General features: G+C 34.2%; 14 protein-coding genes, 1 long non-coding RNA gene and 1 pseudogene across 26 annotated transcripts; 7 read left to right on the forward strand and 9 right to left on the reverse strand.

Moving 5' to 3' along the window:
* Nucleotides 1-7,645: 7,645 nt before the first annotated feature.
* LOC147399150 (transcription factor MYB16-like) lies at nt 7,646-10,452 on the reverse strand. Of its 2 annotated transcripts, XM_086448598.1 has the most exons (3): nt 10,220-10,444; nt 9,964-10,093; nt 7,646-8,722 (listed from the first exon to the last, which is right to left on the reverse strand). In XM_086448598.1, the coding sequence occupies exons 1-3, from the start codon at nt 10,350-10,352 to the stop codon at nt 7,897-7,899; spliced, it is 1,089 nt and encodes a 362-aa protein (XP_086304724.1). In that variant the 5' UTR covers nt 10,353-10,444; the 3' UTR covers nt 7,646-7,896. The 2 variants fall into 2 exon arrangements, with proteins under 2 accessions (XP_086304724.1, XP_086304723.1); XM_086448597.1 differs by having other exon boundaries at nt 9,964-10,452.
* LOC147399151 (uncharacterized) lies at nt 10,363-10,627 on the forward strand. The gene is made up of 2 exons (XR_015180100.1): nt 10,363-10,427; nt 10,536-10,627. It is a non-coding gene; the product is annotated as an uncharacterized LOC147399151 (long non-coding RNA).
* A 13,602-nt stretch (nt 10,628-24,229) lies between these two features.
* Nucleotides 24,230-30,230, forward strand: LOC147399152 (NADH:ubiquinone oxidoreductase intermediate-associated protein 30). Its single transcript, XM_086448599.1, has 7 exons — nt 24,230-24,429; nt 25,760-25,873; nt 26,637-26,687; nt 27,483-27,574; nt 28,810-28,890; nt 29,058-29,156; nt 29,660-30,230. Exons 1-7 carry the CDS (start codon nt 24,378-24,380, stop codon nt 29,849-29,851), a joined length of 681 nt encoding a protein of 226 aa, XP_086304725.1. The 5' UTR covers nt 24,230-24,377; the 3' UTR covers nt 29,852-30,230.
* Nucleotides 30,231-31,817: 1,587 nt separating this feature from the next.
* LOC147399153 (12S seed storage protein CRD-like) lies at nt 31,818-32,695 on the reverse strand. The gene is made up of 2 exons (XM_086446790.1): nt 32,494-32,695; nt 31,818-32,380 (listed from the first exon to the last, which is right to left on the reverse strand). Exons 1-2 carry the CDS (start codon nt 32,690-32,692, stop codon nt 31,818-31,820), a joined length of 762 nt encoding a protein of 253 aa, XP_086302916.1. The 5' UTR covers nt 32,693-32,695.
* Nucleotides 32,696-36,691: 3,996 nt separating this feature from the next.
* LOC147399154 (11S globulin seed storage protein 2-like) lies at nt 36,692-38,514 on the reverse strand. Its single transcript, XM_086448600.1, has 3 exons — nt 38,264-38,514; nt 37,374-38,088; nt 36,692-36,964 (listed from the first exon to the last, which is right to left on the reverse strand). Exons 1-3 carry the CDS (start codon nt 38,457-38,459, stop codon nt 36,850-36,852), a joined length of 1,026 nt encoding a protein of 341 aa, XP_086304726.1. The 5' UTR covers nt 38,460-38,514; the 3' UTR covers nt 36,692-36,849.
* Nucleotides 38,515-53,651: 15,137 nt separating this feature from the next.
* LOC147399155 (Saccharopine dehydrogenase) lies at nt 53,652-56,466 on the forward strand. Its single transcript, XM_086448601.1, is given in 3 exon segments — nt 53,652-54,401; nt 55,655-55,835; nt 55,838-56,466. Coding segments are annotated over 3 exon segments (1,374 nt in total). The 5' UTR covers nt 53,652-53,717; the 3' UTR covers nt 56,347-56,466.
* Nucleotides 55,997-60,943, reverse strand: EDL2 (EID1-like 2). Of its 5 annotated transcripts, none has more exons than XM_086448605.1 (4): nt 60,791-60,943; nt 60,648-60,698; nt 58,887-59,732; nt 55,997-57,294 (listed from the first exon to the last, which is right to left on the reverse strand). In XM_086448605.1, the coding sequence occupies exon 3, from the start codon at nt 59,671-59,673 to the stop codon at nt 58,924-58,926; it is 750 nt and encodes a 249-aa protein (XP_086304731.1). In that variant the 5' UTR covers nt 59,674-59,732; nt 60,648-60,698; nt 60,791-60,943; the 3' UTR covers nt 55,997-57,294; nt 58,887-58,923. The 5 variants fall into 5 exon arrangements, with proteins under 5 accessions (XP_086304731.1, XP_086304732.1, XP_086304728.1 ...); XM_086448606.1 differs by lacking the exon at nt 55,997-57,294 and adding an exon at nt 57,425-57,705 and having other exon boundaries at nt 58,887-59,679; XM_086448602.1 differs by lacking the exon at nt 55,997-57,294 and adding an exon at nt 57,425-57,705 and having other exon boundaries at nt 60,791-60,942.
* A 1,957-nt stretch (nt 60,944-62,900) lies between these two features.
* On the reverse strand, nt 62,901-66,549 carry LOC147399157 (uncharacterized). Of its 4 annotated transcripts, none has more exons than XM_086448608.1 (3): nt 66,368-66,549; nt 65,063-65,130; nt 62,901-64,716 (listed from the first exon to the last, which is right to left on the reverse strand). In XM_086448608.1, exon 3 carries the CDS (start codon nt 64,668-64,670, stop codon nt 63,255-63,257), a length of 1,416 nt encoding a protein of 471 aa, XP_086304734.1. In that variant the 5' UTR covers nt 64,671-64,716; nt 65,063-65,130; nt 66,368-66,549; the 3' UTR covers nt 62,901-63,254. The 4 variants fall into 4 exon arrangements, with proteins under 4 accessions (XP_086304734.1, XP_086304737.1, XP_086304736.1 ...); XM_086448611.1 differs by lacking the exon at nt 66,368-66,549 and adding an exon at nt 66,152-66,344; XM_086448610.1 differs by lacking the exon at nt 66,368-66,549 and adding an exon at nt 66,134-66,344.
* A 1,815-nt stretch (nt 66,550-68,364) lies between these two features.
* Nucleotides 68,365-73,217, reverse strand: LOC147399158 (lysine-tRNA ligase). Its single transcript, XM_086448612.1, has 6 exons — nt 72,815-73,217; nt 71,845-71,994; nt 70,853-71,111; nt 70,558-70,776; nt 70,223-70,365; nt 68,365-68,794 (listed from the first exon to the last, which is right to left on the reverse strand). The coding sequence occupies exons 1-6, from the start codon at nt 73,106-73,108 to the stop codon at nt 68,495-68,497; spliced, it is 1,365 nt and encodes a 454-aa protein (XP_086304738.1). The 5' UTR covers nt 73,109-73,217; the 3' UTR covers nt 68,365-68,494.
* Nucleotides 73,218-74,128: 911 nt separating this feature from the next.
* On the reverse strand, nt 74,129-78,248 carry LOC147399159 (uncharacterized). Its single transcript, XM_086448614.1, has 2 exons — nt 78,075-78,248; nt 74,129-75,520 (listed from the first exon to the last, which is right to left on the reverse strand). Exon 2 carries the CDS (start codon nt 75,364-75,366, stop codon nt 74,557-74,559), a length of 810 nt encoding a protein of 269 aa, XP_086304740.1. The 5' UTR covers nt 75,367-75,520; nt 78,075-78,248; the 3' UTR covers nt 74,129-74,556.
* A 10,114-nt stretch (nt 78,249-88,362) lies between these two features.
* On the forward strand, nt 88,363-90,062 carry LOC147399160 (UDP-glycosyltransferase 708G1-like). The gene has a single exon (XM_086448615.1). It carries the CDS (start codon nt 88,475-88,477, stop codon nt 89,867-89,869), a length of 1,395 nt encoding a protein of 464 aa, XP_086304741.1. The 5' UTR covers nt 88,363-88,474; the 3' UTR covers nt 89,870-90,062.
* Nucleotides 90,063-92,856: 2,794 nt separating this feature from the next.
* Nucleotides 92,857-98,563, forward strand: LOC147399161 (uncharacterized). 3 transcript variants are annotated; one of them, XM_086448618.1, is made up of 15 exons: nt 92,857-93,023; nt 93,224-93,728; nt 94,204-94,281; nt 94,588-94,643; nt 95,092-95,211; nt 95,311-95,381; nt 95,631-95,724; nt 95,915-96,127; nt 96,285-96,536; nt 96,841-96,949; nt 97,335-97,402; nt 97,635-97,704; nt 97,813-97,887; nt 98,052-98,109; nt 98,231-98,563. In XM_086448618.1, exons 2-15 carry the CDS (start codon nt 93,411-93,413, stop codon nt 98,245-98,247), a joined length of 1,599 nt encoding a protein of 532 aa, XP_086304744.1. In that variant the 5' UTR covers nt 92,857-93,023; nt 93,224-93,410; the 3' UTR covers nt 98,248-98,563. The 3 variants fall into 3 exon arrangements, with proteins under 3 accessions (XP_086304744.1, XP_086304743.1, XP_086304742.1); XM_086448617.1 differs by having other exon boundaries at nt 92,858-93,023; nt 93,210-93,728; nt 98,052-98,143; XM_086448616.1 differs by having other exon boundaries at nt 92,858-93,023; nt 98,052-98,143.
* An 883-nt stretch (nt 98,564-99,446) lies between these two features.
* LOC147399162 (putative galacturonosyltransferase 13) lies at nt 99,447-104,982 on the reverse strand (annotated as a pseudogene). The gene is made up of 6 exons (XR_015180101.1): nt 104,434-104,982; nt 103,423-103,478; nt 103,131-103,286; nt 101,481-102,071; nt 100,481-100,784; nt 99,447-100,328 (listed from the first exon to the last, which is right to left on the reverse strand). The product of XR_015180101.1 is annotated as a putative galacturonosyltransferase 13 (transcript).
* Nucleotides 104,983-114,669: 9,687 nt separating this feature from the next.
* LOC147399163 (protein FAR1-RELATED SEQUENCE 5-like) lies at nt 114,670-121,935 on the forward strand. The gene is given in 7 exon segments (XM_086448619.1): nt 114,670-114,819; nt 117,516-117,569; nt 117,762-119,068; nt 119,071-120,104; nt 120,191-120,255; nt 120,900-120,958; nt 121,604-121,935. Coding segments are annotated over 3 exon segments (2,388 nt in total). The 5' UTR covers nt 114,670-114,819; nt 117,516-117,569; nt 117,762-117,777; the 3' UTR covers nt 120,254-120,255; nt 120,900-120,958; nt 121,604-121,935.
* A 1,462-nt stretch (nt 121,936-123,397) lies between these two features.
* Nucleotides 123,398-126,835, reverse strand: LOC147399164 (SNAP25 homologous protein SNAP33-like). Its single transcript, XM_086448620.1, has 6 exons — nt 126,620-126,835; nt 124,614-125,214; nt 124,276-124,369; nt 124,068-124,201; nt 123,875-123,972; nt 123,398-123,655 (listed from the first exon to the last, which is right to left on the reverse strand). Exons 2-6 carry the CDS (start codon nt 125,112-125,114, stop codon nt 123,556-123,558), a joined length of 927 nt encoding a protein of 308 aa, XP_086304746.1. The 5' UTR covers nt 125,115-125,214; nt 126,620-126,835; the 3' UTR covers nt 123,398-123,555.
* A 7,584-nt stretch (nt 126,836-134,419) lies between these two features.
* Nucleotides 134,420-142,811, forward strand: LOC147399165 (Glycosyl transferase, family 35). The gene is made up of 15 exons (XM_086448621.1): nt 134,420-134,815; nt 135,001-135,239; nt 135,344-135,445; nt 136,818-136,994; nt 137,163-137,438; nt 137,851-138,122; nt 138,331-138,448; nt 138,537-139,106; nt 139,265-139,417; nt 139,986-140,114; nt 140,359-140,595; nt 141,119-141,195; nt 141,652-141,838; nt 141,989-142,189; nt 142,469-142,811. The coding sequence occupies exons 1-15, from the start codon at nt 134,599-134,601 to the stop codon at nt 142,583-142,585; spliced, it is 3,072 nt and encodes a 1,023-aa protein (XP_086304747.1). The 5' UTR covers nt 134,420-134,598; the 3' UTR covers nt 142,586-142,811.
* The last annotated feature ends 97 nt before the right edge of the window (nt 142,812-142,908 follow it).

A 142,908-nucleotide genomic window follows, 5' to 3' on the forward strand; every position in this document is an offset into this window, starting at 1 on the left:
AAATATATTCTGTGCTAAAAATATAATTATATCATCCAACAATGCTAAAAGTATATAAACCCCAAAAGATTAGTGAGATGGCCATGATCACATCTTAGAAAGTATTTTGAGTTTGAATCACTCCTCAATAGCCACCCTCAATAATGTATTCTAGAAAATATTCGAGTCCAACTTTGAAGTGGGCAGCCTATTTCAAAATTTCAATAGAGTCCTCTTCACAAGATGACACATGTCATTTCATATTTATTTTACATCCCTACTTTACATCACTACTTGAAATACCTCGTTAAATATGCCACACATAATCCAAATAAGAGGGTTCTACAAATAATTTTAAGCACATCGCTTACTACAAAGTTTTTCCCAAATTATCCGATCCATGTCGGAGAAGGGGATTGCCCCTGCCCGAGGGTTGGGTTCTCTTCAAAATAAAAAATAAAAAATAAATAAAATATGAATATCGGTGACCACAGCGATGATGGCCGTGTTTAATGAAAAAAGTTGGGCACTTTTCATTTTCTGTCAAATCAAGTTAATAATTCAATGGATTTGTTAGTACCACCGGATAAGATTTTTTTGGGCATTTCTTGTCAAACAGGTAAAATTAAAAACCACCTTTCGGTGCTTAAATGAAATGAGATATTATCCAATGTGCCCAAAAACTTCGTTGCAAACACCTACTATCCAAATTGATATTAAGTGCTTTAAAATATCTCCACCTCAGTCTCAAACAATGATTGATGCTTCAAACACGGGATGAGATTGGAGGAATATCATAGGTTTCTCTAAAATATTTTAGATTCTATGAGAAATCTTATGTAACTAAATCGTTTATTTCTCTTCTATTTGAAGTTTTATTTTTTGTATCATAATTTTTGACATAATCCTTACGAGGACTGTTTCAACTTATGGTAACTAGTCATTTGGGATTGTGGTTTCAAAACTCAATTTTTATATCTAATCCCGTTCATGAACGAAATTGAATTGTTTGGTATGAAATAAATCCTTTAACTCGTTCTACAATTATTTATTCATATAAAAATAATTATAATTATTTATTATAAAGTAAATTAGATAGATTAGAAATGTTTAATCATTAAATTATATTTTATTTATATAATAAATATTTAAAATCTAATGCATTAATTATTTTAATCAAAATATACAAAATTCTAGTTGACTCAGCCTAGAATATCCATCTCGTTGCTCAACGATACCAAGATGACTTGGTCTCAGACAAGATTTAAAATCATGTTTGAGATCAATTAATATTTTTTTATTTATTAGCAAATGATTTGATCTGACCATGATGAATAATACTAAAGTGACCGTCGGCTGGAACCTCATTTCACACTTCTTTGACGTGAAATAGTATATGAGAACCTCATAAATGAGGTAAGAGGTTCTCATACACTTTCACGTCAAATAAGTGTTCCAACTTGACGTCACTCTTAACCAATTTAACTAGTTGGTTAAAGTGGACTAAACTAAGAGATTGGTATTGTGGTGATTAAAGTTGCTTTGCAATTACATCTGTGTACAGTGGTGGGGTGAAGACTTGTAGGCCCTGTGTCTCTAGTAGGTCAGGCCAAACCTTTAGCTCGACCAAGATGGATTCAGGCTTTATAGAATTAATTAATTATTATTAGTTATTTAGATTTGATCAGTGGATCTCTTAATCAATTTATTGTAAGATTTATGATGTGTGCAAATATTTCAATATATAGATATTTCTTTTACTCTTTCATAAATATTCTAATAGAGATTTATGAACTATAATTCTTAATTCCATTTATCATTAATCAAGATATAGTTTTATGTTCGCTCACAATCTTGATCGTGTAAATGTACAAAATCCAATGATTGGGATTATCTTTAGATATCCATAATGTATTTTCAGGATACATCTTTTGTTTATTTATTTATTTTTTTGATCCTAGAGTTTTGCATTTACACCGCTACCTGATGCTAAGGTCCATTGAATTTAACCCCGTTTGAGATTGTGTGTGAACATACGAGTTCTTTTTTCCATGAGCCTACTGAACCTGACCCATATATTAATTATGATTGTTCTTCCACTATATATATATAAAAGGTCAGGTTCCGTAGACACATAAAGCTACAACGTTTTTGTTTTATATGACTAAAAAGGTTCGAAATGGGCTGATTTTTTGTGAGAATGATCTCTATGGTGAGGGGATCATTTTTACAAAAAATCATCCCATTCCAAAACTTCTAACCCTATCAAAAATAGTTTACAAAAATTGGACGGTCTAAAATTTTTCAACTTGTAAACATCGGGTTAGAAGTTTCATAATGGGCTGATTTTTGGCAAGGATGATCTCCTCACCATAGAGATCATCCTCCCAAAAAACAGCCCATTCCAAATATTTTTACCCATATAAGACAAAACACGTTGTAGCTTTATGAGTAACTATATATATATATATATATATATATATATATATATATATATATATATATATTATTTTTTTATTTTATTTATTTATTTTTGGGACCACTTAACCAATCTTGACAATCCTATTCAAAAAAAGGAATCAAGCATTCTACAATACGTAGAAGTGCAAACCATGAATCCAACGTTGGCAACTTTTATTTTCGTCCTTTTTGATAAGTAAAGATTCATTAATAAAAATGAGGTTGGCCCGTGAAGATGATCAATCAAGCAAGAACTAATATAAAAGAGACTACTCAATAACAATACAAGGTTTCATGATTATTCATATGGGTTTGGCACATAGGACCACCACATGTGTCCCATTAATTAACACTCTTGTCACTATAGATCAATGAATAATAATTTCTTGTATACATTATTAATGCCATACTCGTTCTCACTAAGTTAGTGATCAAGGCTTGGCCTTGAAAGTCCAATCCCCACATTATAGGATGGGGACACTCTACTAATGTTAATAACAATGCGATTTCATGGCCTTTGGTTAGAATTATACATGAAAAATATAAAACGGATGATGGGATAAGGAGCAAAGTATAGAAGATCAACTTATCGCTTCTTATATTCATAAGCCAAGTATGTGTAGGATTGCCTGTAATAGTGATCGTTACATAATGATAAACAATCCAAATACAATGGATGCCATTATAAAACTTTCACATGGAATGCATTTCTTTTCAAAGTCTATGTAAATGGTAGGGGTGTCAATGGGTTGGGTTCGGGTCGCTTCCATGTATCTCCAGATCCAGATCCAAACTTGAACATCGATTTCGAATCTGATCGATTTAGATTTCAGATTGTAACATTCAATTTGACAAGAAAAAAAAAGGAAGGAAAAAAATATGAATCAAAGTATGGAATCAAATAAGTTCAAGTTGAATTAAGATTAAAACAAAATGGAGTTAGAGATACAAGAAACATCTTTTATCGATAAGGAAAACTTTGGCCTGACTATGATTATTAGATCTGGGTGTGTAGGGGCGTAACTAGTAAGGAGTTGGTGGGGGCAATTGCCCCCAAAGAACTTTGAAATACCCCTAAATTTTCAACTAATTACATGCCCCATTTGTCCCTACTCCCTCACCTCTCTCCCCATTTACCCCCACACTCTCACCTCCTTCCATTCCCTCTTCCAAGTTTTGGTTGATGACATTGTCTCTTGATTGGGTCTTCTCATATATTAATTGGAAATGACGTAAATAACATTTTCTTCAACTTTTAATAAAAAACCTACAAATTTCTCCCTAACATCATTTATTTTCAAATTCTTCAACTTTACAACTAACCATAATTTGCTCCTACTACAAGAAAATCATTGCTTTTAAATACAAAAGCATTAGAAAAGTTAGGAGCCTGAGTACGTTAATTAGTCGTACTAGTGTTACTTAAAAAATGTTGACCCTTTTCAGATTTTCATGCAAGTGAATTCTAGATATCTTTTCAATTTAAGGACAACCCAAATAATGGAGGGTCAAATCAACAAATCACATGATTGCAATACGTGTCACTCCGAGATCCATTTAAAATGGTGAAAGAAAAGTTTTATTTTCGTCCTTTTTGATAAGTAAAGATTCATTAATAAAAATGAGGTTGGCCCGTGAAGATGATCAATCAAGCAAGAACTAATATAAAAGAGACTACTCAATAACAATACAAGGTTTCATGATTATTCATATGGGTTTGGCACATAGGACCACCACATGTGTCCCATTAATTAACGCTCTTGTCACTATAGATCAATGAATAATAATTTCTTGTATACATTATTAATGCCATACTCGTTCCCACTAAGTTAGTGATCAAGGCTTGGCCTTGAAAGTCCAATCCCCACATTATAGGATGGGGACACTCTACTAATGTTAATAACAATGCGATGTCATGGCCTTTGGTTAGAATTATACATGAAAAATATAAAACGTATGATGGGATAAGGAGCAAAGTATAGAAGATCAACTTATCGCTTCTTATATTCATAAGCCAAGTATGTGTAGGATTGCCTGTAATAGTGATCGTTACATAATGATAAACAATCCAAATACAATGGATGCCATTATAAAACTTTCACATGGAATGCATTTCTTTTCATAGTCTATGTAAATGGTAGGGGTGTCAATGGGTTGGGTTCGGGTCGCTTCCATGTATCTCCAGATCCAGACCCAAACTTGAACATCGATTTCGAATCTGATCAATTTAGATTTCAGATTGTAACATCCAATTTGACAAGAAAAAAAAAAAGAAAGGAAAAAAATATGAATCAAAGTATGGAATCAAATAAGTTCAAGTTGAATTAAGATTAAAACAAAATGGAGTTAGAGATACAAGAAACATCCTTTATCGATAAGGAAAACTCTGGCCTGACTATGATTATTAGATCTGGGTGTGCAGGGGCGTAGCTAGTAAAGAGTTGGTGGGGGCAATTGCCCCCAAAGAACTTTGAAATACCCCTAAATTTTCAACTAATTACATGCCCCATTTGTCCCTACTCCCTCACTTCTCTCCCCATTTGCCCCTACACTCTCACCTCCCTTCAATTCTCCCTTTTTTATTTTTTGTTGATGACATTGACTCTTGACGGGGTCTTCTCATATATTAATTGGAAATGACGTAAATAACATTTTCTTTAACTTTTAATAAAAAAAACCTATAAATTTCTCTTTAAAATCATTCATCTTCAAGTTCTTCAATTATACAACTAACCATAATTTGCTCTCACTACGATAAAATCCTACCTCCGCTGTTGTGGGTGTGCCACGTGGAGGGAAAACTCTAGCCTGGTGTATACAAAAGCATTAGAAAAGTTAGGAGCCTGAGTATATTAATTAGTCGTACTAGTGTTACTTAAAAAATGTAGACCTTTTTCAGATTTTCATGTAAGTGAATTCTAGATATCTTTTCAATTTAAGGACAACCCAAATAATGGAGGGTCAAATCAACCAGTCACACGATTGCAATACGTGTCACTCCGAGATCCATTTAAAATGGTGAAAGAAAAGTTGTGTCAAACTCATAGGTCAAGCAAAGATAGCTTTAATTCGATGAGTTGGGAACGGAGAAAAAGGGTACAAGTTTGGGTGAATTCGATGTACCATCATAGATCATAGTAAATCCTTGAATTCTAACGATTTGGGTTTGTATTTAAAAGAAATTCGTCAAATGAAAATTTTAAGTAAAAATGATTTTTTTTTAAAGGGATAAAATTTGATTAAAAGAGATTATTTAAAAAGGAAATATCCTAATTAAAAAAAATTATTTAATTATAAAAATTCTGTTAAAATTATTTTACAAATTAACTTGAGTGTTGGAAGTTCTATGGTATAAACACATCAAGAATGATTCATAGGAGCAGGAGAACAACAACAAAGAGATTATAGATCTCGAGGTAGTGCATGGGATATATGCATCTACACAACTCATTTCTTAAATTTTCCAAATTTACAAAATTGTCATGCCATCTCTTTTAAAACAACTAACTTAATGCATGTAAAAATGATAAAATTATTATTTTATCTGTCCATATAATTTCTAATCACAATTTTATTATCGAATGGCTGTTATATTACCGATCCAATATAAGGAGAATGCTAATCTCAACCCACGTAGCTAGGTTTAGCCTGACTAATATTGTTAGGTTTGCAACCTTACAAAGGCATCTAACCTGATCTATTAACATGGTTAAACTAGAATATTTCTTCTTAAATAACAAAATAATTATATTTAATTTTGCAATTATACTTTCTCATTTATTATCTAATGTTAAAAATGATTGATTCATGATGTGCGATGGTTACCATTCTCATATATTTTAAAAAAATGACTGACTCATAATGTGCTATAACCATACATCTTTTTGTCTTGGGATACACAACTGCACATATTTATGGGATGTGTATCCTGAGACAAAAATCTATGGCTCTAGCACATACCACATCAGGTGGGAGAGTCTGATTGTCATGACTCTTCAAAATATGCTACCACCTTCGTAGATAGGATAGTTTAGTGTCGAACCATGTTGGGCATGATAAACATCCAAAGATCGACATGGATTCGATTCTTGTAGCATAGATCACACTTTAATAACAGGCTTCTTGAATGAAAAGGAAAAATGGAAAATGGAAAAAAAGTGTCTCCTATTATTTATTTAGAATAAATTTATATTTGTTTTCACTATCTCCATTCAAATTACTTTGAGTTTTTCTTTTACTCTTTTGAGTCATTGAACTTGAATATTTATTTTTGTGGAGATTGTAATCAGTCTTTATAGAACATCCCCAAACCAACTCAATTAATTAACTTTCTCTATATTCATCACTTATTGAAATTATTCCTACATTCTTTTTTAAATATGTATTCGTTTCTATTTATCTTTTTTATTTATCATTCACGTGCCTCTTACATATATTCTAATTGTAAATTATCATATTTTTTTTTCAATTTTCCTTTTTTGGAGGATAAATTACCGTTTCGTGAATTGAATATAATGAAATGTCAATTCTAACTAACTATTCATTTTAATTCTCAAACCATGAAGAGCGAGATCACAAGATTTTTAAAGTGACTATCTCACTCACAGTTATAAAGTAACAAGATCGCTGGTCTCTTTATTTTTTATTCTTGAAGTGATAGTCTCGTTAATTTATATAGTGACGATCTCACTAAAAAATAATGAATTTGTACAATCGTCAATTTATAACCAACAAGATTGTTACTTTGAAAAAGAAAAAAATCAATGATCTAACTACTTTATAATTGCAACTTAATCATTTGAAAAGCCTGTAACATCGTTATTCTTATTTTGAGAATTAAAATGAATAGTGAGCCAGATTGAGAATTTTGTCAAAAGTTGATCATGTTTGGTGAAATTTCTCTCTCTCTCTTTTTTTCTTTTTTTAATGTGATTCAAATCTCATTTATGGGTTACCTACATTGATTGACCCGGAATTCTGAAAAGACACGTTAGATCGGGTTCGGGTTTGAGTTCCCTGATCCATATCTCCGTGGGTTGCGGCGTAGGTTAGCAATAAACCCTACTGAATGTCGTACGTTAGGAGTTGAATTTCAATTGAAACGGAGAAATAAATTGGAGTGAAGAATTCAGAAAGAACAGAATGCGACTTGAAACTAACAGCACTAAAGTCTGGTTCATAAATGCACCTCTTTTGGACAAAGTCATATATAAAACCCAAGTAATAACTATTTCTTGTTTTATACATTTATTACAAAGTTAGTTTTCCAAATCAAAGACACACCCTTAAAAAACCACACTATTCATTTCTTACTCCTTACTTACAATTAGGTTTCTCTTGTTCTACTTAATTACCCCACATTAAAAGCCTTAGTATAGACTTGAAAATAAAATAAAAGAGAAACATGGGACTTCACTGAGTTGACTCGGACGAGTTGGTTGATAATTTTGGAGCACATCAAGGGTGGAGGGGAGAGTCCAATGGAGAAGTGTTCATCAAGTTAAGTATGCTGTTCCAGTAATTTTTGTTCTCAAAGTCGTCACAATCAGCATTTTCGGAGGGCCCACTGCCTTTGGATGAATTTCGATCATCAGAATTATCTAGGAGAAGATCAGTGAAGCCATCGATGAAATTCGTTACGGGTATGGGTACGGGTACGGGTACGGGCTCGTTCGGGCCTTGCCCCACATATACCATGTCATGATGGGCTGTAGTCCATGACATTGAATTATCAGTCCTCTCTTTGTTTTCTGGAAATTGGTTCAATTTTCCATAGTATTTTAAATCTTCTTCACCTCCTTTAAATACTCCTTCACAAGTAGTCGAACTTGCGATGAATTCGATCGAAGAAGTCGGATTCTTGCCGAATCCAATGGTTGGGATTGGAATTGAATTCTCTGAAAAGCTCAAAGTAGAAGTTGGAGACTCAAGATCATTGCCTTTTGTTGACTTTGACGAGATTTCTTGCCAACCATTTGGCAGATTCTGACCCGAATCCGAACCTGACATGTTGAGTTGTTGTTGGAATGAATTGGAGCGTAGCTTGGACTCTCTGACCAATCTGGCTTCGGCTTCAAGTCTGGCACTCTCCCATTGAGCCATGTGACTCAGGTTGGCGTCGGTCTTGGATTGGCCGTTGATCAAGCTTAGGGCCTCACTTTTGGGCTTGTGGGTCACCGGGTCGATACCCATTTTGGCTAACCGTTTCTTGAGATGAGTGTTCCAATAGTTTTTTATCTCATTATCAGTTCTCTTGGGCAAGTGTGTGGCTATAGCCGACCACCTAAAGAAAAGACACCAAGAGAGATAAAAGACAATCAAGAAAGCTTAGAAAACAAGAAATTCCTAGAAACCATCAACTATAGCAGTGTTTTCAGGGCAGATAAAAATAAATAAATTAATTAAAAAAATAATAATAATGAGGGAGACCCAATTTTGAACTTTAGCTAAAATTGAAGTTTGTGTTAAAGGGTTATATTGAGTAGTTGAAAGCTACTAAGAGAAAAGCCATTACTTCCGACCTCAAATTACATTTAAGAGGTTGAGTCATGGTTTTAAAACTCATTTTGACATCTCGTCTGGTCCATGAACTAGATCGAGTCGTCTCGGAAGACATCTCGTTCAACAATGAGAAAAATGAACGCGGGTGGTTTTAAATCTCGTTCGATACAAGATTTAAAACCATGGGTTGAGTTGTAGTGTTAAAGCTATAATAGTAGTGAAAACAATTGCTATAGAGCCCATTAATTAAAGACAATGGATGTTGCATTTTGGTTCTCCATCACTTTATGAAGCAACATGCATGTTAATTAATTAGTGATTATGCCAGCAAAATACTACGTAGATTGTCACAATTAAGACTAATAGGATGAATTCATATATCACAGGCATTGCCATGTGATCGGTTTCTCCACCGACAATGGTGCCCAACGGGTCGGTCATGAAGAAAGATTTGGTGATGGTTTTATCATATTCGTTAGTGTCATCAAGTCTCAAACCAATGAGGCTAATTATAACAATTTGAGTACACCATCATACTTTCATGTCCCATACAATACAACTTTAATTTAAATCATCTTCCTCGAGATGGGAGTGAATAACCATTGACTTAGTATAAGTAGAAACTTACCTCACAAGACTCAATACTTGACCATTGCATGCGTCCACGTAAGCTTATTCTAATCCACACATACTCACACAAAAAGTTCATGAAAAATAAAGGATCTTAAATGAATTCCTTTTTATTGAAACCACTTGAAGTTGAAAATTTATTTAGAATTAAAGAAACTAGTAATTATGTGAAATTTTTTTTAAAAGAATACTAGTTAGTAATTCTGAATGATTTAAAAGACAACCCATAAACAAATTCTAGTGAAAGAAGAAGATAGATAACTTTCAGAGAAGAAAGAAAAATGGAAGGAAAAACCTATTTATAAGGATGATGATCATTATTGCTAATTTAAAGCGAAATCGAGAACCCATTAAGTTTCTTTAACTAAAATTATGTTAATGAAAAACAATCACCTGTTTCCTAGGAGAGCATGAAGTTGAATGATGATCTGCTCTTCCTCTACACTGAATTTTCCTCTCTTTATATCAGGTCTCAGGTAGTTAGTCCACCTCAGTCTACAACTCTTCCCACATCTTTGAAGTCCTTTAAACAACAACAAAATTCCATGAAGTCTATGACACACACACACACACAGATACACACACCAAAATAGAGAAAAAAAATAAACTGAGAGAAGTTCACTAATGTTTGAAGGGTGGTGGAAGTCACCAGCTTTGGCAGGCAAGACTCGCCAGCTTCCATGACCATGTTCTTCAATGTAAGCTAAGAGCTTCTGATCTTCTTCTGGTGTCCATGGGCCTTTCTTCAAGCCTAACTTCTCACAGCATGGAGATCGGCCCATATCAGCATGAAGAGAGAGAGAGAGAGAGAGAGAGAGAGAAGAAGAAGAAGAAGAAGAAGAAGAAGAGAGAGTGAGGTAGTAGAGGAGAGAGAGAGAGAGAGAGAGAGAGAGAGAGAGAGAGAGAGAGAGAGAGAGAGAGAGAAGAAGAAGAAGAAGAAGAGAAGAAGAAGAAGAGAGAGTGAGGTAGTAGAGGAGGGAGGGAGAGAGAGAGAGAGAAGTAATGAAGGAGAGAAAAAGAGAGAGTGAGGTAGCAGAGGAGGAAGAGAGAGAGAGACTGATAAATATAGAGATGGGCAGCCAGGCAGGGGAAGAAAGGTCAGCGACATAAATGGGATGAAAACTTAATTTTTTTATTGTTTTTAGAAAGGAACTCATGTTCATAGTTCATACCAAGCGTGCTTATTTAATGAGACCTACTACTACTACTACATACTACTTTTGCAGTGACCATTTAAACACGGACACGTAATGACTGTTAGCTTCACTTCTTCCTCTTTTTCTTAATAAAGTATTTTTATTGTAAAAATTCTCTTGGGACTCAAAAATATATACTTACCTTAATATCTATTTTATTTGTACTGTTTAATTAAATTACAAAGTAAAAAACATATAATAATTAATGGAAAATTTTTAATTCAATTAAAAAATTAGAGATAATGAATCCAAATCACATTCCTTATCGATTTATCTGAACCGTTGCATCAGTAAATAGTTTTAAATTTTCGATGAGATCTTTAATGCAATCTTATAGGCATTCATGATTTATTTGATTAAAGAAAAATTCAAACATAAATATGATGAATCTAGATCATGACCTCATTTCCTTATTCTAACCCATGATTTTACATTTCGTCCGAGACCAAGATGACACAGGGTAAAAAAAACTCATATTCAACAGTTCATGGCCATCAAATTTCATAAATTTGGATGGATCAATGTGTCAAATTTCTTTTTTCGATGGGAGATTTCAATAGGTTGAAATCGTCAAATTCAACAAGAAAACTCAATGGGTCAAAATTGTTGAAAATTTCAATTTTCATGTAATGTGACTCACTCAAATCCATATCGATATCATTGAACAATAAGATAGATATACACGGTGTCTCAGCCTTCACTTCATCTTGTGAGATGAACGAGATGATGCAAACGATATTTTGAAAATCGCAGTCGAGTCAATTGAGATTTTTTAGATTTTGATCAAATTATTATTATTTTTAAAATTTAAACATGTACTACACAAATAAAATATAGTTTTATGACTAAATGTCTTGTAACCAATCTTATTTTATTAACCATTTATAATTATCTTCACTTAAATATATAAATAAATTTATTATAAATCAAGTTAAATGATTTACCTTATATTCCATGGACTATAAAAGAGACGTAAACCCGAGTTTGAAACCATATTCTGAACTTCAACTTCTTGGGTTTGAGTTTGATGTTCTCCTACTTTTCCTTAGTTCGATGCATGGGATTTAGATGCTTCGGTGTGAGGAAGTACACGCCTCATATTTGGAGTCACCCCCAGCTTGGTAGTTTTCACCGCCTGTGCAGGATTGAGCCAGTTTACCATTACCCTAAACTATGGTTAATTTTCAGTAACCATGATTTGATTAGAGTAAATTTGTTGATTCAGACTAGCTAGTTTTTTTTTTATATATTTATTTTAAGGTCAACCATGAAAGGACCTAAGGTCCCGGATTGTACTGTTAAAGAGGACACTAGGGTCACCCTTCTTAACTCCTTTAATCCCTTATAGCACCTAATCAATGAAACACTGTTACACTTGTCAAAATCCTAACGGTCCACGTGGATATTTTTTCAAACTCCAAAACTTGATATGATATATATATTACTATTAACACAGTTGAAGATTAGAACTGATAATGAGGTCTTAACAGATTCATTAATATTCCTGTTTTAATCCATCTTACTAAAAAATTGATTAAGGATCTATAGTCTTACCTATTGGTTAGATTCCAAGATTAATGAAGTTGATCATTGATGATTATGTTATGATCACATGAATAGTTCATAGATTGTCAATGGCAGAATATTTGAATTTTTCATTGAGTATTCGATAACAAAATTAGTAATAATAAAGAAGTGGTAATCAAATCTTGTTTTTCCATTCCATTCTTTTAAACACAAGATTATAAAAAATTAAAAAATTAAGAAAATGAGAGTTTGGAAAAAATAGTGAAGATTATGAATTATTTGGATTAAAAGATTATGTAAATAATTTGTGAATTGAAACAAGTATAAAAATGGGCCATGTATGTTTTCAAAATTATTGTTCTGCAAACGTTTTAAAATACGAGAATCAATTGATGCATAAATGTTGAATGTAAGATTTCTCATTGATCAATGAAAATCCTAGAAACAAGGGAAAGAAAGAAAAAGTTGGGGAAGAGATAATTATTTTTAATTGGATAAGAAGACCTTTTTTTAAAAAAAAAAAGTAGGAGGGGAAACCCCTAGTAGTAGGAGAGTAGACGTTTCGTTTGCCTTTGCCTTTGATTGTGATAGTGGGGTTTCTCCATAAAAGAGCAATAAAATCATGAAAATGCAACCCACGTCGAGAAGGAATTCATGAGATGAACATTTAAAATGTACAAGGATATAAAAATAAAATCATGAAAGTGGTCAAACTACAAATATGAATAAACATATACAAATATGAGTATATGCACCTTTTGAAAAAAGAGTCGTGTTGGAGCGATCTCAAGATTGTACCTCATCTCACACATCCTGATGTGAAAGTGTGTTGGAATCATAAATGCTTTTTAACTTGTATTTCAGAGAAAATCATCTATGATTCCTACGCATTTTCACGACAAGATGTGTGATGTGAAGTACAATCTTGAGGTCACTTCAGCATTGTTTTTTTGATAAATACTCTTTATTTTAGTAAAATATCCTTTTAAATAACTTGTATATAAGACATGTATAATTTATATATAATACGGAATTTCCACAAATGCGTGTGTTTGTTTCAAAATAAATTATATGTTAATCTACTATTTTACTCATTTTTCAGGACATGGATGTTGAAATAAGTACTTTTTTCGGAAGGAAAATCAATCAAACACTACTGGAAGTCAGTAAATATATATATATGAGTGATCTACATGACTTCCAATTTAAAGCAATCGAGAAGTACAAAGTAAAGTCAGATCTAAAACTAGAACAATTAGACAGATCAACCACTTAGGAGATGAATGGGCGAGATAAGATTCCACCTTTTCATGGTGGATGTCTAGACACATATAGTTTCCCTAATATAGGTATCACTCATAATAACATTTATTTTCACAAATAAAGTGATGAGGCCTTTTGTTGGGTTTATAGTTCACAATAATTCCAGCTCAGACACCAATTTGATTTTGATTAGGGCATTAGATCCAAAATAAGTGGGTTTCCATTTATCTGATCGTGCAAAAGGTGTTATGGGTTTGATTACACAAATGATAATGATAATGATTTCTAAGTGTAAAAAAGTGATCATTCATACATCACATTAGGCCCTAATCATATCTTTATTGTTGAGTTTAGTCCCACATCGGACACTCCTTGTCTCTCTCCTTATAAGTTTCTGGTCTCTCTACTCATTGCCAATTGATTTTGAGTTAGACCCCCAAATTTATCACTTATTGAATAAAAAAATCGCATTGCTATCTTCATCCAAAGGTGATTGTAATAAACAAAGCTTTTGAAATCTCAATTAGGGTTAGGAAAAATCAGTAAGGGTGTGGTGGAATTTTGATGTGAATGTCAAATTTGCATCAAATTTAATCTCGATAAACCCAGTTTTGCCCCTTAAATATATATTTTCTCCAAAAGTCAATTGAACAATTCAGGTAATAATAATTTATGAGTGCTTTTTGCTTTGTATCTTGTAATGGTAGTACTATTTAATTTGTGAAAAAACATGTCGTAGAAGAAACAATTTTCTAATTTAATACTTTAATTTTCTTTTTAATATTTGAAAGTGACCATACATAATCATAATAATAGCATATGAAGTCATCTTCAGAGAAAATGTGTCTTTAGAAAAAATGAGAGATTAATTTCTTAGTGTTGACGAAGACCCCCTTCATTGTAACTTTCTCTTTCACAAACATTGATCTTTCACAAGAGTGAGTAAACCAAAAAGATACACTTGTGAGATGGTCTTTTCTACAGCTCCCAAAGCTCACTCAATGCTGTTCTGAGCCAAGGCGTATCCAAGTTGACATCGAACAAGCACAGGCTCTTCTTGTAAGTAAACTTGACAAGGAAAAAAGGATTGATGACAATATCTTATGTTGTGTAAGTCATGAAAATGGATATGAACAAGTTCAATGGATGCTTTCTTAGTTGAGGTTTGAGTACTTTCCATGAGAAAAAGTTGGTTATTTTTATGAGCCTTAAAGTAAGAGCAAGTGGACTTGAAACATGGAGGAATTACAAAGTGGTCCACAATATAAAAATTCCAATATTATTACTTGGCCAAGGTCTCCATGAAGTGTTTTATTATTTTTCATTATTGTTATTATTATTATTATTATTTTTTTTGAAAAATGAGTTTTATTGGTTTGAATTTCTACGTAAATTTTTTGAGTGACATGCAGAATCTTTTTTTTTTCTTCCTGAGTTATGGGGAGGATCAAGAGATATATCATAAACTTGATTTCTTGACATGTTGGTTTTAATGATCATGTTTTCCACGACTGGTTTTTTCTTTTTCTTTTTTGTTCTTTAAAAAATAAAAGAAAAATAATTGATTTCTTTAAATGCAATTCATAGTGTCCTATTATCATTCTTCACTGTAAATTGTATTTTAAGGGTTTTTTTTTTCAAAAAAAAAAAAAAGCAAATTCTTGGCGTAAAAATGGCCCTTAGATATATTTTCTAGGAAAATTTCCTCACCATGGAGATCAAAAATCATTTCATTTAGATATTTCTAGCCATATCAAAAGAGGATTGCAATTTATCTACAAAAGAGAGGATTATATACGGGTAACGGTTGCTCAGCTTTTTCCAAAAACCCACCATTATATTTGCAATTTGTTCGATGCAAATTACAGATTTAATAATGAACAAGTAATAATAAATTTTGGTAAGCAAATGTCGATTCACAGGGACAACGACCGATTCGAAACTTCTTTCAACTTAAAACCAATACAGATTTGAGTAACCAAATTAAAATAGATTTAGGAGAGATTATAGTTAAGAAAGAGTGAAATTAAAACAAAAAATGAAATGCAAATTAAATATTAGAGGGGCCAAATCCACCCTTGCAAGTTATCTCAATATCTTGACAGTTCTATATTTATCTCAATCCACACAACAAAGCCATTGTTCATCGATCAGAAAGTAAATCGATTAACTCTTTATGTGAATCAAATGTATACGAATCTTCAAATAAGATGAGATTATCAGATTTTTATCCTATGTTTGTCGCAGAGTATAATTAAGTTTGATCTCATTTAAACATGAATCATCAAAGTTAAAACATTATATATATGGTTTGATAATCCCAATCTTAAGAGTCTTCACAAAAGCACAATAAAGCAAAAGCAAAAGCAATAGAATTGATTAAACAAGATTAAGATAAACTCGCTCTGGCTACATTGACCTATCTATGGAGAGTCTAGCCGATCATCACAAGGAATAAATTACAATAAGATAAAATAGAGAAAGTAGAGTGGAGAAGATAATGAAAGTTTCTTTATTGCTTTTTGATTCCGAATGTCAACTTGAATTCCTTTAATTACACAACTTTGAAAATATGATGAAACTAAACTTATATTACAAGAAGAAAGAAAGAAGAAAAGGGAAGAGGGGGTTCTTCAGCTCTCACTTTACAAGAACTCTCTTTTTCATAAAATAAAAAATAATAGAGTAAAATTAGGAAGAAGGGGGAGAACCTTTTTCCTTTAAGACAACCCTTTTAATTTATAGAATTTTCTTTCAGGTTTTCAGATCATATCTGCTCTAGTTGCTACGAGACAACTCTATTAATGTGAAGGAAAAATAATCGAAAAGTTCTAATGCGGATCCCAAGGTTGTCTCCCTTGGGACCACTATGGCGCACTAATCCCTCACTATGACATGGTGATATGGAGGAATTGTGTCCTGTATTTTGGTTGTTTGATCCTACTTGGCTCAAGCATTGCAGTATTGGCTTTGTTTTTTTTTTCATTTGTCTCAGAATATTTGTCTTTTTACCTGCAATCAATAAAAATTCTTTAGTTTTGAAATTTTAAGATAATTTTTTTTTATTTCGAAAAATAACAATCAAGAATAGATAAACTCTCTGTAATTATGATCCCGAGACCTGATCACAAACCAAATGAGCTATAGGTCTAAGGCCAATCTAAACCAAGTTATTAATAAGAATAAGACGAAAACAAGTTTCTTAAGTTAACAAAAGTCTAAGTCTTGGTACCACGACCTGGGTTTTCAAAACCTGTCTTCACCTACTATTTATTGATCACTAATCTTGCTTATCTAGAGAAAAGAAAATGTTTAGAAAAAGAGGATTTATTGGAATGAGTTATGTAAGTTTGAAAGAAAATGGTTTTGTTACATTTCCTTTTCTATGGTCAGGTTGACCATCACTTTCCATTATTAGTACATAATAGATCTTATAACTTTCAAAAAGAAAAAAGAAGAGAAAAATGATTCATCTTACCAACTGCAACTTCTGAGATAAGATGTAATAGCCAATGTAGTAAATATAGAAGACAAAGACTCCTTTTTGACTTATAAAAACAATTGACTAATGAAGATCACCACTTAAATTGGGGCAATAAATCATGATAGAACAAAAAAACCATTTTGTATGATCTTTTAGTGTTGCACATGTTAGGTATATCATCTTCTAAAGCTTGTAATACAATGAAATAAAAATTATCGACTTTATTGTGAATCTGAAACAAAAAATTGATTGTTGTTGAAATATCAACCTAATACACAGGCCCTTGATGTGGAAATATTAAGTGTTTCACCTAAAGTTTCTCTCGAAGAGATGTTTAACACCATTAGATCACACCCATTTGAGGGGAGATTTTTTTTTTTGGAGGTATATAATCTATCACCTTGGCATTTGTTCTCGTTGTCTTATTGTACATCATGTAAGAAAAAAAAAAAAAAAGATTGAGAGAGAGATTCAACTACATACACCCAAAAATGTTCTTGGATCAAATCACTACTTCAACACTTGTGAAATCTATGTAGTTTTATTATTAGGGTGCCATAAGAAAATGTGGGAGTGGCAATACAAGTTATTGATTAAAATTATAAGGATATTTTATCACAAAAAGAAGTTATTGATTAAAATTATAAGATTTTTTTCTCACCACAAGGGATCTAACTGATCTTCCTGCCATATAAGTAGTCCAAACTCTTTGTAGTCCAAACTCTTTGTACTATGAAGGTTTGCATGATTGTAAGCAATTTATTTTCAGGAAAAATGAATTTGCTGTTTTGTTGCCCCGAAGAGGGAAATGTCAATAAGAGTGTTGGATATTAGCTTTGGGGCTTGGAACCGAGAGAGAATAACATTAGGTAGAAAAATCATTTTCCTAGGAGTGATGTTGGGAAATATCTTCCTATGAAGAGTAAGAAAGTCACTTTGGAGGAGCAGGCGAACGAATTTCAAAAAAATGCAGAAACCTACACTTAAAAGATAATATATTTTCCATGGAAAATATTTCTCCGTCTATTTTCCATTGGCAATCAAATAAGGCCATGATGGGTACTCAACCATCATAGGCATGTTGCCTCAGTGGTCCAATAATCTACAATTATAGGTCGTGATCTTAATGATGTTTGATTTAATGTACTATGATGTAAGAGAGAGAGAGAAAGTTCAATATTTTGAACCCAAGTAGGTGGAAGATCTAGAAAGAGGTAGTTAGGGTTTGAAATTAACAAGTAGAGGTTTCATATTTTCATTCATGTTTATTCCATTTTTTCCACAAGAGGCCATGTTTGAGTAGCAATTGTGGATGATACAGTGCCACCCATAGAAGCTAAGTGCCTAATAAATACCCTAATTTGTGAAAGGACAAAATTAATCACAGTAGAGGACTTTCCTAGAATCTAGAGCTGTGGTTACCATTCTGTCCTAATTGTAGTAGTTGAATCCCCTTCAATTGCTTATGACCTCGACTGATTTTTTGGGTTTGTTTGGAAACATTAAAACTTTAAGTCCAAACTTTGGCTTGATCCAAGTCAAGGTTAGTGGTTTGATCGTATTGATTTCAACTTTGAATTAGTAATGTGGTAGAGGAAATATGAGGTTCAAAGATTTAAACCTCGTCTACTTGAATTTAGGAGTTGTCATCATTTAAAGATTTTAAGGTGTAAATAAACATCATAAGACGAGTTTTAAAAATCTATTTTTTAAAGGCATGAATTGGCCAAAAGTGAAGAATTAAACTATTTTTTAAAGGATTTTTTAGTTATAAAGTATGCAACGTGTATGCATTGATAGGTGTATTAAATCAAGAATGCAAGTGGGTGCAAAAGTGTTTAAAATGTGTCCATAAGACATTGTTTTATTTGTATGCTTTGAATTTCAAGTGCTAATCCATGAGGATTGTCTTCTTTGACTCCTTGTATTTTTAAAATAAAAAAAGATGTGATGTGTGTAAAAGTGTATGCAAGCAAGGTTCCTCTTAAGAACTTATTATGAACTTATAACTTATAAAGGAGAGGTTCTCTCTCTCTCTATAATATTTTTATTTACTAGATTAAGGATTTTATATGAGCATAATCCTAATTGTAAACAACTTTGAAGTTGGTTGAATGTGTTATAATGCTTTGTAACGTTGAGGTAAATAACTTGAACCAAACTTTTGCAATGTTCAAACGATGTGTTTTAATCTATAATTAGGGTGTGATAAATAATTTAAGAAATCATATTTGAAATTTTTTTATTTTATAATGTATCTCCAAGAAGTAATTCTTGGATAAATTTTAGGGTTTGCAAAATAAAGTTTAATTTTTTTTAACCAGAATCCACTTTGACTAACTCCAATTTCTGATTCCCAGACAGGCTCAACTAATAACTCTTAAGTGGGTTGACAAATTCATCTTCTTATTTATGAAAATTTTAATCTTTCTATTGTGTGTGTGTGGAGGAGGATTTAGTTGAATGATACCCAAATTATTTTACAATAGAAAACTACATACTAACCGAGCCATTCTTAACTGTTCTTATACCAAATCTTTTTTGAATCCAATTATCAACAAGGGTTGCTGTCACTTGATTTGAGACGTGTTGCATACACTTCAGAACGAGACAATGGGTTAGTACCACATGCAAGTAATATATGGTCATTCGGTGTGTATGAATTCGTAGTTATGGTCCCTTCTAATGGTTTTGTTTGACTTTTCAAGAGATATTTTGGCCGAAGACAATCCAACAGGGTTTATTGAGATGGTATGAGGTGATTGGATTTGCTCTCCAGGTTGTGACTTCGAATCTCTATATGCCCTCCACAGGAATGTGGCTACTTACCAATCGTAACACTTGATTGAGTGGAAAGGTCTGTGCAGTCCCAAGGAGTTTAATTAGTCTCACCAAAAGTGGGGATATTTCTTGGGTTTCCCAAAAAAAAAAAAAACTTCAAGATATTGTGGTGTTGGATTGTTGATGTGGTAATCCATTTGGACAAACCTACTCTTAGTAAGGCTTAAAATCTTTACTAAGTCAATAAGGAAAATGTTTCTATTAAATAAATGGGTTGGGGATGTGTACAATTTTAAGACCACACACCAAAAGTCATTTATGGGACGAAATAGGGAGAGATTACAGCTAATAACATATTTGTTTAGCAGAAATTCAATTAAAACGACATGTCTCACACACGCGAGCATGCATATCATGTGTCGAGGCCTCCCTGTCTAGCTGATACAAAACCACTTTTTATCAAAAGCTACTAGTTAATAGTACCATGATAATTATTTCTCCACGGTTTAAGAGCTAATTTCTATGTAATTCCTTAATCAAATTTGTTATTGTAATAATGAAAGCCGTGTGATGCTCAAGTAATGGAATGATCATAGTTTTTCTTTGTATTTTTTTACAACTAAAATCAACTTTCTTTCAACCTCATTATTAATCCTAGTATATCAAATCATGAAGGATATTATGTAGAATTCTAAAAGTAAATCTTATAATTAATTAAAAATACCAAACAATGGAGTTTATTGGGAAGATCATTGTTACAACTTTCTAATAGTTCCATTCTTTTCACAAAACCAAAATATGTATTAAAAGTCACAAGGTTTCGAATCATTTTAAAAAAGAAGAAACAATTTCCTAATATAAGGGAACTCAATTTTTGAAAAGAACGAGAACATAGGATGTGTTAGAGAATACGATGCATTATATTACTGACACATTGTATTATTGTCAGTGTATCTCATCACAAATGGAAGGTTATGAGGAAGAATGACATACTTAGAATATATCAATTAGTATTTTCTATATTAAAAATGATTGATAAATAAGATATTTAAATTTAAAGTCCAGATCGTGTGCACCTCGGTGGAGGATTGAAACCCATCTCCCAAACCTCAATGCATGCCACCTAAGTCACAATTCAAGGAAAATTTGAAAGGAGGTATTTTAGGCTTTAATTTATAAGATATTGATTTAAATGACATGTATTGAGGTGTGGGAGGAGAGTTTTATTCCCCTGCCTAGTTGTATAGGATCTGACTCTTAGATTTAAATATTTGAAGTGATTTATGTTAATTAAGATTTTAAGATTAGGCTTACATTATATATCTCGGTTGATATAATGTTTATACTATTAGGATTCGTGTAATGTTCATCCAAGAATTTATCAATAATTTTGTTTCTATTTTTACTGGATGCATCTCCATTCTCTCTTAAAGACATTTTTTTAAAGTAGAAAGAGACTATTCTATCCAAGTATGCACTTAACACGTGCCCATAGAATTTCAACGGAAAATGCTGGAATGACACAGGGTACTTATTGGGTTTCTCACAAGTCTAACGTGGGATGTGCACATAATCATAGATGTGTTTCCTCGTGATACAAGTAAAAATCATCTACAGTTATGTATGCATGTCCACGTCAGAATTGTGAGAATCACAGTACATCCAGTGTCATCCCAGCACGACTCAATTTCAATTTTTTTAAATGTATTTTAAGAAGGAAAAAAAAAAAACAGTTAATATGGCTCATTTAATTGACTTGGTCCCTAGTTACGTAAGTAAAAATATTGGAATAATCCCTTTTAATACCATGATTCAAGATTTCAAGTAAACCTTACTAATTAGTTGCAACGTTGTTTTTGATATGTAATATATTTAAATTGTTCTAAGGGCCAAAATTGATTATTTTTTTTCTTCTTCTTTTTGTTGGTAAAGCTGCTCAATTTGTAGGGCATGCCCGCTACGCTTGTAGTGGGTAGGGTCCATTCCTCTCGGTGGGAGGGGAATGAATGAAGTTACTTTCTATCTCATTAACATTTCTTTTGTTAGGTTTCGTCAAGAGTTCGAGTTCAATAATTCAATTAGGACTTGGGACAAGCGAAGGAGCAAGCAACAAGGATCAATGCTCGTGAGGTCATCGATCGTAAGGTGGATAATATAATAAGGGCTGGAATAAAAACCTCAATCGCTTCGTTTATGTGTGGCAATAAGGGTGATCCCTTCTAGCCCCCCGCCCCCGCCCCCGCCCTCGTCATAGAAAAAAGAGGGATGAATTGATGGATTCATCGGATTCTAGGTCCGGACTGACGGGACTAAAACCCATAGCTTCCGTCTTGACAGGGCGGTGCTAATTTGATAAGAATTGCCAGAAAAAACTTTGAATTGGCCAACCTGCTTCCATATTTTGGAGGAACTCTATATTTTTTTACTGTGGCAACTCACTTTCTCATAAATATTTGAGATATTGGTGACATGCCACTTCACCACAATCTTCTCTTATATAATATAAAATGCATTTGTCATCTATATGATGTAATGATGGTGATGATGATGTTGGCAACAACAATGATGAGGGCATTGCGATCATTTTCCATTTGTCCATAAGATAAGATGAAGGTTGAGGAGTGTATATCATCAACTTGAAAATACGAAGAGGTAAATCAAATATTCATAAAAACTAGAAGGTATGTAAGAAAAGGGATTCTACAAATTTTTGAAACGGGCTGGCAGCTTCAGAGTCATGTCCAGAATCACCAAGATGATTATAATGGTGTACTGGACGACTTTCATTACGAAGTCCTTATTTTTGAAGCCCCCACACTACGTGAAAATTGAAAAATTCGACAAAAAAAATTGACGGGTCAAGATTTATGAATTTTAGAAACTGAATTTTGATGGTCTAGGACCATTGAAATTCATGATGTTCTCAAATTTGACAGTTTAGAGCTGTCGAATTTCTCTCATCCTTCATTAATTTTACAGTTTCAACTCGTCGAAAAAAAAATTTGACAATGAAAAATTCGACGCCAATTCAACCTCTTGATCTGTCAAATTTTATGAAATTTGACAACCCAAAGTTGTTAAATTTGGGCTTTTTTCACATTGCGCCACCATGTCTCTTCTGAGGTTTGAAATTGAGAAGTAGAATTGATTGTAATACCATTTGAAACAAATTTAACTAATAATCATACATAAAAAACAACTCAACAGTCGACAATGATGGTGTGGAAAGTTAAGCTCTTAACTCTTAGGATGTAACACAAATGCAGAAATACTGGGGTATATGGTTTCTAGTTGAATTGGTTAAGGGGGAAAAAAATCAGATTATAAGGAATCTTCCAATTTTAGAATTTAAATTTTATAAAAAATACATGTATATGAATTATTTATTGCATTAGAAAAGACTTTCATTGATATGAGACAGACAACACGTAGATTAATTCAATGTCATGATTAATGTTAGAACGAACGACATTGAAGCTTATCAGGCTAGGGTTTATAAAACTCATTTTATATATAAAATGAATTTTGTTGTGACCAAAAAGGCGCTTAGAGGTAAAATCTTCCCAAATTTTATAGTATGACTAGATGGAACATAATGCGCTATTTATTGACGATTTAGATGAAGGTCTACGCCCGATTCTACTAGGTTATCAAAGACAAATACCCTTAGGGTTTTAAAATGGATTGGGTTTGATTTGGATTTGAGTATATCCATATCTAGATCCAAAATTTTATTCGAATCTGTATCCAACTCGGATCTCATTAGGTAAAATCATATCTGTATCATTTTGCTTTCACTAAACTAGATCTAGACTTGACTCGACCGAATTACTTGATTTGGGTCGGTCAAGTTGGATAATTTCAGACCGTTCAACTTTGTTTTGCTATATTTCTTTTCTAATTATTATATTATTTTATTTTATAATTGTAATTCTTTTATTTTATAAGAATTTATGTTAAATTAAAGTAGTGGTAAAAAAGATATTTTGAATAGTGTAGTGTGGGAGTAAACCTCAGCGGGGTACACTTTGATGTGGTGGACCGCGCATGTTCGTAGGTGTTTTTTACTCGTATCTCAAAGTAAACGCATCTATGAGCATGTGTGTGTTCACCGCATCAAGATGTCCTCTATTGAGGTCACTTCAACATTAATCTTTTGAAAAGCATAAATATATAATTTTCATAATAATATAACATGGGATCTAGAGGGATATAGGGATGGATTCATATCTGACTCGGATTAAGCGACCTCAACCCATTTTTTAATTCGGGTCTACTCTAAGTGTCCAAACTCACTAAATTCGGATTCGGATCACTTGAATTTCGGATATAATCGGACCCGTTTATGTCCTACGCAGCCTCAGTAGCCTGTAATCTGTATCATCAAGTAGTCTAAATGGGTCTGAAATTCGTCCGAGACCAAATGACTCGCTCGAGTCATCTCGGTATCGCGTAACGAGACGAAAATCATAGGAACTTCAAAACCATCCAGCTTTAGCCAGTTGAAGTTTTCCGATTTGCCTTCGAAATTCTCTTTGGGTTCGGAGGCAACAAATATGTCGAGGTTTCGAGCACTCTGGCGAGCTTCCATGGATGCAACCAAGAAAGGTAATTTTAACATTTATCTTTATATTTTCGTGCTTTAATAGAAATTTATAATTTTTATAAATCTTTCGTTGATTTCCTGATGTGGGTATTTTTTTCTTTAGTTTGAATTAATGGAGTTTTGGTGGCCTCTCTCACACACTTTGTGAAACAAATGAAATTACCCCCTGCTTATGTTCCTGTATATGTTGAACTCTTCGATCTTATAATTCGAATTTTATGTTGAAGTCTATGTTTACTAGTGTTTGGTTTCTCATGTTTGGGTTGATTTATGACTTGGGTATTTGCTAATTTTTAAAATTGATTGCTCACTGTCTCTTAATGCCATTTCTTTGTTACAGTAAAAATGCCTAGAATGTCATATTTTCATTATATGAAGATATTAGATGTAGTGAATTTGGAATTTTCAATATTGGGTTGTTTTTGAAAATGGGTAGTTGTTTGTATTGCTTAATAATCAAATTTGAGAAGAAAAATTCATGGGGAGCGCCCTGTCCCCCAATTGGTTTTGCATGATTTCATGTTTTAGTTGATCAATGAATTGAATATTTGTTAATTTTTAATATTTAATGCTCTTTTGGTCACTTACTGCTATTTGTTGTTGCAGAAAATTGATTACAATGTCATATTCTCATTGTATGAAGATATTAGATGTAGTGGATTTCCATGGATTTTTCTTATTGGATTCATTATTGGGTTGTTTTTTTTTTTTTTTCTTAAAAAAAAATGGGTAGTTGCTTGCATTGCTTATAGTCAAATTTAGGGCAATTTTTTTTTTTTGAAAGTTGCAAATGCGTGATTTCTGTTGTTGAGGACTTGTACGATTGAGTGGAATTTTGGGTTGAAAACCTGTTGGCACCTTTGAGTTCTTGATCTCATTAAAAACCGGCTTACTCGGTGACTAACTTATCTTCACCACTAACATGCTAACCACCTAACTTTTGTCTAACGTAATAAAGGCCATAAAAGATATGGTATTACTTATACATGGAAAATCTTTCTTTTTTGTTGGTTAAACCCCTACTAGAGATATGTGAGTTTTTGTTACTCTCCTAATTGTATATACGTATTTTTGTTTTCTTTTTCTTTATGGGAATTTGTAATACTTTCAACCCTTTTGAACATCACCAAAGTTAGTACCAAAATTTCTTTTCTTGAACAAGTGACAATCAGTTTAGTTTTAGTATTTATTCAAATTTTACCTATGTTGTGATACAATGTACTATGTAAAGAAATGGTGTTAGCCTGTTAGTGAGTGGGATCTGTTTCTTCCTTTGTCAACTTTTGCATATGGTGTATGATCGTGCTCATTTTTTTTTCTTTTAAATCTTAGCTCTCACATGGAATATTGACGATATGATACCTCCAAGAGAAAAACATATCTTTCACTTCAATTCGAAGGAGGAGCTCAAGTGGTGGCATCTATATTCAGATTCTGAGTATGGAGGTAAAAATGTGTATGCAATGCCTCTCTCTCTCTCTCTCTTTGATTGGTAATGGAATTTATTGATAAAGCGGTTGAGAGGACCAACTATAATGTACAGAGATAGAATTAAGCACAAGAAATACTACACAGACCGAATCCCATCTGGCTACAAAATCATCAAAGAACACTCCCCTAAACTCTTTGAAAACTTTACACCAGAAAAAATACAAGAAATACTATGCCTCTTCCTTTTTTTTTCTTGCTCATATTCTACCATACATTTTGGTCACCTTTAAAGTGTGATAAGAGTGCACAGCTGACCTAGCATGGGTAACCTCTACCCTATCCTCACCATGTATCCTCTCTGCATATAATGTATCTGAGTACACTTTCTGATAATATTGTCTCTTATTATTTTTATGTAAAATTACTCCCCAATGAATTTGTCAATTTATTTTTCACCACCAACTTTGTATTTCATTGTAATATTGTGATTGAATATTCGATTGCATCTTTTTCGGCATCAAAGGTGGAGAGTAGTAAGTTTAGATTTGCAGTAGAACTTGTCCTTAGCTTAATTCTAGTAGCCTACTATTTGTACGCCGTCCTGTTACATGATTTGATGAAATCCCTTCCCTGAGTGATTCGTACTCTTATTACGTTTTTTTTTTTTTTAAATTGACCTTTCCTATATATTTTATACCTACACACCGAGTTTCTTATATTGCATAGTTTTTTCTAGAAAAAAATCCTAATTCTTGTAAATTCTTTCTATTTTTCTCAGGTTTGTCTTCAGCTTCCTTGGAGATCAAAGATGCTGGGAGTGGACCAAGTGGTACTACAAACTACATGTTCCTGCAAATAATTCCATGATGGTTGTTATAGAGCATTGACATATAAGTTCTTTGTGCATAACCTATGCCTTGTGGTAGTAAGTTATGCTATCAATGTATGAACAAAAGAACTGCAAATATTTTAGTAATAAAGAGTCAAACAAATTTCAATTTAAAACCACTATGTATTTTGCATGCAAACTTATAATTATTACAGCTATTCCTAAGTTTTTTATAATCTAATATACACATTTTTCTGAAACTATCATTTTACCTATGAAAGAAAGCTTTCAAATTTTTTCATGTTGGGCAGGTTCACATTGTTCTTAGAAAATGGAACAAACTTTCCAAAAGATTGGAGTTTTTTTTTTTTTAAATTGATAGATTAAGGTGCAAAGTCGGGGTTTTGCCCCTGGTCTGTGAAACTACTATTACCACATACATACTTTACCACCTCACAGAGGTGGCATTTTCAACAGATGGAGATTCTTACTAAAGGGTGTGTAGGGAATGAATTTGAGAGAACCTTTGTAATCTAAATCTTCGACCCTGTGTTTCACCCTATGTCTGGTTCCAAACAAACTGACGAATCCTAAGAATTATGGAAACATTTTACTAGGGTCTCTTCCTGTTAGTATGTTTAGTTAATTATCCTTCTGTGCCATACCGTTTAGCTGAATGATGTGGAAGCATTATTGATTAATCTCTACCTATATTTTCATTTTCCTGGATTTATTTAATGGGTTTTGATTGACACTTGATTTATGCATGTATGCTTCATTTTTTTTTATTGTAAGGGACTTTCTCCGGCAACCTTTCTTTGGATGTAAGTGAGGATACCAAATGGAGAATCAGTCGCAGTGGCTTTTGTGGAATGCGGTCGAAGAAGGTGAACAATATTCTCAACCTTCTTATGGATCCATAAGTCAACAATCAGGAGTGACCTTGAAACATTTTGGTCATGATATTTGAATTATTGGCACCACAAAACATTGTACTCCATATGCAGGTTGTTTGGTCATTTGGTGCTAAGATAGCTGGTTAAAGATGGTCTAGCAATAATGTACTGGTACATGTACATATTCGGCATAGAATAGACAAAGTCGTCCAATTGCATAAATTATTTGAAAAAATATCTCTTGGGTGGGACTCATGGAATTGTGGGTCCCAGCCCTCTAGCATGTCACCATGTGAACGACTAAGCCATGGGTAGGTCTTGCTTATGATCTAGACCGGATGGATACCTTAAATGTTTACTTTGAAGTAACAAAGGTCTTACTTATTTTCTCTAATTATTTCCATGTTATGAAGGATTTCATTTTTCAAATCCATTATTTTTCTCTTTTTTAAGGGACTGTACTATATTAGAATATTGCACTTAAAATGGTTTTGTAGGTCCGCAAGGAAATGCAGTTTAATCGAAATACATATTGGATGTATTTGTTTTAAGTACATATGAAATAATCTTTCCCCTTTTTTTGGTGGGTAAGATGGACTTGGTCCCATGACTTCAAAGTTGCATTGCTTAAAATCCATAAAGGAACCTTGTTGATACTTAATGAAAAGATGTAACCTATTTGACCAATATTGATATTGACAACCTTGGTTATAGTGCAACAAGGTAACATCATTTTTAGGATTTTTGCTATGTTAGATACATATTGACACACTGACACACTCCAGTGCACATCATAACATGTAAGGTAGTCTCTCCATTCATTTTAATTGTTTTAGATTAAGTTGTTAGATACAGCTATGGGTTGATACTGTAAATTTTCTTATACTATTTAAGGTGTATAACAAGATTTTCTTTTACTTTTCATACCTTTTTTTTGGGTCTAATTTTAAAAATTAGCTAAAAGACTATATTACTGTACATGTGTATGGACCCATCAACAATTAGGACTTCTCAAGGGCATTGTGTTTGATACCTTGTACTCATGTATCTTCGTTACATGGGTTATATTGCTTTTTTCATTTTTCCTTTAGCGAACAAAGATCAATTAATGCATTTCTTCCATTCCTATCCCTATCCCTTCCCCAATCAATCCTTGTCTCATTGAGATACTACCATCAGCACAAAAAGCTATGTTCCCTCTTCTTATTTATTGATTCCATGTGCAGTTTGATGGCTACATTGATTTGGATGCTTATGATACAATAGCATTGAGACTTAAAGGAGATGGAAGATGCTACATATCTACCGTAAGTTTCTCTACCCCCGTTAAAAAAAAGAAAAGAAAAGAAAAAAAAAAAAAAAAGAAGAAGGAAAAAATAATTGCTTGTGTGGTATCTTCTGGCATTATCTTTCACTAGATGTTGAACTTGTAAGCTATTATCGTATTTTTAATAAACACCTTCTTCGAATTCAGATATACACAGAAAATTGGGTTAATTCCCCAGGGCAACAAGAAGACAATTCATGGCAAGCTTTTGTTTTTGTACCCAAGGACAACTGGTATATTACAAAGGTAAGTTTTATGATTCTCGTATTATTCTTATATTTAAAAACTATTAGGGGTCCGCCAAACATGAAAGTTGTCAATCACATTATTAGGTAAATAGTAATCACATATTTGGAGGTAGCAAATTATAGTATTTCATATATTACTATCTATTTACACTTTAATCATCAAATGCACACTATTGCTGCTAGGTTCACATGATGAGTCCATTAATGAGAAATCAACACTCAAACTAGGAATAACTTGATTCACGTGGCCGAAAAAGACCCAAGAAAATGATACATCTATAGAGGTCTATTGGTGGATGACCCACCGTAATAGTTCTACCCCTCGATACATCTAATTACCTTAGAGCGAAAAACCTCAAAAAATTCTTGAGATCTTGAAATACTAGAGGTAACACAATGATGTGTATTAAGCTTGCCTACGTGGCTCCTTATGGTTGTTTATATACCCATTTTTTGACTTTTTGTTTGGTGTCTGAAAAGAACTAATATTGAAAATTGCAGATTCCTCTTGAACGATATTTACCAACTTGGAGAGGGAATGTCATAGATGCACAGTTGGAAATGAATCCATCACGTATTGTCGGAATGTCTCTATCTGTCAATGCAGAAGCTGGTGTTCCTGGTGCTAAATCTGGACCGGGTGATTTCAAACTAGAAATCGATTGGATCAAAGCCTTAAGAACAACAGAGTAAGTTAAAACTGATTTATCGAATAATAAAAAACTTGTCACTCAAAATACTAGGAGGGAAATCCCTTTTGTAATTTTGCATTGTGAACATTCAAATGAAGCAATGTGCAAATTTTCTTTTGAGGAAGTTTTGTATCCATATGGGGTGGGTATGGTTATATCCGAACCTGACCCAATTTACCTATCGGATGTTTGGGATAAGGGTTTGATGATGAAATATTTGAATCTAAAAAGTGGGTCCAGACCAACAATACTGATTGGGTATATCAGTATATGGATCTGGATAATGAAGAGAAAACTTTCATACCAGGTACCAGATCAGACCCAAAATCTGTTCCTTTCTAATGTGACAACTTTGAATTTGAATTGAGGATTTAATATCAGATTGATAGTGAGGAATTATTTTATACATTTTGTTTAAATAAATTAAGTTTATTTATATTTTTTTAATATGAAATGGGATTTGATTGATATTGTTTTCTGAACATAAAAACTGGATTTGATGAGAAGATATGCCAACTATAGGACATGGAGTGAGTCGAAGATAATATATAGGGAAAATTACTTAAAGGACCTTGGCAGAGGGACTTTTTTCTAAATAGTCCCTAAGATTTGGGATGTCTCTTGATAGTCAATTTAATAAATTTTTCTTTTCAGAACAGTCCCTGGGCCTTATCTCCAACCTTTCTCATGATTGAATGCCCTAACTCATTTTCATAAAATAAAATAAAAAAAAGGATTTTTGACATCTTAATCTAATTTTGGAGACGTCATTATGTCGGAAAGGATTTAAGAAGAAAGAAGAAGTCATTTTCAAGGATTTTTTTTTCTTAGTTTTTGGATGAAAATTGATCAAGAATGATATTTTTGGGTTGAAATCGGGTATGTTTGGTTGCACATAAAAAATAGGGTGGAAAATCAATTTTCATGGAAAATGACATTTTTCAAGTGTTTGATTGCATATGGAAATGGAAATTCATTTTTCACCCCATTCAAAAAGTCCACTAAATCAAGGATTTCACTTTCCCACCCATATGGGTCGGAAAATGAAATCCACCCATATTTTCCATCTTCAATTCTTCCCTACCACTACCACCATTACACTAACCTCGCCATCATCGCCATCGTTGTTGTCACCATCGCCGTCGCCGTCGGTTCCATCTCCGATTACCTTCTCTCTCTCTTCTTCTTTTTCTTCTTCTACTTCTTCTCCATCCCTCACCTCCTCCGCCACCACCATCACCACGTTCTCCCCCTATCTTCCTTACTTACCTCCGTCGCCACCACATTCGTCGTCGCCACCGTCATCGCCATCGTCGCTGTCATCGCCGCCACCGTCGTTGTCATCGCCGCCACCGTCGCCACATCCTCCCCCCTCCCTCTTCCTCGTCATCTTCTTCTTCCTCTCCCCCTCCTCTCATCTTGTTCCTCCTTCTCCTCTTCTTATTTTTTTCTCATATTTTTCCATGATTTTGTCTAAGTGAAATCAAACAATGGAATTTGATTTTCCAACCCTACCTATTTTTCACAACTAATTTTTCATGGATTTCAAATTCCATGCAAAGTGACTTTCCATACAATCAAACATGCCTAATAAGTTGTTATCTTAAGTTTTTAGTCAAACTTGCCATGTGTTTAAGTCGAAAAAACTTAAAAATTGAAAATGGGTGAGTTTTACAAGTGTCAAGTTTACCACTTCTTTATTTAAAAATTGATGACTCGACCTTAAATAAAAAGGGTTGAGTTCGACAAAAAAAATAAAGAAAAGTGGTGAACTCGATATTAAATGGTGGTAAGTTCGAGAGTAAAAATTTGTGAACTCGACACTAAATAAAAAAGCATCAAGTTCGACAATAAATAAAAAGTGCTGAACTCGACTGATTCACCCCCACCTAATTGACCAAACTCAGGTCTGCCAAAACTCAATGATTTCAGATCAAGAACAATGAACAATGTCTGAGCATGTAAAACTAAGAATATACGATGGCACCAGTGCAATGCCGAATCGGAAGAGTACTCTGGAGAGAAGATAACATTCCCATGAAGCTCCACAAGTGCAACACTAAACCCCATTGTCCAAGCAAAGGCAACCCTGCCTGTGTCACAATGGCACGTCGTCCGCCATTGATGGCAAGCAGTGCAGCATCAATGCTTAAGACATCTTTATAATGAGATTTGTTAGGCTTAGGCATATTTTGTGATTCATTGAGTTTGATAATTAGAACACCTTCTTGACTTTTTATGAGTTTGTTTACTTCTTCTTCGTTTAAATTCCAACCTTTGCTAACAAATTTGGTCGAGAAACCATTTAAGGTACTCTTAGTTCCTTCTAAGAAGAAATATGTGAATTGTCCTGGTTGGTGAGCTTTAGAAGTCTCTCCTAAGAACACCAAAATACATTCAGAATCTCCATGGTTGAACCACCATGAGATCACTCCAAGAGTTAAAGTTATAACATCGCCTTTCTTAATCTTCAAAACCTTCTCTTCTGAAGTTCTTGATGATATAATTCCAACTGTCAGAGTACCTGTATGAAAGAATTCATGTCAAACCATATTAAAATATCTGGGCTTGTAATTTAATTTGACAAGATTGGTATGTAACAAGTAAGAGTTGGTGTGCTAATGAAGTTTCTTGAAATTTATTTACCTTGAAGAACATAGCCAATCTTGGAAGTATCTGCATAATGTGGGAGAGCTAGACCAAGAGGTTGGAGGATAAGCTTCCCACCACCGAGGTTGGACTGACTCAGTATGTTAAACTCAGCACTTGACCATACATAATAAGAACCACCCTCTCCATCAAAAACCTTTTGAGCTGCCTTGCTTGATAAATTTGACTCCATTTTCCACTTTAGATTTTCTTACTTTTATCTACATTAATAATTTAGAAAACAATGTTAATGATAATTATAATCACACTATTAATAATAATAGACACATTTTCTTTACACGTGGCATAATTATTGTACGTTATCTTGCCCAATAAAGCCCTCATTGTGTTTGTAAATGTCCAATTTGCCTAAGCTTTAATACTACTTTTGAATAGTGTTGGCATCGGGTGAGTCAAAATGTCGGATCATGTTGAGTTGAGGTTAGGGTAATTCTAAAATTTACCTAATCCAAACCTGATTTTATTAATAATTTTGTCAAAAACTTAAATCCAAATCATAAATATTTATTAAATAGCTAATCTGACCCAACCCGTAAAATTCATGCAATAAAATTCACATCTTAAGTGGAAAAAAAATAAAATTATATATATACATACTTGTTATAATGATAAAATCAACACAAGGGTAAAAAGAATCAATGTGTAACTTAAAAGGAGATTACTCAGAAAATATAACGCTGTCAGTTTTTACTGTCAGATTCTGTGATTGAAAACATCTAAGATAAAACAGTTAGAAATAGTTGAATCTGTAAAAAGCTTTTTTGATAAAATTCTGAAAAAGTGTTGTGATATTTGCTAGAATCTGAAAATTATAGATGCGAAGAGGGTGTTGTGGAGTATCACTCCATTTATAATTTGTTGGAAGTGTTTGGAAAGTGTGTAATAATTGCACTTTCAAAGGAAAACTGAATATGCAAGGAAACAATCCTTTCTCCTTTGAGTCTTGTCTTTTTTTGGTCTAGGGTTTACAAAGAGTTTGAGGGATTGTGCTTCGAAGATTTTGTAAATAATTGAAAAATGGCGTGTTATATTTCTATAATGTAGTATCTTTATATTGGTACTTGCTTGGTTGGTCATCTCGACGATCTCGCTCTTTTTAATGAAACTTTGCATATAAAAACAAATCTTAGACTCTGTGGTTCACACTATATTTGGTTCCAAAAACAAACAGACTCAAATGGGTGGTGGCCTACTACAGATGTTGAAACTTATGTTTGATTGAGAGGGTCAATAAGTCCACTCTTTGCTTGTTTCAATTTTTTCCAATTTTGCTTGCTGAGTCGTGCTGGGGTGACACAGGATTTACTGTAATTCTCACAATTCTGACGTGGACATGCATATATGACCGTAGATGGTTTTTACTCGTATCACGAGAAAACACATCAGTAAATTCTTTTTGTCATTTCAGCATTTTCCTTGCTTTATTTATGTAAACTTAGTGGCCTAGTAGCCATCGTGAGTATGCCAGATTATGACGATGCTTCCTTTTTTTTTTCTTAATGCGTTTCTCCTATCCCTATGCCTTCCCCCGATCGATCCTTATCTCCTTTCCATCAGCCCAAAAGGCAATGTTCTCTCTCCTTATTTATTGAGCCCATTTGCAGTTTGATGGCTACAGTGACTTGGATGCTTATGAGATGGAAGATGCTACGTATCTACCATAACTGTCCCTTTCCTCATAAAAAAAATAAAAATAAAAATCAAGAAAAAGATGGAAAATCCTGTGTGGGGTGGGGTGGGGGGACTGCATTCGTGTGAAAGCCGTAGACGTATTTCCTCGAGATATAAGTAAAAAAACATCTACGATAATGTACATAAAAAATGTGGGAATCGCAGTAAATCACAATGTCACCCCATCGTTACTCAAAAACTAATTGTAAGTGTGGTAAGCTCTTATAGATTTTTTTAATAAGAGTCATGCGAATATGACTTATCAGGTGGCATACTCAATCGACTCCCTCACATGGACAGGTTTAGGACCGTAGATTTGTATGCCTCGAGAGGTTAATTCCCTAGGGCAACAAGAAGACAATTCCTAGCAAGCTTTTCTTTTTTTTACCCAAGGACAATTGGTATAGTGCAATGCTGATTTTCTAACTCAACTTGACAGAATAACTCAAAAACTTGTTGAATATTTTTTAAATAAAATTTAGATTTTTTTAATTTTATTTTTTGATTTTTCTTAAATTAGATTTTGGGAATTTTTGTGTGTATAAAATTTAATTTCACATTGCTCACGAGTGAGAAAGTGAGGTACCTTATAAGAAAAAGTCAATCGGAAATCAAATTTCTTCATTGAAAATTTGTATGTTTTTTTTTTTTTTAAAACCTAAGTACTTGGCATCTTTAGTTTCTAATTTTTTTTCGAGTGTTTTAGATTAAATTAAATTGTATATATTCCAATTTAATAATTTCAGTGTAGACTCATCTGTATCTTGAAGGTATTTACTCGTTGACCTTTTGTGTAATGTGATTCTAACAAATAGGGGGAATATTTGTCTAAAAAAGATGGTATTTGATTCGAGCCTTGAAAATCTAAAAATCTCATTCATTAAATTCTTTCAAACTACACATAAAATTTCCCAATGACAAAAGTAAAATCCAACAAAACTCATTGACATGTCATGTGTAAGTGCCATAGATTTTTTCCCTCGGGTTACACAACTTCACATTTAAATCATTACACATATTACAAAGGTAAGTTCTATGATTCTTGTATTATTCTTAGAATCGTGATAATCTGACTACCCCACGTGGCACACTCAATTGACTCTCCTGACGTGATAAGTTCAAAAATCGTAGATCTGCACGTCTCGAGATACAAAACTACACTTCCCCATTAAAAATGTGTATCACGAGGGAATCATGTATGCCGAGACGTACATATCTACGGTTATCAAACTTGTCAAGTCAGCATAGTCGATTGAGTGGGAAAAAACTTTGAAACAAGCAGCCCGCTTCAAAATTTTGAAGGAATTGTTTCCATTGGATTACATGTGGCATTTTCAAGGGGGTATTTCAAATTTTGGTGGAAATGCAGGGGCATGACATAAATTCAAAACATCACGTTTCTTGTAATGAAGAGGGTTCCTTCAAATTTTGAAGAAGTGGGCTACCAGTTTCAAAGTTGGACTCGATTTAGTGTGCCACGTGGGGTAGTCAGGTTATCACGACTCTTATTCTTATATTTAGAATTATTAGGACCACCAATTGAAACAAGAGTCCTTTAATCATAAATCAACACCCAAACTAGGAATAATTTGATCCCAATGACCGAAAAGACCCAATCATCTTATGCAAAGAGAGATAAGACACATTAAAACAACAACAAACACGAGACAATGATGTTGTTGATTCACTTAAAAAAGTGGAGCATACATGATTTCCCTTCTTTATTTTTTGAGTCATGATAACATGACTCCCCCAAGTGGCATACTTAATTGATTCTTTGATGTGACAAGTTTGGGAATTGTAGATTTGTACGTCTAGGAATACATTATTGCACTTCCCCATAAAAATGTATCTCGAGGCATACATATCTAAGGTTCCCAAATTTGTCCATGTCAGGGAGTCGATTGAGTATGCCATCCCACAAGTCATATTATATTAGATTTATTGGGTTATGTCTTCTATTCTTGTATATGGGGATTGTCTTGGATTCAAACCAGATCTTTTGATGATCCATTTAACGACCCACATGACCAGTTTAATTCACCATCGGGAAAATTATTGGACCCATTTGATTTAGTTTTGGATCTGACCCGTTTAACCTTTTTATAATCCTAAGTATATAAAGGGTAAGAGATGAAACTCAAAATTGATGTAGGACAAGTTTTGATTTGTGTGCCAAGTCTGATATTTTCTTCTGTGTGATGGATGAAACAAAAGTTTCCCATGGAAATGAGTGTGACAAGTGCCCCGATCCAGCTGGTATTGACTATTGAGAGCTCTAATGATTGGACCATTTGGTGATTGTATTATATCGATCTGACTACGCTATAAAGAAGTAGGCCTCCTTATGCACAACCACGTGATGCATCCTATGGCCTATCTTTGATGAGAAATTAATCTAATACTTATCGTATCAGATCTTAGATTGACCCTGATCCGCGGATTTGGACCTGATCCATTGAAAGTCTAATACGCCAACTATAGTACATCAAACATAACATTAAATTAAGCTTTATCTTCTTTACTTCATTATTTATGGAGTTCTACAAAGACTATCTTTGGATGATTAAACACCCATTTGTATCCCTTAATGACTCAACATATAAGTAGACTTGGAGCAATTACAAACGATAATAAGAAAATGTGATTGTCTCACATTTATGACCTGAAGAGTTCCTCTAACCCTGGAGTTATATTGAGAGAAGCTTGCACAACTTGTGGAGATAAAGCTTTCCATATTGATTCACCCCCATCAAATTGACAAAACTTAGGTCTGCAAAACACAAGAACAGAAGTCAATGATTTCAGATCAACAATGGATAATGTAAGAGCATGTAAAACAAAGAATATATGATGGCACCAGTAAAAATCATAGTTATAGAACTCGAAAAGTCGACTCAAATGTCCATCAAGTGGAAAATTTGTGAGTCAACTCGGTAACGTCGAATAAAAATATATTAAATTATAAATAGTTAAACATAGTTTTTAATAATATAAATAAATAAAAATATTGAATAGAACATCTCATCTGAGTTTCAGACCCATTGATTTTTGGGACTAAGTCACCTCAAAATCCAATTAAGTCGAGTAAACTCTGACAAGTTTCAAGTTGACTCGATCGACCAGTTTTAAAACTATAGTTGGGACAACGAATTGTTACTGATGATGAAGATGGTACTTACTCTTGAGTAGTAACGATAGAAACCCACTCCATTCCATCTGCTCCTGCAATTGCTGAGACAACAAAAAATCTAGGAACAACAAACAACTGACCAGCAACTATCCTCTCATCAAATACGCGTTGCCCATCGATGCCCACCACTTGAACATGTCCACTCCCTCTCACAAGATAAATCATCTGCAACGCTGAATCGGAAGAGTACTCTGGAGAGAAGACAGCATTCCCATGAAGCTCCACAAGTGCAACACTAAACCCCATTTGTTCAAGCAAAGGCAACCCCGCCTGCGTCACAATGGCGCGTCGTCCGCCATTGACAGCAAGCAATGCAGCATCAATGCTTAAGACAATATCTTTATCATAAGCTTTGTTAGGCTTAGGCATATTTTGTGATTCATTGAGTTTGATAATTAGAACACCTTCTTGGCTTTTTCTGAGTTTGTTCGCATCTTCTTCGTTTAAATTCCAAACCTTGCTAACAAATTCGGTCGAGAAACCATTTAAGACACCCTTAGTTCCTGATAAGAGGAAATATGTGAATTGTCCTGGTTGGTGAGCTTTAGAAGTCTCTCCTAAGAACACCACAATACATTCAGAATCTCCATGGTTGAACCACCATGTGATTATTCCAAGAGGTAAAGCTATAACATCGCCTCTCTTAATCTTCAAAATCTTCTCTTCTGAAGTTCTTGATGATATAATTCCAACTGTCAGAGTACCTATATAAAAGAATTCATGTGAAATCTAAATTTTAAGATATTGAATTTGTGGGTATTGCCATATTAAAATTTAAAGAACTAATAACAACATCTTGGTTTATAATTTAATTTGACAAGATTGGTGTGTAATAAGTAAAAGTCTGTGTGCTAATAAAGTTTCTTGAAATTTATTTACCTTGAAGAACATAGCCAATCTTGGAGGAATCTGCATAATGTGGGAAAGCTAGACCAAGAGGTTGAAGGATAAGCTTCCCACCACCAAGTTTGGACTGACTCAGTATGTTAAACTCAGCACTTGACCATGCATAATAAGAACCACCCTCTCCATCAAAAACCTTTTGAGCCTCCTTGCTTGATAAATTTGACTCCATCTTCCAATTTACTCTTACTTACTTTAATCTACATTAATAATTTAGAAAACAATGTTAATGGAAATTATAATCAAACTAATAATAATAATAATAATAGACATATATGTAAATTTAATGTGAATCATAGCTTTAAAATTAGACTAGACACCTAAATTTTAGAATTCAATGAGATTTTTAGGGACCTGGGCATAGCCCTTTGTAAAATGCAAGATTAAGTTTACCCCTGACCGTAAGTCAACATTGTTTTTTCTTGATGATTTAATAATGAAATTTTGATTTGGTAATTTATGTATTTGAAAAGTAGTACGAAAAAAAAAAAAAATCAAAATTTCACTGTTAAATCATAAAAAAAAACATAATCTTGACCTGTGGTCAATGAGGGTAAACTTAATCTTGCATTTTGCAAGAGGGCAATCCTAATATCACTCATTTAACAGGAGTTAGTTATAAAATACCCTTAATATTAGTTCAAACCCAATTTGATATGGCATGCATTATTTTATATCTGACTTGAAAAATCAATATTTTCCAATTCGAATCGACCAAACAGTACAATACTATATACATCATGGGGTAGGATAAAGACCTAATGTTTCATCCAACATTTTATCCAATGTCTTTTGTAATTATGATTAGAAGTTTTAGAATGAGCTGACATTTAGTGAGGATGATCTCTTTGGTGAGGAGATTATCCTCACAAAAAATCAGCCCATTCTAAAACTTCTAACCTCAGTTAACAAGTTGGAGATTCGTAAATCGTCAATTATTTGTAAATTAGTTTTGATGGGGTTAGAAGTTTCAGAATTAACTGATTTTTTGTGAGGATAATTTCCTCACTAGAGAGATCATCCTCACAAAAAATCATCACATTCAGAAACTTCTAATCCTAGTTTACAAAACACGTTGGATCTTGATCCTGTTCCACACATCATATATATTAGTACATTTATACAAATAAAGAAAAGAAAAACGGAAAACCACTCTGGAAGATCTATCAAAAAGAAAAGACAAAAAAAAAAAAACTGAAAACTAGCTAGGCTGATTGGATCGACTACCCGTTGAGTCAAACAAGATCATGTGCTATACGAAAATCAACTCAAACTCAAAATCAGCCTTTCAAAACACACAAAAACTGGTATTTTTCAAATAAAAAATGCAGATGAATTAGCTAAAGATCTAGCTGATCTAGAGAAGGTAGTGGTAACAGTATATTTCCACGATCTCTATCATTGAATAATCCTCGAGATACGATGTAATCTCAATGAATATCAACCGCCTCGACCTTTATACAGATACTACAACATTGTCAACCAGCGGCCGACATGGAGGATGTAAAATCTCACCTTATGGAACGAACGAGTTTGAGAAACTGAGGGCGAGTTCTTGCGCAATTTATAGAACGCAAAATGATGCCACGTGTCAAGGGATGTGTTAAAAAAACGTGTGAAAACAAATTCCAATGATGAATCTCCACGTGTAACTTTTTAGGTAAGGTGTGAAGGTCCGTCCTGCAGTAGATCGTTCACATGACTACTTTGATCGGTCCATGCGACTACTTTGTCCTGTCATTTTTACACCTAGCTGATGTGGATGTGTACAAAATCATATATACTTTTCATCGAGATACGAGTGAGAAATATGGTGCACATCAACATGTGAAACGAGGATGTCAATCTCAACACGACTATAAATAAAACATCATTACACGTGTCAAGACTCAACGGATAACATCCAGACTCGTGACATCGATATTGTAAGTAGGGAAATGCTGAGGTGACACAGGGTATTTACTGTGATTCTCACAATTCTGACGTGGGATGTGCATATAACCATAGATGTATTTTCTCGTGATACGAGTAAAAATTATTTACAATTATGTATGCATGTCCACGTCAGATTTGTGAGAATCGTAGTAAATCCTGTGTCACCCTAGCACGACTGTTGTAAGTAAATTAGTGTATGTTATCTTGCTTGTTTGAAAATGTGAATGGGATTGACAACGGGTTGCGCTTGGTCAAGTCGAGTCAGGTCAGGTCATGTGTTGTGGTAAGGGTATTCTAAAATTTACCTAATCCAAACCTGACTTGATTGGAAATTATGTCAAAAACTTAATTTAGAACTTGAAATATTTATTAAATAGTTAAATTGACTAACACGTATAATTCATTTAACAAAATTCTAATGTTAACTGAAAAAAAATATGTCCTATTTCCACCACAAAAAATATTGTTGTAGATTGAAGTCTTGAAAATATTTGTGGTAGAGTCTAAAATCAACATAAGGGAGAAAAGAAAGCACGTGAATCTTAAAAAGAAGTTACCTAACAAACTACTTGAAAGTTGTGTATCAAATAGATCCTCTAAGTAAAAAGAAAAAATGATAACTAAGAGAGAGAAAGAGAGACGTACCCGTCACTGTTGATATTTTTCTTTTTCTTCTTTAACTATAAAGACAAAGAAGATAGGAGAGAATCTTTTAAAGAGTTTTTCTTAAGTGCATTTTATACTTTAAAATATGCCAAGAAAAAAAATTATATTATGAATATGGGAAAAAAAAAGTCCAACGAAATTCTAACAAAAATGGATAATTTTAAGGAAAAATTATTATTTTTTTTTAAAATATTTACAAAAAACAATCTAATTTTTAAAAAGTTAGAAAAATGATACAAATCCGATCATTTAAAGATCGGTTTTTCTCTCTCTTCAATTCTCTCACCTCTTTCTCTCTCCTCTATATTAAAAAAAATGATTTTTTTAAAATACCGGTTTTTCTCTCTCTTCAATTCTCTCATCTCTTTCTCTCCTCTATATTTAAAAAAAATGATTTTTTTAAAATACCGATCTTTAAATGATCGATTTTTTTCTCTCTTCAATTCTCTCACCTCTTTCTCTTCCTTCTATATTAAAAAAATGATTTTTTTTAAATACCGATTTTTCTTTCTCTTCAATTCTCTCACCTCTTTCTCTCTCTTTTATATTTAAAAAAAATGAATTTTTTTTAAAATACCGATATTTCAAAGATCGATTTTTCTCTTTCTTCAATTCTCTCTCCTCTATATTTAAAAAAAAAGGAAAAATTATGAAAAAAATCCAAAAAAAAAATTATTAATAAAAAATAATCTAATTTTTAAAAAATTAGAAAAAAGATACAAATCCGGTCATTGAAAAATCGATTTTTCTCTCTCTTCACTTCTCTCTCCTTTACATTTAAAAAAAAATCGAATTTTTTTTTAAATACCGATCATTGAAAGACCGATTTTTCTCTCTCCTCTACATTTAAAAAAAATCGAATTTTTTTAAAATATCGATCATTAAAAGATCGATTTTTCTCTCTCTTCACTTCTCTCTCCTCTACATTTAAAAAAAATCAAAATTTTTTAAAATACCAGTCATTGAAAGATCGATTTTTCTCTCTCTTCACTTTTCTATCCTTTTTCTCTCTCCTCTAATTTTAATATTATTTTTTCAAATTAATTAGATTTTCGAGGTTAATTTCTAAATTAAATTTATACTCAAATTCCATTTTCATTTCAAAGTCCACAAACATGCAAATACATACCCAATAAGATCAAGATCATCTAAAAGAAGATTGGTATTTTAAAAAAATTCGATTTTTTTTAAATGTAGAGGAGAGAGAAGTGAAGAGAGAGAAAAATCGATCTTTCAATGATCGATATTTTTAAAAAATTTGATTTTTTTTTTAAATGTAGAGGAGAGAGAAGTGAAGAGAGAGAAAAATCGATCTTTAAATGATCGATATTTTAAAAAAAATTGATTTTTTTAAAAATATAGAGGAGAGAGAAAGAGGATAGAAAAGTGAAGAGAGAGAAAAATCAATCTTTCAATGATCGGATTTTGTATCTTTTTTCTAATTTTTTAAAAATTAGACTATTTTTGATAAATAATTTTTTTTTTAAATTTTTTTCATAATTTTTCCTTTTTTAAAAAAAATATAGAGGAGAGAGAAAGATGTGAGACAATTGAATAGAGAGAAAAACTGATTTTTGAAAGGTCGATATTTAAAAAAAATTCATTTTTTTTAAAATATAGAAGAGAGAGAAAGAGGTGAGAGAATTGAAGAAAGAGACAAATCGGTTGTGAAAGACCGGTATTTAAAAAAAAATCAATTTTTTTTTTAAATATAGAAGAGAGAGAAAGAGGTGAGAGAATTGAAGAGAGAGAAAAATCGATTTTAAAAGACCGGTATTTTAAAAAAAATCATTTTTTTTAAATATAAAAGAGAGAGAAAGAGGTGAGAAAATTGAAGAGAGAGAAAAACCAATCTTTAAATGATCGGATTTGTATCTTTTTTCTAATTTTTAAAAATTAGATTGTTTTTCGTAAATAATTTTTTTATTTTTTTATTTTATTTTATAATTTTCCCTAATTTTAAAAACTTGTTCACATGTGAGATACCTATCATGTCTCATGATTTAAACATACAAGTTGGCTGTAAATAACTCAACAGGTCACGGGAGTGATACTAAAACTAAATGGGTTAATGTCTTAATCTATTCATGAACAGTTTAATAACTAGATTTGATAGGTGGACACAATTATGACACAAATCCAACTACGCCCCACTTCGTCTCTTGTATGCGGGTTGTGTTAAGATTGCAACCCTTACATTTGAATAAAATCTCTCACACAAGTTTTTTATTATGTAATATGTTTTTCGAAAGTGATATTTATAATTGATTATAGAGAGAGTCATCTATTTTCAATAACCTTATTTGGCTAAAAGAAATTATGAATGTAAGATTGTCTCACTAATTATAATCCAAGCTGCTGAATTTTTATCCTCTTATCTATCTTCCTTAGGCAGATTATGCTTGGATACCATGAACCTCCCAAGTGACCTAATGAGTATTATTTGTAAGGATGGTAATAGGTATATCTATGAGAGAATGTAGTCCTTTTAATTCTGGTTGGGAGTTGCCTAACCCTCTCTTAATTTTCCAAAAAAAAAAAGAGGCAATTTTGAAAATTGATTTGAGGAATCAATTAAGTTGTCAAATCCACTGAAAGTACCTTTTACAAATACTACTTTGGAAAATATGCAAGTTAGGTGGCCACTTGTGTCAAGTCAAGCATGAACGTGACTATTTCCCACAACCTCGGTTTTATTTGAAAATGATATTGTAAATGATAAAAATGCCCTCATGTTCAACTTCAAAGGAAATTACTTATTTTTCTTCAGAAAATTAGTCTGTGCTTCCAAAAACCAATCATGTACAAGCTCTTCAACCTTAATGTATACTCTTTTTAATGTAATGAACCTTATCCCGAATCAATCAATTTCGACCAACTTTTCACCCTTTGTGTGAAAACCCAACCTACTTTAAAACTTTTGTATAAAAACCTTGATTTTTCTATTCAACTCTATTGTTTCTATTTAAAAAATCATATTTAATTTTCTTCCAAAAAAACCAATTATCGTTCAATATCTTCAAAGTCTATGTTAAAAAAATAATTTTAATCTTATTTATCGTCTTTTGTTTTCTTCTTAACCTTAAATCTTTGTAGAAAATCTTAAATTTTTTATCCAAAATTCCATGGATACTTTTCCCAAAAATCCCAACTTGTTCTGGGAGTTGAAGGTTGAAGTACATACAATCTTAAGGTTGAAGAAGACTAATTTTTTAAGGAAAAAATGGGGGTTTTTCATTAGGTTGAAGATAAGGGTATTCCCATCATTTTGAATGAGAGTACTTGTTGAGTTGATAGGTAGGTACACTAGTCGTTGAACAAACTTATTGTTCATGAACATAAATGAACCTGCAAGAGGTTTTTTTTATATAGAGTACTAGAGTTTGCTAATGCCTATAAAACAAGTATACATCCTCTTTGGGGGTTAAGGGTGGTAAAAATAGAAAAATAATAAAGTTGGAGGGGTATCATTAAAAAAAATCTTTAATTAAGGTTAAGGGGGCAAAGAAAGGAAAAATAATAAAATTAGAGAGCTATTATTAAAAAAAGGGAGTAAAGGAACATCCTCTTTAGGGTAAAAGTGAAAATATGATAAAGTTATAGGGGATAATATTGAAAAAGGGGTAAAAGAAGAAATTAGAGGGATATTATCGAGAGGGGTCGATAGCAAATACAATAGATGAAGAGAAAATGTAATAAAATGAGATAGTATGGATCTCACTCCAATTTATTATAATTAGAGTCAGATATTTATCTCTTATAAAATTGTAGTTGAGTAGGATCCCACTCTAATTTATTATATAAATTAGAGTTTGTTTGTGCCTAAGCATCCTCTTTGAATTAAAGGGGTAAAAAATATATAAATAATAAAATTAGGAGGATATTATTGAAAAGGGGTGGGAAAGGGAGGGGAGGGAGGAAATACAATAAAGTGAGGTAATGTGGTTGCTACTCTATTGTAGTTGGAGTGAGATGTTGAAAAAATATGTTTTTTCTACATGATCTAAGAGTTTGAAAATGGATGATCATTGAACCTTAAATTTCAATCTGCTTTTCAATGGTGTATTTGTGAATTCTGGTTGACATGGAACTCTCCTAACCATTAAAAACCACTACACTATAGAGGTCCACTCCGTTTATACCCTCGCAATTGCAGTTGGAGTGGGAGCTACCGTTGTGTTATACAGATAGAAAACCTAAGGAATTAAACGACAGTTTGGGTTCAATATTCGTTAGACACCTTTTCGGCTCATTGGGCTCGGTCCCATCCACTTCTAAATTAGCCATGTCCCTTATCTCTATCTCTTTCACTAATATATTTTAATAAAAACTTTTTTCTGTAAGTGTTGCAAATATTTTGAACGAAAATGTGTTCTATATACATATATTTCTATTATTTACAAAAGAAAAATGCTTCAAATAAACTCAAAGTATGACTGCACCTTGCATAAAGCCACAGTGCATTTCCTCAAAATAGGAGTCACACATTGGAGAAAATTGATGGTTTTTTTTTTTCATACTCTTGTGCAATATTGTAGTGCTACATCAAGTGTTATTCCAAGTCATTGCAGGAAGGTTTTTTTTTTTTTTTCAAAAGTAATATTGTACATGTACCAAAATACCCTTATTAAAAATAAAATAATACTTGTCATGTTTTTTAATTCCAAAATGTGAGGTCACGATTCTTAATAAGATTTGAGCCAATTTTCAACAAATAAAATATTTGTTGAATTTGTTGGAGTATTCAAGAAATTTTAGGTTAGCTAAAACAACATTTGTCAAATTTTGACAAAATATGTTATTTATTTCAAAGAGCATTGTTGGAGATGCTATAAGACATCCTCAAAGCCTCACAACAAAGTTGTTACAACCACTATTGAAAATGGGTTTCGTTAGGAACTAAGATTTGGAGGGAATGAGCAGAGTGTTCAACACATGTCCTTTGGAGGATTGAGGTGGTCCACATATTAGTATTTTAGAAATACCCTCGTAAAATTGGTGATATTAGGTTTACCCCGTTGCAAAATGATAGATTAGGTTTAACTCCTTGACCATTAGTTGATGTTGCCCTTTTTTTTTTTTATGGTTTAACAGTGAAATTTTAATCTAGTAATTTAAGTATTTAAAAAAAATCATAATTTCATCGTTAAATCATCATGAAAACGCAACCTTCAATGGTTAAGTTTTTGGAGATAACCATCCACATCCACCCATCCATAATCTTCATTCATATGAGAACTATTTTTCTTAATTAAGGGAAAGTCATTCAAGTGAAGGGTCCCTAGTTTAGTAAGGGAGAAAAAACTTATAGAGTTGCTTATGATTCCACTAATCCATGCAATAGTCTTGCTTAGATATTTATATTAAACGATCTTTCTTTTGATAATATTAGAGAAGGAAAATAGTTAGAAGGAGAGAGAGAGAGAGAGAGAGAGAGAGAGAGAGAGAGAGAGATATTAGCTGTATAATCTTTTAAACAAATCTCTAAAGACAAGGTCCTATCAACCAATTGAGAAACTTTCATCAAACATCAAATCTAATCATAAGAAAAAAGTGAGAGTTGCAAAATTCTCAAAAAGAAGGTCAATCGATTAAATCGACAAATTAATTTGTGATTCATCGATTAATCACTTAATATGATAACATTTTTACCCTTCAATCTCAATTTTTTCTTCGTCAATCTTAAAATTTTAAGAATGAAATAAGATTTTTATGAAGGTTGAAGATAATGGTTTCTGGGAAAAAATCCCAAAAACTTGCACCCACCATTTAGTCTCATCACACCCACTTACTCTTTTCAACTCCTTCAAACCCTTTCAATCTCAAAATACCCACCTTTTTTTACATTATGCACCCACCACCCCACTACTTTTTCTTCCTCGTCTTGTCTCTCTCTCCTTTTCACACACAAACACACACTACTTATTTGCATTTATGAGGGTTAATTTTAATTAGGATTTTGTGATACAAGAAGTAATACCGTTAAAACTTGTAAAATATATAAGTTAGAAATGATCATAGAAACCTCAACTCCCAATTTAGAGATTATGAAATCTCGACCAAAAAAACAAATATATATATATATATATATATATATGGAAATGTTCAACACCCTAAGTTTTACCACACACTTTAACAAATGTTTTTTGTCCTACATGGGTTAGAAGTTTTGGAATGGGCTGATTTTTGGTGAGGATGATCTCTATGATTAGAAGATCATTCTCCTCAAAAATCAGCCCATTCCAAAATGTTTAGCCCCATGTTTACATGTTGAAAAATCGTGGACCGTCCATTTTTTGTAAATCATTTTTGATAGGGTTAGAAGTTTTGGAATGAGCTGATTTTTGGTGAAAATGATCTCCTCACCATAGAGATCATCCTCACCAAAAATCAGCCCATTCCAAATCTTCTAACCCATGTAAGACAAAACACGTTTGTTAAAGTGTGTGGTAAAGCTTAGGGTGCTGAACGGGACCCATATATATATATATATATATATATATATATATATATATGAAACTTCATTCAGTAGTTTGGATGATTAAACACCCATTTTAATTTATTCCTTAATAACTCAATGTATCAGAAGACTTGGAGCAATTACAAACCATACTAATAATAATAAGAAAATGTGATTGTCTCACATTTTTGACGTGAAGAGTTCCTCTAACTCTTGAGTTATATGAAAGAGAAGCTTGCACAACTTGTGGACTTAGGTCTTTAAAACACGAGAATGAAAGTCAATGATTTAAGATCAACAACAATGAACAATGTTTGAGCATATAAAACTAAGAATATATGATGGCACCAGTAAAAATCATAGTTATAGAACTCGAAAACTCGACTCAAATGTCCATCAAGTGGAAAATTTGTGAGTCAACTCGGAAATGTCGAATAAAAATATATTAAATTATAAATAGTTAAAAATATTTTTTAATAATATAATAAATAAAAATATTAAATAGATCAACAATTCATCTGAGTTTCAGACCCATTGATTTTTGGGAGTAAGTCAGCTCAAAATCCAATTGAGTCAAGTAAACTCGGACAAGTTTCAAGTCGACTCGATCGATGAGTTTTAAAACTATAGTTGGGACAATGAATTGTTTCTGATGATGAAGATGGTACTTACTTGAGTAGTAATGATAGAAGCCACTCCGTTCCATCCTCTCCTGCAATTGCTGAGACTACAAAATATGTTGGAACAACAAACAACTGACCAGCAATTATCCTCTCATCAAAGATGCGTTGCCCATCGATGCCCACCGCTTGAACATGTCCACTCCCTCTCACAATATAAATCATCTGCAAAGCCGAATCAGAAGAGTACTCTGGAGAGAAGATAGCATTCCCACGAAGCTCCACAAGTGCAACATTGAGCCCCATTTGTCATTGACGGCAAGCAATGCAGCATCAATGCTTAAGACAACATCTTTATCAAGAGCTTTGTTAGGCTTAGGCATATTTTGTGATTCATTGAGTTTGTTGGCATTTAACGAGTTTGTTGGCATATTCTTCATTTAAATTCCAAGCCTTGCTAACAAATTCGGTTGAGAAACCATTTAAGATACTCTTAGCTCCTGTTAAGAGGAAATATGTGAATTGTGATCTTCGTTAGATTAAGATTGTTTTTAATTAAATAGAGTAAGTTTATTTTAAGAATTCTAGTTGAGACTTGAGATAGGAGTTTAATTGGTTTTCTATATAAAGACACCCACTAGCATGAGTTAGTATGTGCTGAATTTTGCTTTAGAGATGATAAAGTTTTATACTATTTTATTGTTCTCTCTCAACTTCTCTACTCCATCTTCTACGTGTGGTGTAACGTGTGACATTTGCTTTTCTTTGTTTTATGTGTTCGCAATAATAAAAGCTTTAGTAAATTTTGACTCCACTGCATAGAAATCTTAACAATTAGTATAAGAGTGGGACAATTCATTGGGAGAAAATTTTCGGCATGGCCACGCAATGATTTTATTGAAAAGAAAATGACTGGTGACTTGAGTTTCTCATTTTTACTAAAGCTTAACAACTCCAACTATGATGAATGGAAATCATATGTGGAGTCCTACATGATGGGTCACAAGCCCTAAGACGTGATGTGAGGAGACAACATGGTGCCCCTAGAAGACCCTACATAAAAGACAAAGTGGAACGCTAAGGTTGGTAGAGCTCTCTATGCATTGAAGCAATCCGCGAATAATGACATTCTAATTCGTATTTCGGATGCAAAAACACCAAAAGAGACATGAGATATTTTTGCAAGTCTATTATCAAAGAAAAACATATATCGCCTTCAACAATAAGAAAAAGAGATTGGAAGTCTAGAACAAGGAAAACTTTCGGTGGTAGAGTATTTCATTCGTATGAAGACTGTGCGTAAGGAGTTGTCCCTATTGGATCCAGAGAATAAAATCTTGGATACCAAAATGAAGAGATTCTTGATCAACGGTCTACGACCAGAGGATGAGACATACGTGACTTTTATTGCCGGGTGAGAGACAAGCTTCTATGGATGAGTTAGAAAATTTGCTCATTAGTCATGAAATGGTGCTCGTCAAAACTAGTACCTTAAAGACTGAAGACAAGGAAGAAGCCATGTTTTCTAAAAACTCCAAAGGTAAGTGGTGAGGCAAATTCAAATTGAATCACAACAAAGGCAGATAAAAAAACGGGGGAAATACCAACGTCAACGGAAAGAACGCCAAAAAAAATACAAGATAAGAAAACTAAAAAGTCGTGTTACCGCTATGGAAAATCAAGGCACTTTGCCTGTGATTGCAGAGTAAAATTGATTCATGATAAATTAATATAGTGACTGGAGATTCTCGATATGCAGAAGCTAGTAAACAAAAGGGAACTAGTGATGAGAAAGATTAGGATCAACAAGAAAATTATGCATCAACTACTTAAACACAAGGTTTATTTACAACAACCACCACCGCGACATCGAAAAACACGCATTCACAGTTATGGTGGAAGATCAATATGATAAAACTAATCTAACTTTAGTAAATTGCACATCTAAATGGAATGCAACAATTGACTAAATCATAGACTTGGGTTGTTCAAACCAGATGACAGATGATGAGAAGATGTTCAAAACCATGTATCCATATGATGGAAATCGAGCGGTTGTGACAACTGACAATTCACAATATCCGGTAAAGCATATGGGTGATGTAGAAATCGCAACGAGATTTGGTGAGAACCGATTACTACAAAAAGTCTTCCATGTTCTTGGAATGGCGAAAAATCTATTATATGTTCCACAGATAACTAGGATAGTACGCCTTATTCGGACTCCAAGATGTGAAGATCTTTGAGAATATTAAAGTAAATGACATACCTGTGATAAAAGGAATGTGAGTGAAGTCTATGTACATAATGTCAACAAAAGAGGCATATATAAAAAAGACCATAAATAACGAGACACCAGACCTTTGACATGCATGGTTAGGGCACGCAGGCTACAAAAAACTCCATGAGATAGCGAAATGTGAACTTGTCAGAGGACTTCTAAAATTTGATTATCATTCAGACACACTATGTACATGACTAGTTTATGACATTGTAATTAAATTAATGCATGTTGTCTTGCCCAACAAATGCCCTCATTTTGCTTGAAACTGCCCAATTTGCCATCAATAGTATGGGTTGGGTTCGGGTTTAAGGTTTTGACACGATTACTAAATGAGTTGGGTTTGGGTTCAGTAAATTTTCATAATACCTTTAACTCAACACGACATGAACACAATCTGACTCAACCCATTGTCACCCTTACATATAAGTAAAGTGGTTCACTTAACTACTCAGATTGTGATTATGTAAATAAAGCAACTGTATACATGTCAGCGCCTGCACTGGCTAACATCTCCATACTAATAATAAATGTAACGTGGAAACATTGGCACGACATTGTAATTAAATTAGTGCGTTATCTTGCCCAACAAATGCCCTCATTTTGCTTGAAAATGCCCAATTTGCCATCAATATTAAAGCGTATCTTTCATAACTTTTCAATCGGGTTGGCAACAGGTCGGATCGGGTCATGTAGTGCTGTGTTGTGTTGAAGCAGGGGTATTCTAAAATTTACCCAATCCGACCCGACTTGTTTAATAATTATGTCAAAAACTTAAATGAGTTTGATACATTTATTGAATAGCTACTCTAACCCAACTTGTGTAATTCATTTAATAAAATTCTAGCCGTAAGGAAAAAAAATATGTTCCATTTCCACCGACAAAAATAGTGCTAGGGATTGAAGTCTAGATATATACTTGTGGTAAAGATAAAACCAACACCGATGGAGAGAATAAATCATGTGTATCCCAAAAAGAGACTATGGAAAAAATCTAATGTACACATACTTGATGTGGTGCATACGAATAGTTCTACTAAGTAAAAAAATTATGATAGAAACAATAGAGAGAGAGAGAGAGAGAAGTGAAAAATTGAAGAACTTTATATAAAGTGCATTAATCTTTAAATTAAAAAAATACCTTAAATCATAAGTAGTTTAAAAAAGAAATGAAAAAATAAATCAGTTTCGGATACCCGTCGGATAGAACCTAATGGTTCTAGTTCTTATAAGTTTGATTCCATTTTAGACCTAACTCTAATCAATTCTAAAAGGGAATTGATATTTTCGGTTTCGAATCAATTTCGATTAAATGGGTACCCATTGGCACCCCCCTCACCACACACACACCCCCCTCTTCTTCTTCTTCTTATTTGCATCTACAAGGGTTTTAACTAGGATTTCGTGATACAAGAAGCTATACACTTAGAACTTGCAAAATAAGTTAGAAATAATCATGAAAATCTCAACTCATGGTCTTGGGATTAATAAATCTTGACTTAAAAAATAAATCAAATAAAGTTTCAATCGGTAGTTTAGTACCAATAATGCTAAAAGAAAATCCTACTGAATCTATGTGAAAGTACTTATTAAACTTTTATAGATTGCTCAATAGACAAGTTTCTATTGAATTCTTTCAAGTAGATTTAATAGGATTTTACCGAGTCAAAATGAAATTTTTTGATAACCTTTTTGATAACCTTTTTGTCAAACAAAAAGTCAACCTATTTTTAGGTGGGTGTAGAGAGAATTTTTTTTTTTTTTGTTATGGTTAATTTTGTTGTTACACCATTTTTTATTTGGCTCTTTAACAATATGATTTGATTGAAAGAAGTGGAAAGAAGAGAAACCCAATAAGAGGAGAGAAGTGAAGAGAAACTGAGTTTCTCTCCACCATTTTGGATTGACAAGAGAGAAATTGGGCTAGGTTTGGAATTTTAAAATATCTTAAAAGGGATCTAGTGGTAGAGTTGGATTTATAAAATATTTTAATAGGGTTTCTCTCTACTTTTGGAGAGAAAGAAAACTCATCTTTTTTCCTTTTCTCTTCTCCCCCCATGGAGCAACTTCAAACAGTCTCTATATCTCTAAATATAGAGATAGAGACCTCCAAACCTAACTCCAACTAGTCTCTATATCTCTACGCCCTTTATTCCACTATTCATGTCTCTAGATTTGTAGACCAAGTGGAAATTCTGAGATGGTCTCTATTTCACTATTAATCACATATAAATATCAATTGTGTCCCTACTTTTTTATATAAATGTCATTCTTGACTTTCATTTTTTAATCAAATATGTTTTAAATATAATTTTTGTCCCTTACTAATTTATTATTATTATTATTATTAAGTATTTAAATTCTTTTCATTAAATATTTATAAATTATTTTAAAAATAAAATAAAACCAACTGTTCGATCAAATTCGACGAAAATTTGTAATAAAATAAGTTTGATCAAGAATATTCATTTTTCTGAACTTTTCTTTTTTATTGAAATAAATAAAAAATAATAGTTGATTATTTTTTTATATTTAAATTGGGTGTAACAAGTAAAGTTGGGTTGCCAATAGCAACTTTATGATTTTTTAATGCTATGAATGGTGAATTAGAGACATGAACCGTGATTTAGAGCGTGGTACCCATTGAAGTTCATTTGGCTCCGCAGAAAGCATCTTCTCTAAAATCAAAGTAGATGCTAATATAAAGACAAAAAGTAAAGATTTGTCTTGGAGTTACTCTTAACAATCCAAACAAGAGAAATGGAGAGAAACTCATTTATTTTCTATTCTCCTCTCCATTTGACTCAATCCAAACACAGCGTAAGTGGACGTAAAACACAAATGTTTGATCCAAGTAGAACACCCCTCTTTGGGTACTAATCAGAGGCTATATGCATCCACCATTTATGCTTAATGAACCCACTTAAAACACAATTTGGGAGTCATGGTTTTAAATCTCGGTTTCGCATATCGTCTCGTCCATGCCAGATATCAAGTTGTCTCGAATGAGTTTTTCGATACGTTTAGAAAACAAAATGGAAAATGAACATGGGGTTTTATATCTCATCCAAAATTTTAACTTGTCCATCAGGCTCATCCATGCCTATTATCAAGACGTCTCGGATGATACGTCTCGGTCTCGGACGAGTTTTGAAACCATAGTTGGAGTCATAATTTTTAAACTGGTTCGAGATTCAAGATGTATCACCCGAGTTAACTTGGTATTGACGTTTAACGAGATCAACTCATAAAGTCATTTTTTAATCGAGATTTATAACTCACATTCTTTTTTTTTTTATTTGACTCACAAGACGCTTAAAAGTATCGAAAAACTCGTCGGGCCTGGACGAGACGGTGGGCGCAAATAGCGTGAATCAAATAATAATTTCCGAACCCAAACTTTCTTACAATGCGGTACGGTCACCCAACACATCACTCTCACCCTTCGACAATTTTTTGCAATCAAACATGGACGAAGAAGAACAGCAACTATTACCAGAAAACCCTAACCACTATGACCTAATAATCTTTGGTGCCTCTGGTTTCACAGGTAAATACGTAGTAAGAGAAGCTCTGAAATTCCTCAACACCCCTTCATCTCCACTCAAAACCCTAGCTTTAGCTGGTCGAAATCCCTCCAAATTGGCAGAAACCCTAAAATGGGCATCTCACCCAACAACTCCACCACCCATATCCATCATCAAAGCCGATGTATCCGACCCATCTTCCCTTCGAGGCCTTTTCTGCAAAACGAAGCTCGTCTTGAACTGTGTCGGACCCTTTCGTCTCTATGGCGAGCCTGTTGTCTCTGCTTGTGTTGAAGTGGGTTGTGATTACTTAGATATATGTGGGGAGCCTGAATTTATGGAGAAAATGGAAGCAATTTATCATGATAAGGCGTTCGAGAGGGGATCATTGGTGGTTTCGGCTTGTGGGTTTGATTCTGTTCCTGCTGAATTGGGGTTGATGTTCAATTCTAGGCAATGGGTATCGCCTGCTGTGCCGAATCGGGTGGAGGCGTACTTGAGCTTGGAGTCAGAAAAGAGGATTGTTGGGAATTTTGCGACGTTTGAATCAGCTGTTTTGGGTGTTGCCAATGTGGGGAAGTTGGTGGAGTTGAGGAAGTCTAGACCCAGAAGAGCTAGGCCGGTGGTAAGACGTTTTTTCTTTAATTTTCTTTAAAAAAAATTAAACTTTTTGATTGATAAGAAAGAAAAGATGAATTTGGATGGAAGTTGAACTATTTGAGCCCAAGCATTCTTTTAAGGAAGGTCAAAAAAAAAAAAAAACAAGATGTCTTTTTGGGACTTTGGTGTTAATTGTTACAAGATAATAATTTTAAAATTTGCATTTTGTTTTTGTTATGGACTTCCTTGGGAATTAGTAAAATTAAACCGAAAATTTTATACGAGGGTAATAAGATCAGCTATGTTTTATGGAGTTCATTGCTTGGAAATTAAGAAACCATGTATAACTAGATTAAGTTTAGCGGAGATGAAGATGCTAAGATTGATAATTGGGAAGATTTTGATAGATAAAATTAGAAATGGATGCATTCGTGAAAATGTAGGAGTAATGTTAATACATAATAAATTAATAGAAAGTGTAGATAGAGAAGGTTTTTCATGTGCAACAAAGACCGATGACAGCTTTAGTTAGAAGTAACGTGCAAGTTAAATGTTCCGAAAGAGGGAAGGACCCCAAGCAGACATGGATTGAGATTTTGAGAGTGGATATGAACACATTTGAATTAATAAAAGACATGGCTTTAAAACATAAATTAATTGAATGAGGAGCTGGATACTTACAGTCCAACTCATGATTTTGGGGTCATCTTATTCATCTCGAAGTGTTTCTATCTTGTAGGAACCCTTTGTAAAAAAAGTATAGGGCATGTCTAAGTTCCTGACTGAGTTACAGGGGAGTTCTATTTGATCATTCCACAAGATTTTGGTGCATGTGTTGTATCTCTTAAACCTCTAGTGGGTGTGGTTCCCATACTATTACTTTATCTTGTTTGAATCTCAATGTCACGCACACATTGCTTTATCACCATTGTTATTTAAAACTATGCCTCTAGTTACATCAAATTGTGAAGAAAATTTGCATCCCATATAAATGGTGTTGTCAATTCTATTTCATGCCCCATACTACATAGATTGTTCTTGAGGACTGTAGCTGATACGGTATGTTAGATTACAGTGTATTTGGTCGTATTTTTTGGTTAATATTTTTATTGTGGTGTATTTCAATTGGGACAGGAGACAATTGTTTGATTGTCAAGATCCACCATTTGATTTTTCATACCTGAGAGATGCCCTTGGAAGTTCTCATTATGATTTTACTTGGTTCATGGAACACGGGTTGTATGGTTTTTGATGTATGAATCCTCTATTTGGTTGCAGATTCCAGGGCCCCCTCCTTCCCAAGGAGCAATAATAGAGCACCAGAAGAAAATTGGACGTTGGGCTGTCAAGTTACCTTCGGCAGACTCTGTTGTTGTCCGAAGGACACTTGCAATTCTGACCGAGAACCCGCATGGCCTTCCTGGGGTTAATGAGAGTGACGAACATGTGGAGAATAGGAAAATTTCTGGTTGACAGTGAAACCTGCCCATTTTGGAGTGAAGATAGCATCCAAATCTCTGCTGGGTGTCATTCGGAGTATCACGGTTGGGATCTTCATTGGTCTCTTTGGAAAAACTGGATTTGGGAGGTGGCTTCTCTTAAAATTCCCCTCAGTTTTCACCCTCGGATGGTTCAGGAAGAAAGGACCAACAGAGGAAGAAGTGAAATGTGCTTCCTTCAAGATGTGGTTTGTCGGACAAGGTTATAGTGACATTAGTCTTGCATCACAGGGAAACAGAAAACCAGATACTGAAATAATTACGAGAGTCATGGGACCCGAGATTGGGTACTTGACCACTCCGATTATTCTACTTCAGTGTGCACTTATTCTGTTGAGCCAACGTGACAACCTACCCAAAGGAGGCGTGTTACCTCCTGGGATTGTTTTTGGCCCAACGGATCTCCAAGAACGACTTCAACAGAATGGAATATCATTTGATCTTATCTCAAAGACTGCTTACTCTGCCTGATTGTGATAATCTTCAGTAGATGTTTGAAGCTGTTTGAACAGGAAATGAAAAACCTTAAATAATCACATGGAACGTAGGTGCACAATAAATGAAATGCTTGCACATTACTTTTGTTTCTAAGTTGGCCTTGCTTATGTGAATGACTATATAGCTTTGGTAAGTTTATAGATGGCTTGGGTCTGATTTTTTGTTTGTAGGTCAAACCTTAGAGAAGTTCTGAAGGTGCTGAACTTGCCTGAGTTACATATGCAACTTTCTTTACAGAAAGACTCGGTTATTTAATGGATGATGGCGTCGGTGTTGGTTTTGCAAATGTGTTTTTGGATTTGTATGCACTGTGTGTAATCTTTGGTAGTTGCCAAAAATTTTCCTTTCACGCTGCCTCCGCAGATATGTTAAAGGAGCATTTATATACAATTTAGCCTTGTGGATTAGAGTGAAAATCACCGATTTGCTTTATTCCCCTTTTTACCTATCCTACAAGACCTCAAACAAGTTAAACCGTAATTCTATTGTTACTTTCCCTATCACCCTCTCCAAACTCACCAAAACTTTCTCACCTATTCTCAAATTATCATTTTTCCCAAACAAAACACATTATTAATCTTGATCAAGTTTTTAGGCCAATGATTGGAGAAAGTTTGGCAATGTTTGATATAGGAAATTACGATTCGTAATGGCAAGTGATTTCTTTGTCTTAACAAGTTTCATCCATATACCAAAAATGAGAAATGATAGGAAACAATGAAATGTTATGATATTGATCTAGTTCAATATTTAAGTCCGCATAAGAAATTTGGGAATTTTCTTCAGCCAGAGTTGGAGATTTCTCTGTTGGACCACACCGTTGGGTAATTCTGATTGGAGTGTTATAGAACTGGAAATCCCTTTGCTGGACTGAATCATTGGATCATGAGCTGTTGGTTGCAGGTTCAACGAAAATGTCATCTACAACCGTAGAGGTTATTAGAGCAAATGGGTCAGAATGAGAATTAAAAAAATAAATAAATATCACATCTATGAAATCCATTCAATTTAATTATTGTGGTGTTATAAGAAAAGATGAGGCAACACAAGCTCAACAAAATAAGTGGTATTGGACATGTTAAACCAGTATTCAAGTGCATATCTAGGCCATACAATTTACACAAGATTACAAGGTTCAGAGTAACAGAAATATAGATACACTCGAAGACAATGGAAACAAAAGGTCAGCACAAGATTTTTGTAAATCCTTCAAAAGTAAATAGTGAAATCAATGGTTGTGCACTGCCAGACAGAAGTTGAGGGAAGGACAGCTGAGGCCAAGTCTGATCCACAGCACAAATGCGCAATTTCAAAGTAACCACAATTAAAGATCTGTTCAAGAAAGAAATTATCAATAGTCACAATAACTATAAATAAAAAGGCGTTAGTCTATACCCTTTTTGTACTCCCACATATCAATCCTGTATAGACTATTTTGAAAACCAACCTATCAAAATTACAATTCATCCCAACATTATTAATCCTATTAAGGTTCATTTTAACTAAAAGAATTGGAGCTTCTTGTCTAAATCATTAATATTTTACAAAACTACTATTGTCAGAATGGACTAGTTTTTAATAACAACGATCTTCTTGTTGATAATAATTAAATATACAGTTGGATCATCCAAAAGGTTATCCATATAGGATCCACAAATAGGGGTATAAACAGGGAGTAGGATAGACCAACTCTAGAGAAAATAGCATAGCAGTATAATTTCTTCATATTACTAACAAGGAAAATGCTTGTCTACTTAGGGACATTAAATCTCAACAACCTTCAAGTCTTTCATTAAAAATGAAGAGGAACACTGTTCCAATATGGGAAGAAGGAAGCTTTGCTTCATGCCTGATGCTGCACATTTAAGCACAGATGTAGAAGTTTGGGATTTTCCCTTCAATGGGCTCACTAAGGCATTAACCTTTTTGGACACCTCTTGTATGAGACGTATGCCTCATTTTTATATTTTCTTCCCTGTGGCATGGCCTTTCCCTGAGGTGTGCCTCAAAGCATAAGCCTTGCATGCCTTTGAAAACACTGAACTAAAGATAAGCTTAAATCCTCTAAATCTCCCATCCTGACATTTGCATTAATTTGACAAGGTGGCATGTGCAAACATATGTATTTGAAAGGCTTATTCGTAACTTAAAATTTTAATTAAAGGATGATTTTGAAGATTAAATAGTAATAAGGATATTTTTCATAATTTTGAAAATTAACAAACGAGATTTTAGGGATGTGCGATTGTAATTTACTTGGTTTTGACTAAAATGACCCTGATAATGTTAAGGTGGGGGCATTTTTGGAAACCAAATTTTGGAGTCGAACCTCTTCTGCTCCACATTCTCTCATTATAATAGTAAAGAAGAAGGGATTATTTTCAATCAGCACTAAAATTACTAATAAATAATGACACCTACAGCCCTCTATTTGGAAAAAAAAATCATTTTTAGCTCTTTCAAAAGCTTGGTGTAGTTTTCATTTAACTTATATAAAAAAAAAAGACACTTGCCTGATCATGATCTGATACTTGAGTCTGGTTCCAAATATCACTCCACCTCGGATGCCTCTTCTGAATCAGATAGTGGTAGAAGGGTACAGATACCAAGCATATGTCCGTTAAGGCACACGTAATACTCAACGCAATCATCATAGGCACCCAACCTGCGAGACGCACTCGGCGGTATCATTTTGGCTTGTAGCATACTCCATAGCTTCGCCTTGCAATACGGACACCCCTCTGTTGGATGGAACTTGGCTTCCCTATCAATCAGCATTTTTCGAACCTTCGATGCCAAAAATGACTTGAAAACTCCCCGAAAGAACCCCACATCACCCTCATCTCCCTGGTCAAGATGCTCACAAGGGTCTGACACATACAACACATCTGTTCTGCATTGCGGTAGAAGAAAGCTTTTCCCCGACGTCGCAGAAAACCGTGTCCTATAAACGAAGTGACCCGGGATTTGAATGTCATTAAAAAGGCCACCTCTGTTGCATCCTGAACAGTAAATGAGAAGTTTCCCAAGTGCCTTCCAATTCCCGTCAACAATGTGACTACCACTAGATTGGAGATCGACCATCATTTTTGGGGCTCGTACTCGACAAAATTCTTTCCATAAGACCCTCTTAGCGATATCATCAAACCATTTGCAGACACAAGAAAAATTTGCAATCAACCTCGGATTCCAATTCAGTTGTTGAAATATCAGGAAAATTATATCTTCGCTTAAATGGGAATTTGTGCATGCACAGCTTGCTGAGTGTGTGCAACGGTACTGCTTCTTTACCATATTCATTTCCACCTAAAGTGATTGGACAGATTTACACTATCACAAGTCCCGTGTTGACACACTAACTGCAATCATCTCAGAAAATTAAGAAATCTAATCACTTTAGATTCACGGCCTCAAAGTAAATGGAGATGGCTTCAATTACTAGCATGGACTCTAGAACTCAAAGCTTAAATTCTGATTATTGTCATTAGAAAAACTCAAGGACGAAGATGGACCCATTTATTTCATTCTACTAATACTTACTACTGTAATATCAAAAGGAAAGATGAATATAGAAAGCTTAACCATGATTTCTACTTTGTATCACAAATCACACTTACGGCTACAATCACATATACAAGAGATGGGACATGAAATGGCAATTTTTTACGTCTTTTCATTTTTTTATCCAATTCATAACCATAACACTCTTTCATTTCAAAGTCACAAAGGTCTCTCAAGTTTGAGGAAATGGTTGGCAACATTTCTATCCATAATTTAGAGGGACAAATCAGTGCGACATGTGGCTCAATCTCAATGGATCGTGACAGCAAGGTCATTCCACTACTTAGAAATGTAATTATTCATTAAACCTTGCAACAAACTTGCTACCTACACTACCTTAAACCGAACTCTTTCAACATCTTTCATCGGCAGGCATAATTGTAAACTTATAATGATTCTTTCTTTTCTTTTTTTTAATCCCGATTCGTAAAAAAAATGAATTTCACATGATCTACAGAAATGCAACTTATATAAGGCGATTACTGTTCAATTTTTTTATTTTTGGAGAAGTTGCAGAAATTTCTCAGAGTACAAAGGTCTGCATGTAATTCCTCTGAGAATTAAACAGAATTGCAATAAATTCTATAAAATAATAAAATAAAAAAGCAAATTAGGAAACCCTAACTCAAATCAAAATCAACCAAAACAATCGGCTTCAAATAAACAAGCTGAAATTTCACTTATTTATAAACAGATTAACAGAAAATTTTCACCTCAGAAGAGAAAGTTCCACTTTTAATCTTGAGAAAACCCTAGCAGAGCTGCTGCATGAGAGAAGAAAAAGAAGAGGTTAGGGCTTTTATTTCATCGAAGGGCAATTCATAAACACGAAAGAGTGGAAATTTAACAAAAAAACCTTGTGAAAAGCTTCGAAATTTCTCCTTTTCACTAGGGGTGTTTTCGTCCAAGATCGCGCCCATCGATTGCTGATCATTCCCTTCTGCTAAACACAGCCCACCACAGAGTGCCAGATGACAGGACATGGAAAAAGGGCAAAATGAAAAAAGAAAAGTTCTATTGGCACCCTAACTTTTACTTATTAAAACCTTTATTTATTAAACTATTTATCACACCCTTATTATTAGATTAAAACACACCATTCAAACACTAAAATGTTTGCTTGAAGTTATTCACGATGGGTGTCCGCACCGGTGGGCTCTACAAGTAGGAGCTAGGCAACTGACCTTTTAGAGCATTATATGTCGTCCAAATCCTATGAGTACATGCAATACCTCACAAATTACACATACCAAGTAAGTCGGGATAAATCTTTGACGAAATAGGGATTTTTTCTAAAATATACGCAATTTATATCAAAATTCCGGTTTTGATACGATGTTCATTTTAGTTTCCAAACAATGAATTTGTTGATATTAAAAGTGATGAACTCACGAGTTTGTAGATTATGAAAGTGATGAATTCACTGAAAAAACATACTTTAAAAATTAAAATGAACATTGTACTAAATTCAGAATTTCATCATATTCAATACATGAAATGAAGATTCACCCCTAACAAATAAGAATCTAGAGAGAGAGATAGAGGTTCTATTGGCACCCCAACTTTTACTTATTCTCAATCAATGATTTTTTTTTTTTTTAAGGAAGATGATTTACTACCTGCGTTGGATACTAGCTCCATCATTGAGTTGACTTGGCAATGCATAGAGAACTGTTGATTTTCTAACTTGTATCTCAAGGAAATAAATCTAGGGTTATCTGTGCACTGCCATGTCAACTCAATGTAAGACCCAGTGTCCAACGCAGGCAAGATAGCATGATTCTATTTTTAATGAATGAATCTTCATTTCGAGCGTTGAATATGATGAAATTCCGATTTTAGTACACTATGAAAAAATTCCAATTTTGGTACACTGTTCATTTTAATTCTCAAAACATGTGTTTTCCAATGAATTCGTCACTTTTACAATCAACGCATTCACAAATAAAATACTAGCGATTTTGCCTTATCAACAATTTCATTGATTATAAAAGTGATGAATTCACTGGAAAAACATGTTTGGGAATTAAAATGAGCATTGTACCAAAATTAGAATTTTGACACAAGTTGCGCACATTTTGGGAAATACCTCTTTTTTAATTGTAGTGTAATAATTAAAGTTGGGGTGCCAATAGCAACTTTAAAAAAAAAATACATTATGTATTTGTATTCTTCGGATTGAGGATCAGTTAGGGTTCGGATTAGGATTGTTTCGGGGCAGATAAGATTTATACTTTCTCCAATATGAAAATGGTTACAAACTCAAGGACCATGTTAAGCCTCATGGACGACCACTTTGAATCCATATCTATATTATTACCACTCGCTTGCACCTTAATACTTATGATGCATCATGAATTCTTTGAGAAAAAAAGACCAATTGAGCAACAATAACAACATAGTCTTATTCCAAAGATTTTGGGTCAACTAAACGAATCTTCTTCCTCCATTTCACTATATCTAAGGCCAAATCTTCTGTTATTGAGATTGACTTCATACATGGTTTTACTATATCCATCAACGTTCTTTTGGTTCTTTCTTTCACTCTTTGATTGAAGATGATATTTAGAACTTTTGGGATAAGGATTTGATTGGTGGTGATAACATTGGTTGGTCATCAAATGGGCGTTGACTCTTGGAGGGTAATTGAAGGGTTCTTTCTCATTACAAGTGGCCAAGTTTTTACACTGGTGGCCAACTTGCCCCCTCAGATAAAGATAAGAACACCTACAAAGAAGGAATGAAAGCGATAGGGAGACTTCATCTCTATATATAATCTCACATGTAGGACCTTGTAGAGTTCAACTCATTTCAAATGTATTTGCAACACCTCACTACCTCATTTCTCATTCATTTTATCCTTCCTCCCACTCTTCTGGAACCTTCGACGTGCACAATCCTTCCACGTAATAAAATTGAGAGCACAAAATCAAATTAAATATAACCCACAAAAAGAAAGAGCGATCTCAACCACACAACACCACTTGGGCTTATTTTTGTTCAATGTAGATACATATACAGATACAAATTAATCTTTCATGAAGTATGAGAAGGATCACATTAGTACAACAGATTACGGGGGGGGAAAAAAAAAGAGAAGCAGCATAACCTCAATTCCCTAGCCACAAGAAAACCATTTAGTTCTTTTATCCAAGCTTCCTCACTTCAACAACTGAGCTCTCTTAATTTACACACTGTTACAACAACTTCTCAAGCATGTACATTCACTTTGATGTCACCTAAATTTTTTGTTATTTTGAAATTCTTTACAAAACCAACTTAAGATAAGAAGAGAAGAAAGAGAGACTTGTTTTGCCAACTCAAATAGTATTGGTAGAAGACAGTTTACTCTCTTGGAGGGAAATAATTGTTTCGAAAGCACCCACCAAGGCCTTGACTTTGCTCTTCCTTGCCTCAACCAGTTTACAAGCTGTCTCTTCAATTACGTCGTTAAACAAACCATGGGCGTCTTTCTTTCCATTAAAATCTTGGTGCCTAAGAGCAACCTTTTTGGATTCTGCCTTGGTGTTGTTCGTGTCCTCATCAACCGATTCTCTCCTTTTAAAGCTTCTCCTCCTCATGTCACCCTTACCATTTTGGTTAACCCCTAACACTCTTCCTTGCCTGAATTTGAGTCTCCTTGGACCATTGTTCTCGGACGGAAGGTTAACCACCTTTCCTCTCCTGAAATTTAGCTTCAGAGCTGGGTCTTGATCTTCAGGGTGTACCAGTGCAGCCCTTCTAGCTCTCCCCTTGTATTCCTCCTTAAAAGTTTCGGTTTCATTCTCACTTTCAGTTTCAGTTTCGTCGTACTCGGAGATAGAGTTGTTTTCTTCGCCAATTGTAATTTCTGACTCTATGTGCTCTTCTTCCTCATGCCACGACAATGATGGAGAAGATGGTGAGGATTTCGATATAGATGATGAATGTGATGTTGATGTAGATGATGTATGAGTTCCATTTGCATCAAGAACAAAGCTTTTGTTCTCAGGTTTCAGCTCGATGACGTATAACGTCTTTTCCTCGACATTTTCAGAGTTGGGTAGTGTGGGTTCAGCTTTTCTAACCATATTTTTATTCTTTAGAGGAGAGGCAGCCTTCAGAGTCCTATATCTTCTAGTATTTAAGCTTGCAACTCTGTTGAAAGAAGGTTTGGAAGACAATGAAGATGTCGGTAACACCACCACTTTCTTCTTACCTATTTTGGAGGTCCCAATATTATTGCCCAACTTGATATCGGTGTTTCTTCTATCAGTTAGACCACCAGAAGGATTCGAAGGACAAGAAGGTAACTTCACTGCCATATGCTTTGGTTTCAAAGCAATTGTAGTTTTTGCTGCAACATCTATTTTCTTGGCACGTGACGAGGCCTCTCGATTAATGATTCTGAGTGTAATAGGAACTTGGGTTTTTGGATCCAGTGAAGACTTGGGCTTGACCAATGGTTTCTTTTTTTTGTCGGCAAGAGTAACACTTTTTATTGGATTAAGGCTTTCATCTGGTGTAACTGTAATTCTTTTTAGTATGGGACGCTTTCCCTTTGCTTCGAAAGCATGGTTCCTTCCATATTTGCAGAAATCATGGCAGGAACCCGTCGAAGCTTTGAGATAATGGGGGAGAATCTTTTCTCCACTCTTTGAAGTACTTGTTCTTCCTGTTGACTTCCTTCTCAAACTACCATCTTTTGGCTTATTTCTATCTCGGGTCACCGGGACCTTGATCATCTCCTCAGCCATTAATGATACAAAGGACAATAATCTACCAAAATTGAGAACCCAAATCCTGCAACAACATAACTGTTGTTTAATAAAAAAAGAAAAAAGCGGGAGGGACACCAATTTTGGGGTGTGGTTTTTTTCTTTTGTTTGGAAATATGAGTACCAATGTTTGGGATGAGTTATGGGGAAACTCCATTTGCAGCTTGACTTAGAGCTCAAAAACTTCACCAAGTACTTGAAATTTCAAAAATCCCGTACTCAAAAAAAAAAAAAAAATTTAAGCATATTCAGCCAGATTTTAAGTTGAAATTTTTGAAAATACCCCAATCTAAATCATTCTCAATCAACTCAAGTTCGAGCTAGTTTATTAGATTAAACAATTGCCAAGAAACAAAGGGTAGAGAACTCACCAATATCAAATATGATTTTATTCTGAAGTAGACACTCTTTTGAGCTCCAATTTCACAAGATTGTCAACCTGAAGGCAACCAAAAAGCAGAGTTAAAACAGGACCAACTGTGTAAATTGCAATAAATAAATAAATAAAGGAAAATCACAAGTTTGTAATTTCATGTTCATGGAATTTTAAATGAAAAATAGAAACTAAAATTATGGGACTTTAAAATTATTTCTTCTTCCAGGCTAAAAACACTCAGAGACCTTTCATGACATGAATAGTTATGCTTTCTAGCTTAAGAAAATCCCAAAATTGTTGAACAACAACAAGGTTTATTTTTTCTTATAAACAAAACTTAATCAATCTTAACAAATAACACAAAAATACAATATTTCCTAAATTAAAATCTCCCAAGAGATTACTTACAATAGTCTACCACCAATAATATTGTACAAAATCTGAATGCTTCTACAATGATGAACAGTAAAACATGGTGATTTTGGTGAAATTTTCCTATAAAATTCAAAAAAATACCAAACATCATCATGCTTCTCCTCATTTTATGATTTTCTTCCCCACAAAATTTTCCTTTAAGAACATTGGTAGAAAAAAAAATCATTTTTTATCACGAAAGTAGTCGAAAGACTTCCGAATTGCAATCATGATAAAGACCTTCTGCACTCTTTTACACTAAGCAAAAAAACTAAAATCAAATAAACAAATAAAGAAGAGGCAAAATTCTGCAAAATCTTTCCCATCAGAACAAATAAATTTGATAAATCACCATCAAGATCTTGCCTTCCTAGAATTATCCTAATCAGAAGAACAAACAACCACCCATTTGACAAAACTTCATTAAAATCAAGCCTCTGAACAATCCCATAAACCACAAATTATAAAAAAGATCACTTAAATCATTAGGAAGACTTCATTTCTTCTGAATTAAATCTAAAAATTCAAGAAAAACACCAATCAAGATCATACCCTTCTACAATTCCACGCACTAGAAATGAAATAGCAACACAACCCCTTTAAATTCTATCAAAAAGCTCTGTTTTTAAACTTGAAAGAAAATAAAACCCACCAAGATCACACCTCACACCTGTATGTAATTCCCTCCAAGAAAAAGAAGATAAAAAAAATTAACCAATTTCAGCTATAAAAAAGGCTCCATTTTTGTACTCAAATCATAAAGAGGCATGAAATAACTCATCAAAGATCCCATTTTTCTGTAACCCCATGTGAAACCTATTGAAGAGAACTCATTTTATGGGCTAATTTAATAGAGAAACTTGAAGAGACCACGTCAAGATCATACCTTTCTGCAACTCCCTAGACCGGAAAGTTAAGAAAAAGCAAACCCAGTTGAAGTCTCTTCGAAAAATATCTGTTTTTGCTTCAGAGATCGTGCAAGCAACTATAGCTGTTTTGGGTTCAATGTGCTTTACTTCAGAGGGTCTAACTAAGAAAAGATTGCGTGTTTGTTGCGGAAATAACTAAAAAAACAATAAAGAAATTTGGAGAGAGAGAGAGAGAGGCAAAGAAGGGGTCCACAGTTCGAACTTTGAAGTCTAAAATGTGAACACTCTTAGAATGATTCGAAGGGACATATAGACCAAACTTTTGTTTTGAGATCGAGATGACAAATCCGATATTAGACCGAGTGTACCAGGTTTGATTTTTCAATATCAAATAACTATTTTATTAAAATTTTAATTTTTTTTTTATACTTTGAAATATTACAAGGTTTTTTATAAATTAGATTTTGACTAAACATTTACTAATTACAAAGAAACTTTGTGATCGTGGGTTCAAAGCCTGGTTTTAAAACTTATTTTGACTTCTCTCTTGTCCATGAACAAGACCGAGTCGCCTTGGACAAGATTTAAAACCATGGTTTCAAACTTGGTACAAATTACTACACAGTTACTCACCCCTGAAGTCTCCTCTTTTATTATTTTTTTCATTTTTATTTCAATTTTTTGTGTGTGTGTGTGTATTTGTATAGTATTTTTTATGTCCAATCCTTTTTTAGGTATTTTACTAAATCATGCACAAATTTTTTATTAATTATTGGATTAGTGCTTTTTCAATGGGTTCAAAATCCACCTTCACCCACTAAATACAACCATTAATTAAATTGCTCGCTTATTAGGAAAAATAAAATTCTATCCAGTTTTACTATTACAAAGAAGGATGATAGTAAGTGGTTAGACCAAAATTTGACATCCCACAAATGCATTCAGAATGGATTTAAACTTACTAATTAAAACAAATAAAATTGCAAATGTAATATTTTCATAATAATTAATTTGTTGAAACTAAAAGAAATACCCTTTTAATATTTAATATTATAATGAGATAAGGGTTTGATAATATTTAATATTATAATGAGATATGGGCTTTTATCTCTGCCCACCTAATTATCAATAAATCGTGTTGGAGTGACCTCAAGATTATACCTCATATCCTACATCTTGACATGAAAGTGTGTATAAACCATAAATGTTTTTTTAGCTCATATATAATATATACATATATTTATTTTAATATTTTCAAAATAGTCGTAGTGGGGTAATACAGGATTTAGTGTGATTCTCACAATTCTGATGTGGACATGCTTACATGCTTACATAACCATAAATGATTTATACTCGTATCGCAAGGAAACACATCTATGATTATGTGCATATCTCACATCTGACTTATGAGAGTCGCAGTAAATACCCTGTGTCATTCTAGCATTTTCCTTTTCTTACCATTAATAGAAAGTATAAACTCCCCTAAAGTTAAAACAACTTCCCAAAAACCTTACCTTTTTAAAGTTAGATACAAATTATTCATTCACAAAGTTATTTACTTTTTAAGTACTAAATTACCCCTACCATCAATGATTGACAATAAATTGCAAAAGAACAATAAAAATGTCCAACACCATTATCCTTTCACAAGTTATTTACCTTTAAATCCAAAATTACCTTCGTCGTTTCATTGATCTGAGCATAAATTGCAGAAAGATGGTATATTATACAAAAATGTCTAACACAATTAGATTCTTTATTTTTCAAATGGATCGTTAATATAGTATTATTTATATATTTTAATCATGATAGACACCTTTGCATTTTTTTTTTTTTGTCATCACACCCTACCTCTGTTTTTTTTTTTAAACATTGAAGCGTATCAAATACAAACGATAACTTGCAACAATTTACTTCATATTTTATTTAAATCTGTGTGTGGAAAAGCATATTGTGCACCAAATTATTTTACAAATGAGTAACGATACCAACCGGAAGATAGACAAAAAGAATCTAGTAAACAAATTACGATATAAATCTTTCTGTATATTGTGTGGAAATATGTCAAGATTCGATAATGTGGTTTCAACATCATTCTCATATGAAAAGGACACCTTGCAAGAAAATTTACATAGTTGTTTGTATTATTTTCTTCTGCCTGAGACGGTCTTCTTAACGGCTCCCACTGAGACTAAGAACTCGTCGAGGGATGATAGGGTCTTCATGTCATCTGGAGGGAAGTAACTTGCTGCCTTGCCCATGATGGACGCAAAGAGAAGAGAAAGTGAAGGGCGAGTGACATAACGCTCGCCCAAAAGCTCGTCAAGGAATGCAAAGGCTGCCAAGAAGTCCGACCTACTTGCATTTATTGGAGCAGCGAAGTGAGCAGGAATAATTCTCTTGAATCTCCAATCTGTAACGATTCTCTCTATCCAATCTTTCACCTGTTTTAAAATTAAAATTAGCAATGATTCTGTAGAGGTAAAATACTTCAAGTAAAAGATTCAAGGCAGAAGGTTTAGGTACACTTTGCTTATAGTGGGTGGAAACATTTTCTTTTTAGCATCTGCTGCCCTCAATGAATTCCTCTCTTTCTCAAAATTCGATTCCTTGACCTTTCCATCTAGAGGAAGGGTTCTCTGGAAATTGATCCCATTTGCAATTTCTTAGCACTAAAGGAGAGGAATAAAAGGGTATGCAAAGGGAAGGATAGCTAAATTCATGATGTAAGTCTCAAAGTCAAAAGCTCTATTTTCTTTTGGTCCATAATTCATAATGACTTTATAGGCATTTTCTTTGAGGATTTTGTTTTTAGGTGGGAGTCTGATAGTGTTTGGTATCGTATTTTTAGTATTAACTAGTGTTCTGTTGTAGGCATGCCTACATCACGGGCATCCTCTTTGGGTTTAAGGGGGTGAAAGAGGAAAAGCAATAATTTAGAAGGGTATTCTAGAAAAAGGGGACAAAAGAGTGGAATCCATTGTGGGGTTAAAGACATAAAAGATTAAAGATAGTATGTTGGGGTATTATTGAAAAAGGTGCATAAAAGAGGAAAGATAGTAAAATTAGAGGGATATTATTAAAAAATGGGTAAAGGGGGGGGGGATAGGAAAGACAATAAGGTTGGATGACCGGGAATAAAAGAAGAAACATAGTAAAATTAGAGGAATATTATTATATAAAAAAAAAAAGGAAAGAGAGGGGGGGGGGGGGGTGAGGAAAGACAATAAGGTTGGAGGGGTGAAGAGGAAAGATGCCACTGTAGATGACCAGGACAGTATCTGGGCTTTGCCCAATCCATAGACCATGGCAAGGACTAATCCCAAGCCACGTGCAACGCCCACAAATCACACGCACCAGGCAAGTGAGGGTGCCCCTCGTGGGTGGCCCCTAAGGAATTAATGCTCATATTGGGTATCAAGCTCACGATCTACGGGCATTAACCACTTACCAGTCAGAAATTGCCATTGAGCCAACCCCTTGGGGTTAGCCAGACCATTGTGATCCCATGTATGTCTCTTGGATGGTCTCATTGAGCTCCTTGAGAGGTATATTTGTTCCTCTGTTATAACATCTTTACCTTTATCAAAAAAATTGCAAATAGAAACCCCCCCCCCCCCCCCCCCCCCCCCCAACACTTACTCACACTTTACAGAAGCTAACACCCCAATGAGATATCTGCACTTCAATGAAAACTGTTTAATATTGATACCCACCACTTATTAATATGAGTCGGTACCTTTTTATTGTTTAATTTCTAATTAAAGAAATCAAAGCCCACAAAAATGTGTTTAAGCAGATGCATGCACCAATGAAACACATGGATCATGCTCATATGTGTCAAAATATGCTCCAAATATGTTTCCACATACCTTCTCGGGAACTTTGCAGAAAACCAATGTCTTAACAATGGGTGAAACAATTAACTTTTGTGACATCTGAGCGAAGCTGGCATTAGGCTCCAAAAGGTTTGATGGGCCTAAAAACAAGATTTGGAGAACCATTCTTTCCCATCCTATACCAAAAGAAAGAAAAATCTGGTTCAGTTAGGTTCAATATGCATTGGTACATGGCTCATCCAAAACTGTATTTGTTGAAGAAAAAAAATGCAATTATTTTATCCTATTTGTTCCTAATGATGGGTAAACCAAATCACTTTGGGGTTTGGAATATGCCTGAAAAAGGATATAAATACAGAGGGACAGACCTTTTTGACGATTCATCTTATTGTCGACAACTAGTTCCTTGGGAACTTCCCTTCCTTTACTGAGAAGTCTTACAGCCAAACCATTCTTTGCTGATTCTAACAAGTATTCTTTGCTAATACACTCTGGTGGTTGTTTTGGAACAAAAATTACAGCATCTGTTACTAGTAACGTCCTTGATCGTTTGTGGTAAAATGCTACCTCCACATATGGTCCAATTCCTGGAACAAGGCATGACCGAATCAAATATGAGTGCTCATGAATTAATAAAATAAAATTATTTTATTACAAACTTACCAACTTCTGGGGAGCTAAGAACTTTTTGTTCGATCTCATCTGCCCATGGGGTTGACAAATCTTCATCTTTCAAGGTTTTGGCCCGAAAGATCCCAAAGAACTCAAGCGGCAAATTGAGAGGCCAACTCCATTGCCTTGGTGCCACCCATATCTGAGCTCGTGGGAACTTTCTAGAAAATGGACCCACAAAGATTTTGTGCTCGTAGGCGAATGTGGGTAGTACAATGAATTCTACAGGAGCCCCTAGATCCTTCACAAGCTGGCAAGAGACAAAAAGGGATACACCTCGTAAACCGTCCTAAGGATTCTACACTACAGTCTGAAAATTTTGTGACACAGCAAATGCGACAATAACTTAGGCCACCATGAAATAGGATAGTGTCATCTTGTAAAATTTGAATTTTGGGGAAAGGAAATAAATTTCTCTATTGGTGTCTATGTCATAAAAATATTTAGATCAGTGTGGAAATTATACAATTTTCATGGAAATGATAAGAATATCAAGAAAAGTTTCATGGAAACTGTAGAATAACAACATAGGTATGGTAACAAACTAATAAGTCATCAAACTAGAATATGCAATCAAATGGATTGTATAAATGAAGATTAGCTGCATGTTGGAGAAGATAATTGAGCATACAATAGCCAAAAACAATTATATTCAAGAAATGAGAATAATAATGTCACATTAACTACGCAAACTTTAATATGTAAAATTTGCTTAAATAAAAATAATTTTCGTTAAATTTGTCTCAAATATTGTGGAAATATGTCAAATTTACTATATTTTGGGGTATATGGGATGATAACACATGAATTTTTTGTAATTGAAAAAAAAAAATGAAGGAATAATGAAAGCTAACAGCCAATATATCTCAGGGCAATGTTTGTAGTATAAGGTGGTCTTTTTGTACTGTTTCATTATGTGGAAATGGTAGGCTACAGTATTTAAAGTTTCAATGTAAAAAGTAATATGGAGAATGAGATAGGACCTGAATGCATTCCTTGGTTGGAGCAATAGGTGCATGAATCCATAACCCTCCAGACTTGAGCTTGATGACCGTCATTCGGATGTTTGTAGAGACGCTGCTGAATCCCAAAGCTTGTTCTTGTTCAAATAGCCATATGCAGCCCTTGACAGCCTTCAAAGGACATGAATATGAAGCAAGATAGGAAAATTAGTATAAAATGAAAGTAAATTACAATAGAATGGATAATCATTCTCTTTGAAAAACCACTTCCATGTAACAACCCCAGTTAGAAGGGACATGAAAGTTGAGGTATTTGAGATAGGATAAACAAAAGACATGCCTTTAAACAACATTGAATGGAGGAAAAGGATTCATGATGATGATGATGATTCGGGGATAAAATTATTTCAAAGAAATGGACAAAATATTGAAAGAGGTAACTTATTATAACACAGTTTTAGTTATTGAGACTTGATTAATGTGTCAAAGATGTTTCCAAGTTGATTGGACTAGGAAGATAGCCAAATTGAGTTTTCTTTTTTTCTTTTTTTTCTTTTTTTTCTTTTTTTTTGAGAAAAAGGGTAGTTTTCATCTTCTAAAATCGAAATTTTTTGATAATGTACCCAAAATTGTGTTGATTTTATAAGATACCAATCTAAGGATAGCTTGTTTGAAAATTTGACATAACTCAAGAGGATTTAATCAAACAGACCCTTCACAATATCTTTGAGAAAAAAAGGGGAAAAACTGAAATTTAAGGAAAGAGGATTTAAAGGGCATGTAGTTTATTCTTTCTTTAATCAACAATTCTTCCAAAAGAACACATACCCATATTTGTTATACAATAAATCAATCAAACCAAATACAAAATAATACCAATAAGTGCTCTGATGAAGGCAAATCAATCAAGATTCCATGCTCACACAACAACCCAAATTCAGAACAAAAAAAAAAAAAAAAAAAACAATAAAGAAATTCTAAACATACTCACTTCAGTCCTTATTGTGAGCCTATTGAGAAAAGGTCCAAGAGGGAATGGAAACCCAGTGAAATTCAGATAAAATCTCCCACCATTACTGCTACTTTTATTGCTTGAAGAAGCAACCACCAAGCTAATGAGATCTCTTTTCCTGTTTCTGGGTTTTATTTGTAAACAAAAATCCTTCAAGGGTTCACCAAGAAAAGCAGAATTTGGGTCTCTAAAATAATGAGAGTTCTGCAAATAACTGGATTTTGGAAGAGAAACAGCAATGGCTGCCACCATTTTTCTGAGCTGTTTTACCATAATAAACACTCAGAAAATACAATAAAATCCCACTTTGTGCTATTTCCTTGGGGAACTAAACATGAAATTCAAGGATAGAATTGTGACACGTGGAAGGTCTCTTCTAGATTGTCCTACTTGGATTTTCAGGATTATTGTGGATGATGATAAGAAAGATTGGAAGAAAATGTGTGAATTTGTAAAAGCAAAACATGGGACTCACTGATCAGTTTAAAGCTGTAAATTTACACTGAGAATTAAAGTGGAATCATTGTCGAAGGAGGTATACATTTGGCACTTTTTTTCCAGAAAAAAATGCATCTTGGAATATTTTTTCAAATCTCAATATTATTTTTTTGTGGACAATGTAAGCTTGTATTATCCCACTGGTTAAATAAAAATCAATGAGAATTTAATAAATATATAAATGGGAAGGTAAATTAAATTGCATCTCATTTAATCGAATTCAAGACACACAAAAAAAAAAAAAATTGAAATACTACTAATTTTTTCAGAAACATTTTGTAATTAGAATTTTTTCTCAAAGAAACCATTTTCCTTCAAGAAGGCAAAGTTATTCCATAGAAAGCAGTGTTACCAAAGCTTTTTTGAAAATGATTTTTATTTTTCAGATAAAACTAACAGAAATTAATTGAAAAATATTAGATTTTCTGATGTTATCTTTGGGAATGAGTTGATTGACTGGATTATGAAACTTGTTTATTTGGTTACCATTAGTGAAGGAGAGTTCTTTTCATCCTCCGAAGCATTTCTCTTCAAATTGTCAATTTTTATATTAATGAAGAACTCAGAAACACATCCCACTTTTCTTCAAAAAAAACTGAAAATGGCCAAAAGTGAGAAGATTAACTAAGCCCGAATTAGTATATAAGGCAACGAAGAACGGGAAATATGGTTTCCTTGATCACAAAATTGTCAAGTCATCTTCAATTTACTTTTACATTAAACCTGCCAAGAGATGAAAATGTCTACAAAACAATATCAGAAAGAGAGAACTCCATTGAAGTTGACACCCACACAGAACAAAAGAGGCAACAGCAATTACAACAAAGGTCGGATAAAATCGCACTAATATAAAGTCTCCATACAAAAGTAAAAAAACCATAGATTCTCTGATGTTACAAGAGCTACAATAATTTTTCAATTCTTCTACAAGGATCTCCATCTGTAACCGATCACTTGTAACATAAAGAAGATTTAATCTTGAGATGTTCTCCACCAAAGTTACTAAATACAATTTTCAAGATCTTCGCTGCTACCATCACCAAACACATACAACAGTAGGTCCCAACTGATTTTTAGGGTGGCAGGTGAGAAATGCAAGGCATTGGGATCAGCCTTGAAAACAAGGAAGTCAACAAATTACACCACTACTTGGGTTCAAATGGGGAGACCCCATTTTAGAGCTTCAAATGTTTGCTCAGAGTACATAAGGAGCCAACGAAATTTTAAGAGATGATTTCTCTCACAAGCCAATCCAAACTAGGGTAGGCGAAGTACAGTATGAGAAAAGATGGAATCGCAAACAAAACAGTGATTACTACGTACAGGGCCAAGATGGCAGCACTGGCGGGTATCGCATATAGCACGATTAGAAGAAATATGACAACCAATGGGAACTTGGCCGTCAAATGAACAAAGAAAGCTAGCGAGTTACGTAGGGAAGTATGGAGGCCCTCTATGTTTAGGTAGTTAGCAAGGACGCTAACATGATCATGGTTAGGCCCGGACTGTTCTTGAGGATGAACACGTGGGGCCCTCCGGAAGGAATTCTGGCTAACTTGGCATCCTGGGGCCAAATTTCCATGCGAAGACCATACTGGTTGTTGATCCCGACAAACTGCAGAATGAGATTTCACCCTATCACCATTCATGCTCTCGACCATCCAGAGGAGGAAGAAGTTCTTGCGTGGGAACTTGAGATTCCCTTTGTAAACCAGCCGAAAGGATAATAAGTGACACCATGGACAGGAAATGAAAAGAGGCAGCTGTATTGGTAGAGTGGGGACTTTCACAACTGCCCGCTGAAGGGCCAAGACACAGTTCTTGCAGAGGGTATGACCACACCATAAGACGTATGGAATGTTCTCGACTATATTGAAGGATTCCCAACATATTGGGCATTCCAGTCCTTCCTCTCTGCTTGCGTTTGAAGAAATCTCGTCATCCGAGCATTCTGAACCATCTCGATTTGTCTTTGCGGAGTCATGCTTCAATCCAATAGTTCCTGCAATGGCATTTGAAGCGAAACTCCACATGGTGACAGCGGAAGGAATCTAATTGTGAAACAAACATAAGTGGTTAAAGTTGTAGGTATCACTTAAAGGGACCATTTTTGCTACAAATACAGGCCTTGAAGGAGCCATGTTGTCATGTGAAATTGTCAACAACATTTGATCTTTGTTGCCAAACCTGAAAAAGAAATACCACACTGTTACTGAATTGAAATGATATAATATTCTCATAAACCACAAACAGATTCTATAACCAGGGAAAATTTCAGTTATAAAACTTCTCTAAAGTTGATTACTTCTACAGTTCTACCTACTATGCAAGCATCATTTTTAAATTAAAAATAAATTAGAATCCCAAGGGACAATATTCACACCCTATTGAGCACTATTCAGTCCAACCGAACTCTCTGAAAATTTGGATTCTATTAAACTGGCTAAAATTATGATGCAAAGTTAATTTTGCAACCAAACACACTGTCAACATCCTACATAGTTTTGACTAATATCCCATGTTTTTAATATATCTGAGATACATCCCTTGGCAATAACTTTGATGGCATACCCCTCCTTGACCAATTCTTACTGCCATTGACTAAGTGAAGTCTGTTTACCCTCTTCACACCTTCCATTCACCCCTTTCTTTGCCATCTCCGCGACCAACACTTTCGAACTTGACCCCCACTGTAGTCAATGTCACTGTCCCCATCATCAAGTCATTGCCAATTCCATCACCATCTTTTCATCCTCCCACCCTGAACCCAATCCGTAACATCCAATCTAAAAAACCTCACCATCATTTTCTTAGTGAAAGCCATCCCTCTCTTAGTTACCAAGGTGTTTGATATAACCTATAGTTCTTTACATTCAACAATTTCTCGAAAAATAACTGAAAGGTCGAGAATTGAGGGCATTAAAATAGTTAATAGGCAGATTGGATAAACATGATTAAGTTATTGTTGCTGAATGATCCCATTGTGTTGACTAGACATGTTCAATTGTTACATTGAATGGGTGTTGCTTGCTAATAAGCAATATTTGCATTTTATTTTTTGTTTTCGACTTGGGCACACATAAACCATGTTTTGAAATCATGGAAAGGAGACCCACCAAATGCTTCAGATACTAAATTTTTCTCAAACCCCCAAATCCAATACGAATTATAAAGATTCTGAATATTGTTTTGAATGAAAAACTTAATTTTAATTATTCTTTTGTGATGTATATATACAGATTTACAGCATTTACAAGATCAATGTAAATCAAAACAGACTATATCCCAACTAAAAATAGTTACAAAAACAGAATATATCCTAACTAAAAATAGTTACAGATAAAGAAGGAAACAAATCTGTTTGATGACTTGGATGGCTTAGGTTCTACACGCCCCTGCAAGATGGTGTTCCCATTGGAGACCATGGTGAAGTCATCACCAACACCATTAAGGATGTGAATAACGAGATCATCATCGAGGAGTGGAACATCGATGAGGGCTAACTCATCAAAGATAGCTTTGAGATTTTGTAAGTATTCTGCAATAGGCTTACCATCACGTGGTTGAGTGAGTTGTTCCTTGAGACTCATAACTTGTGAGCGAGATCGATTCACATATAGGCCCTTGAGTTTGTCTCATGCTTCTTTGGAGGATTTGGTTGATGCAATAAGGGTGGCAATTGAGTCAGAGACTGAAATATGAATGGCATGTAATAGGAACTGATCTTGGTGCTTCCAAAAACTTGTTGTTGTTGTGTTATCAGAAGGGCATGGGTGTGAGTCATTGATGTATCTGATTAAGTCATAGCCAATCAAGAGAGAATCAAACTATGCACGCCATGTTGGGTAGTTCAGGCGTAAGTTTGAGAGGAAGTTGAGCATTAGCAATGGCGATCAAAGTCACATTCAAATCAAGAGAAGCTGAGGCGGATACAATGGGAGTTGCGGCGGTGGATTCTTGGGCAGCCATGGGAGAGGGATTGAGTTTCTCATGAGAGATGATAAGGCACTAATACCATAAAGATTCTGAATATTGTTTTGAATGAAAAACTTAATTTTGATTATTCTTTTGTGATGTATATATACACATTAATTTTGATTATTCTTTTGTGATGTATGTATACACATTTACAGAATTTACAAGATCAATGTAAATCAAAAAAGAATATGTCCTCACCAAAAATAGTTACAGAAAAACAGAATATATCCTAACTAAAAATAGTTACAGATAGAGAAGGAAACAAATCTGTAAAGTAAGCATATCTAGCTGGTATCCAGTGGGCTGACTTATTAAGTCTATGTTGATGACTAGGATGGCATAGGTTCTACAAATTATACCAGAATGCAACAATAAAAGAATTCCTCTTTTGGAATCAACAAAAAACTAACAATATTTACTCTTAAATCAACACAACAGCTAAGAGAAATCCTTGAAACTTGAAAAAAAAACTGTAATTCGAAAATTTTCAGACAAACAAAATCTCAGAGAACGAGCTCATAATATACAAGAAAAAACTAATTTCACAGATAGGACAACAAGATGTCTATAAACAACGAAATTAAGAACAAAAAAAAAAAACTCAATTCTAGGGCAGATAAGCATTTAGTAGAATTAAAATGGATCCGAATATGTCTTGAGCAGAATCCATGAATTTCAAAGGAAAAAATCTCACATTTTTTTAGATTATGAGAAAATATATGATTATTCGAACAGAAATGGCTGAATTAGATGTTGATCTTACCGATTATTGGTCGCGAATTCGAAGATCTGTAGAAGGAAGAGAAGGAGAAGGTCGAGAAGGGATTCAAAGAGGAATCTCTCTCTCTCTCTCTCTCCACAAACGAAGGAAAGTAGCTGCTACTCTTCCTTTTTTTGTTGTTTTGTGGTTCAGAGTTAATATAACCGACAGAACATCCCCGAAGATCTTTCGGATCTCCTTTTCTCGTCCAGCTAGAATTATTGAAATTACATAAAAGCCCTTCACTGATATTTTGCAAGTCAATATGTTAATTAGCGTCAACTGTTTTTGTCAACTGTAACGGTACTGGTTGGGAATTGGGATTCTTAGAAGGGTATTATTGGTAAAAATGCATTAAAGGAAAGACAATATAAAGTTAGAGAAATACTCCGGTAAGAGTCGGGATACACTTACTCGAAAAGACTCACTCGTTCTGGACGCGTGGTTGATGCGGATAGGGAGCGGAATCATAGATCTTTTTCTTCGAGATACGCAAGAAAAAGATAAATGATTCTATACCCTATATCACATCAGCCATGTCCATATCAAACGAGTCTTCTCAGTCAAAAATTCATTAATTTTCTTGGAAAAACGTAGATAAAAGGATAATAAAGTTAGAATTTGAAAAAGAAAAAGAAAGAGAAAGAGAATAAAATTAAAAATTATGCCCTGTGATTGGAAAAGTGATTAAATCTCAAACCCTTTTTATAGAGAATTAAAAGGAGTGGGTATCATAATTATTTTTTATCATATAAATATTTGTAAAAATTAATCATAAATTATAAAAAAAAATGTAAAATGATATTTTACGACACTACAATAGACACTGAATTGACGTGAACATGCAGGGATGGAGCTAGGATTTTCTTGTAGTAGGGACAAACTATGATTAGTTGTATAGTTGAAGAACTTGAATGGAAGGAGGTGAGGCTGTGGGGGCAAAAATTAGAGGGAGATGAGGGTGTGGGGGCAAATGGGGAGAGAGGTGAGGGAGTGAGGACAAATGGGGCATGTAGTTAGTTGAAAAACTAGGGGTGTCTCATAATTTTGTGGGGGCAATTGCCCCCATCAGCTCCTTACTAGCTCCGCCGTGTGAACATGGGCAAAGAACATCAATGGTTCTTTGCACACATTAGACACTAATCAACTTTGTGTCTAGAATGGTCCTGTATAAAAGCATAATTCTATTATTTTCGATATAAAAAATATAATAGATATCATTAAAATGTTGTTTATTTCATAAGATAAAAATATCCTTTATTTACAAAACAGTGACCAATAATTTATTATACCATCAAACGGTATTTTAAGTATTAAAAATAATATATAAAAAATATAAAAAAATCCACAGCCATAATGATTTTTGTCGTTTGTATGTTAAAATTAGGTAAGAGATAAGCTTGAACGACTCTTTTATGTCACTTCAACACATTATGGTGAATAAGGAAAATAAAGATATGGAAGAAAAAAATGTCAACCAAGGGGGTCTATAATTATTTTCAAGCTCATAATTACAATTAGTGCAATTTTAATGGTCTAATAAAAAATAAGGGTAATTTTATTATTTAAAATGAGTATTTAATCAATGTTAACATCATGGGACACTAATTATCTTTTTTTAATTTGTATTCAATGAATGCAAAAGTAGTTGTCTAATAATTAAAATATATATAGCTTGGGGGGGGAGGATCTATAACGACTTTGAAAAAGTAAGGTTTGGACTTATCTGGTTTGTCGGATCTAGTTTGGGTTTGGAGTTCGTGATTTGCCAATCTAAAATGAACCCGATTCGTAAGGGTAGGTGGAGAAAATTCACTTTGATTTCTTAGTTCGGTTCGCCAATTAGATATACTATTTATGCTCTGTTTGGAAAAGCCGTGTGAAGGCCGTTTTCATCCGAACACGCTCGGTTTTTTGTAACTTCAGCGTTTGGGATGGAGTGGAACTCTTTTTACTTGCCGATTCCTTCGTCAAAAACAGCCGACTCTCTCGACTTCCAACTCTTCAACGAGCCTCCGCAACATCACATGGTTCCGCAAAAACAGAGTGAACAACTTGGCGTCATCTCTCTCTCTCTCTTCCGATTTAACAATAAAGAATTCTCCCTGCAACTCCCTCAGGTAAGCAATTTTTTTTAATTTTTCAATGTTCGCGTGTTAAAGCAATCCTTCCCACAGCATGTTATTCATCGGAAATTTTAAGAGAATCTAGAAGGAAAAAAAAAAAAAAGAGAAAAAAGAGAAAGAAGAGTAAGTCAGAAATTTACCTCCATTCACCCATTGATTTCAATGCTCACTCACCCACAAACCTTCGGTCTCAACACCATTGTCATCTTCTCCAACTCAATCGAACCCAAACTCACCCTCATTCTCTTCGTCCCAACACCTACAAGAACATCATATTCATCTCCCTCACTCACTCATATTCACCATTAACACACAAACATCATTGTCTTCTCACCCATCACTCACAAACCTTCATCATCTCATCTCCTTTTAACTCCAAATAATAGCTCAGCTGCACAGCAGCACCACAGCCATCCATTAATGGCCAACTCTCTCAACACCCTCTCTCACTCACGACTCACCTATGGAACCCATCTTCGTCACTTGGGCTCTCGACAGCACCCACAAAATTCACCCAAAACAACTCTTTGAATCTGTATCAAACTTGAGACAGCAATGTTCTCCCACAACTACAGAAACATGTGGTTAGAAACATAGTTAAAAAGAAAAAGAGTTATATTGCCACACCATCTTTTGTTAACGCTACACCAACTTTTGTCTAATAGTTGACATTGACCTTATTACAATAATCAATTCCAACGCTTCAACAACCATCGAGATCAACAATTTGAAATGTTAATTTCGATAATTAGAGTTCATGGTTTTATAAGGTTAGTAATTTTCTCTTTTATTTTACTTAAAAGTCCTTTTACTTTTCCATAGACTGTTCACTAGCTTGACGACAAATAGAGATGAAACAGCAATTTGAGATACTCATTTCCTAGATTTTTTTTTTCTATTTTTTTTAAAATAAAAAAATATAAAATAAGATACATTGAAATGCTTTTAAAGGGATTAAATAAATATTATCTTTTAAAATTTTAAAAAATGTTCGGCAGTAGAGTCCAATTACAGTGGGAAATAGACACTGATTGATGCTCGTCCAAATAATCAACAAGTCAAAACGTATTTGATGATTTGTTATTTTCTTATCCAATTTGATGGTTTTGTCATTTTCTTATAGATTTGGGGATAGTGATGGAATTTAATAGTGACAATGTGAATTGGTGTGCATTTAGTAAATGTGGGTGTGACATATTTTTTTACTTGACATCACAACCATTGGATTGAGAAGGATCTAACACGATGGTTCATATATTTATCGGATCGGATTGGGTATCAAAAAAATATTCAATTCATTGCTAGGCCCAGGATCTCCATTAAAGGGTGATTGAGATAAATGGAGAGATTAATATTTTCCAAAAATTAGTTCTTATTTTTTAGGAATTAGTTTAGTTTTACAATTTTCTGAAAATCTTTGGGACTATGCACCCATCTCAACCGTTTGTTTAATGAACATTATCAAAGCACGTGTGAGACTAATAATAATATTATTTTTAAAGAGACTATATTGTCTCTAATTTTTACTAACTACACCACCATTCCTATGATATCAACAAGGAATTAGCACCCATCTTGCATTCTTCTTAATAAAAGTTGATGTGGCAATAGAAGCTCTCTATTTTTAAAAGTGAACACTTTCGTGTTCTATGTTTATATTTATGGTTAACATATTATTACTTATATCAGATAAATAATATATTTTTTTAATATTATTTTTAATTTCATCCAACAATTTTTAGACAGCAGATTACCAAACAATTCAACATCTTAACAGTACAATTAGACAACATGTTACCAAACAATATACTTAATTCAGCAAGTTGTTTCAGCAACAGCAACAACAACTTTCTCTCAGCATCAGCAACTTAATTCAGCATCAACAACTTTATATACAGCTTTTCCAAACAGAGCATTAGATTTACTATTGAAGATTTAGATTTATTTTAGATAAGTTGGAGTTAATGATGGAAAGTTGATTGAGAGTCCAAATCAGTGCACACGCAATAGAATTTTGACGCGTCAAAGGCTATAGAGGCACCTCTGCATATTAACACCACACCTAACATCAAGTATGTTGAATTCGCTGCTCCTATATCCTATTAAATTTTTGAATTATAAAATCAATGTTTATTTTTATTGGATGGAAGTAACTTAATAAGTTACATTCTAACCACGAGATCATTACCTAAGAAGTTATAACTTGTTTTATCTTCCAACGTCTTCTTGTTTGGGACATCTTTTTCAAATCAATGTGTTGATTCATTTTTTGCCTATTGGCATCTTAATTTTTAACATCTCTTTGAAACAATAGGAACTCCTCATTGTTTATTTATTAGAGTTAATATAAGGAAATCAAATAATAATTTTTTTTTTTCTGATTTATTTTGAAGAGAATATTGTGAGATTTATGAGTTTAAAATCATCTAATCGATTTCGCTTAAATTGTTCTCTTCATTATTATTTGTAAGATATATTAAAAAAAGAGTACCGAATATTTTCAGGTTCGTCATAAATAGAAATTAGAGTGTTACCCTCTCTATTATAAATCATTGTATCCTGGAGAACAGACGTCTACGAATTATTGGCACCAAAACAGGGGAGAAATCTGTCTTAAGGACATCGCATTCAACGTGAAGCCTTGATCTTAATTTGTTTCTACAACCTGATAAGTTCTTTTAATTTTATATATTTTTAATTTTCTCTCATAATATTTATTTTTGATTCATCTTAATTTTTCATTTAATTTTGTATTTGATTTATTTTCTTAATAAAACTGATTTGCACCCAACATATCCAACTATAAATCAATGCGGTTTGATATGGGTTTGTGAAAGAGTCATGCTAGAGTGACTTCAAGATTGGACCTCACACCACACATCTTAACGATAAAGTGGATAGGAACCATAGATGCTTTTTCACTTGTATTTCGAGGAAAGCATCTATGATTCCCATACACTTTCACATCAGGATGTGCGATGCGAGGTCTAACCTTGAGATCACTTCATCATTATTCTTTGTGAAATAAAAACAAATCATGTATTGGCAGATTTTATGATTCCAACCACTATGGTTCACTGAATTATTTCATCGGCTTCGACTAACTAAATATGACATTGGGATGGGCCCAACTATGAAGATAAAATGTACATGTTTGAGAATTGTTCCTTTGCCTCCTTATATATATATAGGGAACGGATCAAGGGACATGAAAAAACATATGTAAAAACAATGCAACATTAATAAATTTTTAAAATATGGGTTAGAAGTTTCGTATTGAGCTGATTTTTTGTGAAGATGATTTCTATGATGGAAAGATCATCCGGGAAAAAAATCAGTTCAATCTGAAATCTCTAACCCCATTAAAAGTGATTTAGAATGTGGACCGTCAATTTTTTGTCAATTTTTACTAATAATTTGTAAATCACTTTTGAAGGATTTAGAAGTTTCAGATTGAGCTGATTTTTTGTGAGGATGATCGTCTTATCATAGTGACCATCCTCGCAAAAAATCAGCTCAATCCAAAACCTCTAACCCATATTTTGAAAAACCATTGTTTTTACATATGTCCCATGAACCACCCCCATGTATATATATAAATGAGGATCCTTTGCAAATATCCTCACGTCTTCTACCGAAGAACTTGGAGTTGATTTGATGCATTCTTCAAGTTCGTTGAAAAATTGAAAGTCGACGTGGCTAGTTTTTTTTAATCTACAATTTGGTATTGTATGTTAGGTATGGTTAATAAAAGAGTTGCACAATGATTTACTATTGTCAAATCATGATTAAGCCAAGGGTGATCGATTTACAAAGGAGGCACTTGCCTCCACATGATTTTTAATATTAACAAGGGCCTATTGATTATTTTAATAAAATTTGAGCTTACCCATACACATGGACTCCTTCAATATTTTGTATTCTTAGAACCCCTCTATTTCCATACACATGGACTCCTTCAATATCTTGTATTCTTAGAACCCCTCTATTTGGTTAATATTTGAGATAACACGTGTGTTTTCCGACATATGACATACTCATTTTGACATTGTTAGCCCACTTAATTTTTAAATGAATATTTGAGACACCCATTTGCTTTCAAATCTAAGACATGCCCCTCACCACCCAATATTTTGGCTGATTTGGACACCCCTTTCACATTTTGGTGAATATTTGAGATAACTTTGTATTTTCAAACTGATTGCATAACCTAGTGATCTCCCTCCCCCCCAATGGATGAGTGAAGTCGCCCGACATAACATTAATTATGATAACAACAACTCAACAAGAATACCATGGGTAGATGTAAGAAGTCACCCAACCAAATAATCAATTGCAACAACTACAACGAGAACATGTTGACGACGGGGCCTTATGGACGAAGTACTAATCATGGCCAACCATTGGTATGGTGAGTGGCTCCATTCACCACCATACCTAGCCACCATGAGTAAAGAACTTATTGTAAGATGTCGAAAAGAATGAAAAGGAAATTTAGTTGACAAGAGCAAATCAAGAAAATTCGAGGAATGGGGAATTTTTCATGTCAAGTTTCATGATGACTAGCACACGAATAAAAAACAAACTAGTTAGATGTGAGCTCGTCACATAAGGGTAAGGGTATCAACCTTACTCATATAGGAGATGGGTGATGTTAATAGTGATCAAATAATTTGTATTTTATCAGCTTAGTACTTGCTCATAGGGGTGATCACTTCTTTGGTGGTAGTGATGGTAATTGTTGTTTTCAAAGGCTGGAATTCGTGATGGTGGCCGGTGGTGGCAATAGTTGCTTTCGAAAGGGTAGAATTTGGGATGGCTGCGAGTGTGGCTTTGGCTGCTTCAACTGCTACCAACTTGGCATCAGAGAGGAGCCTAGTTGAGGATTTTTTTTTCTGTTGCCCATAATCCATTAAAGAGTGATGGAAGAAAAAAAGATGGAATTTTTGTGCTTGAAATTGTATATAGAAACTTGAAGATAATTGTTTGTTTTTTTTAAATGGTAATTAAGATTTTAGGCTCTCTCCCCTCTATTTTATAGGCTCAAGTTTTCTTTGCAAGGCAACCATAATTATTTTAATCCTAATCATAATTTTAAAATGATTTATGATTTTCAAAATTTTGTATTTATTATTTCCAACTTAGAAAAAAAAAAAGTTAGAATAAATTAAGATTGAAAACATATTTTTTAAGTGTGTGATCTTGTAATATATTGGCATTTTTTTTTCAAAAATTGGAATGGGACCCGGTCATTTCATTTCGTTAATATTAATTTAAGACTATAATGATATTCTGACTCGAATATTTTCACTCGGTTTGTACTCGGTCAACGTGACAAGTGCACAGAACCATAAATCTTTTTCCTTGTGTATCCCGAAGAAAAAGGTCTATGGTTCTATGCACTTGCCACTTCGACCAAGTATAGACCAAGTAAAATTTTCGGGTCAAAACATCGCGACTCTTAATTTAAACCATGCCCAAAATATCACCCCATATTTAATTTTCAAAACCCACCTTTTTCTATTACTAATTTGAGGAGAAAATTTGAGGTTTCCTCCGAATTCCATGAAACACAATAACATGTCAATCACCATGCCTACTTTTGAGGCTTCAACTCAACACCACATGAGGCTTCTTTACTCACACAAAACATATCTCTATTTAAGATTAAGAGAAAGAAAAAAAAAATAGTATCTTTAGTTTTTACCAATTCAAGAAAATGTTAGGCTTCACTTCTCCAAATCAGATCTCTCCATTATTATTTATATTTTTTTTAAGCTTCTTTATTTATTACTTAAAAAAAAAAAGTGTTTGTAGGTATCCATCATGAATAAGGTCTTGTATGGCAAATAATTAAGGGACTATCCATTTCTTTTTTATTATCTACTATGAATAATGTTATTGTTCTTCATCGATGCATTTGTAGTTCTTGGGATTCAAAGGTGGTTGTTTCTCTAGGTGGCCAAATGCAAAGATGTTTATTATTTTATTTGTGAAATAAAATTATCCCTCAGTTATCTATTTCTCCTTTATTGTCTACTATGAATAAGGTTGTTCTTCATTGATGCATTTGTAGTTGTTGGGATGCAATGGTTGTTCTCCCTAGGTGGCCAAATGGAAACATGTATACTATTTTATCTGTGAAATAAAATAACATAATTCTCCCCATGATTTTAAAACTCGATTTTACATCTCATGTCATCCATGTCAGATATTGAGTCGTCTCGGATGAGTTTTCCAATACATTTGAGACGTCTTATTCAAAAAAATGAAAATGAACGTGGATTTAATAACTCGTCTGAAAAATTGATTTGTTTATCTGTCTCGTCTATACTTGATACCGAGACGACTCAGGCAATATGTCTCGATCTCAGACAAGTTTTGAAACCATGATTCTCACATGAAGCATATTCTCAAGCTCAACTTATCAATCAATGACTCTTCAACTTATTTACCATATTTGGAGGAAAAAATTGATTTAGCATAAACTAATATATACCATCCATTAGAAATAGAGAAGAAACACATATAAGATCTAAGCTGGTCATTTTGATAAAAAACTAAGAAAATTGTAATCTCACGTCCTTAAAATCAATTGGTTAGTTTTTAAAATTAAAAAAATATCTATTTTTTATTATTATGTAATCTTCAAATTAAATCTCCCTTAATTAATATCTTAAATTACAAATAAGCTTGTCAAACATGTGTGTTTGCATATGCCACCTTTCTAGCTTGAATCATTGTCACCGAGTTGGAATATGGGTTTAAAATAGCAATAGAAAACCTTAGAAAAGATGAAAAAGATGAAAACAAAGCGAGAAATAAATGAGATTACTTTTTCACAAATAATTATACATTTTATGATATATTAAAAAAAAAAAAAAAAACCAAGTTTAACCAGTAGTGTATCCCTCGAGCAAAATGATACATCATTAAAAAAAAATCATAACATCAAAACATCTTCATAAAATACACATTAAATAACATTTATGAACTAAATGACAAATAATATAAGGCCATAAAAGTCAATCATAGTCCTACAAAAAATAAGTTACTATTATTAATTTGAAAAAAAAAATATGTTTTTAAAACATAAAAAACACTTCTTTAAAAAAAAATCGACTTTTTTTATTTATTATTTTAATAGTTAGAGGTATAAAACGTGTTTTAAACTAGACTTTTAAAAAATTAACATCAACAATAAGAGAGAGAGAATGTCTCTCCCACCCACAATGAAAAAAGGAAAAAAAATTCATTAGATTACTTTGTGGCATTCAAAAACATGATCCGATGCCACGGGATTGTAGAGGACGAAATTGTATGAGCTTAAAAAACGATTAATTTTCATCATTGAATTTTAATTTTAAATTTAAGTGCTCGGTAATCGTTCATTTTCAACACCTTGGATCAAGTTTAATTTTTTTTTTTTTTTTTTTTTTTTTTTTAAGATGAATTTTTTCATAAAATCTAAAAGGTTGTAATGTTATATTTGCCAATGTGGCAATCCATCTAACCCAACAACCTATTTTAAGATTTGAAATCTTAAAATTAAAATTTGTGGGTAGAGAAAGTGTGGGCAAGAGAGAGAGAGAGAGAAAAAAGAAGATGAATCGTGAAAATCTAATTACCCTACTTGACAAACTCAATCGGTTACCCTAACATGCAAAGTTTGGGAATCGTAGATATGTGCTCCTCGAGATACACGACTGCACTTCCCCATAAAAAGTGTATCTCGAGGGAATCGTGTTTCCCAAAGAGCACAGATCTATAGTTTCCAAACTTATCACGTCAAATAGTCGATTGAGTTTGTCAAGTAGGGTAATTAGATTATCACAACTCAAAAAAGATTTATGATTTTGTGCTCTTGTCATGTCAACCACGTACCAAAATCTCTTGCATTCATCATGACTCAATTTATCTTGGTATGCAGCTGACATGATAAGGGTATAGAATTACACATCTTTTTTCTGTGTATCCTCGTGAAAAATAATTTATGATTTTGTGCTCTTGTCACGTCAATCGTGTGTATTCATCAGGATTTTTTTCTTCTTTTAGTCGTGATAATCTGCCTCGGGGACGTGGCATATTCAATCAACTTAGGTGACGTGACAGTCTATGAAACAGTAGATCTGAACCACAAGGATACTATTGTCTGCATTTAGTACACTTTCCCGTGTCAACAACTAGCCAACCACTCACTCATTCATATATATATTTTTCTCAAATTTATCTATCACAACCACAGTCAATCACCATTCACCACCACCTCCACCGGAAATGTCAGATCCCGGCATCACCCAATCCCCACCTCACGTTGCTCTCCTCCCTAGCTCCGGCATGGGTCATCTGACACCTTTCCTCCGACTTGCAGCTTCACTCATTAAACATAACTGCCGAGTCACCCTTATCACCACCCACCCAACTGTTTCACTCTCCGAGTCACAACTCATCTCTCGCTTTCTTTCTTCTTTCCCTCAAATTACACCAAAAGAACTTCATCTCCTCCCCTTGGATCCAACCACAGCTAACTCTAAGGACCCTTTTTTCCTCCAATTCGAAGCCATCCGTCGCTCAGCTCACCTTCTCTCTCCTCTCCTCTCTTCTTCATCTCCACCTCTCTCTGCTCTCATCACTGACATCTCACTGGCCTCTGCTTTCATACCCATAACCAAAGCTCTTTGCCTTCCTAACTACATTCTCTTCACCTCATCAGCCAAAATGTTCTCTCTTTGTGCCTATTACCCCACCATTGTCGACTCTAAATCTAGCAACCCTTCTGATAAATTTAGCGAAACAATTCAAATTCCTGCTTCACACCCAATACCCAAATCATGGATTCCACCAATACTTCTAGACCAAAACACTCTCTTTGCAACCCAATTCATAGAAAATGGTCGAAAGATTATAGAATCAAATGGGATTCTAATAAACACATTTGATGGTTTAGAGGCTGAGTTAGTTACTGCTCTTAATGGAGGCAAAGTGGTCAATGGGTTACCACCATTGATCCCAATTGGGCCATTGGAGCCGTGTGATTTTGAAAGGGGCCCACGATTAGATTGGCTTGATGATCAACCAGAGAATTCGGTGGTGTATGTTAGCTTTGGAAGCAGGACAGCTATGTCAAGAGAGCAAATTAGAGAGTTGGGTGTTGGGTTGGTGAGGAGTGGGTGTAGGTTTGTGTGGGTGGTGAAGGATAAGAAAGTTGATAAAGAGGAAGAAGAGAAAGTGGAGGAAGTTGTGGGTGATGGGTTCATGGAGAAAGTGAAGGATAAAGGGTTGGTGGTGAAGGCTTGGGTTGACCAAGGGGAGGTACTGAGTCACCCAGCTGTTGGTGGGTTTGTCAGTCATTGTGGGTGGAACTCGGTTACTGAGGCAGCGTGGTATGGTGTGCGCATGTTAGCATGGCCACAAGGTGGGGACCAGAAGATTAATGCTGAGGTGGTGGAGAGAAGTGGACTGGGGGTTTGGGTTCAGAATTGGGGATGGGGTGGGGAAAAGGTGGTGTGTGGGGAGGAAATTGGAGTGAAGATCAGGGAGATCATGGAAAATGAAGGGCTGAGATTGCAAGCGACACATATTAGAGAGAACGTCAGGGAGGCGAAAGGAGTGAATGGAAGTTTTAAAACGGCCTTGGCGAGAGTTATTGAGGTGTGGAATAAACTTAGATGAATAACTTGGCTCTGAACAGAGTGGAATAGAGGCACATGATTCCGTTTAGTTAATCTCAAATTGTAAGTTTAGATCATTGGGACTAGGCTTTGTTGTTGTTGTGGAAAATAAATTTAACCTTTTGGGTTAGATATTGTTATTGTTGTTCAAATAAATTTAGATATTTTAGACAAGACTTTGTCGTCTTCAAGATAAATTTATATATGAATTAAAGTGAATGTGTTTATTTTAAAGAAAAATGATATACGAGAAATAGTCCCAACGAGACGACAACCGACATTATAATGCTATGGGAATCTAATCGAGTAAGTCATCCCCCCTTTCAATATACTTATTTTCTTCCTCGTACTTGTACCATGAGAATCTTTTCTAACATGAGATTGACCTTACTAAGAGATTGAACATTTCTCTTTGAAAATTGAGGTAGCAGAGGATTTCTAGGCATTGGTGGTGGCCTCGGCATTTTGTTAGCGTTGCAACTAGGGTTGGTTGGGGTTCAACTTGTGTCCAACTCACACTTGACAAACACCAACCCATTCCCGCACCCAACCCAACCACTGGCATGAAATGCTGAGCTCAAGCCCAATCCAAGTCGGGTTGGCTTATTCCTTATTAATATTAGATGATCCAATAGCAATAATGACTTGTATAAATCTAAGTTTTAGGTGAAAAGATAGAAAATTTACAATTATTTGTTTAAGAAATATATTTCAAAGTTTACATACATGAAATTATAAGTAAATGTTAAGAAAAAGATGAAGATGATGATGATTAACCTACATTTTACCCTGTTTTCTCTATAAAAATTTAATTCATTTTGCAATTAATGACAATATGGAAAGTTGACCTCAATGGGCAATTTAAATTGATAGTCTAGATTTAAAGTCACTTTTATAATGGGGTTAAAAATGTTAGAATGGATTAATTTTTTTACAATATTGAATGTAATACACATTGTGGACAAATCCTTATGTTATTGGATCACCGTACATGATATTCATGTTGGCCCATAAGGACAAGAAAACTATGGATTAAAAATATAATAGTTGTAAATATATGTGTAGGTAAAGATAGTCAAATGTTTCAGGATGCAAATAAAATTTCTTAAATGAGTCGTGATAATTTGACACCCCCTCTAACAGACACAAAATCGTAGATCATTTGCCTCGGGATACATAAGAAAAATATTTGATGTTCTGTGTATCTCGAGGTAAATGATCTACAGTTCAGTGATGGGGGTGTAGGGGGCGTACGTCAGAGGAGGGCGTCAAAAAATCATTATTCTTCTTAAATAGATGGAGGTGTATCAACTATACCTCATTGTATAGGGAGTGGACAACAAGATTTAATATTTAATATATGTGTTTTTCCATAAATGATGAATTGGGGATGGGGGTGCCAATTGAGCCCATTGGCCAACAATCCAATTCATACTGCTCGAAAAATGAAGGGTTAGGGCTCTGTTCTTGAGCCCACAAAAGTAGGGTCTGGCTAAAAAAAAATCAACCCATTAAATCCGAATTGAGTTAGGGTCTAACAATGTCCAACTTCTCGGCTCATTAGTATATTTTAGATGTATATGAAATAGATGTATCATTTTATAACAAATGAAAATAAAAGCACGTAAAAAACCTTTACTTTCACCTCTACCCGCTTCTCAAACAGTAAAAAAAAAAATTGAACAGTAATTTTGACATTTTTCATATAAAAAATGCCATGTTTTCTTTTTTCTACCTTTTTATCATTTTTACTCTTCACATTTTATCAAAACTCAACTCTTTTATATAATAAAGATTGGAGGGTATAAATATAATTTGAATGTAAATTAAAAGAAGGGTAATTAATTAATTTCAATATAAAGTTAAAAAAGAGTATTTTGGATATGCAAATTGTAAAAAAAATGTTCATTTTATTTCTTATAGTTCCGGTAAAAATGATAAATTACCATTTTTAAAATTAATTTGAATAGAGCACCGTTTTGATAATTTTTCATTTTTTGGTGCATGTTTTGGTAAACTCAAAAATCAACCCAACCTGACCAATTAAGATTGGACTCGGGCATAGACAGTCCGATAGGAATATATAGGGGTGTCAATTCAACCCATAAGCTCGTTAGCCCGGTTCGCCTAAGAAAACAAGGGTTAAGGCCTTCCTATTGAGCCCACAAAGGTAGGGCCAGGCTTAATCATTTTTAGCACATAAAATCTTGGTTGGGCTAGGGTCTTATAGTGCCCAAACCGGTTGCTCGTAAATCTTATATAAATATTCCTAATATATTTAATTAAATGAAATTTTTTTTAATTAAATTAAAAAGTATTGCTACTTACAATTTAATTATGATCTCCTCCCGTTGGCCTCGCTCACGAGGACTTATCGCTGTTTACTTGGTATGTGTGGTTTGTGAGGATTTGAGCGAGATATGGTTTTCTAAGAGATCAGTTGTCTTGCCCTACTAGTCAAGCTACGGGTTCAAAACACCCGTCGTAAAAAAAACTATGATCTAAATTTTTTATAGATTAATAAGGCATTAATTTAAAAGTCAATTGGATAATATTAAATACACAAACAAAAGTATTTTAAAAATATAATTTTTCATTAAATATGTTGAATTTTAGTCATTTTATTTGACCTGAACCAAGACAGAGTCAAGCCCGAGCCCGTAAAGAGCTATGTCTAGGGCTAAGTCGAGTTAGGTCCGATAGTGATATTAGGGCTTATCTAGGTGGAGCCCACCTCTTTAGAGCTGGGTTAGGGTCAACCAAGCCCGGCCCGAACCTGTTCATTGACACCCCAAGACTGTAGGTTTGGTCTTGATATAAACCCGCCTCTTTAGGGTCGGGTTAGGACTCAACCAGGCCCAGCCAGAAACCGCCCTAATTCAGGACAGCAAGAACAGTTGTAATCAAACGAAGCATTTGCGAGGTCTATGAGGTTGGGGAAAAAAACAAACAAAAAAAAAAAAGGATTTTTAGGTATCCTTTATCATCTTCAATTGATTTTATCCAGAGCTCGACAATTATGGTTTTATAATTCTTTTATTTTTGTCTCTCCATTTTTTTCTCTTGTTTTTTAGCTTTTTTTTTTTTTTTTGGTTTCGCGAAATTTTATTGAATTAAGCTTCCCAAATATCTGGTTCGTGCTCGAAGTACCTAAGGTATGATTGTTTCAGGTGAAATTTTTTTGAATTTTGATTTGTTTTGTTGTTTAGGATATGGGTTTTTGTTGTTTCGACTTTTAGTTTAGTAAATCTAATAGAAATTTCCCCAATTTTAAATGGATTTGTTTCACTAAGTGATTAAAAGGTGTAATTTTGGTAGAACTTTTCTGATATAATTTACAGTTTTGTTTTTGCAGGAAAATCATGTTTCAATTAGGCTTTTAGGTTTTACAATTTTATGTAGGATTGATGCCTAAATTCTGAAAGGTTTAGAGTCTATTTGGAATGTTGGTTTAGGCAAGAGAAGGGGAATCATTGGGTTTAGTGAGATAGGCTTGAAGGAATTTGACAAGGTTGTAAATTTTTGGTTTTGGGGTCGGTAAAATGTACCGTAGTGTGGTGTCGGACACTGCCCGTGGTGGGTTACCTACAGACAGTGGAGATTACGCGGTGACACTCGATCAAGTTCCTCGATGGATCGATCCAGAGCAGAGATCCTCGTTTGCATATGGGAATGAGGATCCTTTGTTTCTTAACTCATACTTTTCGGATCCTCTAACTACGTCTTCGGAGGCAGATGGGGGTGTCAGTGGGACATTGTCAAGGTTTCCAGTTGATCAAGAAATTAATTCAAAGATATATCTGTGGCGGGGCAACCCTTGGAATCTTGAGGTGGATGCTGTTGTTAACTCCACTAATGAGGTGAACATGGCTTACTTGAACTTCCCAATTTATTCCTTTAATATTTGTGTATGTTTCTAGACCTCGAATGATAGGTATTTATCCGAAATCAATTAGTTGGTGAAACTGACACATTTGTAAATATTACATTCTCTATGTGTGGGTCATGTTAGAATTTAAATTCGTATCTCTCTTTGGAGGATTAGTACTCTTCTCTATCCCTGTTCTTGAAATTTTGAAAAAAAATACTTTTTTATAATATGAAATTTATATCTTTGTTTAACAAATGAATTGTACATTTTTTATATTTTCATAATTAATAATATATATTTTATTTTTCAATACTCCTGATTTTTGTTCCCTTTCCCGGTGTTTACCTTGTTGAATTATTCCCAAACCTTAACTTTATCATTATGAATGTTTTTTATCAAACCGAATAATTGATTGATGATTGAGTTGAATTCTGAGACTCATTTCTTGAGTGGATGACTTGCAGAGTTTGGATGAAGCACACAGCAGCCCTGGCCTGCATGCTGCGGCTGGTCCTGGTCTTGCTGAAGAGTGTGCAACATTGGTAAGAAAAATGTAGTTGGAATTGTTTGCTTAGCTAGCATTTTTGTTGAAATCATTTATTGTGTTAAAGGGATTTAGCAGGTGAGGGTAAAACATATGCAATTATGTTGAAAACAATAGTAGGAAACAAAAGGAGGAAAAAAGTGTAAAATAGTTATGTCCTGGGCTACGTTAATTGTTCAACATGGCTCACCCAGAAAAATGGGTTACCTGTTTTACATGGCTCATTTGAGTTGTATTTGTTTTGGGTCTGGAATAAGATGCTGTGTCATCTGGACTGACTTGATATGCTTTCAATTCTTTACAGGGTGGATGCCGAACAGGAATGTCAAAGGTTACAAATGCATATGATCTTCCTGCCAGGTAAGGTGTATGGGTTGTGTTCCTTTTTTTTTTTTCCTATTTTCTCTCTTTCTTTCTTTTTTTGAAAATCTTTTTATTTACACCAATAAAAATAGCTACAAGCAAACTAGGTACAAAACAATATTTTTCCTTTATTCTTTCATGTTTAATTCAACTCCTCCATTCCTGGTTATCTGATAATCCTTATATAATGAGACAAAATATCACGTCATTGTATGTGTTGATTGTGTCATAGCTACAAGCACTCAGTATAGGTGAATGCCATTGTGTCTGGTTGGGTAGCCACTATTGTTCTCATATTTTTCTTATAAACAGTTGTCAAAATTTGCATGCGTATCAGATATTTCCGTGTTCATGTTGCGAATGGTATGTGTCTTCTCTGTTTCTCTAATCTTTATGTGGTATTTTGATCGACTTGTTTCTGTGTTTACCACGTGTGATATCTCAGGAAGGTAATTCATACCGTAGGGCCCAAGTATGCCGTTAAATATCATACCGCTGCAGAGAATGCTCTGAGTCACTGCTACCGCTCCTGCCTTGAGCTTCTCATTGAGAGCGGTCTTCAGAGGTGGGTGTGTGGTAGATGCTAAATATATTGCATGCTTTTAACTACATTCATTTGTTGTGCCTATGTCTTTTGGAAGTGATGGAACATGTTTAAATGCAGCATTGCAACTGGCTGCATATATACTGAGGCTAAAAATTATCCTCGTGAACCAGCTGCTCATGTAGCGATCAGTAAGATATCTCCCTACATGATCTTACAATGTTCTTCGTTTGACCCTTATGTCTTTTCGTAATTTCTCAAATATTTCTCTGTATGGTGCATATCTTGTACAGGCACATGCATTTGTGGATGTATGTGTGTTTGTATGTTTATGTATATATCCTCTTTGGTCTGTTTCATTTTTTTATCTCAAATTGTTCAGGACCCTTTTTAATCCTGTTCCCTTTTGTCCATATCATCTTTCATGTGCAATTTATTAGGGACTGTTCGACGGTTTCTGGAGAAGCATAAAGATAAGATCACAGCCATTGTTTTTTGTACTACGACAGCCTCTGATACAGAGATATATAAAAGGTACTTCTGTTATCTGGTTTTGTTTCTCTTTCACTAATATTAAAAAGTGTTCTCTTTTTTTAATAAGTTGATATGATGCCATGCGGTATGGTATGATTATGTTAGACTTTTTATCTTTACAATTTTATATCCTTATGCCTTTTTTCTTCTTTTTTGATTTAGTATTTCTTGTTGCCATTCCACTATGCAGATTGCTACCACTCTACTTTCCTCGGGATAAAAACGAGGAGGAGGTGGCATTATCAAAGCTTCCTGCAGATGTTGGGGACGAGAACGGTGAGACAACAATAGATGAACGCAAAATTAGAATAAAACCTTTGCCAGTTGTAACAAAGACCGCTCCTCAATCTCCCAAAGCCCCACTGGATCTTCCTGTCAGTGATGTTGGACTGACAATGAGGCGGTTAGTGGACTTACCAGAAAATTTAGCTCAATTCTTTTTTTTTGCCAATTCAAGCAGGGTTGTCAAAAAATTGGGCACCTTAGATGCTCTATGTCAAGGTAGGCGGGATCCGCCCCAGGGATTGACCAACTCTACTGGATGACTATTGTGTTAACAGGAAATCAACGTATTTGGACTCTTATCTGGATCCTGCATTCATGTCCATAATTAAAGATCCAGATCAGAGGCGTAAGGAACAATGGGAAAAATCTTCTCAAGCACAGAGCGGTTTTAGTTGTGCCAAATTGCTCGGATTTGGTGATCTTGGTGGTCCTCCATTGTCTGTTGCTGAGGAATACTCGCTTCATTCTAGATATCTTGCTAAAGCTAATTCTCTTAATCTTTCTGAAATTGCAGAAATGAAAATTGTGTAAGTAATCTTTTCTATACTATATATGAATGCATATCTTAGATTATTATCATTATTGTTTGGTATGTTTCTTGGCATTTCAGTTAATTAAAAATCTTCTTCTTGTACATTTTTGGTTGTACCCAGGATTTATTGCTATTTACATTAGTGGCATCCACCAAGGACTTGAGATATTTTATAACCATAAAATGGTGCCAAGCATTTCAAGCATACATTTTTATTGTTGGATGCAAGTAACTGGTTTGAATGGTTTTATATGACATTTGCATTTTACGTATTTTTCCCCCCCAATATGCTATTTCAGTTATCGTGGTGGGGTAGACAGTGAGGGACGCCCTGTAATGGTTGTTGTGGGAGCTCATTTTCTGCTGCGATGTCTTGATCTGGAGCGGTTTGTGCTTCATGTAGTAAAGGTATACAGGTTGTGGATTACACCAATCTCCCATTTATTGACTATTAGAAATTTCCTGTTGAAACGAACCCAAAAATGTTTTTTTTCATTTTCAATAGATAAACCAAATCTTTGAGATATGGCTTTGTTGTTGTATAGATAAACTAAACTGAGTTTTCCCACTGTGGTAGCTGTATGAATTGACTCGTCTAGTATCCATCATACGAAGCTTCTGTGAAGTAATTGTTGCTACATCCCCCAACCTTGGATTAAATTTTGCAAAATTCCATGCTTCTCTTTCTAATGCCTTTGTGATTGTGTGACATTTTGCTTGCAAGTTTCAAGTAATGCCTATATTGTAGATTAACTGTTAGGACTGAAACTGTTCTCTTTATCATTAATTTCAGGAGTTTGAGCCCTTGATACAGAAGCCTTATACTATTGTTTACTTCCATTCCGCAGCATCTTTGCAGCTGTAAGTATAGTATGATCGACTTGCAAAATATATAGAAGATACTTTAATTTTTTTTATTTCTATGCTAATTGTTTTACTGACTGGATCACTAAGAGTCGTACATAGATCATCCCTGTAAAGAATTCTCTTCTTGAAGTCCAGTATATTTTTTTCCCAGAAATTCTTTCTATATATGTTGATTGTATGCCATTCTTTTACTTCCTCTGATTACTTTGCAATTTGGAGTAAACAGACAACCAGACTTGGGATGGATGAGGCGATTACAACAAATACTTGGTCGGAAACACAAGCATAACCTGCATGTATGAACATCTAATTTTACCATCCTATTAGAAAGCACACTCTTGTCCTCCAAATTGGATTTTTTCTCTATTTATCGAAAGAAATTGACTTCTCCTGCTCCTACACAGGCGATATATGTTCTTCATCCAACATTTGGAGTGAAGGCTGCCATCCTTGCTTTGCAAATGTTCGTAGATGGTGAGGTATGTCTTATTGTTTCATCTTCATTCAACTAAGTGAGAGGTGAAATACATCTTCAACCGTTTGGGTTTTCTTCAAGAAAGAACCGGCGACCAAGATATTCCATATCTAACTCTTTCTCTTTGAAAGCTGATGGTACATAAGGTTTTTTATTTTAATTCTCTAGGTGTGGAATAAGGTGGTTTACGTTGACCGGCTTCTGCAGTTGTTCCGATATGTTCCTCGTGAGCAGTTGACGATCCCTGATTTTGTGTTCCAGTTAGGTTTTTTTTTTTTTCCTTTCAAATTATTTTGTTACAAAATTAGAATCCTAGGTCCGAATATCTGACGATGATGTTTATGCAGGCATGATCTTGAAGTGAATGGAGGGAAGGGTCTTATTGTGGACCCAAGAACAAAATATGTATATCACAGACCATAAGCGGCAAGGGGTTCAAAGATTCAGCAAGTGATCTTGGGATTTCATTATTTTCTTTCTTCATAAGGAGTGAAAATGTATTAGGTTCTTTTTTATCTTTTTTCTTTTCTTAAACAAAAAATAAAAATTAGATGGGGGTGGGTTGTTTTTGATAGTTAGTTCCATGTGTATGATTAGTTTCTAGTTTCCTGTTTCCAATTTATCTTCTTTGTAAATTTCTGAAGACGGAAATAAATGGCTTGGCTTCTCTTATCTATGTATATTGGATGATCTCCCAAGTAGCGTACTGGTTCGAGCTTGCACACAAGGAACAGAAACAGAGACGGTTGGAAGGATTCAACATACCACCGAAGCCAAAAACAACAGCGTTGCACATGATTTGGGTCCACTCAACCACATAAATGTGTTGGCATGCTCCTTGTGGTACCACCCCAAAAGTTGGGTGAAAATTGGAGCAAATTTCATCATGATTTGGGTCTTGGAAAATTGTGTAATTTTGCATTGATTTGGGTCTTGGAAAATTGTGTAATTTTGCATTGATTTGGGTCTTGGAAAATCAAATATCCCAAAATGAAAATATTGACTGTTTAAATCCATTTTTTGGTCCTGACTTTTCTTTTTTTTTTCTTCTTTCTTTTTTCTTTTTGGAGTAATTGAATGTAATTAATCTTGTCAGTTCTTAATGTTATTTTATTTATAAATAAGCTAAACAAAGAGGGGGGAGGGGTTGATTCAGAGCTGCAGACAAATCAAAACAGTACTGTTGAAAAGCAAAACAAACACTCGCAAGGATGCAAAGATGGAGGAAAACGTTACAAAAAGAAAAGATAATAATGAGTCACATTGGACTGACCTCAAGCTTGTACCTCATATCGCACATTCTAACGTGAAAGTGTTGTCTGTAACTGAAATGTTTTGCTGAAACATTCTGAAAGAGCACAAAACTTTGGACCATGCCATGAAAATATACCATTTTTTGAAATCTCAAGTGATGGGGGTGATACTCTTTCAAAGTTACGAAATTTTAAGTACTCAACTACTGATTACAACTTATCATTTTGTTTTTCTTTCTTTTTTTTTAAATAACCCACCATATCAGAGTCATACAAACCCCAAATCATCAAATGGAAATACACTGAGACAGGCCAAAAAGAATTATCTGCACAATTTCAATATTCTCATGAATTCTGACAAATACTCTATGAATAATTCCCAAATTGAATGGGATCTGTAACACAACAATATCCATGACCCACTAATTAATAATCAACGTAAAATGGGAGACCCAACCAAAAGTATAGGAAAATAGGCAAAAAAATATATATGTTGAAAGGATATATATGGGATGCCTGCAAAAGAATCAGTCCAGCCTCCTCCCTTCTATCATCTATGGGTATTCTGAGTTGGCATTACGATCGTGTTCAGTGTTACCCTTATTCTGCATGTCTGATAGTGCCATCAGCGCCAACCAATTTTTGATGAAAAAAATAAAGCATGAATTAGCTATGTTACAAAGTGAAAGAATTGACTCTCATGCCTTTCTGTAATGCAGGGTGTCTCCTCAAGCAAGTCGGAGGGATGGCAGAGTACCCTGATCAGACAGCATAACCCGAATCGTCGGTTTTCCAATTTTTTTCTTTAATGAATCCTGCAAAAACTTTCATGCCACACAGCCAAAGGTATCCATAAGAATTATATCTTTCATCTCGTCTATCTTTCTTCGTCTTCTCGATCGATTCACTACAACCCCAAGATGTGGCAGTTCCTTACGAATTCGTTGGAGTAATTGACGTATTTAGTCCAAAATGGCCGAAGATGCTCAAAGCCAATCTCTAGCCATGGTTTAGATTGACCATTGTAGTGTATTACTGCAGACTTCTTCACACTCTCGACATTGGTTTTATTCTGGTAGCCCAAGCCTAACATGTGCCAAGATGGGTCAATCGGGCGAACATGGCCTTTGAACGCAATTAAAGCAGGCGGCAGCGTACCAAGCTTCCACATGGTCAAGTTTGATTTCAGATTCTGCACCAAAAAGAAAAAATCTCCTCATGAATACAATAAGGCAATGAAGCAGCTCAACATATGGACTTTGTAATTCAAGAAATCCAAAAATATTGAACCTAAGAAGGGCTGAAAGAAGAACCAATGTACAAAAACTTCTGAAAAACGTTTACCTCCTTAAGCCAGAAATGGTATGTGTCTGTTATATTCGTCTTCCTCCACACACGCAGATCAAAAATATTCATCCCGTAACCCCACGCACATTCATTAGGGTCTAAATGCTTTGCGATCAGGGGATGAGAAAAATTGAAGTAGTTCTTGAACCGCTTGGACATTACCCACTTGTCCTTCCCCTTTACAGGTTTCTACAGCCCCATTAACCTTGCCCTCAAGATCAATATCCCAAAGGGGTGATAAATCACGCTGAATTACAACATCATCATCTAAAAAGACCACCTTGTCAAGGTTCGAGAACAGCTGTTACATACATCAACAGGTGATCAGTCAGGATGCTTCCACAAAAATGCCATCCATAGATAATACAAGAAAAATAAAATAGAAAGATACTTGTCCTAATAGAACCCAAACTTCTATGTAACAATATAAAATTTTGGGACAAGAGCCAAACTCCATTTCCCAAATATAATACATACATTACAAGGTGATCAGTCAGGATGCTTCAACAAAAGCGCATCCAAAGATAATACAAGAAAAAAAAAATAGAAAGATAAAAGCCTCCACCCCTCCTCACGTTCCCGTTCCCACCAACAGACACCACAAGAAATGCAACTCATAAATCCCTGTGATCCTTCCAAAAATATAAGAAAGATCACACTACTCTTTCTTTCTTAAGTATTCTCCAATGATACCTATTTTATAATTTTTCCTCTACCAATCATCCCTCACTTCTTTTTTTAATTTTTTTTACTTACATTTCCCTTCTCTATTTTTCATGATGGCTTTTTGGTTTTATTTCTAGTAATTTTAATAAGAACAACTGAATCTGCAAGTTCCCATGAAAGTTGGTAGAATCGAACTCAATCTAAGACATATTCCCAAAGCAATTTCAAGCTCTTTACTATCAGGTCTACGCAAATATTCTACATTCAAGCATCAAAATGTTTCAAATCTCCTACTAAGAAAAGAATAAAGATTTAGCTCACATCCTAATACCTCTGGGAGATATATCCGGAGATGGTTGAGTATTGAAATATATTTCGGACTTCTGTGCTGCAATTTTGAAGCAAAAATCCGTGGAGTAGTCTCACTTAGGTTGGCCCCAGCAACGTGGTTTCCATGGTAGTAATTTCTGATCCCATGATAGTTCTCCACAGCTTCAAGTACAGGTACATTTTCTCTTGTTAACCAATCAAACTGATGAACACCTTTCACCTCGATAATTGCTGGGGAGAGAGGGTTCAGTGCGAACCATGCATGCATGCCCGCATATGTCTTCTTGTCAGTGATGACATGGAAGATGATCTTTTCGGGTTTTGTGGCAGATTGGACAACAGAAGTGACAACTACAGAGGCTGCCAGGATGTTATCAGTCGACACGACAAAGTGATGGTAAGAGTTGTCAGAGAGCAAGGGAAGTAACTCTGGAGATGGTAATTGTCTGCGTGCATGAGCATTGGAGGAGTACTCATCGGTTAAACGCAAAGAGAGACAGTGAAGTCCTTTCGGAATGGCACTTGCGGCAAAATGTTTGTTCATCAGCTCGGCAAACTTGGATGCTCTGACCTCCCTGTCAAATTTCTCCATCTGCACAGATGAATTTATAGTTGAGACAATGTACGTTATGCAATAAGTATAAGGTAGTGTACGTACTTATAGTACTCATGGTCTAAAAGGTCATAACAAATGAATGCTTCGCTTAATGAAAAACCCAATATGGTATCGGCCAATACAAACTGATACATTCCAATACATACCCGAAACCCTCTATGTTTCCTATCAAAAAAAAATCTTGGCCAATATCGATACGTATCGACTGATACATTCCGATATTTTAAACCATGATAGTACTCTTTTAACACTTTTAGTTCACCTAGACAGGTGTTCATCAAGGCGCATGTTGCCTCCATAGTGCCAAGGTACTGTATCAAGCATCCAGTTCTACTTAATCATGGCAATGGAAACTCAACGCACTTCATCGAGCTAAGAATGTAGGCTTATAGCCAACCTATTTAATTGTTTTTTTTCTCACGGGTGTCCTCTATTTCTTCTCTTTTTTCCCTTTATATTACCAGTAACATTACACCAATGTACTTTCTCTTTATGGTCTTTCTTTCTATGCTTCTCCCTTCATTTGCCCTGCCATCAACCTCCTTATCTCCTCACAGATTCATTTAACTTTAACTCACATAACTGAAGCTGAATTGTATTAGGCGGCTTCAGATTTAAAAAATAGTGACTAGTAACATCAGTGGGAATATATTGGGATATGGAAATGAAGATAATCTATTATAAGACACGAAACAGATTGAAGACATAGTATAGGAAAGTCAGTAGAAGATCCATGCATGGATCTTGGTTGCTAAGTAGGTAAAAGTCTGCGAGTGCTGATACTATGAACTAAATTTAAAACCACCTTCACATTGCTACTAACCATTAACCAACTTACCTATGAAATGGAAAAGAGCAATGGTATTGTAAGTGTGGCAAAAGTTCTTGGTTAGTCTATAAAGAACAGTAACTCACAAAATGCTACTTAGTGCTAGGTATCATTGTGGGGCACTTAAGAGTTGAGATCAGAAACCATTATAATAAGACCATTGTATTTAACAATAAAAATGATTATATCTGCAAATTACGACATACCATCGCCTTTAACTTGATAGCAAATGTTTTAGCATCATATTCTTTGTTATCCATCTCAGAAACGAGTTGACTGAATGATTCCGGCAGCTTCAGGTCATCTGGGATTTCTTCAGAATTCACTTGGTTGAGGACCTTGTATAAATCATTGACTAGCCTCTGAACACCAACCAAGGATCCAACTTAAGAGAAACAATTTAGACAATTTTTCCATCATAAGGAGAAGAACTCTCCATCTAATGGTTATAAATAAACCATCAAATCAAAAAATACATAAGAAGAAACATATATTTACCACTGAATCATCAGCCCTACCAAGAAACCTCGGTCCCAATCTCCTTCCCCAACAATCTAAATCATATAAACACAAGGAAAAATAAAAATCATATAATGATCATTGAATCCAATAAAATAACAGAACTGCAAACAGTATTCCTTATCAAATAACATATAAAATAGAAAAGCATTCAAATCTATCAAACTTAGACGAAATTCAAAAGAAAAAAAATGAAATAATGAAATTAAACAAAACAATAATAAAAGAATCACACATTCACACCCCAATTTAAAACCAAACAACCAATTCAAACTCATATATTGGCAAAACCACAGAAAATCCAATTATCACAATTTAAAAACAAATTCAATACCTACCAAACAAATCACTGAGAAAAAGAAAAAGAAAAAAAAACTCGACCTCATACCAAACCGAAAAAAGAAAGATTCAAATTAAATCAAACAAAACCCAAGATAGATCCATTTGTTTTACAGATCTCTCAGCAGACCCTGCAACTAAACCACCTTAATTTCGATTCCAATCCATCAAACCCATTAAAGAAAAAATTAAGAAAATTCAAACCCATGTCAAAACCCATCAATTTTAATCCAAATTCAATCAAATTAAACTCAAACAATAATACCCTCAACACCACCAACGGTACCTTTCCCCAAATCATCAAACAACACCACTTACAAATCACAATAAGATCTCAATTTAATGCGCCAAAACCAACTACATGATTGAAGAATAAACAAAGATAATTATGGGATGGGTTCGATTCCAATCCATCAAACTGAATAAACCCATTAAAGAATAAATAAAGCCAACTCAAACCCATATCACAATTCATCAATTAAATTAAACTCAAACAACAATACCCATAACACCCTTTCCCCAAATCATCAAACAACACTACTTACAAAAATTACAATAAGATCCCAATTTAATGCGCTCCAACAACATAATTGAAGGATTAAATAAAACAAAAGATAAATTAAAAGATGGGTTGGGTTCGATTGAGCCTACCCATCGATGAGCACTTGTTGACGTCTTCGAGGGTGACGACAGCTGTAAGAATGAAGACGAAAGGCAACAAGAAAGCAAGGATGAGAATTGTGTGAAAGAAAGTTCGATAAGAGATGTGTCGAGCTGCAACTTTGATCTTCATGAAGTCGAGAAACCCATTGGTGGTAGAGATCGTGATGCTTCTCATACTAGGAGAGAAATGAAGCTGCATCGTCGTCGTCTCGTTTTCAAAGAAACAAGAAGAAACCCTTTAGAAACCCATTTGAGAAATCCATCTAAGATCAACATCAGATCCAACAAGAGGAGGAGAAGGAGAACAGATCAACGATATTATAGAGTGATGAAATTGAGATCTCTTTCTGTTATGGGTGTTTCTTGAAGGTCTCTTCCAATACAGCATTGATGGGTTTTTGTTCGATTTTCAGCTGTTTCAAGAATCAAAGATAAAATTTCGACGTAGAAATCGAATTGTTGATCTCTCCCATTGATGAGAGAGAAATGGACAAACCGAGAGAGAGGGAGATGTTTTTGTTTTTTATTTTTGCCATTTGTTTCGGTCGTATTTTATTTTTAATTTTTTTAATTTTTTAATTTTTTAATTTTTTTAATTTTACTTTGGGATGGATGATCGATCAGATCTTATTTTGTTTTTCATAATTTAAAAAAGAAATTTTTTATTGGCACCCCAACTTTTACTTATTACACCTCAATTTCCTAAGGGTATGTTTGATTGCACATGAAAAATAAGGTGGAAAATCAATTCCCATGAAAAATGATATTTTTTATGTGTTTGATTGTACATGTTCACGGAAATTCATTTTTCACTCCAATCAAAAGGTCCATCAAATCACGAATTTTACATTTCCACTCATATGGGTGGGAAAGTAAAATTCATCTAAATTTTTTATCTTCAAAATGTCTTTTTCTTCTTTCTCACCACCATCATCATCATCACACTCAACCTCACTGTCGTCGTCGTCGTCACTATCGTCGATCATATTTTTTCTCTTTATCTCTCTTCTTCCTTTACCTCCATCGCCGCCACCACTACCACTACGGCCTCACCTCTTCTTCCCCACCATCATCATTGTCATAGTCATCGTCGATGCCATCTATGGCCACTCTCATCCTCCTTATTCTTCTTCTTCTTTCTCCTCATCCTCCCTCCCCCCATCTTAGTCCTGCTCTCTCTCTCTCTCTCTCTCTCTCTCTCTCTCTCTCTCTCTCCTCTATTTTTTTTTCCTGATAATTTTTAAATGCAGTCAAACAATGGAATTTGATGTTTCCACCTTATCCATTTTCCACTTCAAATTTTCTATGGACTTAAAATTACATGGAAAATGACTTTCCATGCAATCAAACACACCCAAATTTATTTATCACAACTCATTACAAAACATTATAACACTCATTCAAATAATTTCAACATTACAAAGATTTTTAGCTCTAGCTACTAATCAACCTGACAAAACATTATAATACTCGTTCAAACAATTTCAATAGTTGATTACAATTAGGATTAAGCTCATATAAAATCCTACACCTTAAAATACAAATTTAACAAAGAAAGACTATTAGATTTTGAGTTTAGTACATGTTCATTTTTATTCCCAAAACATATTTTTTTTCAATGAATTCGTTACTTCTATGATCTATGAACTCATGAGTTCATCACTTTTAATATCAACAAATTCGTACATAAAACACCAATGATCTTACCATATCAATGATTTTACTATTAATTTATCAACGAATTCGTTAATTATAGAAGTGACGAATTCACGAGAAAAACATGTTTTGAGAATTAAAATGAATAGTGTATGAAAATTGAAATTTTGACATAAGTTGTGCACATTTAGGGGGAAATCCCTTTTTATTTTAATTAGGGTCTAATAAGAAAAATTGGCATGTCAATAGCAACTCTCTTTAAAAAGAAAAATTAAAAATAAAAAATAAGAGAGAGAGAGAGAAACTTCTATTGCCACACCAATTTTTACCAAGACAACCCCCAAGATGTGCACTTATATCTTTGACATCACGTGAATTGGAGTGCTCTTAGTAAAAATTAGTGACGCAATAGAGTATCTCAAAAAAAACTGTAATCTCAAACCACGTTGGATGTTCAACCTTAAGATGAAAAAATTTTAGATCAATATCACTCTTCCTCTTTAGAAAAAAGGAAATATATATATATATGGGTAGCGTTCAATGGCTAACTTTTTGCTAAAACATTTTTCAAAACATGAGTTAGAAGTTTTGGAATGGGCTGATTTTTGGTGAGGATGATCTCTACGGTGAGGAGATCATCCTCACCAACCGTAGAGATCATCCTCACCAAAAATCAGCCCATTCCAAAACTTCTAACCCATGTTTACAAGTTGAAAAATCGTGGACCGCCCATTTTTTGTAAACTATTTTTGATGGGGTTAGAAGTTTTGGAATGGGCTGATTTTTGGTGATGATGATCTCCTCACCGTAGAGATCATCCTCACCAAAAATCAGCCCATTCCAAAACTTCTAGCTCATGTTTTGCCAAAAAGTTAACCATTGAACGGACCCTATATATATATTTTATTATTATTATTATTTTTCATTTTTTACTTTTTTTTTTTTAATTAAATAATATCAATGTTAAACTTGGTGAAAGAAAATTCTTGTTTCAAAGTTATTGGATTACTTGTATAACAAGTATCCATAACTCATATTATTGTTGATTTTGATTAATAGACTTATGAGGCTCTCTATCACACAAAACAAATAGATCCATAGAAAAATTCATAGTAATCCATAGAAAACTAACATTTGTGTCCAAAATATATATGTATTTTTCCTCACATGTCGGTTGTACGTCTAATGGACGGTTTTCTAACGTTTTTTGAGATTAGAAAAGTCATTTGAACATTAAGGTGTCGAAATCATCGAATAGAAATCACCAATCAAATTGAATTTTGATAAATATATTTATAGACCAAACAATCAAAGTCAATGAGCTTCAATGCATAATATGGCATATTGTGGATGTCCATGTCAAACTTTCAATGATATGTCAAAAAGACTTACCCTACAATACTAAAAGATTTATGGGGTGCAGCTCCACTAAAACTATGGGGGCGTTTGGTTTGGATTGTAGAATCTGATTTTCCATTGATTTGGATTGTAAAACTATGAGAGCATTTGCTTCGGATTGTAAAACCTGATTAATTGGATGAGAATCGGGAAGATTACATAGCTTCATAGCTAGGTCAAGATACAATATATTTAAAACAAATTTCATCCCTTTACAATAAATAAATCAAGTGCAAAAAGGTGCACGGAAAAGATATTTTCTAAATATAATGAAGCTCCTATATCTATTATTGTTCTTGGTTTATTAATAGAGTTTCTATTAGCACCCCCCAATTTTTATGTATTTCACTCCAATTAAAAATAAAGAAAATAGAGATATTTTCCAAATCGTGCAAATTCACAAGAAAAACACATCTTTTGGGAATTAAAATGAACAGTGTATCAGAACCGGAATTTTGACATAAGTTGCGCACATTTTGGGAAAAGATGTGTTTTAACTTATGTCAAAAATCCGGTTCTGATATACTGTTCATTTTAATTCCCAAAAGATGTGTTTTTTTCGTGAATTTGTATTGATAAATTATCAGTGAGATTGTTGATATGGTAAAATTATTGATTTTTTATCAGCAAATTTGTTAATTATAAAAGTGTCGAATTTTTTAATTTATTAATTATAAAAACCACAAATTCACTGGACAAACATGTTTTGGGGTGCCAATAGCATCTCTTTATTAAAATGCTTAGTAGAAGCATGATACTACACAAATGTACCAAGGAAGTCAAAATAAGTCGCTAAAATATTATTTTCTCTCGGTTGATTGATTAATGTAATTTGACCCAAATGAAATCTTACATTTATAGGTCTCATTGTGTCCTTTGAGGAATCTATTCATGCTTGTTTGTATATTCATCTATCATCCATCTCGACGACTATATTCTATTCATTGTAAAATACTTCTTTACTACCCAACATTTGATTCCTCTTGACAATTACATCTTCATAACCATAATGAAAATGAATCATTTCTACGTTCAATATTTGGACCATTTCTTCTCAATAGATAGAGTATGAGCTATGAAAATATAATTATTTATGATAGTTTTATTATTCTATGCAAGTCAATTTCTTGACATCTTTTTCTTATTATTTATAACTGGGGTATCTGAACTTAAATTTGTCTCATGGGACCAGAAGAACAAGAGGCTAGGTCAAGGCGTGTGGGTCCCTTCCCTGGGCACGTGCAACGCCTGTACATCACATGCATCGGGTAAGTGAGGTGAGCCCTTGTGGGTGACCTCGTGGAATTATTACTCATGCTGGGTATCAAACTCACGACCAATGGACTTTCATCACTTATCAATTTGAAAGTGCCATTGAGCCAACCACTTTTGGATTTTTATATTAATGAGACAACTAAAAGCATCACGCAAAACCCATAATGATGCATACAAAACTAATCTATTTATTTTACCCATATATTTATCTTTTATATATATATATATATATATATGGAAGCGTTCGGAAGCCTTAAAAAGAGCTAAACATTTTTTAAAATAGGGGTTAGAAGTTTGAGAATAGGCTGATTTTATGAGAAGGATCTCTATGGCGAAGAGATCATCCTCACCAAAAATCAGCTCATTCCAAAATTTCTAACCCTAACTTACAAGTTGAAGAATCGTGGACTGTTCGATTTTTATAAATCACTTTTGATGAGGTTAGAAGTTTCGGAATGGGCTGATTTTTAGTGAGGATGATCTTCTCATCATAGAAATCACCCTTACAAAAACTCAACCCTTTTTAAAACCTCTAACCCATACATTTCAAAAATATTTGGCACAATATTTGACTCTCTTTAAGGCCTCCAAATGCCACCCTATATATAAACTCTTATTATTCAAAAATAAGAAAGCTCTTACATAAGCAAGCTATGCCTCGAAAGAACAATAAATACCTACTGTGAGGCATGCTTTGCATGAGTGTTTAGCCAATAAATATGTATGAAAAAGATTTGTCTATTAACACAAATTAAGAGAGCTTCTATTAACACACCAAACTATATGTAAACTAATTTAATTTGAGATATTTCCCAAAACGTGTGTAGCTTATAATAAAATTCCGATTCCAATACACTAATCATTTTAATTGATAAAACATGTTTTTCCAATGAATTCGTCATTTTTATAATCAACAAATTCACTAATAAATTACGAACAAGATCACTGATATAACAAAATCGTTAATTATAAAAGTCACAATTGGGAATTAAAATGAACAATGTGGCGGACTTGGAATTTCGTCGGGCATGAAAGGGTTGTTCTGTTATAAGTAAAAGTTGGTGTGCCAATAGAATCTCTCTTTAAAACCCAAATTAAATATAACTCGACCCAACGAGTTTCCGAGTCCACTGGGGAATCAACTCTTTTCGCGGTTTTAACGAGTAACCTCGAAATTTCACCGAGTCCACGTTTCTCCATTGCTCTCTCTCTCTCTCTGGAAGCGATGGCGTTTGTTCCTTTAGCACCATCGAGAGCTGAAATCCTCTATCTCTTCCGTTCTCTGCTAAGAACAGCTCGAGATTTCACCGATTACAACATTAGAGAGTATGCTAAGCAGAGAACTATCGATGGGTTCCATCAGAATCGCAACCTTTCAAACCCTTCATCGATTTCTTCAGCTTTTTTGGATGGAAAATCTCAGCTCGAAGTGGCAAGAAAACAATCCATGGTGTACTCATTGTATGCTCCGAAAGTGAAAAGCGTCCTGGAAATTGAAAATCAGTGAAATTTGATCGGTATAAATGGTGGCAATTTTATGGGTTCGTTTCATTTGCTTTCTTTAATAGAAGAATATACCAATTTCAAAATGGAGAATTTTGATGTTTTAAACTCTGGATATGTGAATTTGTAATGTAAAATTATTGGGTTTAATGTCCAATTGTGATGGATCTTGAGCTTTGCTGAATATTTGAAAGTATTTTAATGGATACCCATGTTGGAGAAAATGGAAATTCACCATTTTTTCTTCCAGTTATGTTTTTATTTTTATTTTTAGTGTTGTTGTTGTATACGATTACTGTTATTGAATGATTACCTTTTATGGGTATTGGATTTTACTGATGTCCATGAAAAAGAAAACTCATGTTGTGAAATTTTCTTCAGTGAGGCGTTGAAATCTTCATTGTAATGTTGAAGTACCAACTTAACTAAGTTAGACTAAAGCATGTGTAGTGTTGTTCCCATGTCCTAGAATAGGAAGAAATGAGTTTTTGTCCTAAGAATTCACGGTTTTGTACTATAACATTATTCGGTTTATACTGGATTTTTTGTTGACAACCATTTACCTCAAAAGACCGATCTGATGGGGAAGTTACAACTATGAATATAAGAGGGTCACGGATCGAACTGGGGCACATGAGCACTTGACACCCGGGAGTGGAGGTAGATAACACAATACAAAACACTCCCCCTCACCCATAAGGGTGGGAAATTCCCTGGAGGAGACTTGAACCTGTGACCTATACGAACCTAGCACTCTGATACCATGTTGATAACCATTTACCTCAAAAGACCAATTTGATGGGGAAGGCTCAACTATGAATATAAGAGGGTCACGGGTCGAACTGGGGCACGATACATGAGTACGTGGCACCTTGGTAGCGGAGGCGGATAACACAACACTCAACAGATCTCCACTAATAATACGGAATGATTTTTTTGATAGGCATACAGGTTAGTGGTTAGTAATTAATAGATGAAGACAGGTTTTGAACCAAGGTATCAACACTCACATTCCTTACCAACTTAGCAAGCTGTCATCTTTATATAGAATGATTATGATGAATAGTTATGTATTCATGAAATGAATTAAGCAATCAATAAAATGTTGTAAATTCATGTAGGAAAGGGAACTTATGACTATTTCAGGGGTTAACAGCCTAGTCACTGAGATAGAAATGGTGATTTCTATTTTATGAATTTGTGAATTGGTTAGTGTAAGATTGATTGATTTATGTTTCCTGTATCTTATTCTTTTGGCTCTGACTTTGTTGGGTAGGTTACTGGTTATCTTGGAAGTCAGCTGTATTGATTTCAAACCCAAGTTGCAAGAATGGAACTCTGTAATTTTGTTTCATGAGTTTCTGATGTGTTATTTTGTTTTCATTTATAATATTCTTCTCCACCAAGGGACAGATTGATTCACCAATTGTAGTTAACAGCATTTGCCATGGTTTAAAAACCTTGATAGACTAATTGAAATTTTAGATTCGATGAGTAGAATTGATTGAACTTGTCTTGAGTTGTTGATACAATCAGCATCATTAAAACAAATAACTTGATTTAGTTCTCTAAAATTCCATCAAGAATTTACTTGCTTGATTATATTCCCGTCTGGACACATTTTTACATTTCTTGCAAAAACTTGAGCAAAACATAAAAAGCACGATTTTTAAGAATTGGGACTCATTAGAACTTAGAAGTGAGGCTAACTGCACCTAGATATTGCTAATTAGAAGATATATTGCACCTATACTCCTTTCTCTCATACTTCCTTTATGATATTGCTAATTAGAAGTAATGATGTATGAGTGCTTGGCTTCCTATTTCCAAGTATTGTTATGCATGTTTTAGGTTCATTCAACGGGCGCACATTTCTCTTGATTGGAGTTACTCAGCTTTTTATATGTTTCTTTTAAAGATTTTCCAGGCTTTATAGTTTTAAATACAAACTGAAATATTCGAAGTGACTTGGTTGAGTACTGGACCTAAGCTCCTTAGTTGCTTGAGATTCAGATCCTTGTCAAGTGTGTCTAGTTTGACATTTCTAGACATCAGGATTTATAGCTGTCCATGTATAGTGTGGGAGGAGAGTACCCTACCCTAACAAGGATGACTGGAGTGGTAGAAAAGTATGAATCAATTATAGGGAATGGGTCCATAAGTTGCAAATAAATGTAGATGTGGAGGTTTATTAGTTAAGTGGCAGAGTTTACAAGTGGATTAGGCTTAGGTAGAGTTTTATGTTAGAGTCTTGATGAATGCGCACGGCTGACATGGCAAGGGCATTCAAAAGATCTATGGTTCTGTGCCCTTGCCATGTCAGCCGCGTACCCAACCACATACCAAACCGGCGTGCATTCATCATTATTCTTTATGTTAAGTTTCAATTTTCCGAGTTTTATGTGATTGTTCTTCGTGAACTTGGGTGATACTGATAAGAGGAGTGTTATGGAATGCTAGGTAGATGAGTTCGGTGGTGGTGTAGGATACTAAAATTTTGAGGAATCGCAGGGAACATTGAATTCTTTACGAAGTTATTGGTCGTTGCTTGACAGTGATAGCAAATAAGATAGGGAATGTGGTAGGTGGATCTATAACTGAGTCAGTTTTCTTGGAACATTGGCAGCATTAGTAGCCGATCCTCAAATAGGCGCAATTAGTGATTAATACACCTTTTTTTTTTTGTTTTGTTGCGGCGGAGTGTGCTTGTGTGAGATCTCTTAAAGCATAACTGACCAGCGAGCACTCCAGTAAACGTAGACCAGAGCACAACTGCACTACATCTATAAAATCTTTGGTAGAACATGATTGCAGAACAAACCTATAAAATCTTGGATCAACTTTAAAAAAAAAAATTGTTTTTTTCTTCTGAGTTTTTCAATGAAACTTATAGGGTTGTGGTGTTGGATTTCTGATGATGTGGTAGTCCATTTGAGCAAAACGACTCTCAGTAAGGCTCAAAATCTTACCATCTAAGTAAGGAAATTGTTTCACAACCAGAAATCAAAAAGCCTAGTTATGTTTGTGGCAAACTTCAACCTTGGAAGCCTACGTGGGACCCTATAATTTTTATTTTATTTATTTGTAAGCCCTATCTAACATCTTATTTTATATGACAACATCGATCATCGATCAATGAAAAAAAACATTGAAAATGAGAGAACAGATTGTATGGTTCTGATTAAGATCATCTTATAAATTTAAATCGTAAGTGGGTTCCACATCATATGCAGCCCAAAGGATGTAGTGTAGTAACAATCTTAGTGACTAGAGCATGGAACGGGTACAGTACAAGAAAGTGCCAAGTTAAAAAATATCTTAAAGCGGAGAGTGCCTTCAAAGCTTTATTATGTATTGAGTTATATATAATATAGAGTCATGCTGGAGTGACCTCAAATCGCGCTTCATGATGTGAAAGTGGATATGGATCATAGATGCTTTTTCACTCGTATCTCGATGAAAATTATCTATGGTTCCTATCCACTTTTACGTCATGAAATGCGATATGAGGTTTCAACTTGAGGTCACTGCAACATTATTCTATAATATATTCATTTGCTTTAATTAATCCATTCCAATGTACTTACTCTTGAAAAAAAAAAATCTCTTTTATAATTTAGAATTAATAATATTTAATAAAAGAAACACATTTTCTCTACATCCATTGTTTTGTTGCATTTTTTTTTTTTGAGTACTATTTATAGAGCTTGATTATATCACTATTGGTTTTTTTTTTTAGCTAAGCTATTGTTATCACTATCGTTACTGCGCTACTCATCACTTCCAAATAGTTGCAACAAAACAATTCTTGATCAATATAATTATTAGTAATTAAATAATCAATATATCTTTTAATGATTGAAGCTTCTTCAATTTTGAAAGATTCAACTTAATTCTATAATTATAATATTTTAATTTTTTCTTAGCCATTACAATATTGTTGTCTCTAATGCTAAGTAATACTTAGCATAATTCATTATAAATTTATTTTTGAGGATACATGTGATTAATAAATATTTAAGAAATAAAAAAAATGCTTAATGTGATACATGAAATTAGATTATTTTATGTAAGCAGGTTTCAACATTTGAGAACGGTTTTCATATCTTAAGAGCAGGGATCAGAGAAGAATTCACTCTGAAAGTATTAGAGCAAGGTTTAAGAGCGACACCCCTAACAAAAGGATTGGTTCATTAAAGTAGAAATATTCGAAGTAATGAATTTAGGTACAAATCTGAAGCAAACATCATTCCAAACTCTCAACTATTTATTGTTTAGAAAATTATAAAATATATATATGGTAAAAGTCTAGTAGACAAATATTTTGGACTAGTAACGTAATCTTAGCCGCAAAATTCCTTTGACATATGGTTTAGGAAAATCGAACGGTTTAGTTTTTCGCTCAGGAAGAAAAGGACGCCTTTTTCTGTATCTCATCGTTCCCGTGTGCTTCTTCTTCATCTCTTTTTTTTCTCACCTTAACGTCAATTTCTCTCTCCTTAACGGCGTAGCACTGCATCAGCAACTTCTGAAGAAGAAGAGGTAACGGTCGAACACCCTCTCTATTTCTCTCTCTTCATCGTTTGCTTTCTTGAGAGAGAAAAAAAAAATCCCCAAATCACTTTTTATTTTTTGTGAGTTTTAGAGCCCAATTTGTGTCCTTTGTTGAGATTTACTATCTGGGTTTTGTTTTTTCTCTTTCTATCAAGGATTATTAGGAGATTTTTGAGATTTATTTTTGTTACGGTGGAATATCTGCTAACATGCGCCGGACTGCACCTCCACTCTCGAGGGCTGAGACATTAAAGTAAAATTCCTTACGAACAATGAGATTCTGGGCATGCATTGTTAATTTTGCTGACACCCTTTCACCAAATGCGTAAACTTGATTCTTTTTGCAAAATTAAAAAAAAAAAACTTTGATGGAAGATATTAGGAGTAAAAAAAAACTGTTACTGAACATGAGAATTAAAATACATAAAAGTAGAAAACTAATAGTTATTTGATTGGTACGGCCACTTTGAAGGGGTCAGCCTCCTAAATCTAAACCCTTATTTATAATCTATTTCCCAAAAGATAAGATTAGAAGGTAAATCTATCACATCTAATCAAATCTTCAATAATCCTAATCAAACACAAAAATTCTATTAAATATTAGACTAAATCTCTAATTTTGTTCAACTAATAAATGGGGATGTAATTCATTGTAGGATCTTCAAATCTTCCCCATCTTGCCATCTTTGAATTGTCACTTGAATATAATGTAGTTCTCGAATGGTAGCAAAAGTAGAAGTGAGTGTTTCTAGGGAGTTTTCCTCCATCCTTTGGGTTTCACAATATTTGTTGTCCTCCGTAGAACCTACAACTTTTAGCCAAAGAAAATGCTCAGATACCATAGTTACGAACCTAAGAGTTAAAATACATAAAAATATAAAATTAATAGTTATTTTTTTTATATGAGTTTTTGAGGGCGTTGAACCTCCTTACATCTTGCCTCTTTCGAGAGGGGCAAAGCTTCTTTAATGATTTCTCCCAAACATTTCTTCTCTTTTCCCTAACCTAAATAATCCTTGAACCCTTATAGCCTATTTCCCTAAAGATAAGATTAGTAAATCTATCACATTTAATCAAATCTTCAAGAATACTAATAGAACACAAAATCCTATTAAATAGGATATTATTCACTAACTCTAATTTTGTTCAACTAATAAATAGGGATCATTAAAAAAAATCCCATTTTGATTGTTCTCTGAACTAAATAAATTTACTAGCATTTTTTTTTAATCCCCATTAATTATTTGTTACTATCTGGAATTCATATAGTGGTGATGAAACATATAACTTTGAACAAATCTTTCCATTTTCCAATTCAATCCGATCCCTTCGTTTGTAGAGCTACTTACTTGATTGCAGGCATTTCTGAAACACCTCTAACATAACATTTGGATCACACTTAAAATCCATAGAAAAAGGAGGTGAGAAAAACCCAATGTGGTCACCCAAGTGATATGAGACATTGGTGACATAGACAAAATGCTAAATTATGTAACCTGATGTTCAATTACAATGAAAATATATCAAAGCAAAATAGATGTTCTTATAAATAAAGTCGATGGTTTTTATTTCCTTATTTAGACGGTAAAAAATAAATGGATGAAATAAAAAAATAGCAAAAGATAGTAGAAGGGGTAGAGAGAAAAAGAAAAAGGAAAGAATAAGAAAGAGATGACCATTTCTATGTTGCACACATAAGATACCGATCCTAAAACATAAACGAAATAGAAAATAGGTAGAGGGGATATTTTGCACAAACACAATCCTTCACCGAAAAACAAAAAGAGCCAGAAGGGAGAAGTAATGAAACTAATGAGAAAAAAGATTATAATAGCTTCAATGCTTTAGAGAAACACCCCATATTGTAAAAATAGAAAAGAGAGGGGGGCGGCTAGAGGGGTAGGATTTTTTGTCTTGCGTAGACAACTTTCTTATAAACAAAAGAGAAAAAGGATGGATTATTTTTGTGTAGCACGCAAATTTTCTTAAAAGTAAAAGAAGAATTTTACCTTAGTTCAACTTCAAAACCGATAGCATAGCTAGGGCTCGTAGTCATTTGCACTTGATGTCATAAACAGTTGACTTGTATATAGAAGATACACTATATTAAGTTGCATGCAACCTTAGGCCAATGTTTTAACGCCTAACGCTTCAATGCATAGCTGAGCCTATTGCATTATGCCTGACTAGGAGCTGGTCTAGGTGCTAGGGGTCTTGGGCTCTTGGCAGGGCGTGGCAGTTGCCTTGGTGATGGCTATGTGAAGCTTTAAATATTATATACTAAGAAAACCAACTTCAAAGGTTGGTGATAATGTGAAGAATTGTTCTGCTTCGAAAATCCAGCTGGCTAGATCTTCTAAATTAAAACTTTGGAACTGGAGCCACAGTTTGGGTGGAAATCACTGAACCAACATTTCCCATGCATGCTTCAGTATCCACTCTAGGTTTAGGGATTGGCCTCTCTATTGAACATTTGGGGTCTCTTTCTGTTACCTTTAACGTAGGCTGATAATTGCTCTTATCTCGACTCCAAGGCTGAAATTTTTGGAAAAGAGACTCGTTTTCTTGTTTATTCTATGCACCTAGTAAAAAATGGTTATTGTCTAAGTTGCATCTTTTCAACAATCTCTATGCGTGATGCATCGAGTGAAAATGGTTAATTTTCTAGTTTCTTTTTTTTTCAGCAGGTTCCATCAACTGTTTCTTGGTAACTTGTCTCCTACTTGCTTATCAAAAAGGTAGGAACTGTATTAGTGTTTGTCTGTGCAAACAAATAGAAATGTAAATACTTGTATGAATTGTTACATTAATCACATCTTTCCTTTGTTGCATATTTAATCAATTTCTTTGTGTATGTGTTTTTAAACATATTTGAATCAAATGGATATTTTTTAGAATTCTTCCCATCTATAATTTGACCCTGTTTACAGGATACAATAAAATTACATGGAAGATTCCACTAGTCAAGATAAAGACCTGGTGGAGTCATATGTGACTTTAGAAGATGAAAGCGAAGAGTGTTGTGTCGTAGAGGATGTCGAGGTTCCCATGGTTGTTGACGATGCAAAGAACGAAGATTTGATGAATCTTGAGTTGTCTTCATGTTTGGTTGGTGGAATTATAGAACCAGCCCTGGAGATGGAGTTCGCTTCTGAAGACGATGCGAGGAATTTTTACAATGCGTATGCTAAGCAGATGGGCTTTAGCATTCGTGTAAACTCGTACTACCGTTCAAAGAAAGACAACTCGATCATTTCTCGGGAATTTTGTTGCTCTAAAGAAGGTTTCCGCCGAGACAAACGTCAAAGAAAGACAGACTCAAGTGATGATATGAAAAGGAGGCGTGCCCGGCCAATCACAAGAGAAGGTTGCAAGGCGTTAATGACTGTAAGGAGGCGAGACTGTGGGAAGTGGTATGTTGCGAAATTGGAGAAGAACCATAATCATGAATTAGTGACTCCAGCAATGCGACATTTCCTTCGATCCCATCGACCAGAATATGAATCAAACAAAAATTTGATTAGTACCTTTGGTTCAGCAGGAATAGAGACAAACAGTTCAGTGAATTTCTTAACTGAAGAATATGATGGGATTAGTAAAATAGGATTCTCCACTCAAGATCAAAGTAATTATATTGGAAAAGGACGGCTAAGCACCTTTGGGTTAGATGCCCAAAGTCTTTTAGGTTTTTTCAAGATTATGCAAGCAAATGACCCTGCATTCTTTTATGCAATACAGGTTGATGAAGAAGATCGTCTAAGTAGTGTTTTTTGGGTTGATACGAGGTCCAGGATCGCTTATAATTGCTTCTCTGATGTGGTCGCATTCGACACAACGTACCAAGTGAATCAATATAAAATGCCGTTCGCTCCATTTACTGGAGTAAACCATCATAAGCAGTCGTTATTATTTGGTTGTGCATTACTTGCAGATGAGACTGAATCCACATTTGTTTGGCTTTTCAAGACTTGGCTTGAAGCAATGTCTGGTCGCCAACCAAATTTAATAATAACAGATCACGATGTGGCTATGAGGAATGCAGTTGCAAGCATTTTCCCGGAATCTCTTCATCGGTATTGTAAGCGGCACATTATGAGCAAAATGCCTAAGGAATTGGGACATGTATATAGTTCACTTCCAAAGACATTTCAATTGGAATTTGATAAGTGTATCAACAAGAGTGAGACAATTGAAGAGTTTGAATTAGCTTGGGATACGCTCCTTGAGAAATACAATCTTCGGGGAATGAATGGCTTCAATTATTATATGTTGATCGCAAAGATTGGGTGCCTTCATATTTACTTGATATATTCTTTGCGGGGATGTCCGCAACTCAACAAAGTGGCAGCGTGAACTCACTTTTCGACGGGTACGTGAATGCAAGAACCACTTTACACGATTTTGCGGAGCAGTATGAGAGGGCTTTAGATGATCGATTTGACAAAGAAGCACGAGCAGAATTCGAGACATTCTACACTAAACCAGTTCTGAAGACACCCCTTCCTATAGAGAAACAAGCAGCAGAAATTTATACTAGAAGAATGTTCACAGTATTTCAGGATGAAGTTTTTGAATCTCTTGTTCTTGCCGTGAAGAAGAGTGGAGAGGATGTAATGACCACAACATATGAGGTAGCACGATTTGATGAAGAACATAAAGTGTACTCCGTTACATGTAATGTTTCTGAACAAATAGCTAGTTGTAGTTGCAAGATGTTTGAGTCTGAAGGTATCATCTGTAGGCATGTACTTGCTGTGTTCAAAGCAACAAACATCTTTATGCTTCCATCACATTATATCTTGAAACGATGGACACGAAATGCCAAGGATGTGGTTACGGTGGATATGGTCCCTTGTGTTGAATCTCAAACTAATTCTCACAAGGCCAAGAACACACAATACAATGTTTTGTATCAAGAAGCCATTAAATGTGCTGAAGAAGGGGTGGCATCTGACCATAGTTTTAAGGTGGCGTTGACTGCTTTACGAGAGGCAAGGAGGAAAATTGTTGATGCGAAGAAAAATGCTGCTAATGCCCCAAAGCTTGAAACCGTGGTCGGTGCAAGTTATCAAGATGGGAACAACATGATTGGGTGTCAGATAGACAACTCCACATTCCCGATGACTCCACCGGATCCAATGAAAGCTAAAACAGACAACTCTCCTACCAATAATAATAAATACAGAATTAGGATGTGTACTAAGTGTAAGTGTCCTGGACACGATAGTCGTACATGCTTGTGGTTGAAGGATCCGGACCCAAACACTGTGATGGTAATTATCTTTATTCAAATACATATATGTTATATGAGAACTTTATTCATTTATTCATTTATGTTGAGGTCCTTTGTCTTTTATAGGGTCATCCAAATCAAGAGTTAGCATCCGCAGCCACTTCTGAAGACAATATTCCTCAAATTTAAAGGTAACCATATGGATCATTCAAGCTTGTGTGATTTGTGTTTCATTTTTTATGGAAGTCCCTGAGATGGTGGGATTATTGGCTCTATGGTGATGGCAAAGTGGTGTTCGTATGATACTTCAATTTTTCCCTCTCAAGTGGTTTGGCTTTTTTAGTGGTGGTCGAGTGGTTTTTGTAATGGAACTGTCACCCCCACCCCCCTCCCCCTCCCCAACACCCCCCAACAAAAAAATAATAATAATAAATAAATAAAATATCTTAGGTGGGTTAAAGGCGTTTGGGTTTTACTAAAGTGCTTTAGTGGATAGTTAATGCTCTCTAATGCAATCCTGATAGTTCTTCTTAACCATACACGGTTAATTTTACTTTTATTTGTAACTTACTTTTGACTTTCTCAATGGTTACACACTCTTTTTTGTCTGGTCCTTTTTTTTTTTACTTTGCTAAAATCAAATCTTTTGACCTTTTATTTCCAGACCCTTTGCTGTATTCTTTTACATTCCACTGGAATGTGACTGTTTGATAGTTCAGCCGCTTGATTGTATGGATAATGAACTACAGGTTCTATTGGTTGGGACCCATCTTAACGTCAGAATGATAATAGTTATTAATGTATTAAATTATACTTTTCATGTTTGTCTTTGCAGACTAAATGAGATTTCTCAACCGTGAAAAAGATCAGAGACCCACAAATGTTGTATATGAGGTAAGAAATTGGCAGAATTGTTTCCTATTATCTAGTAATTGATTGGTCCCATTTTCTCTGTCAGCAAATTAATTCGAACAGATGGACTGTCACCATCCCATCTATAATTATTTTTTACAAAGAGAAGATCTGAACTATCTGGGGACAGTTATGTATCAGATGGTTGCAATAATCCAACCAGGTCAATTTTTTTTTTGGCATGGAGATCTTTTTGGTGGAACGTGTCAAAATCATGATTTAAAGTATCTGAATGTATTGTTTGATACGTATCGGTATCGGCCAAGATCGATACAAAACATTGAATGTTTCAGGAATGTATCGGAATATAAAGTTTCTATCGAATGTATCGGCCGATACTGTATTGGTCTTTCCATTAACCGAAACATTCAATCGATATGTGGTTGCAATCCTCTGACTTCAGATTATCTTTTCTAGATTGCCTTGGTTACCTATGGGTAGCTTCCCAGCTTTCTCAATACTTATTTCCTGTTTAGAAATGGTAGGAATTCACAATTGATCTTTAACGCATCAAGTGGTGGTTCAAACCTATGTCTTGTGTACCCATAGCTTGTTTTTGTCGTAATTATCCATGATATTCTTACTAAGATTTTGTGGCCTGACATAGGTTGTTATGTACATGTACAGTGTTTTAAGCCATGGATATGTATTTGGAAGAGATCAATGAAAAAGAGACATTGGGAGTTGCAAACAGGGAAGAAGCTGCAGTAGTGCTCTTGGTGAGGTTTTCCTTCGGGTTCTGGGTCACTAAGATAATGGTCTCTTGTTCAGGATTTTCATTTACTTCTCTCATGAATGTCCATGTTCAATTGTAAGTATTCCAGTTTTGGAGGACTAATAGGTGACACTAGTTGAACAAATCTTCTGAAAGTTGAAAAACAGTTTCAGAACTTAGAGATTTGGTTAGGACAGAAAAAATTGTGTCAAAAGCAATACAATTTGGTTGAGTTTTATTAGAACTGTGGACTTGCTGAGTCCAATATCAGCATCAAATCACTTGAGTTATATGAACCTCGATCTCTACTTGGGGCGTTCTTAGGGGCCCCCCGACACCCAAAAATGGCATAATTGCATTTTTATATATTCTATTTGGGCTCTGCAAATGAACGGAAAAAAGGACTTTTCAGAAGAATCTACACATTGGGTGGATACAAACAAAATCGGAGGGGTTTGAGGAGACCTACCTCATACAAGCAGAAGATTGAAAAAACAAGATAAACGCCGAACAAACCATCTCCCAGTTGAAAACAAAACTCTCGTAAGGCAAAGGAAGAGAAGGTGAAGACATTTTGTATAATTAGATCTTGATCTTCTTTCATGGTAAATGCTTTCTATCCATGTAATTTTTGGTTTTTTTTTTTTGATAAGTATAAGGATTTTATAAATATCAAAAGAAGGAAAGTATAAAGGGGGTTGAAAGGGCCTCCGAGAATGAAAGCAAAAAACAGGAAAGACCAAAATAAGAGCTTGCTAGTTGCATAAGCTATCCCATCTAAAAACAAAGTCCTCAATGAAAATCCGGAGAAGTTTTCAACGTAAATCTCTATGTACATTTTATATGAATTGTTCTCCTTGCTTTGAAATATTCTGTTGCTTCTCTCTTTCCAAAGACCCCAAGTTATGGTCGAAGGAAGGATAGTCCAAAAATACATTTTTCTATGAGAGAAGACATTGAATGCCTAACCTTCTAACATCAAAATGAAGTTTTTTGGGAAAACCCACACTTATGAAATAAAGACATGAAAGACGATCAAATACCTCGGGAGAAATAGCAGTAAAGAAGTATGTGATCCACAAACTCTCCATCGTTCTTACAAAGAAGACAAAAATTAGGAGTGATCCACCCATGAGAAATCAACTTAGCTAAAGTAAGGATCCTCCTTAAGGAGGCAAACCAAACAAAGAAGGAAATTTTAAAAGGGATATCATGGTTTTGGCTTGAAAACCCAATAACTGTTTCTTAATTTATTTATTTTTTCTAGTAAATAATAGATTTTTTTTCATATAAACGCAATATACATATTCATTGGATGGACAATTTAAATAGCTATACCAGTGAGAGCTTTCTAGTGATTCATAGGTTGCCATCAAACGGTAAAACTGCACAAATTTAAACAGTAATTTGGATTTATCTGCAAATTTCTTAATCTAGCCAACTTATTTACTTAAAAAACAAAAATCAAATCGTCAGCTTATGGGAGAAGGGTTTCTTGTATACACAAATGTTGTTCTTTTTTTTTTTTTTTGGGTCGAAATATTGAATGATGTTTAAACTTTGACATGACTAATCAAAATCAAATTATACATGAACATTTCTCATGTATCGATTTGCTAACTATCGACTCCCAACTCATTGTTGGGTTAAATCAAACAAAGCATTCTGAGAAAGATTTATAATTTTTTTTGATAAGTGAGAAAGATTTATAATAATTTTCTCAAGAAAAACAATCTCGACAAATCCATATTCCAAAAAAATTGGGGTTGGGATGAATAAACCCTGTTTCTCCATTCATTATTACAACAAAAACAGAAAACACCAAAAAATTTCCATGTCGATTTAAGTTGTGGGCATGCTCCCCCTACTTCCCGAGCAAACGCCGCCCACGCTGATTAGCACCTTTCACTCGAAAATTGAGCTCGTCCACATCACCATGAAAATAATCCAGAGCTTTATTTTGCCTAAATTATTTAAAAAAATATTTAGAAAAAATATGATTAACAAAACACATAAGAGTTGCTGAATCAAAACAGAAACTGGTTTTGATAATAGAATGAGAGCTCAATTCACATTATAGAAAGCTATTTGTTATTCACAGCATGTCGACCGAACTGGTCCAAATCAATTGACACACATTTCACCACCATGTAATAAAAATAATAAAATACACTACTACTGACCTTCCAATCTCAGATCCCATATCAACAGCCATAACCTTCAGCTCACCCAAAATATTACTTAAATCGTTAAGTGCATCGTCTTGCTTTGCATTCTCCACCTGTTTTAGAAGCATACCATGAGTTTAAATAACTAAACAGATGAATGTTGTTGGTGTACATATTATTTTCTCAGTTAATAATAATCAATACACACCTCAACTCTTTGTAGTGCAGTTGTGGGCTCAGAAAGAGATTGTTGAGGGTTCAACCGTCCCTTGAAAGAGGGTACCAAACCCAACCTCTCCCTCTGCTCCTCCGATTGATTTTCCCTTCTTTTAAAAAATCCATCTGCAAAAACCAAACAATGAATCAATTCCAAACAATGATTGGGTAGAATGATCACAAATGTTTTCGATCATTACCTCTTGAAATGACTGGCCCCATAATTGAATGAGTCTTCTTTGGCCTCCATGTCTTGGAAAAAAGACCTCCAAGACTTCCCAGAAGCTTTTCACCCTGAATTAGGAACAAATAACCCGTCGAAAATGTTACCCATTGCAACTATACATATAGATCAGTATGTAAGGATCATTTAGTAAGTTGGATGCATTATCTTAACTATACCTCCCTATGAGATCATTTCGTTATTCAAATATGTCGTTTAAAGTTACTCTTCTAGTACTAACATATATTTTCCTATTTTGGTATATTAGTTCTTTTGTCCCTTCAAGAGGACACAATAAAGGTAAAACGGCCATACCCGACTGAGATCATGATCAATATCGGCTGCTGTCATGTGGGTCTTCGTGATTTGCTCACCTTGTTGGTGCAAGGTGACCAAAGTCTTTGCAGCATCCTCTCTAATGTCCTCGGCAATCTTCAGGCAGGAGTTGACTGACTTCGTAGTCTCCTCAGCTTTGTACACAGAGTAGCTCTCCAATTCCTGAACTGTCTGATTATCTAATCCTCCCGAGTCGTGGAAGTCATTCTTGTATTTGTTTCTCGCTAAAGAATTAACCGAATGTGAAGATGACGAAAAAGAAGACGAGTCCCTTCCCTCATCGTCATCAAAAGGGTTGGTGTTGAAAGTTGGAGTAAGAAGTAGAGGTTCCGAAGCGGTTCTTCTTGCCGGATTAAGGGTTTGGTTAGTATCAGACTCAGAATCAGAATCAAAAGGGTTAGAATTGGAAGATGGAAATCCAGGGTCAACAGAGTTTTGCTTCACAAACTTAGTCATGGGTGATTTTATGAATTGGAACATTTTAAAACAAGTGAAGATCGAAACAAACTTGGAACTGATGAGAAAAAAAAGTCACAGAGGGTATTAGCGAGAAATTCGTATTGAGATTCAGCAATAATACCTGGAAGCCACAAACAAAAGAACAATATGTCATAATCAAGGCATTAAATTTCAGGTTTGGAGTGTACTTCATTCAGCTTAGAAATCAAAATATTTCGATTGTCATGGAGATTAATACATAGTGGAAATGATGGAAATATCGACGATTTTTTTTATTGAAACAGAAGGATATGATAAAACAGACATTAAACAACCATGTGAAGATCAACAACATTCCACCACACGTACATGCAAGTATTTGAGAGCCCAAAATTGAAAAACAGCAATATTCATAATAGAAGGAAAATAACAATGGCACATTAGCTACATACACCTTAATATTTAAAACACTTGCTTAATAAACAAACTTTGATTATTGTTGACTTGGCAGAATCATAAGATCCATCCCCCCTTTTGACTCGCCCAAATTATGGTTCGAAAAAAAAAATCCTTTTTTGGATTTTCAGCAATTTTTAAGGATTTAAAAAGTTTGTTATTTGTATGAAATAAAATTTTGACAGCAATCCATTTCATAAAACAATTACCTTTGAAATTTAAAACAATTTATGCCAACGGTGTGAATCAGTTTGGGAGGGATGGTCTTGCCCAATTCAAACAGGTCTCAGCCTTTCCAAACTAGGATCCACACCTGTCGAATCGATCCCAAAATCTGGGTCTTGAAACCATGTTTCATAAACCAGATGTAAACTTGATTTTCCAAAGGACATCCCCACAATTAGAACAAAATATGGTAATATTTGTATCACTACTTTCCAAGGAAACGCATACAAGCAAATAAAGGAAAATATAAGACCAGGGTACCTGAAATTCCCAGAGGGGAAGAGATTTCTAGAACAATAACAACAAAAGATAAAACAAAGATCATTTTTTCCTCAAAAACAGAAAGGGGTAAAAATTGTGATACTGAACAGTCCCAGGTACCCAACATTCGAAACTCAAAACCCAGAAACAGAAAGTCTAAATTATAAATAAGTGAAAAAAAATCCAAATCCAAGTAGAAATTGCAAAAGGTACCTGTAATCCCCAAAAAAGGGAGAGAAATGCAAAACCAGCAACAATGGCCGATAAGATCACACATAAAGGAGTGGGTTTTGTCCTAAATAATCTGAATAAATTGTGTGCAAATCTAAACCAAATCCCCGACTCCCCAAGTACCCAACATTCAAAACTCAAAACCCAGAAACAGAAAGTTTAAATTTTTAAAGAAAAAGAAAAATCCAAGTAGAAAGTACATTCGATAACTGTAATCCCGAAAAGGCGAGAAATGCAAAACCAGCAACAATGACATATAAAATCACACACAAAGGAATGGGTTTTGTTTTAAATAATCTTACTAAATTATGTACATATCAAACCGAATTTGCAGTCCCCAACAAGAGAGAGAGAGAGAGAGCACAAAAGGGTACCTGAGATTCCAAACAAAGGGAGAGGTTTTGAAGAATCAAGAACAACAGGAACAGAGTTTAGGTTATCGAAGATGGTGAAGAGTAGCAGGAGAAGCAAATAGGGTTTCTCTTGAAAACTTTAAAGATCGAAGAACAGACGCGCAAAAGTGATTGTCTGCAAGAAGTCCACAATGTCTTGGAAAGTGGAAAGAAAGAGAGCGATTTGAGAAAAAAATCAAAAGAGATTGAAGTGGGCGCGTAGATCTAGAATTGAAACCTTAGTCGGACAAATTTGACCGTTAGACTCCTTTTTTTCCTTTTCAGGCGTTTTGTTAACGTGTTCCCTCAGGGCAAATGTTAAGATGTATTAAATACACCTTGAGAATAAGCATCTGAGGATATTTTTGGAAGAACGAAAGTCTTGAGGGTATTTTAGGTAGTAAAAATATTTTTGAGTTGTATTTAACGCATCCGTGTTAACAACGCCCTTTTTGTTGATGGTTTTAAATCTCGTTTGAGATCGGTACAACCCGCTCTATGTGTCTTGGTATCATCCACTAAGGAGACGATCGACATATCAAATGTATTAGACAAAATTTCAAACTATGGATTATTTTTCTCATTGTTGAACGAGATGACTCAAACGCATTGAAAAACTCATTCAAGATGACTTGATCTCGTTCATAGACAAGACGAGATGTCAAAACGAGTTTTAAAATCATGGTCATCAAAAATCAGTTGGTCTTAAAATGACTAATTTAATCTTTTTAGCTAGAATCACAACTCGCACCAAAATTCCCCTTCTGAGTTCAACTTTAAAGTTAGCCAACAGGCATAGTGGACAAGGCATTTCTCCAAATTTAAAAAAATATTTCAAAAAAAATATTCTAACCCTGCAAATTCGATATAGTTTTGAAGGAAGAAGATCAAATTGGAGGGGGACTGACCCACAAAAAAAAAAGAGGAAGATCAAAAAGAGAGAGAGAGAGAAAAGTTGACAAAGAGAAAGACCAAAAAGGAGAGAAAAATTGAAAAGGAAAAAAAGGAAAAAGATGAAAAGAAGAGAGGAGGGAAGAGGACCTTCTTCTTTTTCTTTGAACCCCCCCACGGCTACTTCACTCTTCTCCTTCTTCTCACACTCACAACAGTCTATTCTCTATTAACACCCACAAATAATAGACTATCCTCTACTTTCTTTGTTTTCTCCCACATCCTCATTTTTAACACAATTATCATCACTGTCTTCTTCATCTTCTTCAGTAAAACAGCCGCACGACTTCGTCTCCACCTCTCCTTCTCACCCTTATCGTTCTCACATTAGTTACAACAACCCCATCTTTCGCTTTCTTTAACTTCACTCCGTTCTTTCCCATCTCAACCTCCCAAACAGCAACTCCTTCGTTCTTTTAATGCCTCCGTGTAGCATCACCTTTCCTCCTTCTTACCAATGCCATTAACAACCTCTCTCTCTATTTCTATCTCCATCACATATCACAAGAATAAAAATCCAATAATGTTTTTAATTTCTATGATCTTTTTATCTCTTTGAGCGACAACTACATCACTTTCTCATTTCTTTACTTCCTCTACCCTGACCTCTATGCCCCAACCTTTTTGCTTTCAAACGACCTCAAGGTCTGAAATTCCTTGGAATTAGAAGGGGAAGAAAACCGAGTTTGAAAACCATATCAATACTTTGAAGGAACCATGGCAGCCAACTATGGAATTATAACTCCATCGGAGCTTTATTAGTCTCATTTTCATTATTTGTTTCTACATCAAGTAGATTTGCACAATGAGTTTGCTTCAATTTTATTCTTCTTTTTCGTATATTTTACATGCTGAAATCACAATAGAACCATGGGGACCGACGACAAAAATCTTTCATGGCCATGGATTTAATTCATAGTTTTCTAGAATCGAGAGTATGGTAGGTTGTGTACATGACTTTCCTATCTTAGAAGATTTATTTTTGTTGTGATGGATATGTGTACTAATCCATGTTCCGAGAGGCTAATACCGATTGATCCTTAATGCATAGAGGATTATTAATTACTCGGTCATCATAGACCATTGTCATCATATATACTTTTTATCGAATTTGCCAATCTCTTTTTTGTAGGATTATGATTTTTAAAAAAAAAAAAAAATTTGCAGTTTCATCTAAAAACTCATATCCTATAAAAATATTTCAAAAAATAATTTATTTTAAACTTGATCCAAGGTTTTAAAAATAGACGGCTACCCAACTTCCACCTTACTCTCAAACTTAAAATAAAAATTTAACGGTGAAAAATAACAATTTTGGATTTTTTTTTCAAAATTCATAGAATTTTGTCCTCTACTACCCTGAAGCGTTGGATCATGTTTTTGGATGCCAAAAAGTGAGCCCAAGGACCTTACTAAGAGTGAAATCCTTACTAACCAAATTGGTAATCAAACAACAAAGCCCTCCAAATTTCAAGGAAAAACTCAAATCCAAAAGTTAAAAAAAAAAAAATTAATATTTTTTTTTAGACTTCATCCAAGGTTTTGAAAATGGATGTCTACTGAACTCCCAAAATAATAATTGGTGAAAAATAATTTTTTTTAAGGATTTTTTCCCTCAAAGTTCTTAAAATTATGTCATCTACATCACTGTGGCATTGGATCATATTTTTGGGTATCACAAGGTGAGGTCAATAAGTTAGTAAGACTAGCCTTACTCCATTACACCTACAAGTTCCACTTTGAAGCCACTGGCTCACTTGAAAAAAAAATCTGGAAAACCCCTCCTTTTTTACTTACAAGTGGTGTTTTTTTTGTTTTAAAAATAATGATATGTCCTTAAAACTTTTTTATGAATATTTGAGATACTTCCTTATTTTCTTTAAACCATAGTAAAATTAGGGGTTATAAATAATATGGCTAGAGAAAGCTTTGGAAAAAGTTCGCAAAAGTATGTATAAATTACACTTAAAAATACTAAAAATAAAAATAAAATGTGATTTTTTTTTTCAAAAAGTCATTGATTGAATCACGAATAAAATCAAGAAAACATTGGATATATTTATTAAAAAAAATTGAGTATAAAAAATATGTACAAATTATGCTTAAAAATACTAAAAATAAAAATAATCTGTGATTTTTTTTTTTTTTTTTTCAAAAAGTCATTGATTTCACGAATAACTTGTAATGTTTTTAATAAACTTCGCGATTTTTGAAAAAAATTGCGATTTAATCGAAAATTATTAAAATTGTGATTTAATCACTTTTTTTTTTTTAAATCGTAAATTTTTTTCATTATACTTCAAACTAATGGCATGCATGACATCTTTGGCGTTTTCCTATAGAATAATGAAAAATGACTCAAATGCCCTGATCACCATCATCATACTCATCACTAGTATCATTGTTATCATCACCACCTTCATCAACATTTCATTACCATCATCATCGCATCATCTTCATCATATCTAAAAGTGGTTGTAGATGATTTGTTTTGAGTAGAAAAATCAAATGTTTCAAAGTATATATTTATTTTTTTTCTTTAGTTGATAAGTGAAAACCAATAGGATATGTCAAGAAAGTGAAAATAGAAGGATATCTGAAAAATTCACCAAAATCTAGAACGAACACATGTCATCATACCTCATTGAAAACATTAGATTAAAGATGAGGTTGAATAAATTAAACTTAATTTATCCTAACATAGCAACTTTACTATGAAAATTATTAGTCAATCATGCTTGCAGTGATTAGCCTAACATTGGCATATAAGAAAATCAAGATTATCGACCGACATTAGCATTTAGGCCCCACTTATCAAAAACCTTGACTCTGCCCTTACTTGAGGAATTTGGGCGAAATATGGTGCGCTAAGAGGTCAGTTGCCTCACCCTTGCAAGTCGAGCCTATGGTTCCAAAACCCTCGTCATAAAAAAAAAAAAGAGAGTTGATCCCATTTTTCTTGGCTATGAAGGAAAAAAAATAAAGTCGATTTTTAGATTCCCATTTGTTATATTTGATAGAATTTCATATCTTAGTATTGTTGATTTTCTGAATATAACTCAAAATTCGGTTGATGAATGAAATTCTTCCATTTTTTTTCTTGGGGTTTCAGAATGAATGTGGGATTGTTCGATTGATTGCATTTTGGGTGTATTTTTTATATTATTTTCAAATTGATTTCCACTTAAATTGTTCAACTTTTACATGCAGATTGTGTTTTTCGTTGCCGTCGATGGGAGAAGTTTGGTTAATGGGTGTGTTCTTCGGATATTCTAGTTGAAGACGAGGGGCATTTGGGTCTTTTCATGTTGCTAGTTGGGGTCAAAGTCATTAATTTTAAAATATAGGGGTATCTCCAATATTCAGTAACATGTGAGGGGGCCAGGTGTAAAATTCTTTTTTTTTTTTTCAAAAGTTATTATAGCCACGGCCGTGACCGCAGCTAAAGCTCAAATTTTTTTTAAAAAAAAATAACTTATAGCGACGGTCATAAACCGTCGCTAAAGGCAATAGAGACCGTCGCTATATCCCTAATTTACTGCAGTGATTCGACGGCTAGGAGTCGTCGAAAATATGTTATTCGACGGTCTTAAGCCGTCGAATTACTGAAAATTTCTATGGTTTTAAACCGTCGAATTTTTTTTCGACAAGCTCAAATTCGACAGACCAATTCGACGGTCAAGGCTGACGAATTGTTACATAATTCGACGGATTTGGGCCGTCGAATTTATGGTATTTTCACGTAGTCTGCCCGGGGCCTAAAACTTATTTTGATTCGACTTGACTCAATTTTAACTAGAAAAACAAACTCACGTGAAAGAAGGAATATAAGCATGAACCATCATCTTTAACTCCCATTAAAAATGATTCGGTTTTATGTGCCTCGAATTGTGATACCAAGAATATATAGATCAATAACATGTCTAAAATCTTTAAAACAAAATCAAGTTAGGATCACATTCATAAAATCAAACCCTAACCCACGTTTCATCTCAAGTATTAAATTTTCTCTGATTCATAAACGATTCAAAGGGGTGTAATTTTGACATATTGTATGCCATAAATATTAACTAGGCATTCAATTATTTTATTTTTCTCTTGGTACATCACAACAAACTTTAATAAGAAGTGACACTCTCCAAAGCTACTTATAATAACTATAATAACTTCGATAAAATAGTGAAATGTGAGCATTTAAGATAATTCAAGAAAATTAAATAGGAGAGGATAAGGCTGCCCAAATGGAAACCAAATCCCAAGTTCATGCCTCTCTATTATACGGATGATTCATAAGAGAGACACAAACAAAAGAGAATAAACAAGGAGGCATTTGTCAAAGAGGAGCATCATATTATCACGGTTATTTTCAATACATCCTAATAGTGCCACATGGCATATAGTGTCAATGTTCAAATCATTATTTTTCATATTTTTCTAATCCAAAATGGTGTGATTTAAATTCAATGATTGGGACTCATCCATATTCCAATGGAAGGCTTAAAATGGGTAAGGTTTGGGTTGGATATGAGTATATCTATTTCTGAAACTTTTATCCGGATTTAGATTTTAATTCAAATCCGACTCAGATTCTATTAGCTAAAATCATATCTGACTCATTTTGCTTTCGTTAAATCTATATCCGGATCAGACCTGAACAAGTCCATTGATTTTGCAAGTACTAGATTATTTGAAGGAAAATTTCTAAAGGTGATCAAAACCTCTTCTTTTTTAAAAGACTTTAGTCACTGCATCTAATACTTATTTGTTGAAGAAAGATATCTTGAAAAATATAAAAATATAATTTTCAAAGCAATAAATCACTCGGATCTAGATGTATTATATAAAGATGGATCCGTATCCGACTTTGGTCAAGAGACATCAACCCATATCCCACCTATTTTTTATTCGGATATACGTAAAGGAACCAAACCCACTAAATTCAGGTTCATATCACTCGCACTTGTTATAAAATCTAACCCATTTTATGCCCTAATCCAATACTATACATCCTTGTAATATATCTTCTTGTGATAAATTCCAACCGTTGAATTATGTGTCAATGGAATAGTGTCCTTCCATACATCCTTATAATATTAATATATATTCTTGTGATAAATTTGAGCCGTGGAATCATGTGTCAATGGAATAGTATCCTTCTATACCTCCTTATAATTAATATTAATATGAGTCATGATAATTTGATGCCCCCCTCTGACATACACTCTCCAACTCCCCCATCACAAAATCGTAGATTATTTGCATTGGAATATACAAAAAAATATTTATGAATTCTACATATCCCGATGCAAATGATCTACGTTCTGTGATGAGGGTGTATGTCAGAAGGGGCGTAACAAAATCATTATTCTATTAATATACATCCCAATGATAAATTAGAGCCGTTAAATTATGTCATTTAAATAGTGTCCTTCTATAATATTAATATTTATCCTAGTGATAAATTCCAACCGTTGAATTATGTGTCAATGGAATAGTGTCCTTTTTTAATTATCATTTTGCCGATATTGAGTAATAATTGACTAGTCCAGAGTGACACAGTCTAAAAGTAGCTAAAAAAAAGGTTCCCTCCCTCCACGTCAAACAAAATGCCATTACATACATAGAATATGTTATAGAGGGCATACTTGGTTCATCTATAATTACTAGGAAACCATTTACTTCACTAAACCCCTTCAATATTATTGAGTTCACAAATTCATCCCTTTATGCTTGGACCATTTGGTAGTACTTTTGATAATAAAAGATTTTTTAAGGGTATTTTTGATTTAAAATAAGTTCTGAGGTGTATTTATTGCCTACGTTAGACACTGGATTCAACATTGAACTGACTTGATAGTGCATAGAGAATAATTGATTTTTAACTTAGATCTCGAAAAAATAAATCTATGGTTATATGTGCATTGCTAAGTCAATTCAATGTTGAACCCAGTGTTCAACACAAGCAATGTAGCATGGCTCCTAACAAAACCCTTAATTTATACCCACCCTTCGATGAAATGTTTGGGTCTATTCTACCATATTCCTTCCTACTAAATGTGAACTAGTTCTAAGTATAGTTTGTATTCGATTCATGGACTACACTTGTACTAATCAATTTGTAAATCCAACCATTGAGGTTCGTTGAATTTTATCATAAAAATATGTATAAAAGAGAAGCAAATCTATAAATAAAAAATAAAAAAGAATTCTACATTTTAATATTATAATTGCACTTGTAACTTGCTTGTTTGAATTATATATATGCACATACAACTCAAACTAGCGAACTGTAAACTTGAATCAAGGTACATAGATTTGGATAAATTCAATAAAGTAGATATGAACTCACTCTCAATGATAGAATACTTGATTTTGTACAGTAAAAATGAAGAAACATATTAATTTAACTTCATCCTACCTCTTTGGGATTAGTTATTCGTGGACATGCCCCTCCACATTTTGATGAATATTGTAAGATACAATTCATGTTTTTTCAAATTTATGGTGTATATATTGTTCTTGATGAAAAAAATTTCTTATAGAAAAATCAAACTAGGGTTTCACAGAATTTAGATTGACTGATCACACAAACCCACGATAATTTGTGAATAAAACTTAAAAAGTTGGGTGTACGATAAGTTAGGTAATTAATAAGGGTATTGGAGTGAAAATTCCTAACGAAAATTAAGTGAGATTAATGAATTTGTGTCCGTTTGGTAATTATTCGAAACTTCGGGGTAACTTATAAAAATATTTGTCTCGTTCGTATAAGATATCATATCTGTTTGGCGATTTGCAGCACTTACATTAGTTAATTTCTTTCTCTCTTTTTCAAAATGAACTTGAGAGTTGAGACTCGTGAAGAGTGAAAAAGACTCAAAAGGCTCCTTCAGATCTTCGCGCCACCGTGAAGTGAAGATAAGACTCTCTCTCTCTCTCTCTCTCTCTCTCTCTCTCTCTCTCTCATATCTGTGAGACTCTGTGATTAGGGCAGAAAGCAGAGAGAAACAATGGCGACTACACATTTCTCTGCAACGTCTGCTCGATCGAACGCCTTCTTACATTGCAATTCCATCTCCAGATTCATCTGTTTCAGTTCAAAGAGTATCAATTTAAATCCTTTATTGATCAGTCCCTGGAATTCGCGACGTTCGAGAAGATCTCTCTCGGTAAAGAACGTCGCAAGTGATCAAACGCAGATATTGAAGGATCCGATCCCTAAAGAAGGTTTAATCTTCTCTTGATTTCCAACTTTTATTCAACAAGTGTTGTTTTTTAGGTTTTAAATCTGATTGAATCAAGGTTTTTAGTGTTCGATTTCTCTTTGTTGGTTCTTGAAGATCAATGCTTAGTCTGATTTCATATTGTTTAGTGGACGAAGAAATAATTTTTTTTAATTTTTTTTTTATTAGGAGTTACAAGTGATCCAAGTTCATTCAAGCCAGATTCAGCATCGATTGCTTCAAGTATCAAATTCCATGCGGAATTTACACCATTGTTCTCTCCAGAACGGTTCGATCTTCTCAAAGCTTATTTTGCGACTGCAGAAAGTGTTCGTGATTCGCTCATTATAAATTGGAATGCTACTTATGATTATTACGAAAAGATTAATGTGAAACAAGCTTACTATTTATCGATGGAATTTCTACAGGTTTGTTCTTCGTTTTTCTCGTTGATTATTGCGATTGATGCGATCGCCCAAGATTAGTTTGCTTTGTAACGAATTATAGTTTCATCATGCTCTGAGTGTTGCAGGGTAGAGCATTGTTGAACGCAGTTGGTAATTTAGAGCTGTCCGGTGCTTATGGGGAGGCTTTGATCAAACTTGGACACGATCTAGAGAACGTAGCTAGGCAGGTAAGATTAATTTACTATGTCTTTATACGGAATTTTCTTTTTCTTGCTAAGACAGATTATTTTCCAGTGATTTCTGTTATAATTTTGAATTTTATTAAAGAAAGTAGTGGGTGTCATGTACATCTGCGAATGATTTATAAATATGGTATTCGTTTAAAAGTGTAATTGTCTTTATAATTAATTTAATTTAATTTTTTTAGAAATATCATTCAAGTTGTAGTTAAAAAAATTAATTAACATGGATTTGGTATCAACAATACTCATACTTTTGTCATTAATAATATTAAAGATTTGATGTAACGTGGGGGCAATTTTGGAATTTAAAATTTTGGTGTTGACATACACTACTCTGCACTCTCTCATAGTAAAGATGTTCGTTTGCTTCTCTTCCATGGAAGTTTTATTTTCCCAGAATGTATCCTAATTTTTGGCCTAATTCTTCTTCTAATGATCAATTCAACCTCTGATCAAAAAGATATACCTTGGTTATATTTCATCTCTTCAACAAGTTTAATAATGAGCATAATGGCCCTATTGTTCCGATGGAGAGAAGAACCTATGATAAACATAGATCTAAAGAGATCAATGTTTTTGACTTATGGCCCTTTTTAAAATAAAGATGGTGGTGTGTGCTTGTTGTGGATGCATGAATGGGCTTATGAATGAGAAGATTACAACTAGAAGCTTAAAAGTAAAGTGCTAAGAACATAAGTGAAAGTACCGTACCATGAGTATATCGAATAACTAAGTACTGATTTTTCTCGAATCACTTTCAATTACATGCCGGGGGGCCAAAAACCATTTTTCAGGCGCATGGAAAACCCAAATAGAAATGAGAAAAAGACAGAAATGTGAAAGAGGAGAGGACTTCTTGGTAATTTCAGTGAAAATTAAAAAAGGGTATTTTCGGTATAAAAAAATGATTTACTGTTTTTACCGATCCGGGTCCATTATCGGAGGTCAACCCATAAGGCTAGAGGTTGAGGAGACCTACTTAATACAAGTAGTGTATTTTTTAGTTGATATTGGGTAGTGATGAGATACATTGAGAAGAACCATTAGTAAAAATTATACAACTGTGGAAAAGTACATTTACAGCCCATATAACAACTTTAGTTATTCTAAATACCTAACCATCAATGTTTTGGATATCTGGCATGTCTGACTAATCCATTTATCTTAACCTGCGATTTATTTTCTTCTCCAAGATCTCGTGTGAAATGCCCATTTTAAACTACAGAAACCTCTCTAGAACTTGTCATTATTTCCTTTTTTTTTGGAGGTGGGGGTGGTAATCTGGACTTGAACCCCACAACCTCAAAGTTGCATGCACACGTTGAAGTGTCTTCATTTTTCAATTGATCATTAACAGGAACCAGATGCTGCTCTTGGAAATGGTGGCCTGGGGAGATTGGCATCCTGTTTTTTGGACTCTCTGGCAACGCTGAACTACCCAGCGTGGGGTTATGGACTTAGATACAAGCATGGACTGTTCAAACAGTATATTACAAAAGATGGTCAGGAGGAAGCTGCAGAAAATTGGCTTGAGGTAACATCGTTTTGCTTTTTATTTGAAGGTATGTGTCTTCTTTACATTCTTTGAAACTTCAGCTGGAAAAGTGCATGGTACATTTTTTTTCTTCTTTTTTGAATTAAAAATAGTTGTTGTTAAGTCAGGTTTCTTTATTTGAACATTAATTATGGTACCTCCTTGCAGATGGGAAACCCATGGGAAATTATACGAAACGATATATCATATCCCGTGAAATTCTACGGCAAGGTTGTTACAGGATCAGATGGAAAGAAACACTGGGTTGGGGGAGAAGATATATTGGCTATTGCCTATGATGTTCCCATACCGGGATACAAAACTAAAACCACAATCAACCTCCGACTATGGTCCACAAAAGTTCCATCTAGAGATTTTGATTTACGTGCTTTTAATGATGGAGATCACACCAAAGCATGTGAGGCCCAACTAAATGCTGAAAAGGTTTGGAGGCTTTCAGTTGAATTCCACTCATTTTAATTGTGGCAATGTGCATACTGCATATACAACACTCAACATCTGTTTTTTTGTTTTGTTTCTGCATGGTGTGAGCTCCTTCCAAATGTTTGTGCCTACTATCATTCTTGTTTCATTTCTTGATCTGGCTATTACCTTAATGGTCAGTTATGCTTATGCTGATGGAGTTTTAAATTGTAAAATATTAATTGGCCAGAAGCTGAGCATTTCTCTTTTGAATATGTTTTTGGTAGTACGTAATTTCTTGAGCAGTAATGAAACACCCCATTCTCTAAACTTGATTGAACTTTCAAAATGAATTTTAATGGTAATGACTTGCAATGTTTTCTGCATAACAAAGTGGATCCAAAATGATCTAAATGCTGCTTGTTTATACCAGATTTGCTATGTATTATACCCTGGGGATGAATCAATGGAGGGGAAAATTCTCCGTTTGAAGCAACAATACACACTATGCTCTGCTTCTCTTCAAGACATTATTGCACGTTTCGAGAGGAGATCTGGGACATCTGTAAATTGGGAAGAATTTCCAGAAAAGGTTGCAGTCCAGATGAATGATACTCACCCAACACTCTGCATTCCAGAGCTGATGAGAATATTGATAGATGTGAAGGGTAAGAGCTGGAAGGAAGCTTGGGATATTACTCAAAGGTACTTCCATTTATGGTTGTTTTACAGTCATTATGCCCAATGATATTTCCTTACTGTATGGATTCATATTGAAGTGAGAAAAAAAAAAATTGCTTCAAGACTTTTCAAATATGTTCAAATATTATTTCTTTTAGGTGATCTTATTAAAAAATAACTAGCTTTAGTATATATTTACACTAATAACTGCACTCTTCATCATCTCTGCCAGAACAGTGGCTTATACAAACCACACGGTTCTACCTGAAGCACTAGAGAAATGGAGTTTGGACCTTATGCAGAAATTGCTTCCTCGACATGTTGAGATCATAGAAATGATTGACGAGGAGGTACTGTTGATCTAGCTGATTCATGTAGATATTATAAAGTTCTCTTATGAATCTTAATTCTAATTTTTCTGCTTAATGTTTGAAACAGCTGATTCAGACCATAGTTTCACAGTATGGTACAACAGATCTGGACTTACTACTTAAAAAACTCAAAGAAATGAGAATCTTGGACAATTTTGATTTTCCTGCCTCCATTGTGGAATTATTTGTTGAATCTGTAGAAGACTCTCTTGCTGATTCTGATGAAGAAGATGAAATTTCTGGCAAAGAAGACGAAATTTCTGGTAAAGAAGATGACATTTCCGGTGAAGAAGTTGAAATTTCCGGCAAAGAAGTTGAAAATTCTGTGGAAGGAGTTGAAAATTCTGTGGAAGAAGTTGAAAATTCTGGGGAAGAAGTTGAAATTTCTGGCAAAGAAGTGGAAAATTCTGTGGAAGAAGTTGAAATTTCTGGTGAAGAAGTTGAACCTACAGATGAGGAAGTTGAATCTAAAGGGAAAGGCACAAGGAAGAAAAAATGGTTGTTAAAATCAGATCCAAAACAACCAAAGATGGTCCGTATGGCTAATCTTTGTGTTGCTGGTGGTCATGCTGTAAATGGGGTTGCTGAGATTCATAGTGAAATTGTAAAGGAGGAAGTCTTCAATGACTTCTATAAGGTAAATCTATAGAGGCTATCTGTTCTTTCTATGTCTTACAGTGTGTTGCAGTTTCATGCGTTTGGTAAAACTGAACCAGTCTGGTTCATATTGACATGCTAGTGAGGTGCTTATGAGGCATCCATTGATAATGCTATTCTGCAAATTTCTCTCTGCAGTTGTGGCCTGAGAAATTTCAAAACAAAACAAATGGGGTTACGCCAAGGAGATGGATCCTTTTTTGCAATCCAGGTCTGAGTGGAATCATAACCAAGTGGACTGGCACAGAAAACTGGGTTGTAGAGACTGAGAAGCTGGCTGAACTCCGAAAGGTAATCTATCAATTCCAGTTTTATCATTTGTGAAATTGTTTTTATCTGTTGGTCGTATTTGTTCATTCTTTTCTATGGGGTTTTTCTTGAAACAATTAACTTCTAACTTTTGGATTGAGACGATGGGAATAAAGAGAGAAGGAAGAGATAGTAGTGAGTCCTCTCTACCCTAAATGTTACTTGTAATTAAGATGTACAATTACCTGACCCTTAAATAATTTCCTGTAATAGTCTGGGACAATAAACATGACACAACCTCAACATATATTTTCTTAAAACAAACCTGAAAACAAAAGATAACTATTACTATATGGCATGGCGTATCTTTTGTGAAGTGGGGAGGCCAATCCTCTATGGAATGCAAAAAGGGTTAATTCAAACCGTACATCTGATAATATGATGAGAGTGCAGCTCCTAATACGTGGTTCACATGTTTGTCCCTTCTAGTCACTTTTCTTTAGCTATTTACGTGTTTGTTTATTCAGATAAAGCTCTTGTGAATTTTAAAAATAATATCCTGGTAGTGCAGCCACTCTTCTGTAACTAAATTAATGCAAATTTCTTATAGTTTGCTGATAATGAAGATCTCCAAACTGAGTGGAGGACTGCCAAAAGGAGCAACAAGATGAAGGCCGTGTCATTCATCAAAGAGAAAACAGGATATGTTATCAGCCCTGAAGCAATGTTTGATATACAGGTAGGAAATGACTATTGAAAGAAACAAAAAGAAATGAACATAAGTACTGCATCTCAAAGGAAGGTCACTAATGTGGACATACTACCAAGTAGGCCATCATTAGCTGATGAGATATAATACACCTATGTGAGAAGTGTCTCAATTGGTCAAACTTTCTCTGTTTTTCTTTAAAACAATTTATCTTCCCATGACTGCAATTTGTTTATTAAATTTTAACAAGGATAATTGGCTAATGCATTTTCAGGTGAAGCGCATTCATGAATACAAGCGACAACTGCTGAACATCTTGGGAATTGTTTACCGCTATAAGCAGATGAAAGAAATGAGCGACGAAGAAAGGAAAGAAAAGTTTGTTCCCCGTGTATGTATATTTGGAGGAAAAGCATTTGCCACATATGTGCAGGCAAAGAGGATTGTAAAATTTATCACAGATGTTGGGGCTACTGTTAACCATGATTCTGAAATAGGAGATCTATTGAAGGTAAGCCACAAAATATTGTTAGTGACATTTGCTCTTTCTCCAACGTTGAATTTTTCGTACAAGAATAGTAGAACATTCCTGTCATCCAAAATATGCTTTCTGATTTTTTTTTAGTTACTGGAGTTCAGTTCTTATCTTTTCTTTGGAACACTTCTATAATCTTTTGATCTTGTCAGTGAGTTTTAGAAAATATATTTGAGTTTCCTACTTGGGCAATCAATCCGTTTGACAAGTAGTTGAGTGCTGTTTCCAGAAGTTGCTCTCTTAAGGTGGTTTTCTAAAATTTGGCCAAGTCAGCAGTTCATTGCAAATTATAAATTTGCAATTGTTATTTTTTGTTTCTATTCATCAAGCATGATCTTTTGAAAATGTTTATCCCAGTGTTTGGGGACAAGGCAAAGATGAAGGTCAGAATATGTTGCATTGTAAAATTTGGGGTTGAAGTTAGAGATCTGTGTTCATCAATTAGTAGCACACAAATTGTTACTTACAATCAATGTTCTATTTTTGTATTACTTGTTAGGTTGTCTTTGTTCCTGATTACAATGTTAGTGTTGCTGAAATACTCATTCCTGCCAGTGAGCTATCGCAGCATATCAGGTACTCTTGAGTAAATTTTTTAATTGAAACTACTGATTTTAGCATACAACTTCTATTTCCTTGTCACCCAATTTCTTGAAACATCCCTGAGAAAGGAAGTTAAAATACAAAAATAAAAAAATGAAATAAATAAAGGAAAAAAAATCAAAATTTCCTTGTTATAAATGGTGAACATTTTATGGCAAGATTGCTGATGAATCTTAGCCTGTCAATGCTAGTTTTCCATGACCCATGATGCTATAGTAAGATGACTTTATAGTATATAGCAGGTAATAAACAAATATCAACCTAAAGAAGTTTAAATTATTGAAGTGGAGGTTTTCAGGAATCTTTGACAGCTTGATAATAGCTTGTCTTGGTCAAAGGCGTTGATTGAACCTCCCTGCTTTTTGTTATGTTAGATTCACGGTACAGGTTGTTTATTTGTATTTTTAAAAAATTTCCCTCTTTGGCCAGTACTGCTGGGATGGAGGCCAGTGGAACCAGCAACATGAAATTTTCAATGAATGGCTGTGTCCTGATTGGGACCTTGGATGGGGCCAACGTTGAAATAAGGGAAGAAGTAGGAGAGGACAATTTTTTCCTCTTCGGTGCTCGAGCTGATGAAATAGCAGAGCTAAGAAAAGAAAGAGCTGAGGGAAAGGTATGTTGTCATAAACGAAAGTAGAAAAAAATACAAAATGGAAAACCTAAAACAACCAGCGAGGGAATTTACCATTTAAGGAACAACTGATGCTCCTCTCTCCCATGCATACCTTCGCAGTATATGTTATCTTTCTTGTCATATATGCAGTTTGTCCCGGACCCACGGTTTGAAGAAGTTAAGGCATATGTCAGAAGTGGTGTTTTTGGACCCTACAACTATGATAAATTAATGGGATCCTTGGAAGGAGATGAAGGGTATGGTCGTGCAGATTATTTCCTTGTCGGGAAGGACTTCCCCAGTTACATTGAATGCCAAGAGAAGGTTGACGAGGCATATCAAGACCAAAAGGTGAGTCACAAAATATGACATTCATGAATGTTTGCTTGTAAATGCCTACAAACATGATACATATCCCCATAAATACTACCTACATACACGTCTGATACCTCTTTGAGAACATCAGATATATTGGAGAACTGTCAATGTAAACATGTGTGTACATATGACCATATATGTAGATAAATAATGTATGTGCATGCATGGACCATATCCATATGAAGTCATGCATCATTTCATGTATGCATGCACATAAATGCATTCTAATGCTTCTAATCAATGTTTGGGCAGAGATGGACAAGAATGTCAATCATGAATACGGCTGGCTCTTACAAGTTCAGTAGTGACCGAACAATTCACGAATATGCAAAAGATATATGGAACATTGAACCTGCTGAATTACCATAGAAGGGATATTTATAAATGAGCAAACAAGTTCTACGGCGTGGTTGCGACAAAGGTATCCCTTTATCCTCTCTGTAGAAATAATAAGTGAGGTTCATTTTCTTTTGTTCTTGCTGTTAGGGGAACTGAAAGCGGATGTAAAGATAATCTAAGTAGAAGCACCAATATTATGAAGAGGTAGTAAATATTTTTGTTTAATAAAAAAGTGAGGTTGCTCTTTCTTGGGTTAGGTCCACTGATTCTTCCTCAAGGTTTTAAAAGTCGTTTTGATGTCTTGTCTCATCCATGAACAAGACTGAGTCGTTTTGGAGGAGTTTTCTGATATG

The sequence above is a fragment of the Akebia trifoliata genome, chromosome 7 (assembly GCF_017979445.1).
Source record: "Akebia trifoliata isolate Shusen 1 chromosome 7, ASM1797944v1, whole genome shotgun sequence".
NCBI classification, from domain to species: domain Eukaryota; kingdom Viridiplantae; phylum Streptophyta; class Magnoliopsida; order Ranunculales; family Lardizabalaceae; genus Akebia; species Akebia trifoliata.

Bases quoted from the DNA above. Each gene is read 5' to 3' on its own strand.
- LOC147399150 (XM_086448597.1), bottom strand. From the start codon at position 10,352: ATGGGCCGATCTCCATGCTGTGAGAAGTTAGGCTTGAAGAAAGGCCCA. The intron at 8,723-9,963 runs GTGATTGTTTTT...TCTTTTCTTTAG, and splicing joins CATGCTCTCCTAGGAAACAG to GTGGTCGGCTATAGCCACAC.
- LOC147399152 (XM_086448599.1), top strand. From the start codon at position 24,378: ATGTCGAGGTTTCGAGCACTCTGGCGAGCTTCCATGGATGCAACCAAG. The intron at 26,688-27,482 runs GTACTACAAACT...TTTTATTGTAAG, and splicing joins TGCTGGGAGTGGACCAAGTG to GGACTTTCTCCGGCAACCTT. The intron at 27,575-28,809 runs GTGAACAATATT...TTCCATGTGCAG, and splicing joins GTGGAATGCGGTCGAAGAAG to TTTGATGGCTACATTGATTT.
- LOC147399153 (XM_086446790.1), bottom strand. From the start codon at position 32,692: ATGGAGTCAAATTTATCAAGCAAGGCAGCTCAAAAGGTTTTTGATGGA. The intron at 32,381-32,493 runs AATAAATTTCAA...ATGAATTCTTTC, and splicing joins TGGCTATGTTCTTCAAGGTA to ATACAGGTACTCTGACAGTT.
- LOC147399154 (XM_086448600.1), bottom strand. From the start codon at position 38,459: ATGGAGTCAAATTTATCAAGCAAGGAGGCTCAAAAGGTTTTTGATGGA. The intron at 38,089-38,263 runs GTAAATAAATTT...TCTTTTATATAG, and splicing joins GATTGGCTATGTTCTTCAAG to GTACTCTGACAGTTGGAATT. The intron at 36,965-37,373 runs GTAAGTACCATC...TGTGTTTTGCAG, and splicing joins TCTATCGTTACTACTCAAGA to ACCTAAGTTTTGTCAATTTG.
- EDL2 (XM_086448605.1), bottom strand. From the start codon at position 59,673: ATGAATATGGTAAAGAAGCAGTACCGTTGCACACACTCAGCAAGCTGT.
- LOC147399157 (XM_086448608.1), bottom strand. From the start codon at position 64,670: ATGGCTGAGGAGATGATCAAGGTCCCGGTGACCCGAGATAGAAATAAG.
- LOC147399158 (XM_086448612.1), bottom strand. From the start codon at position 73,108: ATGGTAAAACAGCTCAGAAAAATGGTGGCAGCCATTGCTGTTTCTCTT. The intron at 71,995-72,814 runs GTGAGTATGTTT...TGTCCTTTGAAG, and splicing joins GGCTCACAATAAGGACTGAA to GCTGTCAAGGGCTGCATATG. The intron at 70,366-70,557 runs GTCTGTCCCTCT...CTTTTGGTATAG, and splicing joins TAAGATGAATCGTCAAAAAG to GATGGGAAAGAATGGTTCTC.
- LOC147399159 (XM_086448614.1), bottom strand. From the start codon at position 75,366: ATGTGGAGTTTCGCTTCAAATGCCATTGCAGGAACTATTGGATTGAAG.
- LOC147399160 (XM_086448615.1), top strand. From the start codon at position 88,475: ATGTCAGATCCCGGCATCACCCAATCCCCACCTCACGTTGCTCTCCTC.
- LOC147399161 (XM_086448617.1), top strand. From the start codon at position 93,411: ATGTACCGTAGTGTGGTGTCGGACACTGCCCGTGGTGGGTTACCTACA. The intron at 95,725-95,914 runs GTACTTCTGTTA...TCCACTATGCAG, and splicing joins GATACAGAGATATATAAAAG to ATTGCTACCACTCTACTTTC. The intron at 96,128-96,284 runs GTTAGTGGACTT...TTGTGTTAACAG, and splicing joins GTTGGACTGACAATGAGGCG to GAAATCAACGTATTTGGACT.
- LOC147399164 (XM_086448620.1), bottom strand. From the start codon at position 125,114: ATGTTCCAATTCATAAAATCACCCATGACTAAGTTTGTGAAGCAAAAC. The intron at 124,370-124,613 runs GTATGGCCGTTT...TTCCTAATTCAG, and splicing joins TTGATCATGATCTCAGTCGG to GGTGAAAAGCTTCTGGGAAG. The intron at 123,656-123,874 runs GTCAGTAGTAGT...TAAATAATTTAG, and splicing joins ATGGGATCTGAGATTGGAAG to GCAAAATAAAGCTCTGGATT.
- LOC147399165 (XM_086448621.1), top strand. From the start codon at position 134,599: ATGGCGACTACACATTTCTCTGCAACGTCTGCTCGATCGAACGCCTTC. The intron at 140,115-140,358 runs GTAGGAAATGAC...ATGCATTTTCAG, and splicing joins AAGCAATGTTTGATATACAG to GTGAAGCGCATTCATGAATA. The intron at 140,596-141,118 runs GTAAGCCACAAA...ATTACTTGTTAG, and splicing joins AAATAGGAGATCTATTGAAG to GTTGTCTTTGTTCCTGATTA.